The sequence below is a fragment of the Zootoca vivipara genome, chromosome 2 (assembly GCF_963506605.1).
Source record: "Zootoca vivipara chromosome 2, rZooViv1.1, whole genome shotgun sequence".
NCBI classification, from domain to species: Eukaryota; Metazoa; Chordata; class Lepidosauria; order Squamata; family Lacertidae; genus Zootoca; species Zootoca vivipara.
Window position 1 is genome coordinate 85,424,622 of NC_083277.1, and position 139,873 is coordinate 85,564,494.

Here is a 139,873-nt window from a genome sequence, read left to right on the forward strand (position 1 = left end):
TTCCCCCCTGCCTGCCCTGTTAAAGGGCAGCAGGCTGAAATCTTTGCCTGTGGTTTGGCCCTCCCATTTGGCAACACGCATGCTGGCTCTCTGCTTGTGATGCCCACCCTGATTGCGTGGGTTGGTTTTGGTTGGCAGGTGGGTGGGTGGATGCCAGCTCTGCCTTTCGGCCCCCAGCAGTTTCCACGTGTGCTTTCAACGTCCATGTCATCTGCAAACGAATCCCTTGTCCCTGCTCCTCAAGCTTGTGACTCTGCTATGAGTTGAATGGATCCAGTTGACCGGGGTATGGGCGGGCAGGGTTTGCCCATGAATGTATTTTGCATTTCGGGGTGGGTGGGGTGGGCAATATGGACAATAGCCCCCAGCCTACATGACCGAGCAGGTGAAGCCACAGCATTCCTTCAGGAGGGTGAGGCCTGTCTTTGTTACATATGGTGTAGAGGTTTGCTGTCCTCTTGAGGTCATCTTCTTTTCTTTTGCTGGAGCTGTGAAGGACAAACAGTTACTGCTATGGGAACAGTGGCTCATGCTCAGGCCCTATGATAGCCACCAATCTGCCTGAGGTAAGCAGGTGTCTGCATGTGGGATCCACACAACTCATATGGAGGGTGTGAGCTTTAAAGCTGGCCCGTAACCAACCAGTGGAGGACTGTTCATATGGGCAAATGGGGCACTGCCCCACCAACCTCTGTCTGCCCTCAACCAGACCTCCACCTGTCTGCTTCCTTACAGCCAGTCCAGGGCGTGACACTGGCTGTAAGCTTTATCTTCCTTAGTCTCAGTGTTGCCCTTCTAGAACTTGGCAGGGAGGAGAGAGGAGACCAAACTAGAATTTGTTGACTCTAGTTGCCATTAGCTCTGGCTCCACCTACTGTTGACCTCCCTGCCTTCTGCCTTGCTAGTTCCAATGAGTGCCAGCCACCATTGTAAGCAAGTAATGTGTATATTGGGTGGCAGCAGCAAATCACATATGACACCAACCCTCCACTCCAAACTACACTCAGTGGGAACAGCTGCCAGCACTAATAAGTATCTGTGTGTGCATATTTGCATTTGCAAACATAAACTTGTCACATTTACACTGGACTTTTATAATATATACTAGTAAAAATATTGGGTCACTCATTAAAAAAAAGTAGATAATTCAGGATCTTTTTGATTAAGAAGCAAGAAATAAAAAAATATACACAGATCATATAAGCAGCTGTTTCCCACACAGGCTAGCTATTTTCCAGTTGCAAACAACTTCTCCTCCTCTTGGGCAAGGTGTGTGAGTGTCCTGGCTGATGGACATTATCCAGACTGCACGGGAACCTCTTCACACAAATGGCTTCCCTTCTGGAGCAGCATCTATGCACAATGGATTCAGCCATGCAAGATAGCAAAACCCAGATCTATGAATGCAAAAGAGCAAACAGTGCAGAATCTTAACACCTAATCTAAATTATGCAAATTTGCATCATTTATACAAGTTACGGACTTCAACTTTTCTTGGTGCAATAGAGATAGAGATAAAGATGGCAGAGATAGAGATATAGCATGGAGGAAGCACAACCCTGTTCCTACATACACACAGCAGTGGAAAGGGATGCTGCTCACTCCCAAGTACCTACTTGTTTTCGGAAGGCAGGTTTTGGAAATCCTGGTCTTCAAAAACTCTGCCATTTCTTTGTCTTCTTCTCGTTCTCTGTGGAAGGAGGAAATTGGTTACTACTCTGTGGATGAGCACTTTATTAAAAAAACATTTTAAAATCTGCCTACACTCCAGTATTGCAATGGTATAAATCTACAGATCAAAAAGGTTGATCATCCCTGGAGACAATGATTTGAGTTTTTGCTGAGTGATGTAGAGTGAGCCCTGCTTCCACCTCCTCACCTTACCTTTGGAAAAGTCCCTTAAAAAACAAACACAATATGTGATGATGAATTTAACAGCACACACATTTACAATTGCTCTGTGTGGAACTGAGGAAGCAACAGAAGCAAAGTCTGCCTGCGTACCCCAACCAAACAGTCTAGTGGATAAAACTGGCTTCAAATACTCGAGGTGACTCCCGGACAGCTACCTTCACTCAGTCTCACCTACTTCACAGTGTTGTTGTGGGGATAAAATGGGATAACCACTGAGTATGCTGACCTGGGCTCCTTGGAGGGAGGCTGGCAAACATATGTGAACAACACTGAGTACATGCCAACACTGAGCTGGAGCCAGGAAATTGGCACATGTACCTGAGCCTTTCAAACTCCACATCATCCACCAGGAAATCTCGAGTCTCCACAAGTTTGTGAATCTGCTGCACTAGCTCCTCCTCCTGCTGCTTGTCTTCTTTAGATTTTTTATTTTCTGCAAGAGAGGGGAAAACCCACAAAGCAATAGGTTAATGACAGAGGAATAACAACAAATGGATTGCATGAGAGATACAGTCTGGGGGTGTCCCCTGCCAGAGACAGGGAGGGCCCTCTCGGTAGTGGCACCCTAGTGATGGGACACTTTCCCCAGAAAGGTTTGCCTGGCACTTACCTCCAGTCCTTTCAATGCCAGGCAAATACCCTTTTGTTTTCCTAAGCATCTTATATACAGTGTTAATGTGTTTCTCATGTTGCTGAATCAAAAGCTCAATCGAGCTACATCAACCTGTAGCTGACCTAGCAAAAAGGAAAGACACATTCTGAAGCTTGTAGAGGTCGAAATGTGACAGTGGATCGGCCTCTCTACTCTTCCTTGACTTTAGACTGCACTGTAATTAACTGATTCATAGAATCATAGAGTAGGAGCTCGTTTCTCCCTATCTTCCCGAGTCCATGCTTCTTCAAAGTCCATGATGCCTTTGGTAGAGGCTATTCTCCAATTGGAGCACTCGCAAGCCAGATCTCACTCACAGGATCATCACCTTGTTGTGGTGAATGGGCTTGCACATTCCTATGTTTCTTGTGAGCGAAGCCGTCAGGAGTCTCATACTCCCAGTAGGGTCACTCAAGGCGATAAGGTCAAAGGGGAGAAGCTAGACAAAGAATGATCCAAGAAGTCCTCAAGGGCAGAAGAGGTGGAAGACAACAATGTTGTTATGTTACAATGGCTGTGAAGGAGGACGAGGGCTACGGCAGATAAGAAACTACTGATCGCCTCGGAATAGACCCTGACTGCGAAGACCGTGCATTGATCAGCATGCACTGATCTCCACACATAGAACAAATTCATGTGCAGGTGTCTTCCAAAAACCCACCCACCCACTTTTCATAGCTGCCAAGTTTTCCCTTTTCTCGTGAGGAAGCCTATTCAGCATAAGGGAAAATCCCTTAAAAAAAGGGATAACTTGGCAGCTATGCACACTTTTAAACAGATAATAGATAAATATAAAGTATGCACCCAACTGTTATCCAGCAACGGATAAGCAGCATTTAAGTAGCCCCTCCAAAAGGACAACTTGGCTTCCTGGTGGAGGTGGAAGTGGTTGAGGGGCGGGAGAAGCAGAGTGGCAGGGCTGAAAGTCTCAGTTCCATGCAGTGGACAAGACCTGGAGGATACAGACCCATGTTGTAGGGCACTGTCGTGCAAACAGAGAGTGAGTTGGTACTGATCAAGTGGCACCATGAAGAAAAGGAGGATGCACCTTGGACTTGAGAAACTTTATTTAAACATTTGGGCTGTGGTTCAGGATACAAGGATTCCAGACGACGACTTTCAGGACCAACTTGCAGCCCTCTGTCTATACATCTCCAACCAAACATAGTGGTGGTTTCCACTATGACCACCTATGGATGGTTGTAAATCTTTGTTCCTCCCCACAGGCTCCTTCATCCTCCCAACTTTGTCTTGAAAGTTCCTCTCAATTTTTTTTTCTAATCTTTATTCCCTTCTTAATGATGGTGCCCCTTAACTGGGACTGGGTGTGGCAGACAATGCTATGGGCAGTACATATTTATAAAACTATTATTATTTGCCCTCTTGATAGTTGTGGCAGAATGGGTTTTATACAGCTTTAGTATGTTTCACCTGTTTTGAGATGCCTGGGTTCTACTCCTGCCTTGCTTGGCATTTAAAAATGCAGATTCCAAAGCTAGCCAAACATCTGTGAGACAAGAAGAATCTTAGGATAACTTTGCATTTACATTCCTTTGCAACATCCTCTCCCAGCTTAGTGGCACTGGAGGCCATAGCTGCCAAGTTCTCCCTTTTTTTAAGGGAAATTCCCTTATGCTGAATAGGCTTCCTCGCAAGAAAAGGGAAAACTTGGCAGCTAAGCTGGAGGCCAAGTGATCCTGTAAATGGCAAACCCCACTGGTGAATAGGGGAATCCAAAACCCTCCAGATGTTATTGGACTCCAGGTCCCATCGGCCCCATCCAACATGGCCAATGGACAGGGGTGATGGGAGTTGTATTTGAGCAATATCTGGAGGTCACAAGCTCCTCATACCCCAATATATGGAGATGGCACCAAGAGAGCTCTATGGAAAAACAAGGTGCTAAGAAAACTCACTCCCTGGGAGAGTTGCCATGGGTTTGGGCCTTACCTGGCACTGCAATCAGCTTCTTCAACTCCTTTTTCAATCTGGTGATTTCCTTACAAAGCTGGATGTCATCCATCCTGAAAATACAAGGGAAGGAGCCTCAATCCTTTGTCCACAAGAGACCACAGAGACAAGTCACTTGAGCATCCCTTGTTGCAAATCCTAATCATTTACCTTTCAACATGCTGCTGGGAAGAACTCCAAGCTGGTTGGACACTTCAGGCTGAAACCAGTCGCTTGGGGCCTTTGATACCACCTTGCAACAGATTATATGTGGGATATTTCTTGTTTATCGTTTCCCACTTTCTAGCACAGGCATCCCCAAACTTCGGCCCTCCAGATGTTTTGGACTACAATTCCAATCTTCCCCGCCCAGTGGTCCTGTTAGCTAGGGATCATGGGAGTTATAGGCCAAAACATCTGGAGGGCCGGAGTTTGGGGGTGCCTGTTCTAGTACATCACCTGCATTTTACACTTTAAAACTCTCTAGCCGCTCCACAACCTTTCTTCCAAATTAATAAATTACTACATGAGGCAGGTAAGTGAAGCAGCATGTGCTTCTACATGTAGAATGCAACAAGGGATCATTTAAGGAGCTGTAGAAAACAATCCATCTCGGAAGGAGCGTTTACACTAGGGGTGTGCACATTTGCTTCAGACAAACATTGAATCCCGAGCCAAATCAGAAAGATTTGAAGAAAACTGGCGCTCTTCTAAAGTGGGTGTCCCAAGTCCGCAATGCAATGTCACAGACTGAATCAGGCTCCTTCCAAAACCTCTGAAATTGCCTTGGATATTTGGACATCCCACGACACCCCTGGACACCTCCAGATTTGTCAGTATCATTACATCGCATACCTGAACTTGTGTTCACACATTTAAAGCAGATTAAAGCACTTCTTCACCCTCATGACAATGAAGCATGACCAGAAAATTGCACTAGAATGTGTGGAATAATGACCAAATATTGTGCAGATGAACAGCTTGTATGGGTTTCCCCTTTCTTCTGAATAGGCATTTGTAGTGATTGGGCTTATAGTAGACTACAGTAATGAGATCAAGCTCCAACATTGTAGCAAGGTATCATGAACCAATGGCAGGGACCAAGTGGTGGCACTAGAGGGAGAGATATTCCCAGGTACACAGAACCTATTGCAAAAAAATCAAGGGCCGCCTGCTATGAGAGCTTTGAACAAAGGTGATCCAGTCTACAATCTTCTCTCAGCCATGAAACTGCCTTAGATGCCCTTCAGGCAAGTCACTGCCTTTCATCCTAATCTATCTTCATGAATAAGAGGAGAAATCTGTACACTGAGGAGTGCAACAGAAATGATAAACTATAGATCTGCATCCCAGCAAATGGATTTGAATCAATGTTGCTCGTCTAATGACTCAGTCACAAACTGAATAATTCCAGAGGATACTGTTCTCTAAATAGGCAACCCTATAATTTATCTTGGTCACAGGAGAAACCCTATGAGAATACAGCTAAATGTGTTGATGCCCATTCAAATCCAAGAAATAATTTTATACAGAAGACATTATTCAGGTTTCCTCCCCACATGGGAGCTGTTTCTTCTCTCCATTCTCCTTCAAACACACACATACAGGAATCATGACTTGGAGAGGACTGAGACGGAGGAGGGAAATCAAAGATCAAGAATTAGGTGGCAGTGAGATACGAATTCATCTTTCTGCGGACAACTTGGTGATAGTCAGAAAAAACTGCACCTGTGGTTGGCAAATTATCTGTAGCCTTGGGTGCCAAAGCATTCTTAGAATCATTAAGGGTTAGAAATCGAATTCCTAGCTAGATTTGACTTGGGGCTGCTGGGAGCAAAAGTTATCTATGCTTGCTAGCTTGCAGTGATGCTCAATACTATCTATGGCTAGCAAACCTTGGGAAATGGAGAAGATTCAATGGCTGTGTATTGGAGCGCATGGTGCTGACCTTTAAAGCCCTAAATGGTCTCAGCCCTGGAGGAGTATTTCCACCTCCATGCTCAGCTTGGACACTGAGGTCCTCCTCCAAGGGCCTTCTGGTGGTTTCCTCACTGTGAGAAGTGAAGTTACAGGGAACCAGGCAGAAGGCCTTCTCGGTAGTGGCACCCACCCTGTGGTATACCCTCCTGTCAGATGTCAAAGAAATAAACAATTATCTGACTTTTAGAAGACATCTGAAGGCAGCCCTGTATAGGGAAGTTTTTAATGTTTAGTGTTTTATTATGCTTTTATATTTTTTGAAAGCCACCTAGAGTAGCTGGGGCAACTCAGTCAGATGGGCGAAATATAACAATAACAACAACAACAACAACAACACAAGGGAAAGTCCCAGAAACAGTATAGCAGCAACTCCTATAGGTAGTCCTAGTATGTCATGTCAGCTATGTCTCATTGATCTAGTTCCCCTTAGTCCAGGGCATGGTCTGGGGGCACATGATGCAGCCATCATGCTGCTGCTAAGCAGGTCTGGGTCTGATCATTTTCTGGATGGGAGATCTTCTGGGGACCACTTTGAGTGTGTCATCTTGAGATGCTTGAAAGAAGAAAGGTGGGATATGATTGTACTGAAATAAACAAATGTATAATAAACTTTGCTCTGCAGTATGTCGTATTGTGGGTGCTCCAATATGAGCAGATAGAATTATATTATGTCTGCAGTGACTCAAAGAGCCATGCACAGTAAAGCAGAAATTAGGAGCTATTCAACTGCATTGCAAGCAGATAGATACAATTTAAGAACTGGGATTCATAATATATATATATATATATATATATATATATATATATATATATATATATAATTAATAAGTATATATATAAATATATATATAGTATTTTACTCCCATTTGATGCCTTATTTTTAAATTGAATGTGAATTATTAAGTAATTCTGTAATGATTTATTGAGACCCCTTGGCTAAAACAAATACATTTTATCTGACAACAAAAGAAAGCTGGCTAAAATTAATGAAATTTTATTATCTAATTGTCTTTACAGTGCCACAATAGAAATTGTTATATTATCCATCAACGAATTTGGGTTGGCTACCTTTTGTGTATGTCTGTGTAATTTTACTTCCTATACTCTGCTATAGCACATCCCTGCAGCAAAAGAATTATGTGCATAATATACATGGGTTACATTCATCAGAACAGTGCATCTAATTGCATTACATTATGTAACCATCCTGGCAATCTCTTTTTTCTTGAGTTTTCCATTTTTCACAGAGGTCTTTTGATGTGCTAATTAACCCACACAGCCTTGCTTAGCCTGTCTTTAATAAGTGAAAAGAAAAATGGTCCTAAATGATGAGTGAAGGCCCCACCTAGGTACAATTTAATTCTTAAACCCTTTGTAGCAGCTACTCTCATTATAACAGTTCCCCCTTCCCTACAGACATGAGGGCTAGGGGCATACTTCTGTATAGCAGGAATTCTCCAGGAGCACCAGATTCCACATTATGATCCATATTCTTTTAAGAATGACAGAATGCAGGTATGGCCAACTGACAACCTGTGGTCTAGGTCCAACCTCCAATACAATTTCCCCTAACCCCGGAAGCACCGACCAATTTGAAACCTACAATTTCACATGTAAAGAAATCGGGGTGGGGTAGGGGGTGGGATTAGGGAGAGTTGATAAGGTCACAATTCTATGCATGCTTTCTGGGAAGTAAGCCCCACTGAATGTAGTGGGGCTTGCTTCTGAGTAAACATGCATCAGAATGCACAGTAGATTTTAAGCAACACACATTTCCACATTTTGTTATATCTCTCTTTTAGACCTGAGAATACAGGATAGTCCTCCTTGGCTTAATGCATCCATCTAGAGTTCCTGCTCCCTTGCAGTTGACATCATCACTGCCATGGATGGCTCAGAGTTTAACTAAAAGGCTGGCTATTCTGAAAGTATTGAGAAGTCAGTGAAGAGTGCCTTCAACCTGCTGTACGAATTTCTGGGAATACGCTTGCAAAGCAAACTTATGTTAAGCTAACAAATGTCTATCATCCTATATCGTGGATCTTTCCCTGCTGCAAATTCCATGGTGATTGCATTCAGGTTTTAAAATCTGCTCCAGAAAACCAATTCCACAGTTGTTACTTCCTAAAAGCTGAGCTTTTATCATAGACTAGAAGGCCCTTGGAGTCCCTTCTAACTCTACAATTCGAAGATTCTAATGAGCGAGAAAATGGAAAGTTAAAAAGCAAACAGACATGAAAGGCCAGAAATGAACAGGCCATTCCTCCACCTTTTACTTAAAGAGCCCCACTAAAGCAGGCCAGTGTCCCATCTAGTCCAGTAGCCTGTTCTCATAGGCCAGATCCCTGTGAGAGGCCTGCAAGCAGGATCTTGGCGCAACAGTACTCTTCCCCTTGTGTAGTTTCCAGCACCTGGTATTCAAAAGTATACTACCTCTGCCTGTGGAGGCAGAGCATAGCCATTTTGGCTAGAGCTAGAGATAGCCTTATCCTCAGTGAATTTGGTGGATCATCTCTTAACACTGTCCCAGAGTTGGTAGTCATCCCTACATCCTATGGGAGTGAATTTCATAGTTTAATAATACACTGTGAGAAGAAGTGCTGTCTTTTGTCTATTATGACTCTTCCAATGTTTAGCTTTATCAGATGCACCTGTGTTCTAGTATAATGAGAGAGGGAGTAGAGCTTTTCCACTTTCTTCATGCCAAGCTGCCTGCAGAACTCAGCAGGGCATTGGATAACCACCGACACAACCCAAAGAATTGCTCTTTCAAAGCACAGCAACTGCTACTCCTCTTCTACCACATGAGGAAAATATATTTTGCTGCTGTCAGAACTTTTGTTTTTGCATACGTAATAAACTAATAGAGGCATATGGTTTATTATTTTAGGGGGGGCTGGGGTTTCTTACACTAAGCAGACAGAGGGAGCTATCCATGGTTCTGTCTTCTGACAGCCCTTAGAACAGGCATATCCAAAGTCTGTTTTGGGGGCCTAATCCAGCCTCTGTGGCAGTTTATTTATTGGGGCCAAATCCTTAAAAAGGCTCAAGTTGAATTGTAAAAAAGAAAAAGAAAAGAAAAGCTCAACAACTCTGGGGTAAAATCTTGACAACTTCAATCCTAAAAAACTCCTGACAACTTTGGTTGGCCCCCACGCATGTTCATTTCATAAAATCTGGCCCTCTTTGAAAAAAAATTGGGCACCCCTGCCTTTGAAGAACTGGGCATGGAATCTGATTATAGCTCTTTCAGGCACTGCAGCTCACCATTGAAAAACTATAAGGCCCTGTTCACACTTAAATTAGGTTTTGTATTACCTACCATCTGTAGTTTGAAAGTAAAACCTAAATTGGCAAGATTGGGCACCATTTAAAAATACACTCTGCTGCATAAACTGCTCTCAAAAGCAATGCTTTCTGGGGGGGGGAGGCCTTTTTAGCAGCACTTGAAGAAATATTCTTAACTTAAACCAATTTCCTTGCTAACTAAAAGACTATTTCACATATTGCCTAATCAGTCAGCTAGCTACCTCTTAAGCTGCTGTAGTGGAAGCAGCAAGTCTAATTAGCTTCTGTACCCCCAGCCAGCAATCTGGCAGCCGCATTCTGGGTTAGTTGTAGTTTCCAAGTCACCTTCACAGGCTTATGATGTCCTTTTTGCTATTCACTTGTTTCTGCCTTTTGCCAGTCATATCAAACTAAAGTGTCAGAAACATTTGTGCTTCTGTTTCACAGAAAACAGATCTGGCAGGATGAGAAGGCACCCTAGCTCAGTGGTAGAACATCTGCTTTGCGTGCAGAAGGTTTGCAGGTGTAGCCACTGGAATTTCCAAGTAAGGTTGAGAATATCCCCTGTCTAAAATTCAAGAGAGCCACTGTTAGACAGTGCAGACAATATGGGTGTCACTCAGTATAGGGCATGGCTGTTACCTCTGCAAGATATGCTACCTCTTGAGCAACTAGCCAGGGGACATAGCCACCTGAGAAAGGAGAGTTTAGTCCCACAACACTGCCGCTCAGTTATACTGTTCCAAGAGTCCTGCTTCTTGCAGATGAATATGAATAAAAAGAGCTTTTGGCCTTGGGCAAAGCTCACACTGAAGGAGACAAGGATCTATTGATGTATTGTATGTTCCCCCCCCCCCTTAAGTAGGAGGACAAGGCTAGATCACTTTGAAGGGGATGCTTGGGCTAGAAGAGAGAATTGCATGGAGGTCATATCAAGAGTCATCACTGTGGGTGGCTGCGTGGGAGAATTCATTAGATAATCAGCAGTACTTGGGAGAAAAAGGCAATTAGCAGCTAGCAAGTCTGCATCACAGCAGCAGCAGCAGCAGCAACAACATTTGGTGAAGACTTTGGGCTAAGTCTATAACAACTCCGAAGTGGGCAGAGAGAAGCCCTTATATTTGTTTGGAAGGGAGTACCAAAACTGTCATTGATGGGTTTTCTACCACCTTCTCTGTTCAGGTTAAGCCTTTCCCAACCCTAATGGCCTTCCAGATGTCTTGGACTACAACTCTCATCATCCCATGCTGCTGCACTTCTCTCCCCCCCCCCCCCCCCGCTTTCAGCTAATGGGGAGAACTTTCCTTTTTCTACGTTAATTCACAGTTTAACTACCATGCTTGATTATGGCAATGCACACTAAATAGAGCTGCCCTTGAAGATGCTGCAGAAGTTTCAGCCTAAGTGCAGTCCTTCTGACAGGTGTTGGAAGGCGCAATCATTTCCAACCTGCTCTTTGTCAGGCCAGTTGCAAGGATTATCAAATCACTTCTTGGTCCTGTTCAAGCTACACTTTAAAGGTTAAAGCCATTGACTTCGTGTAAGAACATCATGCTCCAAAGACCATCTCTGGAGCCCACTTGCCTGTTGTGGTCCTGCCAGACAGCTGCACTGTGTGCTGTTTTTACAGTAAGCTAGTACAGTAAGCCACCTTTTTGCTCTCTTTTCATAGTGACTGCAAGACCGGCTTCTTTTGGTTCACTTCTGGTTGGTGTTCTTCTATGCCTGGCTAGCTGAGATAGTTGTATTTTATTGTTGTTGCTGCTGTTGCTGTTTTCATCTACATTATATACTTTTCATCTCTATGGAAGACTGGTGTATATATATAAATAGGACTTCTAGGGCAACCTGGTGCCCTGCAGATGATTCTGGACTACAGCACCACCATCCCTGACCATTGGCCATGCCAGCTGGGGCTGATGGAAGCTGTCGTCCAGGCATCCCCAAACTTCGGCCCTCCAGATGTTTTGGACTACAATTCCCATCTTCCCCGACCACTGGTCCTGTTAGCCAGGGATCATGGGACTTGTAGGCCAAAACATCTGGAGGGCCACAGTTTGGGGATGCCTGCTGTAGTCCAACAATGTATAGAAGGTCACAGGGCCCTATGACTGGTTTAAGGGGTAAGCCAATATAGGTGTGGACAGCTGAAAATAAATCTGGATCTAGGGAAAGGCTTCTGTCTGAACCTTGCAAATTCCTGTCCCTGTTGATATCTTTCAGGGGCAAAAATTAGCCCTGCTCTGTGGAACCCACAGTCTATGCAGAGCATGTCCTTGGCAAACCTGCCTCGTGGATATTGACACCTGCAGCTTGGCTGCTTCTTCCACCGAGTGATTCAGAGATTGGAGAAAACAAACAAAGGCTGCTCTGGCATGGAAATCAGAGCTACAGAAATTTCTCCCTCTTTCCGCTGCCTTGAAAAAGTCAGCTTGCACTGCTGACTCAAGAAGGGAAAGGCCATACTGTAACACGGCAAATGGGAGGGCTTTCCACCCCTAGGAGAGAGGCACAGCGTTGACATCACAGTCAGGATTAGGCTAATGTTGATGAATGATGACTCACCTCTGACTTCGGTTTTAGATCTCTCTCTATGTTTATATAGGCCACAGAAGCCTGGCAGTGCTATTCCTTGAAAGCCCAGGGCTGCCAAACCTGCAATGCAGACATATTTGGGGGTGCTTCTTCTCTAACAGCCCCTGTTTGGGGTTCATTGCTGCACCAAGAATATGTTTTCTATTGGACAGGAACCAGAAGAAGTGGTAGAGTATCTGCTTTGCATACAGGAGGTCCTCAGTTCAATCCCCAGCATCTCCAAGTCAAACCAGAAAAGACCTTTGCCTGAAACTCTGGATAGCCACTGCCAGTCGCTGAGCAAAAGGGACCAATGATCTGGCTCAGGCAGTTTCCTGTGATCCAGAATAATGCTGCATAAAGGACAATGGATGCATCCCTGGGGTCCTTATGGCACTTCCCTTTGGCTGAGTCTGAAATATATGCCAGGGTGCATCATGTAAAAATGTGATGCATTTTGTCAAGGGGGTTTCTTAGGAGGATGCACAGTTCCATTAAAGCAGACATGTCCTCCAGGCATTGCCAGACCACACCTCCCACCCTTTCCTGACAATTGAGCATGCTGGGTGGGGCTGATGGGAACTGGAGTCCCACAACATCTGGAGGGCCACAAGTTAGCCAACCCTGCGTTCAAGGTACATCCAAAGATGTACCGAGGGATGCATAGGTTCCTAACAGCAGCCCAGCCTTTGATGAGGACCAGTCCCTATGGCATTGGGATGAGTACAGCTGGATTGCAGAAGCTTTGCTTAGCTGAGTCATTCTTAGCTGCAGAAGGGCTGGCACAGATTAGACTAGCTATAGTCAGTCTCTGCAGTACCAGATGCTGGAAGTCATCAAAGGGAAGAGGAGTTTCTTTTTGCATTTTCTAAATAGTGTGATGCCACATCTCATTCTCATTGACATGGCAGGGGCAGGGGCTGTGGTAGGCTCAGGACTGAGAAGAAAAATTGTACCATAAGATGTGTCACCGGTTGCTAGCTTGGATGGCTTTTCAAAGGATTAGGCACTTATTGTTTATTTTCCTTACAACAGCATCCTGCCTTTCTTCCACAATGGAACCCAAGGCAGCGGACATGAGGTTCCCAGGCTCCCTCCTGTCCAGGCACTTATCAGACCTTCAAGGTGGTGGCCCCTTGAGCCTTTGGACCATATACAGTGTTAATGACTATTGGCTGTGACAGTAAAACCAAACTTCTATGTTCAGGAACAGTGTGCTACACCCTTTACCTCCCAACCCAATTCAGCAGAGAGAGAGAGATATATGGGGGGGGGGAGAGATGACTATACTGTGCTGGCTGGAGCTGATGAAAGTTGCAGTCCAACGATGTCTGAATAAACACAATTAAAAAATTCCTTCCAATAGCACCTTAGAGACCAACTAAGTTTGTCATTGGTATGAGCTTTCGTGTGCAAGCACACTTCTTCAGATACCAAGTTCCCCAATCTTGATGCATCTATGAATGGTCAGGAGGAGCTCCTGAATTTTTAACCCAGAGCTCTCTCCTGACCTGGTTTTGCCTCAGTGAGATAACAGTGTCCTGTGATACCAGAATGATTAGTCCAGGAAATGTTCTCACGGTCAGGCAGTAGTCCCTTTCCATTGATTCAAAGGTGGAGAAATTGGGAGGCGGTTGCTGTACAGATTCTGTGTACAGCATGTGCAAGTGTCCAACTTCTGCACATGTAGGCTTGGTGAAGAGGTTTAGGTGAAGAGGCTGGAGGCAGCCCACCTCATATTTTCACTATCCACCGAACTTAGTTGGCAGCATTGGGCTAATAACACATCCTCTACAGCAGCTCTTTTCAAAACACCCACACTCCTAAGAGCCGCTTCCCAATCAGCTGTCTGCTGAGAAACCCTTGAACGCTTCAAGGGTTCATGTTCCATGATCCATGATCAAGAGGGCCAGCCTGGCTATTTGACCTTTCCTGAAGTTGGCATATGCAGCCTTGGAAAACATGGGATCCCGCCCACCCAGGCAGGTTGAAAGAGAGGCCTGATGCTCTTGCGGACTCTTCTCACTGAGTTAAGTCTACATCCTTTCAAAGAGAGCATCATCAGACTCCAGGGCCATTAGAAAACGAGAGAGACTGAATTGAGAGAGCTCAAAGCAGGGAGAGGGAAACTGAGCAGATCTAGACAGAGAGAGATGAAGAGGAGCACCCAGGAACAGCTGCCTCTTGCCTCCTTATAGGTAGTAGAAAGGATCCTGCCTATGGAGACTTTGCACCTTGCTGAGCGCCCTCCCATGGGCATCCTGCTCTCCTGGTTTCCCCAACTCACATGTATCTGAGCTCCGACTCCCTCCGCACCAGAACTTCCCGGATCCTCTCAATTTTGAAGAGCTCCCCTTCGATGTCATCAATGGTCGTTGTGGAGTCGGCCATGGACACTATCTCATCCTCTGAGGGTAAAAGGGAAAAGGAACTCAGTTAGCCAATGGGATGGGGATGGACAGGAAAGCAAGCAATGCCATCAGTGATTGGACTGGAATCGCTTCCAATTTATGACCACATGGCTGAGAGGTTCTGATTTCTGCCAGGCTGCCGTATATGGCCTATGTGGGACCTGTGCCCCTCCCCAACACTGTTGGACTCCAACTCCCATCAGCCTCAGCCAGTATAGCCTAGGATGGGAGTTGTGGTCCAACAACCTCTGGAGAGCCACAGTTCAGTCTCATATAATTGCCTTCAATAGGATCTAAGAGCAGCTGATAAAATGGCATGGAAAATATCACTGAGGAAATGGAGGGGGGACTGCAGAGAATTAGTTCCATAGATGGCAGCTGCTCCTCAGCTCCTTCTTCCAAACTCCCCTGAGGCAGACATATTCCTTTCACAGCAGTGCCTGGAGGGCTCATTTCTCTCTTTAAACCTCTAGAGAAGCACATTTCCCCTCCTATCTTCTTGACATAGTTGTCAAGAGTCTGGCAGCAATTTCAGAGCCTGCACTCTTACACTAAGATTACAGGGAATGTGCTCATCTTAGCTTTTTTTTATAATCCCTTGTGGAATCTCTGAAACAAAACCAGCATTGCTGGAGACTGAAATATCTGTGCATGCCTTTTCCTTTCAGCGTAGGGGGAATGGCACTGTGCTATTATTATTATTGTGTCAAAGGACCAAAGAACAAAAGCTTCTGCTCTAGAGAAGACCCACCAGCAAGTAGCAGTTAGGACTGGCCTGCCATTTTGACTATGGAAGGAGAGACGTTCTCTTGGTGGAAAAGTTGCTACATCAAGCAAAGAACTCAAGCAAAGACTTTGGGGGGGGCACATGTCCTTCAATAGGCACAAGTGGGCAGGATGAACAACAGTTAAGTGGCTCCTGTTATCCTGCATGTCACAGGCACCGTCCAGTAGGTGCTCATGACATTCAAACAACTGCTCCCCAAATAAGAACCGACTCAGCAGTTGTGATACTGGGAATGAGGGATGAAAAATAGTTATGCACTACAGCAGCAAACTGTGGCTCTCCAGATATTTTGGCCTACAACTCCCATGATCCCTAGCTAACAGGACCAGTGGTCGGGGAAGATGGGAATTGTAGTCCAAAACATCTGGAGCACCAAAGTTTGGGGATGCCTGCACTACAGTAACAAAATATTGCTGTGTACAGTTTTGGGTAAAATAATACATTGCTGCAGCAAACATGCAACTCCTGCGTACATTTCTTGCAGACACAGAAATGGTCTGCAAAAGTCCTAGGAACCTTCATTGTTTCAAAGTTGTGAGTTTTTTCTTGATTTTCTTGTTTTACCTTCTTTGAGCTTTTTTTTTTTTTTACAATCAACCATAAGAGGAGTTGTTAACCATCATAAAGCCCAGCTCTTTGCATAATGTCAGGCTCGGAATTCATCCTGATTGGATTAGGGCACTTCCTGCATTTGAAGTGCATTTGATCTCAAATACATAATGAATCTTTACCACCCCTACTGAGCCAAGGGCAGCCTTGAAGCACATTCTCTTCCCACCCTCATAGATGTTAGGAAGTAGCCTCATTTCAAAGTTGAATAGTTGTTCTCGTTGTTGTTAAATTTCTTTACCATCCTTCACCCGAGGATCACAGGGCAGTTTACAATATGAAAAAAGTTTCTAATGCTGAGTCTTGTACCCTCTGCTCTGAGGAAGGACTGTGGACCTGATTTGCATGTGGAAGGTCCAGGTTGCATCTCGGTCATCTCCAAGCAGGTCTGGGAAAGGCCCCTATCAGAAAACCTGGAAAACCACTGCCAGTCAGTGTTGGCAATACTGTACTGAGCTAAAGATGGACCAATGGTCTGATGTGGTTTAAGGCAGCTTCCTGTACTTCTGTCCTTTCCCCCCACCATGTGCCAGTAGTGCTATGGATATTCTTACAAACCACCCTGGAATGGGTTTGGATGAAGGGAGATAAACGTTTAAAATAAAATGGGGGGGGGAACGCATCTACCTCAATGAATGGAGCATCTACCTGCAGCGAAAGTCTCCTGCAAAATTGCTCCTCCCTCACACACACAAATAGGCACAATTAGTTGGCATGCGATCAAGTCTGAACCCCAACATCATCTCTCATGCTCTGTATTTTGCACTAACTGGACCAGTCAGTCCTGAAGAACAGGATTCCTTTGGGTGGAGGGGACAGACACAGCTACATTATCTTTATACAAAGTGTATAAAGGCCATTGGTGCATCTCACCCCGTCTCCAGCTTCCTTGGCACACACTAGCAAAGCCAAGGGATGAGATCAATACTTCATTACTGGAGCCAAATGACCTCCCAAGACTGGCCTGTGCCAGTGAGTCAAGTCAGAGGAAAGAGCCAGCCTCTGGCCTCTGCCCCTCTTTCCTTGCCTCCCCTAATGCCCTCTTGCGTGTCTGCCTCCCAAAGGCTTGCACAGCTGTTTGTTGCAGCAGCCTAGGCTACAAGCTCCCCAGGCAAATGGTGTCTCTGGGGCTGGCCAGGGGGTGTTTCCAAGCCACCTGTGAGGCAGTGGGAGGAGGCACCTCTCTTCAGGGTGGGGGGGCAGCTCAGAGACCGGGGTGGCAGCTGTGGTTGCCCAGAGCACTCCCAAGGAGGGGGGAGAGGAGAGGAGGCTGAGGGAACACTCCACAAGGGAGGGTGTGAAAAAAAAGGGTGAGGGGCTGCCAGCTCTGCAGGCAAGGGGTGACATAACTGGGCTTCTGAGCCCCACAGGGGTGCCACAGAAAGAATGTAGTTGGGTCAAGGCAGCCGTGGAATCAAAAAGGTTGAAAACCTATGAGCTAAAAAATGCTGTGATCATTACCTGGGAAGAGAGAATGAATGAAGAAGATGGAAGTTTAAAACATCTGCCTCCCGTAACTTTGGAGGAAGCAGATGCTGGCTAGGAGCCATCTCCAGAAAATCTGTTGATGGTGGCCCCTAAACCGACTGACCAATTACAGTCCAAGCATTTTAGGCTGAGTCCCACAAGATGCTAAGAACTACATCAGGTCCTACGGAAACTTAACACAGATGAAAGACCCCTCACTTGTGTATGAGACACACATACACACACAAAATGCACCCCCTCTCCCATTGCACTACTAGTCCATCCTAAAAGCTATAGCAGAAAATCTCATAGTTTATGCTAAGAGAACTCACAAACAAAATGCTATATTCTCGTCCAGAACTGAGCTATTAACTTCACCTGCTGTGGTGGGAGTGATTAAACCACTGGCTGCCAACCCCATGCTGTCTCTAGCCTCCAGTGGGAGTAGCTCTTGGTTGAAGCCAGCTGAAGGCTTTGGGGATTGAGAGAAGGCACAGCCTCCACACGATGTATGTACTCTCAGCTTGTGTGGGAAGTACCATAGGAGCCCAAGCTGGCATGCTGCTTCCAGACCTTGGGGCACAACATGAGCCGAGCCACCTTGCGTAATTTGCCTCATCTGCCTGGGGAATTGAATTGGTTTTCCACTTGGTGACCCACCTAACTCAGCCAAGTGCCCAGACCCACTGTTTCAAGCAACAGGGTCTTCTTTGCCATGCAACCCAGCTGAAACAGGCAGACTTGGTTTGGGCAGCAGGTCAAAGGTGCTATTCTCTTGACGCCAATATGTTTCTGTGTATCTCATATACACACATAGTAAACACCCACCCACCAACAGCGGATGAAGGGGAAGGAACTGTAACATCCTTGTCCTGCATGCTGCTTTAGCCACTAGTCTACACTGTACCGAGGATCAGATAGAGGCATTTGAACTTGTAAGGTGTGGCTGCTTCTCTAAGCAACAGAAGGAGATAGCTGAATTCTTGAATGGGAAGTTTTGGCATTAACTCCTTCCTGCCTGTCGCTTGCCCGGTTATGCCCATTCACAAAAATAGGGAGCTGACATAGATAGTATATAGCTGAGTAGAGGAGGAGTAAATCCTTACCTGGTGCCTTCACGGGGTATTGCTAAAAGCCATCAATTAGCATCAATGCCCCTCAGCTTCACCCATGGGGAAGTGGCCTTTCCTGGAAACCCCAAATCATGTGCATTTCTTGTTTTGGCCAGTTCTGTAATGCCCACACATGCACTGAACCATCCCCCAAGCTACTAGAGTGCGGCCAGCAGTCAAACTCCATCCACGCCAGAGGCTCTTTTTGTGAATGAACAGAGACTAGAGTGTCTGGTCCTCAGCCAGGTTTCCCTACTCATGTTTTCCCCGCTGCCTGCCACTACTCAATGCAAGCTTGATGCATTTCCACTGCCAGTCAGACAGACAGGTGGGGTCTCATATATATATAAATAACAAGAATAACATCACCAGGAGTGGGTTTTTTGGGGGGGGATTTGAATGAGACGCCCATCTCCATCTCCACTGCTGCAAAACTTTCAAGGAAGACAGAAAATAGCAGACACCCATCAGGCACCCAATGTTATACTCGCACATGCACACACACATCATGCAGATCTGCAAGGATTTAAGCCCCACTTCAGGAGGTGCAGTGAGTAACAGGGAGGGAGTTGGTACTTCGCTGCTGTGCCCCAGGTGTGCAAACTAATCTCACCTTTGCCTGCATCTGCTGCTCTCCACTTGGTTGACTCCAGGGATCCGTACTGGGTGGATGCCTTGGTTTCTTTCTCCATCCTTGCCTCTCGCTTGTGGGATGTTTCCCCCCTCTAATCTTTTTTTTCTTTGTTTGTTTAAATGAGCATAATTCCTTAGGGAGAAGGACTTCTAAAGATCACAGGTTGCAGGGAAGTCAGAGCCCATCCTCTGGAAAAGGAATGATTAAATAGAGAGAGAAACGAAATCAAAGCACGGAATGCAAGCCAAGCCTGGTACCTGCCCAGCAGCTGCCTCCTGCTAGTTCCACACCGAGATGCTTTAGCACAGCTGCCGAAAGATAAAATAGAATCAGAGGCTGCAGGAGACTAGATGTGGCTGTTATGACACCAAGAGCTGCCCTCTGGTGGAAATAAGTGCAAACTACTCAATTTTTAAAATCCGTTCAAGACTTTTATCTTTTCTTTCTGGATCCCACTGACATCCTCGGAGCACTGGTTACTCTTGCCATTCATTTGGAATTTTGCCTCTCTCTGTGCAAAATTTTACTGGATATCCTGAAACTAAATTAAGCAGTTCTTTCTTGTATTTTTTTTAATGGGACTTGCAGAACTGGAAAAATATTCAGAAAACAGCAGCCAATATAATCAAGGGGATGAAGCGACTCTCCTTTGTGGAAAAGTTGCACCATTCCTAGTTTTTTGGTTTAGAAGTGGGGAAGGAAGCACGGTTAGGGTGGGGTAGATACCTGATAGATGATGCATATGTATAAGATAAGAGGACAGTGTGGGGAATGTGGATTGGGAGAAGTCCCCCCCCCCTCTCTTGTAAGGCTAGAATTCAGGGCCACCCAATGGAGCTGAATGTTAGAAGACTTAGGATGGACAAAAGGTAGTGTTTCTTCACATACAGCAAAACACAATATAATGTGATAGGCACCAACTCAGATGGCTTTAAAAGGGGTGAGGTGAATGTTGTGTCAGTGGGAAAACGCATATTGGGCAGCACTGAGGACTTTTTTTTCAGAGGAGGAGAGATGGGGGTACTACTTTTAAAAGCAAATGAATGAAATTAAGCCCACTGTTATGAGGACATTAATAAGCAAACCATTCAACAGGCACTTTGAATACAGGGCTTTAGAAGCGGTTCCTTAAAATCAAGGCAGCTAAGACGCAAATGTTTCATTTAGCTATGGAGCTTCTAAACTGACCTTCTTGTAAATAGATTCCAGAGTAGTTTACAAACATTAAATAATCAACCAATAAAACACACAATTAAAATTATAAATCCTACACCCACATTTCTAAAAACCCTCACAGATGAAGCAATAAAACAACCCAAATTTGCGGAGGAAAAGGCTATATATGCCCATGTCTGGGAATCTTGAGAGTGAAAGTGACATTGCCTCTTGCGGGCTTCTCATAGGCATCTGGCCAGTGTGAGAATAAGATACTGGACTAGTCAGGTCTTTGGTCTGATCCTGCAGGCGTCTTCTTATGCTTCTGAGTAAACTCAGCTGATTGGCACTTTTCAAATGGACCCCTGATCTAAGTTGCAATTTGGCTATGTTCGAAATTGGAGCAAAATAGCAGATAAGTTACAGACTCATTTGTGTTTTTTATACCCTCTATTCATCTCTTCCGCATCTCACCAAGGAAGAAGGTAGCAAGAATTCTCTCTTCCTCTGACAACTCTTCTATAAGCTCAGTCTCCAAAATGAATGCAGCTTTGCCTTTGGGTTGCTTTCTTCAGACCAGGTTCCTCCTGCAGCTTTATTAGCTGCATAATAAGTAGGAATTCAACAGGTGAGGCTTTTGTCATCACCACACCTGGCCTCCTACCCCAAACCATCAGCCTTCTTGTGTCTGTTGCCCTACTTCCAGCTACCACAGCAACTGGCTTAAATCTCTCTTCCTTTTGGCTTTCTTCTAATGCAACATTGGTGGAAACAACGAATAGTCAAGTTTCATCTTCCTCTTTTATTTGTACAGTACTTCCTTTGCTTGTGACTTGTAATGACTCACCTGCCATAAAATATGCAAGCGAAGAGCTATTTACATTGATGGAGAGGTATTACGGATTTCTGCTTTTCACCAAAGCCCTGCAAGTTCCTTTATTTAATGCCTCAAAAGTATTTAGTCATTAGAATGTAAGAGCCTCACTAAATCAGATCAAATATCTATTTTGTCCAGCTTCCTGTATCCCACAGTGGCACAACAGAAGCCTCCGGGAAGCCCAGCATTTCCACTACCTGAAATGTCTTGGTTACTCAGTCATGTGGATTTCTGAAGTTGCTTTGCAGACAGATTGGAGTAGGAGAGGGGTGTCCATTGTCTTTCTTGTTGATAGTAGGCTGTCTAGACTACATGTTCCAGCCTGCTGCCTACATAGACTTGAACATACAGCATCCTGAATTAAAGATAAAGCATGGTATGTCAACTATTAGCGTACACACTGTGCTTTCTTTCTTGATGATGATGTGGTTCAAACATATGGATAGAGGTGTAGACATTTTCAACCTCAAAATGCTTGTCCCAAATCAAAGGCGCCTGAGTAAAGTTAGAAGTCATGGGATAAGAAGGCTCAGAGATTACTGAGACAACAAGCTTCTGAGTGACTCTCAGAGCTAAGAACAGAGTTCAAATGCAGCACAGCAACTTTAAATCTTTCAAGAGGGCTTGGTGCCATTCTGGTGACAAAGCACACCAATGCACATTAACTAAGGCCCCTCAAGTAAACAGAAATGCTGACATGCATTTGGATTCCTACGCAAAAGGTGGTGTAGGCCAGGATAGGCCTGGGCGCTCTAGTTGCAGAGGCAGCAAATTGTAAAGAGGCATTAAATCAGTCTGTTTCTAAATAAATGTTGAAACAATATCCTCCCTATAAATCCAGGTATTTAGTCGTAAACACCAAACACAGCTGACCATACTGGGGAGAAATGCCACTTTCTGGCCTATGGGTAGTGAATTTTAAAATATTTGACTTTGTGTTTTCATGAACATCTTCCTCCTGATAACAGTGTCCTCATTTTTTTGGTGCGAATGCAGACTACTTCCCAAATAGTAGGAAGATATGCCAAACCTCCTTAGAGAAACATATTGGCTGTTTCCTGTTAAAGTAGAAACACCTGCAAGCTTATTATTGCATCTTAATTACATACATAAAAGCTAGGAGGCTCAGCCAATGAAAATGACTCATCTCACTAAATGAAACATGGAGCTCTCAATTTGTGTCATCTCAGATTTGTTTGGACTGCTCTACTTTGCATGGAAAGAGCACAGAGCAACGTATAAATGAAGGAGATATTTGAAGGCTAAAGAGGCAGTCCCCTTTCCTGGAATGAATATAACCAAGAGCAAAAATGAAGGTATGTATAGCAACTTTTAGAGATTTATTCCAGGCAATTTACAAGTATGGGAATTTAAACTCATAATACTTGTGAGAGCTAGGCCTGAGTTTATGAGGCAACCAGAGTCTGTAGATCACCTTGCCTGACTGAGTATGCTGTCAGTATCAAACAAAAGGTGCTGGGCGGAACTGGTAGAAGCAAATAAGAAAGTTCAGTTCACAAGTATGCAGTTCTCTTATGACTGGACACCATATTTCTCATACCAACCAGGTAAATATTTGCTTTTGACTTCTGTATCAATCAATATTTATTCATATCTCATATTAGCAGCAAAAAATATATCAATGCCTTCAGTTTATCAGGAAACATATAAGGAACCCCACCAAATTGCTAATAGTTGCATTATCAAGTAGTAGTATTTCCTCAGGAATAAAGGTAAAGGGACCCCTGACCATTAGGTCCAGTCGTGACCGACTCTGGGGTTGCGCGCTCATCTCGCATTATTGGCCGAGGGAGCAGGCGTACAGCTTCCAGGTCATGTGGCCAGCATGACAAAGCCGCTTCTGGCGAACCAGAGCAGTGCACGGAAACGCCGTCTACCTCTCCGCTTGGAGCGGTACCTATTTATCTACTTGCACTTTGACGTGCTTTCGAACTGCTAGGTGGGCAGGAACTGGGACCTCATGAATAGCCAAGACAAAATTCAGTTCCAGTGGTTCTCATTACATCAGGTACTTTACACACTGGAAAAATGAAGAGCAGTATTATAATATAGTATCAAAATAAATGGAGTTTATTACAGATGAAGATGAAGAATTAACACAGATGATGAAGAAATTACACAGCTGCTTTTAGCTATCTGACAGAAAAGGGCAGAATGAGACCAATTTGCTAAAAGCAGAGCTAAGTAAATGCTATTTATAAAACATGAATTTTCATGCCTTGAACATATCATATCTCAAGCTTGACTGTAAATTCCTCACTGAATGTCTTTTGTGAGAATGTTTGCCGATTATGCTGAATCTTTTGAAGAACCTGGAATGAGTTGTACATAACAAATACACAGAAATCGAAAATTTCTCTCAGTCTACACTCTTTGGAGACATGGCACTGAGGCAATCTGTGAGACTCTATGCAAGTCACAGAAAATTTGAATTCCTGCAAGAAATCACATCCAGTGGAAATAATTGCAAGTCTTCTAAACAACACATTCAGCCTTATCAAGTTACTACCACCACCTAGTGCTTGGAAAAAGGTTTCAGGAGAAGGCAAACACTGAGAGGTGTTACAGAAGGCAATATCTATGGTTACAAGGATAAAAGCATGTCTTGGTAGAAGGTGATGCAATCAGCACACCATATTATATGTTATTTGACCTGAACTCTAAGAACATTCAAGAAGAGGTTGCAGTTTTGCAATTTGAAATGAAAACCAGAAATGCACAGCTTAGTTTCCAGATACCAAGCAGTTTGAAGAGATGGCAATTAAAAATGTTTCTTTACCTGCAAACCTAACTAAAATAATTATGGGATTCCGAGATAAAAACAAAACTGAACTAGACTCCAGTGATCAATGCACAAGAGCAGCATAAATTCACAAGATCAGGTTGCACATTGATACTATAACATATTAGAAGATGAAGAAATCTCCATGTGGAAGAAAAAAAAATGGGTGGGTTTACAGTAAAGACAGCCTTAACATTTTACATAGGAAGGCATTGCTTTGAAAGCATCTTTGCTGCCCTGAAAACATATTCTGGAACAAGCTCTAGAAGAGATGGTTCTACATATTTCGAAGGCACTGAGGAAAAGCCAGAGACTTATGGTTTGACTGCTGACTGGCTAATGCCTGTGCTATATCAACAACAAGATGGAAAAGTAAAGCACCCCACAAACTTTATGGCTGGGTTAGGTCAGAATGTTTGTTGCCCTTATCATGTGGTAAAATTCTGCTTTCCCTCAAACCTACGGTAGCAGCACAATCCAACCAAACTTTAGCTTTTTATGTCCTGCTGGCTTCACAGAAGAGTTAAACATGTGCTCTGCAGTGCATTTCTTCTATCTATGCATGTGTGCTCAAGACATCCCACTGAGTTCGGTGAGGCTTACTTGGCAGGAAAATGTGCATATGATTACATTATCTTTAAAAAGTAATTTAATAGGTCTTAAAATGCTCTGTTGCGACTGGATCAATCTCTTGGATTTTTGTTACTTAAGTGCATTAATGCACTGAGATGCTTAAAAGTTAGTCTTTAATGCCACTCATTACTAAAGCTATGTAATTAACATTAATACTGCCAGTCATCACTTGCTAACGTAACACTGACATTTAAAAATGCATTTTGAAATTATTTCTACAGCTGCATTTAACAATTCAGGATCAAACTCATGTACATTAAAGAACACTGTGTGCAGATGTCATAATCCTATAAAATATCCTCACACAGAGTTTATGTGGGGAAACTGACAGATATAATCAGTGGGAAGCAAAGCAGACAACATGATTACATGTTTATTGAAAAATTGTGTCAGTCTGTCCTTTACTGGAATAACGAAGAATGAGATGAAATCAATCAAAGCTTTTTATTTGGGAAAATACAGAAAACATGGCTTTTTATAATATAAGAAGACCCAGTCAGATTTGCATTTATAGGATCTTTTTGTAATCCTTTAGTAGCTGCAGTATTAATATAGCAATATTTTCTTATGGAATATATTTATGAATTTGAATAATTATAGCATTTTATGAGAACATCTATTTGATACTTTTATCAAAAAACATTCAGCTCATTAGATATAGGTATGGTTATTTTTTGCTTAGCTCATTCATTAACTTCTTGAATATTAATCAATTTGTAAAATTTGTACAATATATATACATAAATATCCTCATATATATTACCCCCCCCCTCCCAAAGTAATGCCAAATGTCATCATATACTTACAACCAAGCTATTGGGTTCTATTTTTTGTCAACCCGAGAAAGAGAACCTGGGCTAGAGTTATGCCAATGAAGGATGGCTCTATGTGGACAGAGACAGATTTTGTTTTCAATGGCTTCCACTGAGTTATATGGACAAAGCAAACCAGCAGCATTCTGGGACACAGCTGAGAATGGCAAAACTTTTCCCAAACAGAGAGCAATCAGGGCTTCCACCTCAAACCATGTCCTTGTTTGGACTGGCTTGTGAATGTGGCACTAGGACAAATCATTCCACCAAGCAATTTTACCAGAAGACTGTGAGTCACAAAAACAGATTTGCACCAGAGCGAGCTGTTAAATGTGCAATCTAGAATGAGTAACAAATCTTACTGATGAATGGTAAAACTTGCTTCTCAAAGCACCATATTTTCGTAATACTGTTCTGCCTATCAACCTCTGCTGAAGTGAAAACTTGCTAGGGAAAATTACTACTACATCAAATACTTATTAAAGTTCTCTGTAAGGACAGTTTATATTGTTAATTCTTGATACAAGTTGGTGTTTACTTACAACACCACACACTTTTCCATACCCATAACTACCAATATGTAAACATAGGGTGTGGTCAATACTATTTTCTTAGCCAAAGGGCAACAACATTCAGAGCAACATGCCTAGCATTCATGCAAAACACATGAAAAGCAACTTGATAAATTCAGACAATTTAGACAGGATATGGGAGTTTCATGACTTGAACTCCCAACATCTTTTTTCTTTTCAAAAAGCAGCTGGGCCAAGGGACACCCTTTGCTCATGTGGTGATTCACCAGTTTAATGTTCCTGCTTCATGAAGTTGCTATTAGCTGTGGAAGGGGAACATTTGGGCATAAAACCTTTGCCTGTAGATTGCCCTCTCCATGGCTATTACCACCTATAGAAAGATGATTTGGATCAAGGCTGTGGCATGGGGACAAGCTACTGCAGAACAGTAAAACATCATATCCAAGCTTCCTCCCATCAAAAGGCAACCTGTTAGCAGCAGTTTGCACTGGAGAAATGAGAGGGAATTTTCTAATAGCTTGAAATGTGTGACAATTTAAATTAAAAGGTGGATTTCTCTGTAGTGTGCATTTGAAAGGCCACCTTCCAACTTCCCATGATGCTTCTAACATCCTTCTGAATCATGATTCCGCTATGAAATAAAGATATAGCTCTTCTCCAACACACACATATAAAGCTGAAAGTGTATATTCTCTCAGCCAAACATGTGGGTTTTATAGCCCTCTACTTTGGTTAACTTGTTCCCTTGCCTGAGTAAAGTGAATCAGTCAAACTAGATGGCTGAGGGCTGGATTCAACTAAACTGTTGCGCTAGAAAGAGCCAATGCAATGAGTCCTGCTAGCACAATGGGGATTTCCCTCCCTCTTCTCCCTCTGTGCCTGCCCCTCATTGACTCTGGGGAGGACTTAGGAGAGGGACGATTGTTCCATCTGGCAAGCAGAAATTATAATAGCTTGACACTGAATTCCTCTCACAGTGTTTAAGCAAAGCCCTATGAGTACTAAAAAATTATTATTAATATCCATCACCTAAAAGAGGCAAAGCCTTACATCCTAGAAACTTTGCTTCCTCATCCATTGGGTCTAATGTTTCCACATATGTTATTAATGCAGGATAGAAAGTAGATGAGAGATTTGTGAACTGCGTGTGCATTCTAACCAATGTAGATTTTATATTCACATTACAGATGTAAGATGTTTAAAAAGAAATGTTTATATTGTATGGAAGTTCCCACTCAGGAGCTGAGAGATATTCTGAAAGAATATTTTCTTTCAGTATAATACCGACCAAAGGAAGCCGCAAACTTTGCCAGCAATAAAATCTACATAGCCACTAGACAATTTTATTCCAGAATCAAGGCCCACTTATTTAAAGTGCTAGTTTCCATAAAGATGTTGGATCCATAAAAATAAAGAATCAGCATATTTGTTTCTACAGCAGTTTGTGCCCAATTGAGGACAAAATTGAAAGAAGAGACAGCATGTTATCTACTAGGAATTAACTAGTAGTGAAACAAAATATTAAATTGCTATGAATTACAACCTCCTATATGGCCAGCTGGGTCTCTAAAGATAACCAATTTTTGTCACTATTGAAGCTGAAAAACTATTAATTTCAGCAGAAACTAGTCAAAGTCCCATTTCCTTGGATCATGAAAACTTAAATCTTAGAAAAGCAAATAAAATGCTACAAGTTTTTTGCAATAAATTAATCTTAAGAAAATAAAATCTTTATAAAATCTTTATAATTGCTTTCTTTATAAATATGTACATCATAAAATCCCACTGCTAGTAGAATGGCTCCTTACAGATTCCATGTGCATCATTTCTAATAGCATCACCCTATTCCTCTGAAGTCTGTTCTTTGCCCGACAGACCGATGAAATGCAAGACTTTTTACCAATTCCTAGTGAAGTTCTCATCTTTCATAGCTTTCACCAACCAGTCCCTTTCCTTATCATCATCATCAGAGTCACTCATATCACTAGAATCTGCAGCTAGGAGTCGGGAGTAATTAATTCTTTTTTGACGTGGCAACTTGGATTGGACAATCAAGAACAAGATTAACCAGAGTATTAAAGTAATGGAACATGCCCGATAGAGCACTGCTAGGCCAAAGCTGTTCACAACAAACCCTCCTGCGAAACTTCCCAGACTGGCTCCACAGCCACAAGAGAGGCCCTGTAGGACAAGGTGGAGAGACCTCTCTGTGCCAGGAGTGGCAATGTCATCTGCCAGCATGTTCACAGCCCACCACAAGGCACCATTGCTGAAGGCACAGAAGATCTGGATTGGCAGCACAGACCAGGTGTTCCATAGGAAGGAATAGTAGAGCAGCTGTGCTGCAAGGCAGCTTAAACTCAAGGCAACTGTGCCACCAGCTGAGAGAGCCCTTAGCAACTTGCTTTTGAAGATGGAGAGCAGGATTTCGGCAATCAGTCCAATGGCCACTGAGAGACCCATGAATAATTCACTGCTGCCTTGGTCTTGCATTTGCCAGAAAAGAAAATTCTGCACAGTTGACCCAATGGCACCCGTGAGGAAGACGGTTACTGCAGACAGGATGGTTCTGCCGTCGCTCCCAATCAGGTTTAAAGCTTTGACTGTTTTGTTTACATGTTCACTTTTTTTGGACACATGAATGGGAAAGAAGAAACTGACAGCCAACGTTAAAGTTAGCAACATGGCATAGCCATAAAAATGCACTGCAAAACGTGGGATATTCGTGCTCAAGAAGCAACTCAGCTGATCCACAATTATTGCTATACCACAGACACCCATTGATGCTCCTAAGTAACTCCAAATCCAAAGATTTCCATATTTGTCTGCTGCATCAACAAAATCAAGGTACTCATAGAGGCTGTCCTCAACCATCCATCCAAGAGGTGCAGCCAGGAGCTCCCAAAGAACAATAGCACCTAGCACCATAAGAAAGGCCTGGTGCTCACTGTCCAAGAAGTCAGTACCTTGTAGTAACCAAGAGCTCATATCCTCTGCTCTTTCCCAGCGACCTGACAAGTTTTTGAGTATATATTGTGTCTTTTTAAGAGGTACAGGGGCTGTGTAAAATGAGAAGTTAGCATTTGTTTCTGAAGAGTCATTTCCCACAAATTTTTCTTCAATATTCATATCAGCAGGTGGGCTACTAGTTGCCTTCACAGGCCTGTTTACAGTCAGTGTCTCAAAAGTTTGTTCTCCTGCGGAAACTTCTTTCCCAGAAGTACCAGATAGCACACCATACGGAACATCTGTGAATTGCTGGGTACTTGTATCACCATCGTTGACACCACTGTTGATCACAGAAGGGATATTAATAGTGGAATAAATTTTGAAGGGTGCATTTGTTACTATTGGCTTTCCAGTAGTAATCAAGTCCTTAGAAATTATTCCAAATGATTCAGTAGATTGTGTTTTGTCATCAGAGGCAAGGTTAACATTCATCGTACTTGGACTGTTCACATTTACATCAGGCACCTGGTTTGCTGTCAGTAATTTATGTGGATGCTGGCTCACATTACAATACCTATAGACAATGTCCTTGCTCGGTGGTGGGACAAGAGTGAGAAGCAAGCTTGCTCCAACTGAGCACAGTAGTGATCCACTGATGAGAACTTTTCTCTTATTGTGAGTTTTTGCTAAATAGGAGCACAGTGGGGCCCAAAGAGAAGTGACTAAGTGCTTTAATCCTATTATAATCCCTACTAATGGTGCAGTCAGTCCAAGCTGCCGAAAGTACAGAGTTAAAAATGGAATTGCACAGGCATTTCCTGCACCATAAAGAAAATGGAAGAGGCTAGCAAGAGTTAGTGCTTTGTTCACATCCCACTGGTTGTTTGTATTCATGGCTTCAGGTGCAGGCTTGGCTCCCAATTTTGTCCTGCAAATTAATGAAAGAAAAAGAAAGATTTGTCAGTATCGAATAACAAATTAGAAATGCCAACAAGCAACATTTTCACTTATTGTCAGCCACCTTGAAGTCTTGTTGTCAGCATGAGAACATTGTAAGAAAATGAAAACAAAAAGTTATTTTTCTAGCACTGCAAAAAGTTTTATTCGTAATCAAATTAGAAGTACAGTTACAAATTTTCAAACAAACCCTACAACAATAGTTACTGTGCTTGGTTTCAGCCATAGAAACATTCCATATCAGATGCAGCTTTCAGGAGTTCATGAAAAAAGCAAAATCAACCTAACTTGTACAAATCCTTCTTTACTTGCCAGAATCTTATGCATGTTTACCCACTTAACTCAATGGGATTCATTTTTGAGTAAAGTTTTTCCCCCTTATTTTTGAATAATTTCTTACACTGATGTTCCACTTTTCTTCTTTCATGGCAATCAAGGCATGTGGTTCCCAGGCAATCAAGTCCTTAGAAATGATTCCAAATGATTCAGTAGATAGTGTTTTGTCATCAGAGGCAGGGTTAACATTAATTGTACTCTGACTGTTCACATTTACATCAGACACCTGGTTACTGGCCAGACCAAGACCTGCTTAGCTTCAGCAAACTGGTAGCCTCATGTATTCAGATCAAACCTTGGGATGTTTGTGTGTGTGCCATTAGAGCCTTTACAGATTACTATGAAAAGCATTTTTTAAAGCTCTACCCTCATACCAAGCCCTATCCAGTGCCAGTTGCATGACACCCTTTTCCTACATAATGAAAGGACTTTTAAAAGGGTCTTGTAATTTATTAACTTTTTTAAAAAGAAAAATCCAATGGGATTCAAACAACTCACATGCCAAATTGCAGCTCAAACCTTTAGAAAATTCACAAAAGGTCTAGCAAGCCTACCATAAAGCAGATTTTAAATCAAACATAATGGAGAGAAAGTGATGTCTTTGGTACTATGACTTGTGCAACAAACTTCCTGTTCTATCCCATAAAAATGAATATGCAAATCAGGGATGAATCATACTTTTTCTAGAGACAAAATGTTGCAGGTCAAGTGCTGGGAAAATGCTATATCATTACAATAGCTGTTTTCTTGAATAAAGTTCAACAAGTGAGAAAATGTGTGCATTTACTTTGCATCATGAAATAAAACAACCAGAAAGACTCTTATAAGTGTTCTCAAAGTATATAGCAGGGCATTGCTGAAGCTCATCTTCATAAAATCACTGACAGTCTACTACAGTGAATTTTGTGAGGATTCCCAGGTTCACTGGGCAGTGAACAGCACCAAGTTATTATAGTTAGTGATATAAGCAAAAATCTGCTCTTATTCCCTTATTGATTAGCAAAAGGAACTGACTGAATGCCAGATACATAAAATAGGTCTCTATGTAAGGGTATGTGTGGTGTAGTATTTCAAGGAACAGGAAACATTTGCTTTGGAATGCTACCAGATTGCTACCAGTCACTGTGTTATTTCAGAATGAGTCCAGGTGGGGTGGCATCATTTTCGCTTTATACTTCAGGTATATGGGAAAAAGTCTAAGACCAGCAGCACTGCTGTGCAACAGAGCAGAATGAAATCCAGGACTTTTAACTAGCCTTTAAAGAGAAAAGCGAAGGTGTTTTGTAGAAGCACGATGCACTGTGTATCATTTTCCTTGGCAGGACCACTCTGGGAACTGAAGCAGCTGCGTAAAATAAACAGGCAAAAACATGCTCTGCTGCCGACCATTAGTTTTCAGCGACCTGTTGTTGTTACTCGACTGTCTATTAAAAGCGATGGAAGCGGTACGTTTGCCCCCCAAAGCATGGCTGCCTGCCATCAAGGCCCTGGATCCCTCCGTCGCTTTTCCACACCGAGAACGTTGGAACAGTTCCTGAGGTGGCGGCCCTCCATCCCCTCACCTGCCACCCACACGGGCGACTACTTAAAAACAAGTCCCTGTGGGTAACTCTCCTCTTGCCCCCCCCCCGTAGCGACTCATCCCCCGCCCCGTTTTAGTGGGGCGCAAGCTGCCCCGTGCCAACCCAGACCGACACCCCTCCCACTCCTCCCCATGGCAAGTGGGGTCTGGGAACTTCCCGAGCCTCCCACCCCTCTCCCCCGCACCTCGCGCGGGTTGCCATGGCAACCGCCGCCAGCGCCCGCCCCTCTCGCGCCAAACTCCCTCTCTCACAATGCGCGCGCGGAGCCTCCCATACCTGAGAGGGGGGCGCGGGGGCGGGGGAAGGCGAGACGCCGCTTCTTCCGTTGTTCCACGAGGACAGCGGCCTCGGCCTGCTGTCAGCGGGAAAGCGCTCTCGAGGCGCATGCGCCGCGGCGCACCTGTCCGCCGCGAGAGAGAGCGCGAGAGAGAGAGGTTGCTGAAGCCCCGCCCCTCTCTTCACCTGCTGGCCTTGGCCCTTCGGAGAACTCCCGAGGGGCCCCTCCCGGCTTCGCGCGCTCGCTGCTCTCGATCTCCTCCTCCTCGAGGTCGAATGTGGGCTCGGCGGGGGCGCCTCAGGGGGCGGGGCAAGCGGTTGCTAGGACACGACGGGTGGCCTTGGAGATGATGATGATGAGGGTGAATTCTTATCCACATTGACATTTCCAAGCTGTTCTGGCGTTGTGGTCTGCTTAGAAGTGAGCCCCATTCACTTCAGTGGGACTTACTCCCAAGTAATTGGATATATAATAGGACTTCACCCTTGGAGCCCTCCCTCTTCCACTCCTCGGTTTCTACTTCTAGCCATACCTGTTAGAATAGGTTTTTCTTCTCAGGTTTTGTCCCTTATTCCGATATTCTGTTTCATGTTATTTATATACCCCACACCATGTTCCCCGAGGAGCTAAAATTAAAAAGCTAAAAAACAACCCCACACTAGAGTCAATCAAATAATTAACCCAATTAAAATGAACAGTACCTAAAACGACGGAGGCAGAGAAAATAACAGTGGGGAAGGTCACAGGGGTTTTAAAATATTGAGAAAAATAAAAGGTCTTCTCACAGAAAAGACAGTCTCTTCACCCTCTTTCAAAATATGAGGGACACCCAATTGTTGTAGGATCTGCATCACTGGAACCCATATCCTATGGGCCAGAGAATTGTGGGTGAAACAGCATTTCAGATAGTTTGGCTGGGATGCAAAAAGGAGCTGTGTTTAATCCTGATTGTTTCCCTTCTCTTCAGCTCAGCATAAATTCAAGGGACTTACCAGTAAGTCTTTTTGTGGTTTTGCCTCTTGCTTCATTGAGATAACTGCAGCAAATGTTGGTGCTTGGGACAAATCTTTTAAAAGCCAGATTTAGGATCAGCTACTAAGGGAACATAGGCCTTTCTATCAAAATGGTTCTTTTAATCCCAGGATAAAAGTTCCTAAAACCCAGATAACTTGGGGATTTATACACAAACGAAAGACAAGTAGCATTTGTTTTTAGTACCTGTTACTGCAACTGGCCAAAAAATAAAAAATAAAAATCCTATAAATACCGTGTGGCTGTATTACTTACACTGCATAATAGCTTTGCTAAAGAAATCTATGCCATCTCCTTTGCAATGGAAGACTTTTCCAGGAAAGATCCATGCTGGATCCCCAAGTCGAGGTCCATTGACACTGATACTTACTGCCATGTTATTTGCTGTCATTATGCTGAGTTTTCTCTCATATATGAGACATTTAAAATGTATTTTCAGAGTCTCTGGTTCTGCTGTCTACAAGTTGGCTTCCCTATAATGAGAGGTATTCTTTTTCAGAGACGAATGAATTATTTACTGGTAAAGAATTGTACAGGTGGTTTGTCTTTGACTAGGTTTTATTTAGTTTCCAGTTCAATCTACCGGTACTTGGTATTTAAGTAGTCCTTGGTGAAACACACGAAAGTAAAGTGATACACAAATGGACTTCTCTGGAATAGTAGGTAAAAGTAAAGGAATAGTATAAAGTTTCAATGTACCCTAGCTTATTTTAATATCTCACTTATGTGGAATTACGCTACAGTCGGGTTCCGGTTTCCGCCTGCAGGAATGGCGGACCTGTTTTCCATCCCTCTGACCTTCGTAAGGAATTTGGCGGTTGCTAGGGGAGTAAATGGCAATCCCCCTGCCCTCTCCGGGGGTTACGGAGAGGGGCCGCTGGCCCGCGATGCCCCCAGACCCACTCCGACTGTTTATGGAGTGGGGGGAGCTTGGGCTCAAGCCCTTACGACGGCCAGGACTCCCGGACGCTAATCTGCATGGCGGGGATTTCCATGATTAAAGAAGATAATTAGGCTTAAATCTATGGACATACTTCAGAAGGAGGGGCAGAAGCGCTGTTTACTGCCGAGAAATCTATGCTGCTGAAGGTGAGGAGTTAAAGGCTGTATTTCATCTGGAAGAAGGATTGATGGGGACAGAGCGATAAGGGAAGCGAGTCTTTTGTTTATTTTATTTTTCATATGAGTTACTTCGTACCTTCCCAGACGCGATGTCCTGGCTTGTTTGGAGTGAAAGAGAAGCAAAAGACTGTGTGAGTTGAACTTTATAAACGTTGTTATTGAGCATATTCTTTGAAGATGAGGAGTTGCTGATGAGAAAAGCCCCCCTCTAGTTGGACGGAAGGAGTGCCTGGACGCGTTCGGAGGATTTATGAGTTGTGACGCACTTTGAATTGGAGCAGCGACCTGAAGCTAAGTTCAGCTATAGGGCAAGGAGAACCATTAATTTACCAAGAGTCAATGCATGGTGTGAGATCTGGTTCTTCGGCCTGGAAAAGCTGTAAATTTTATAATGATCGTTTAATCTACATGGTTATGAGAGAAAACGAAAGTGATTTGAGTTTTTTTAAGATGGCGCTGCTTCGTGTTGAGAGCCGACGCAATAGGGACGCTCCGGACCAAGAAGATTTATGGGGGGGCTGGACTGATTAACTCACACAGGAGAAAGAACATTTGTGAAACTTTGTTTGACATTTATCTCAGCAGCTGGGAAATAATCGGTTGAAAGAGGAAAACATCTATGTGACTGTAAAGGGAAAGATCTGGATTATTATGGATTTGGAGAGACGATTTGAACTTTAGAAAAAAGACGACAGTGGACGGTTGCGAGGAATCCCCAATTTCTTGAAGCATGGGAACCCTAAAAAATTTTTTTAGATGATTTGGCATAACATTCGGTTTGATTGATATATATGTGTATAATTTGAAATAATGAATGTGATATAATTGGTTTTAATTGGAAAAATTAATAAAATATATTTTTTTAAAAAAAAAAGAATTACGCTACAGTCACAAGCATATTTACTTGGAGGCAATAACGCCAGCCATTAAAACTAATGCTGACTTTTGAATAACTATTGTTAGGACTGGGGTGTAAAGCTACAAGGAATACAATTGGATAATCTTAAAAGATAAAACTTCTATTCAGTTTTGATGCTCTTTGACTAAATATATATATTTGCCCTGCTTCATCAGTGTGGCATCAGATGCTCTCAGATGTATTTCAAATTTAATTGATTTGGGAGCTGAAAGCAATTCAGATCCAACCAGACACGGAACTATTTAGCTCTTCAGGTGTTACTGTTTGCAAAGCCATATTGTTGTAGCCTGCCAATAGGTAAGAAGGAAAGCAGAACCCTGTATCAGGATTACAAGAGACTTTGTAAAATAGAAAAATTCCTTCAGTAGCACCTTAAAGACCAACTAAGTTTTTATTTTGGTATGAGCTTTCGTGTGCATGCACACTTTGTGTTGAGCATAAAACATCATTAAATGATATAAAGAAACCACCCAACCCCTTTGTACCTTTGCAGTGTTGCTATGACTGAATGCTTAAAAGCTTTCAATTGAAATCATTCTTCTGTACTCTGGAAGCAATCATATATAATGTCCCACTTGGGTTGGGGTGTTGTTATTGTTGTTTTTTGAATTATCTCCAGAACCACCACAACATCCCTGTCCAACTCTCTACTGGAAATGATGGGTTTTCCAAACATTAGATGATTTATTGGAACTGAGGCTGCAATACCTGTTAAAACTGTGCAATTACAAATACACACATATCCACTGTGTTGCACTTACAATACAGAGGTGCATATTGTATAGCTTATCACATAAATGAAGTGCCACTGTAGAATACAGCATCTGTGGGAACCTTGGGGCGTCCAGATGTTGTTAGACTAAAACTCCCATCATCCCTGGCCACTGACCAAAGGTTCTCCATGCCATACAGTCTTGCAATGGAATCAGAATGTGCAATTGAACAGGGGACACAAAAATCATGTTGATATAACTATCCTCCGCAGGATAATCTTACCTCTGCTGCCAACTGTCAAATGAATACATGGCATCAAACATCATTGGACGTTATTTAATGAAATTAAAGGATTCCACTTTTGAATATACAACATGTATTACATCTGTACAAATAATTTATAATTAATTTATATAATATACATTCTTAGTTACTATAGATACCTCCATTACAAAATTCAAAGCAATCCATCATATAACCTTTTGGTTTGTAAACATGTAGCCACAGCACCATACTTAAGAGAACCAATTTAAAAAAATGCTTAAGACTGCAAACATTTTGAAATCTTTTGCTTTTTTAAAGTCACTGTCCTTAACAACTCACGGGAGTATCATTGCTACATGTGGTTCCATCAGCTGCTATTGGACCTAAATTTTTATTATTTTTCCCTCTAGGAAATTTATCCTTCTTTCCAGATTCTAGCATGTGTCTACTCTTAGTGCCTCCTCCCCTTGCAATAAACCTTATGGCATTGCTTATCAATTACTTTAAAAGTCTTACATTCAGACATGAAGCAACTGAAGTAGAAACACACTGATGTTTGGGCCAAGAATCAAGGGCGCTGCTAGAGGTGAACTCACAGAGCACAGACCCCAAATCCTGTCCTATGTGCTCTGAGTTTCTGGGTGGGTTATGAATTCAAGCAAAATTACACTGTGTGTGATGTGGCTACCTGGGTAGGTTATTAATTTGGGGAAACTGAATATGACTCTGTCCAGAGATGATTTTGGGGGGTGGGGTTGGTGCTGGATTACCCTCTAAGCAAACGAAGCATGTGTTAGGGGACCATCAAAGCAGGGACACTTCATTACACTACACAACACATATCCCTCCATTTTCCTGTTCTTTTTATTACTTATCCACACCTACACCAGGGGGCGTCCTAATAATGTAAATCAAAACAATGCAAGGGTCCTGTCTTGTGCTGCACATGACATGCTTCAGGGCCTCCCAGGGCATGGGATGGGAGTAATAAATGAGGATAAGTGAAGGGGATTTGACATGATTTCTACAAGATCTGTTGAGAGATTAATGGGGGGGGGGTAAATGAATGGAAGAGCAGCTAATTTTGGGTGATCTGGGGAGGGGTGCAAATTAACTGAAGAATTTATCTGGATGATTTGGAAGGGAAATGAATTGGCTTGCCTTCTGTGATATTTATATCATAAATCTGTGCTTATACATATAAATCAACTATGCAAATTTGTTTCTATGGACCTCTGCCCCACACTTTTAAAGAACCTAGCAACACCCCTGCTGAAAAGTCCAAATGCCTTGCTGTGTAAGATCTAGAAGAGCATGATGTAAAAGAGTAAACTGTAGCAGCAAGCCAAGTTTCATGGAGTACCTTGGAGTACAGCAAGTTTATCAGTTTTTATCCCCTCCTTTTGCATGTTTTGACACCTGGTTTTTAGGTCTCCATTTCCATTTTACTATTTATATTGTATTTAGCTGCAATTTTATTGTGAACTGGGGAGGGACCAAATATAAATATTTTAATTAGTAAATAAATAAAAACACTGAAGGCAGGAAGTAGTGTTGACCTGACTCTACCACAGCAAGGCCCACTAACCTTCTTGCGCACCTATACAGCAGCACCACAAAGTCCTTCCTCCATCCCACCAGTGCTGGAGGTTTATTACCCATGCTTCACTTTATGGCTAAAGCACTCTGCAAGATAGCAGGAGCCCAGTTCTCATGGGAAAATGCTTGACCTTTGGCGGCATAACATTTTGCCCTGCCTATGGTACATATTTTGTGCTATTCCACACAGTCACCGTCACATTTGTGCCTGTTCAAACGTCTCTAAAGCCATTAATATCCCCTCCCCACCCCACCCCGCAATTCCTTTGGTGGGTAGCATGTACACCATTTATCCCAAGATTCTGCTAACAACAGCAACGAAAATTGCATACTGTTTCATTAAATCCAAATCCCTAAATTCAGGTGGTTCTACAGAATAACCATATCTATACCACAGACCAGCAACACCTGACTAAACAGAGCTGTGATCACAACTAGGGTTCAAAGGAAAGTATATTTAGCATTAATTACCACCATTTCATTTGTTGTGTGCTGGTGAAACAAAACTATTCTCTCCTCGCCCAATGGAAGATGAATATAAGGAAAGCGTGGCACTGAAGTCTAAAACTCTCACACTCCATTTTGTTTTGTACATGCCCTCTGCCACAGTTTTATCTGCTACTATTATAGAAGGACACAGCTTCCCTGTATTGGGCTGGGGTTCATCTCCTGCTGCAGACCTGAGCTGTTGTTCTGGTGATGATCCCTTGCTTTTTCCTTTCTTCTGCGGACTCCTTCACCGTGGGAACACAACCACTGGATATTCCCTAATCAGACGCAGTAAAAGATGAAATAGCTGTGGCTATCAGCTTTTTCACTGAACAATGCCTGCAAAAGTGTTGATGGGTAGCAATAAAGATTTAGGTAAGTATTTAGCCAGTCCCACATCTTCCTCTTCCTCAAAGCTAGACCGTCTGGTTCTTGTCTTTTGTAAGCAGTAGCTGGGTTCTAGGCATGGGAAAACTTCAATACTGCAAGAAAACAAACGATGTTGTTCCATTAGCTAAATACACAAGCTATTGGTAGGAATCTGATCTGGTGTTTACCCAATTCTGATACGAAGGTCTTTTATCTGGAAAACCCCGTTTGTGGGTGTTTGAACCTCAGGCAATGTGGGGCATGTAATTTGCAAACCCTTTGCATATATTTTGAACACACACCAATAATTGATATTAAGGTAAAGGGTAAAGGGGCCCCTGACCATCAGGTCCAGTCGTGTCCGACTCTGGGGTTGCGGCGCTCATCTCACTCTATAGGCCGAGGGAGCCAGCGTTTGTCCACAGACAGCTTCTGGGTCATGTGGCCAGCATGACAAAGCCGCTTCTGGTGAACCAGAGCAGCGCACAGAAACGCCGTTTACCTTCCCGCTGGAGCGGTCCCTATTTATCTACTTGCACTTTGACGTGCTTTCGAACTGCTAGGTGGGCAGGAGCTGGGACAGAACAACGGGAGCTCACCCCATTGCAAGGATTCAAACCGCCGACCTTCTGATCAGCAAGCTCTAGAGTCTGTGGTTTAACCCACAGCGCCACCTCGGTCCCCCTATAATTGATATTATCAGTTGACAATCACTGAGTCTGAGAAGAATAACATGGGTGGTATGCAGCTAACACACCCCATCAGCGTAATGATTTCTGCTTGCACAATGGAACTCCCACCCTCCTGCACATCCCCTAAATCTATTCTAGGGGTGCCCCCAACCTGCAGGGGGACACACAGGAGGTGGTGGTGGGGTCATTCAATTGTGTAAATCCTTTTTCTAATGGAATATGTTAGTTGAATATCATCCAGTACCTTTAAGGTGGCTAAAAATGCTATAATAGATTTGTATGGCAAATTTAGGATGTGACAAGGAGTGTGGTGTTATGTTAAAATGAGAAAGTAGCACCCAGCAGGACTGAACTTCCCACTCACTAGGTGATGTCAGCTGATGGGTGAGCGGTGGGGTTCAATCCTGCTGACTGCTGCTTCACCAGTGCTTTCCCTGCACTCATCAGCTGGTGAGTGGGAAGTTAAGTTCAGTCCTGCTGGGTGCTACCTTCCCTCTAGGGAACATGGTGAGGAAGGAGACCACCACCCTCCAGACAACTTTGACAGTTAGCAAGGATATCACCATGCCCCTCTATCAGGCACCTAATGGCATCATGGCATCAGACCATTGGCAGGTGGGTGACCCTGTTCACCTGTCAAAGTTGATGCATGGTGTGCAGGGAAACAAAGCTCTGGTCCTCAGGCCCAAAAGTTTCCACACTACTGAGATAAAATATCTGCCCAATACATCTACATTTTACAGTGATGTATGCACAAAAACCAACAGTTTTAAAATACTGTAAAGGACTAAAGCCTTGATTTGTCACCCAGTAGGTTACATCTAGGCACCATGAGTTATTAACAAGTTACATGTGGCCCTCAGAGTGATTTAAGTTGTGTATCCCAATGTCAGACCATGACAAATAAAGCAGCATAAAACTGCTGAAATCTGAAAGACCAAAGTCCTACACTGCTTCTGACCCATTTCAGTTTCCCTGGAGGCAGTTCTTGGGTTGACAGCGTTTATTAGTAGCACCCACACCATGCTCAAGAACAGACTTTGAGGAATGGGGAAGGGACACTTGGGTGAAAAGTTAAGAATATACAGCTTATTGGAGAGCCCTACCTGGTCACATTCTTGTAGAGCCTCCTAGAGTCCTTGTCTAGGCACACAGTGAAGGTCCTTTGTTCTGTGCTTCTGATTTTGATGTTGCGTGTTCGAATAGTGTTTGTCACTAACTGGAATAAAAATGCAACAAAATGCTCTGCTTAGCGGGGTGTGTGTGTGTGTGTGCTTTTCTTAGTCAAGGCCGAAGGCAAACAAGTTATGTAATACATTGGAGTTACTGGATTAGCAAGTTTTTTTTGTTTTCTGTGGCATGAATCTCAAGTTTCTACCTTAGCAACAGAAAACAAAAACCGGCAACAGAGTTGTACAAAGGGTTGGTAAGCACAGAACAAATCCTGCTCTAGAGAAAGCTGTCTCTCAGGGCACATCTAGACATGATTCAGAAGATCTGTGAATAGGATTTCTTGCCTTTAATAGCAATGTCAGCCTCAAGGGGAACAGACTGGACTGGGGCCGTGGCACATGGGAAGGATGGGTTAACCCTTATCCCTGTGCTCTTTTCCACCACTCTCTCAAAGCTCCTATTTGCTATTTGGTGGGGAAAACATGCAGTTGTAGCCAATGAAGTCATCCCATTAGCACAAGGACCTCTGGCTGCACAGTGGGTCTTATTTTCCCTTATCTCTCCTGGAGCCCCCTGCACCCCACCCAGATCTGTTCTGGAGGTTACCCCAACATTCCAGAGCAGATTTTTGGGCAGGGGGCACAGGAAGAGGAAGTTCTATTGCACAAGGACAACTTTGTTAGATACAACCCATAAGTCTTCTGAAGTCCTCAGGTTGCATTACTGATATCAGTTCTTCTACAAGTTTAGCGAAGCATTTTTTTTACAATACATTAATTACCACGTTCAACAAACCAAAATGCAATGCCATTTATTTTCCATGTCAGCTTCCACAAAGCAATTCACTACCGTGACAGGCTCTTTTGGTAAAATCTGTTTATAATCATGACTGTTGGGCATTTTACCGTTGCTCTTAGGTTCACCAAAGAAAAAGATAATTATGTATGTATTGCCAATAAACATTTAGAAACCTGCAAAGTGAGTGGTTACAAGATAGTGGCTTAGTTCTGACATTGACAAGAGTGGAAACTTAAATATTCGCTGCTGGTGTAATTAGCCTATTTGATAAATTATGCAATGGAGAAATCATTGATAATTCATTTCTCACTTCAGATACTGATACTAATTGCAATGGAAATGCTGTTCCAACTGTGCATATAAGTTTGCTTTATTCAAAAATCGGTAGGAATTATTGATGGTGAAATGGGGGGGGGGGAATCTGAAGCGAAAAGCAAGTGTATATGATGTATAAGCCTGAAATGGAACCCATTTTTCCTTTCTTTCACAGGTGCAGGAGAATACTTCTTCCAGCATAAAATTAATCTTTGAGGAATAAATGTAATTTAGAATCTAACATTTTGGATTATAAACCTAGTGACTTATACATCCTTCTGGAAAGGAAATGGATATTTCTTTGTCATTTCAATTTTAGCCATGTGAAATTTTAAATAGCTACATATTGGAAGAATAGTGCCATTGGCACAGTGATTTTGTAGCAGCTAATGACTAATGATGAAAAGAGGAAGAAAATATCTGTGCAACAGCATCACACCAAGGCTAACTATGCAATTGAAATTATGAAATGCTTGTCGGGCTGTATGTCCTGTGGCAAAGCCACTTTGCGTTGCACATATCCTGTGATCTGAGATGTAGGTCAGCATCAAGCAGTCAATTTACTAAAGGGCTCGTCAAAGAAGCTTAACAGTTTCCATTCCAAATGCACACATAGCCTTGCAAACCTGGTTGCTTTCTAACCCAAAGGACTCATGTAACATTCTTTTCTGGGTAAGCAGGGTTTGCATTCCTCATTGGGAAAGCACAAGGTTCAATAACCTAAGTAAACATTTTGAACGGATCCTGATTCAAGTGTCAGAGCAGCTTCCGCACCTGACCTAGTGACATACGGTAGAACTGCTATGTGTGAAAGTTTCCTTCTCCCCCAAAAAATGCACACCATCTTTTTTGTTGGAATTTGAGATTTTAGCAATATGTAGTTAATAAAGAAGCCCATGGAGACTCAGCAGACATGGTCAAGAGAAGAATGAGGAAAGGAGGTTGTAATTTTTATGTTCAGCTACGATGATTATTCATTAATGGGTCTAGGGCTGCTGATTTTTGCTTCAGAAAACATTTGGAGCAAACTTAACTTATACACCAGGTGGATTCATAAAGTTCCATTGAGGGTAACATTTTTTTTATGATTCTCTCCTACTTTCTATTGTAGAATAGGTGGGAAATCCTACATTTCCCTCCCTGTAGATACTAAGCAGCATCACTAGGTTCTTAATTCTGAGGAAGCAGAGTGTCACTTACAGAAAATGATCGTCCTGAGAGGTTGGATATTTTTACGACCTCAGTAGTATTCACATTCAAGCACACCAGATCTGCAGAGTTCAATGAAGAAAGATGGATGAATCAGTCATGACTTCCCCCCTTCTTTTTGCCTTGACTGAAGCATTTGCATGATCCTCTGCCATGTTTAGCACTGCCCCAAATTTCCTCCATGACTAACATAGTTCTATGCAGCAGTAGAAGAGAGCTCTAGAACACAGTCAGAACATTGTTTCTCCTACCCTGAGAAACAGCATGGAGAAGTTCACTCAGACTTTACAGCTCCTCCTCATCTTCCCTTCCAAGGACCTTTTAAGGCAGGCATCCCCAGACTTCGGTCCTCCAGATGTTTTGGACTACAATTCCCTGACCACTGGTCCTATTAGCTAGGGATCATGGGAGTTGTAGGCTAAAACATCTGGAGGGCCGCAGTTTGGGGATGCCTGTTTTAAGGTATACGGGAGGCTGTGGGAGGGGTGGGGCTACACAATGAACATGCAGCTACAACGAACATACCCTGTTGTTGTGGAAGATCCAAGTGTTCCTTAAAGGAGGACTTTGAAGGATATATTGAAGGGATACAAACATTTCCCCAAGGTTCAAAATTGCTGGGGGGAATGTGTGTTTTTGTTCCCTAGCTTAGCTCCTCCATTTGCTGCATGGAAGGTGGTTGTATGAGTTTCATTAGAACCTATTGGGTGGTGCATGTAACATCACAGATGACAACCAACACAAGTCCCACCATTCATTTATCATTGCTTTTTAAAAAACTGTAATTTAGCAGCTGATGGCTCCCTCACAGGAACAGGGTGTCTACAAAACAGACATGCATAAAAGCAGGTGCCACACCATTCTGGAAACCTCACTAATTGTTTGTCCTACATAACATTTTGAGGACTGAGCCTGGGGTGGGGGAAAAAAAGTTTCATCAATTTGAAGCAGGAGGAGTTGTGCAGAGCACTGACTGATAGGGTATCTGCGACATCTTAGGCACTCATTTCACAGAACATTTTTTAGCATAAGAAAACAACTGTTGGGTTCTTTGGGAGGAAAACAGGCACCATGTGATTGCTTAGAATCATAGAATCATAGAATCATAGAGTTGGAAGAGACCACAAGGGCCATCCAGTCCAACCCCCTGCCAAGCAGGAAACACCATCAAAGCATTCCTGACAGATGGCTGTCAAGCCTCTGCTTAAAGACCTCCAAAGAAGGAGACTCCACCACACTCCTTGGCAGCAAATTCCACTGACGAACAGCTCTTACTGTCAGGAAGTTCTTCCTAATGTTTAGGTGGAATTTTCTTTCTTGTAGTTTGAATCCGTTGCTCCGTGTCCGCTTCTCTGGAGCAGCAGAAAACAACCTTTCTCCCTCCTTTATATGACATCCTTTTATATATTTGAACATGGTTATCATATCACCCCTTAACCTTCTCTTCTCCAGGCTAAACATACCCAGCTCCCTAAGCTGTTCCTCATAAGGCATCGTTTCCAGGCCTTTGACCATTTTGGTTGCCCTCTTCTGGAGGGCATCCCCAAACTTCGGCCCTCCAGATGTTTTGGACTACAATTCCCATCTTCCCCGACCACTGGTCCTGTTAGCTAGGGATCATGGGAGTTGTAGGCCAAAACATCTGGAGGGCCGCAGTTTGGGGATGCCTGGCTTAAATGTATCTCTCCCAAACCAATTTGCTGGCATTCTGTGGGTCCTGTTTGTTTCTCTTATTTGATTACTAGCAGTCTCATACCTAGTGTTGCTAAGGAATTCTAAGAAACCAAAATATCAGTAGAGTTTGAAAGTTTCAGTCCACCATCTTGGTGCAAAATGGTATCCAATTGTATCAAAACAGACAAAAACCTGCTGTTTGATCTCAGGGTCTATCATGCATACTTTGGTTACAATATTGTGAGAAGAGTCCAAATGCATAGTGAACAAACAGCTTTCTAAAATATACATTAGATTAACTCTGAGCTGTTCCTCTTCAGAAATGAAGTGGACATCTTAACCCCTCCCTTTATTTTTTGGGTGACAGCAGCAAGTTGGTAAAAAGAATGTATACCTACCATGAAGCAAGTTTAGACTGCTCCTTCACTTTGGAACAAGAGTGCATGTCATCTGCAGAAGTCCAGCTCTCACTCAGGAATCCAGCTAGGAATCCAGAAAAGTGGAAGCCCAGAAAACCAGTGTCTGCTGTCCCCACCTGTACATTGCCTTTACCTTCAGTCTCATTTGAGGGAATGGCTTTAATAACTAGGCCTGTGGATCGCAATGAAAGTGTCTCCTCCTTCTCACGGTTACTCAGCAAAACCTAGACAGAAATCACAATTGTTTCCCAGTGGGGGAAAAATGCATTAATCCTTATTGGAAACAATGGGTTATTATTTCAACCATACAGTATAACCATTGTTGTTTCTATATTTTGCAACAGTGCTCTTTTTCTTTCTTTCTTTTACTGTAGACCATTGTTTTGTGCCTCCCAGTACGTTTCCGAGCACAATTCAAAGTGTTGGTGCTGACCTTTAAAGCCCTAAATGGCCTCGGTCCAGTAGGAGCGTCTCCACCCCCATCGTTCTGCCCGGACACTGAGTTCCAGTACCGAGGGCCTTTTAGTGGTTCCCTCGTTGCAAGAAGCCAAGTTGCAGGGAACCAGGCAGAGGGCCTTCTCGGTGGTGGCGCCCGCCCTGTGGAATGCCCTCCCATCAGATGTCAAAGAGAAAAACAGCTACCAGATTTTTAGAAGACATCTGAAGGCAGCCCTGTTTAGGGAGGCTTTTAATGTTTAATCGATTATTTTATTTTTCTGTTGGAAGCCACCCAAAGTGGCTGGGAAAACCCAGCCAGATGGGCGGGGTATTATTTATTTATTTATTTATTTATTTATTTATTTATTTATTTATTTATTTATTTATTTCATGTGTTAGGCAATCAGCACAGAGAACAGTGGGGAAACTAATCAGCCCACTCCCCCCCCCCATCCATCCAGCAACTAAGAAGCCTATCATTCTGGGTATGCATGAAATATGCAGGAAGAAAAGCCAGGGCAGGTTAATTGTCTCTCTAGAAGTCTAGCCATATTTTCTGGACCATCAATGAAAACAAATTACAGGTTCTGCCAGCATTCATAGCCTCAGTTATTATTAATGTGGGTGAAATATTTTTCCTAAGATGCCATGATGATTGCCAGGACTCTGTACCTGTCCATTCTTGCCCACTATTTATAAATGTTCTCACCTTCTTATACATGAGTGTAAGATCTGCACCAGGAATGTCTACTGCTGGCTTCTTTTTCGTTGGTAGACTGTCTGCAAAAGAAACAACCACAGATTTCAATTAGTTGGGATACTGACACAGCTATCCTCCAATTTAAGTTTACAGGGGGAGGGGAGGGGATGAAGAATATTGGGGCATACTTTCCCTTATAAGGACCTATAAGTACAGCTGGAGTGGGAATAGTATGTGAATAAAAGTGACAGGAAAAATAAGAGCCAATGAGTTCTGCAACTCATGGCATCACAGAAGAACACACAACTTGGTGTTATTCCCCAATGACCAGTTACCCTTTTGCCTCCTTTCTTAACTTTTTATTTTCTTGAGACACAGCCTGGCTGAAGACCAGCGAACGCTTCCCCAGCTGGAGAGATCAGGGAGCTCTGAAAGGAGCTCTGCAATATCTAGGGAGCCCTGAAATGAGATACAGACCTCTGGAAGGGTTGAATTCTTCAAGCATTAGACTCAGTTCAATCAAGAAAATGTCCTCAACAGGCTCCAAATCTGTGTTACTGAAGAAAAGCTGAAAGGCAGAAAGAGGCTCTCAAAGCATGGTTCCTTCCAAGTGGGTGAACTGTTACAAGTGTCATGAATATAATTTTTGTGCAGTCTAGTGGTAAACTTCATTATGCTCAAAGAAGGGCACTGACCTTCACTGCGTACACCTGGAAGAAGACTGGCTGCAAGCCCAGACGCACATAGTACGCAATCACGTCAAGGATGAACAGCTCAGAGACTGTAGATTTGCTTGGAGAAGAGGGCTGTGGGGGATCAAAGACGACTGGCATCAGTCCAAACCAACTCCCAAGTTACCTGCTATTTCTATTAGCTTCCTGATAATTCCTGATATTTCACCTGCTTGGTGAATTAGGCAGCCAAGGGGTGATACACATAACTCACATTGTATCTACAACACTAGAGCCAAGAAAGTGAAATACTAAAAAAAAAAAAATTAAAAAAATTGGCCATTCTATTCTATACCTCTATTATGAGTTGGAGAGAAAGAACTAGCCTTTCACCGACAAGCATGCTAATGAATGTAAGTCGAGATCAGGGGTTGCCCACATGGTGTTCTCCAACTGTTGTTGGACTACAATGCATATATTTCCTGATGATTCACCATGCTGGCTGATGGGAGCCTCAGGGTTACCCTTGGTCCAGGTATACGTAAGATCTGGAAGTACTTGGCCCTTGCTTCTGACTGAGATCCAGGGACTGAGATCCAGCCTCAGTGACAGCTCCTTCTGCCATCTGAAGAACATTCCAAAAATTCCCATTGCTGTTTCTAAGGCAGAGGTGGGGAACCTGTGGGCCTGCAAATGTCGCTGGAATACAACTCCCACAGTCCCTGACCATTTGCTCCTGCTGGCTGGGGCTGATGGGAGTTGGAGTCCTTGGGTTCCTATCCCTGTTCTAAGGAATACAAGCAGAAGGAAGGGCTCCTCTCCTACCATGGTGGCCAGCTTCGGGATCATGTGACAGAGGGTGTTAATGTTGCTCTCGTACCATGGATCAGCTCTTCCAAGGTAAGCAGCCAACTCACAAGGCTCTGTCTGGTCAGGCAGAGCACCTTCCTGGAAGAGAAGAAGTAGAGTACGCTCACCAGCACAAAGAGCATAGGACCGTGGTAGGAAGAGGATGACCACAATCTAGCTCTCCCATCCTCTGCATGGCCTTCAGCTACTCACCTCGGTGGGGGAAGATGTGGGTTGTTCCTCCACAACAGGCACATAGTAAAATTGCACTTTTAGCCTTGGTGTAAGAAAGACGCGTCTGCTCTCCCGCTTCCTGGAAATGAGGAGTTGAACATTGTTCTTAGGTCATACTAGTATCTCATCTCTTCTGGTGGAGAGGATACAGGTGGACCTGTGCACATAGTATTCTGATAGCCACAAATAATGGTATGTAGTAGGAGGAATCCATGCCATTCTCTAGCCAGGAAGAATATGGTCGCCACTATTTCCCATGGAACTCCTTGGTATGTTCCTCCCCCTCCCCCTGCTGTCCCTAGCCTAGCATAAAACTTCCCATTAAGTCATGTTGAGCACCCTAAAGAGACCTACATGTGCCCTTGCCATTTCTGTACTAACCCCTTGTTCTAATCATGACCATGCTTTCACATCAGCAGTGCCTAGAACAGAGTGGTCCAACACATGGCTTCAGGGCATAATGCGGCCCTCAATACCTTTCTGGAAGCCCTTGGTAATATTTGACACCCCCACAGGCCCAGCCCTTGTGCCACCCTTCCTCCAGCCTCCTCCCCAAAGCCTAGTTAATGCTTGGGAAGGGGGTGGGAGCACTCTAGGACCCTGCCAGAACCTCATGCCTCCTTCCCAAAGCCTGGGGCCTCACTTTGGGAAGGCAGTGAGAGGGCTGGGGGGAGGGCAGCATAAAAATTTGGACTTGCTTCCTACACACAACAACAACAAGGCAGTGTCAGACCCTCCAAGTGCCCCTATTTTCCAGGGACAGTCCTGGTTTTACAGAAGCCGCCCCGGTTTTACAGAAGCTGCCCTGGTTTCTGGTTTGATCTTCGGATGTCCAGTGTTTCCTTAGGATGTCCCTATTTTAATCAGAAAAATATTGGAGGGCATGGATTTATCCAACCCCTGAGCCTTGTATAGGGAAGTTTTGTATAGGCAGCCTTGTATAGGGAAGTTTTCTTAATATTTAATGTTTTGTTGTGTGTGTGTGTGTGTGTGTGTGTGTGTGTCTGTCTGTCTGTCTGTCTGTCTGTCTGTCTCTCTCTCTCTCTCTCTCTCTCTCTCTCTCTGTGTGTGTGTGTGTGTGTATTGGAAGCCACCCAGAGTGGCTGGGGAAACCCAGTCAGAAGTCAGGTGGCTGGGGTATAAATTATTATTATGGAATAGGATGTCCCTATTTTCATTGGAGAAATGTTGGAGGGTATGGGCAGTGTGTGGCCCACGGGTTCCATGTCAAAGTATTCTTGCGGCCCACTTGGTATGAGAAGGAGATACTGCAACTCCACCACACAGAAACAGGAACTCTGTCCCAAACACAGCAAAACTCTCCCCAGCTCACCGCCAATGAAAGGTCTCTTCTCAAAGCCATCATGACGATAACTTACCTCAGGGAGTAATAGGCCTGGGCTAGGCGCCCCAGAATTCTGTCGTCACCCAGTACCAAGACACGAGCTGTGTGCAGGCGTTTCAGCTGAGCCACCGGTTCCATGACGCTGCCCCCAGATTTCCGATGCAGTTTCCCAGTAGGTTTTGCCCCTTGCCCATTAGAGCCGCTCTGTAGGAAAGCGAGGCTGTCCAGAGGAGACCCCTTCTTCTTCATGCAACCTTTCCTCTGGAGCCGGGAGTGCTCAGCCTCAGCAGTGCAAGATGACTGATTTTCATCGCCCGGGTTGGGCAGGTCTCGCTCAATCCCACTGTCGTTGGAGAGCACAGACAAACGTGTCTGCTCACAGCAGTCAAAGTCTGGCCCCATATCCTGAAACTCAAAGATATCCAGTTCTGGACTCAGGGAATCCTGTTCACACGATTGACTTGGCGAACGGAGGAATAGCACCAACTCCTTCCCTAAAATGAAGAGATGGTTTGTGAAATACCTAGAAGGCCATAATCATTCTTGAATCTTCACATGACACAGTGTGGCATTGTCTCAACACTACAAAAGTAAAGTTTCTTGTCCACATTCATAGGCCAGACAACTTCAGTCTATGTGCACATACACAACGTATTTTAATAAAATGTAGGCTGCCTCCTGACACTAAAACACTACCTTATATGGTTCCCATCCTTTCCCCTGAGATGGTTAGAGCCAATCAAAATGTTCAGGAGGAAAAACATGTTACCTACTTCCTGGGATTCTACAACTTCAGAACACAAGTGAGTAGTTCCCCCATATTTATCTTATCTTTCGGGACCACATAACACCGGTCCTGAGAGACATTGGCTCCCAGTACGTTTCTGAGCACAATTCAAAGTGTTGATGCTGACCTTTAAAGCCCTAAACGGCCTCGGTCCTGTATACCTGAAGGAGCGTCTCCACCCCCATCGTTCTGCCCGGACACTGAGGTCCAGTGCTGAGGGCCTTCTGGCGGTTCCCTCACTGCGAGAAGCAAAGCTACAGGGAACCAGGCAGAGGGCCTTCTCGGTAGTGGCACCCGCCCTGTGGAACGCCCTCCCATCAGAGGTCAGAGAGGTAAACAATTACCTGACATTTAGAAAATACCTAAAGGCAGCCCTGTTTAGGGAAGTTTAGGGAAGTTTTTAGTCTGTGATATCTTAATGTATTTTGATGTGTGTTGGAAGCCGCACAGGGTGGCGGGGGAGACCTGGTCAGATGGGTGGGGCATAAATATATTATTATTATTATTATTATTATTATTATTATTTATTATTATTCATTTTAAAGAAAGCAGGCATGGCAAGGATAAGCACATGTTATGATCAGTACATTTGTTAAGAGGCAGGCTTAAACTGGTCAATTTTATTTTGAAAGAAAGGGGGGAATCACAGGGGGCCCCAATGCAGAATATGCTTCTATTCTGGATCAGGGCCTCATGCAGGTTTTCTTCTGAGAAACAGCCCCTCCTCACTGCCATTCCCCCCCCCTCCAAAAAAAAGCACTGTCTGCAGTAAACTGCACCTCAAAGGATAAATGGTAGCCAAAAGGAAACCAGAAGGGGCCAAAAATACGTTGCTTGCACTGGCCACAGGGACACTGCATCTCTGAAGTGACTCCACACAGAGCGAAAAAGGATAACAACAGCTACTTCTAAGTGAGGTACAGGCCATGAGAACAGATACTCACAAAGCTGGTCTTCATCTCTCCACAAGTGGAAGCTGATATTAGGGTTGGGTAAAGGGATGCCTAAACTTTTTTCTACTGCTGTCTTCTCCACATCTGTAGGACACAGAGAACTTTTTGTTAACCTTTCAATTTCAAGGAGTACAGTGAAAGCCAGACAAGTAAAAGCAGAGACTAGGAACTACATTAGAAGTCGAGGGAAACATATGGTAAAGGGAAAGTGGAAGTCCATGGGCTTTTTTTGAAAAACAAAACGAAACTGTGGCTCATTTGCTCTGCATTAGCTGATGAAGAGCCTTCTTATAATTAAGCTAATGTAGAAAATTGTGAAGCAGCCAGCCAGAGGCTGATACATGGCAAAATAGCAGTTTCTTCAGGGCAATGAACAACACCAATTCCAGATAGTTAGAAAAAGCCTTGTGGTTGCCAGAAATACACATTTATCCATTATATTTCACGTTGTGGGGAAATTTTTAAGTTTTATTTAGTGTAGTTGCCTGCTGGGTGATAACTAACATTTAAAAGTGTCAAATGACATCAATGTAGGCAAACAATGATGTTTCACATGCAATGTGTAATGGTTAGTGTCGGACTAGGAGTTGAGAGACCAGGGTTCAAACCCCTCTTCAGCCATGAAGCTCACTGGGCGACCTTGGGCCAGTCACTCTCTCTTACCTTAACCTACCTCACGGGGTTGTTGTGAGGGAAAATGGGGAAGGGAGAACAATGGGGAGGGGAGAACTAAACGGCCTCGATCCTGTATACCTGAAGGAGCGTCTCCACCCCCACCATTCAGCCCAGACACTGAGATCCAGCACCGAGGGCCTTCTGGTGCTTCCCTCATTGCAAGAAGTGAGGTTACAGGGAACCAGACAGAGGGCCTTCTCGGTAGTGGCACCCGCCCTGTGGAACGCCCTCCCAGCATATGTCAAGGCAATAAACAACTATTTTACATTTAGAAGACAACTGAAGGCGGCCCTGTTTAGGGAAGTTTTTAATGTTTGATGCTGTACTGTTTTTAATATGCGGTTGGAAGCCACCCAGAGTGGCTGGGGAAACCCAGCCAGATAGGCGGGGTATAAATAATAAATTATTATTATTATTATTATTATTATTATTATTATTATTACTACTACTACTACCTTGAGCTCTTTGGAGGAAAGGTGGCATAGAAATGCAATAATGAATAAATAAAGCATTGTGTAGGAAGCTTATGATATCCCTCTTCGTTGATTTGGGTTGACCAGTAATATCACCTCTTACTATTGAGCAGACCCCCAAATTATACTTGGCACTTTTGCCCATTTAGGTTTCTTGTCTCTGACCAGTACAGGGAGGGTCACACTTACTGAACAGACACACAAATTTCCTTCTCCTCAGAAATCACTTTTAAGTTTGTCTTTTTTAGTACCGAGGACTGCAAGCAAATATCTATACAAGGGGGTGATCCTGAACAAAGCACAGAGCTATAAGGCACAATCCCCTTTGGGTGCATAAATCAGTTTCCATCCTTTCAGCATCCATATCAATGTTTTTGCCTATCACACTGTTGCAGGTGCTGTGAGAAGCTAAGCCCACAAATGCAACTACAGTAAGGGCTCAGGGCTCAGTCCCAGATGAAGCGCAGGGACCGGGGTCCTTTTTTACATCCCAGCCTCGTAGGGCCACACTTACCTTTCTCTGAAGTGCTCAGCAACGTACTGTAGATTTTCCCCAATTCTTCAACATACTGACTATATTCTGCACTCATATCTCTTCCTGCATGTTCAATGGCTGCCATCACTTGCTGAAAATAGTGCTCAGTCACATCTAAGGGCTTTCCCTGTCACAGGGGGAAGCAGTAATGAATCATTGCTGGAATCAGTGCCCTTTTTTCAGGGGGTACTCAAGGGTATGCAGTACCAGCAACACTTTTTGTTGTTGTTAAAAAGTGGGGCACTTAATTTCACAACTTCATGGTGAGTACTGGCACCTATTTTTCTAGACAGAAAAAAAGCCCCGGCTGGAATGAAGCTCAGAGACTGCAAACACCTATTCAAGCTTTCTTTCTTTATAGCAAATTATGCTATGCATGTATAGTACTCACAATACTCAGCTTTCCCTAACTCAAAAACAATTTTGTCACTGACATGTATGAACACATGGGGAAACGGGTAGACATGCAACACCTGACAGCACAGCTAGCAGGTTTCTTAAAAGTATTCGTAAAGCTTTGTTTGCTTCTAAAATTTCTTATTAAAACTTGACCTTTTAAGACTTTGGGAGTAATTTCCTTCCTTCTGTTTCCTAAGCTTCCCTTCTCCCCCATCTGTACTCTTGTTAAAATGCCAACAGACAATTCAACTTGGGATAAGTGTTTTATTTCTGGCTCAAGGAAGGCAATAAACGCCAAAGGCAAGAGAACTGACTTTCACAGAACAATCCCTCTATGTGTCTACTTAGACATGAGTCCCAATGAGTTCAATGGGGCTTTCTCCAACGTCAATGGATGGACTGCAGCCTCTAAGTGCTTTCTCATTGGCACAAAGTCCTACAGTAGCCAAGGAGCAAAAGATAGTCAAACAGCTTCAAATAAATGTTGGAGAGGATGTCAAGGAACTGGTACATCTGCCTGCATGTGGTGGTCATATCCTCTAGTGGAGGAAAATTTGGGGAAAGATCTTAAACAAAATTAATAACATAACTAAAACAAAATACCCTTAAGTCTCCAAATACTTGAATTACTGTTTTCCAAAGGACTGATAGTCTACAACACATAAGAAAATGTTTTTACAGTCCTCAGCAGCAGCAAGAGCAATAATTTCAATCAGTGAAAATGTTTGGTGTATCTGTCAAGTTTGGTGTATTTGTCAAGGCTGGGTTCAGATTCAGGGGCTTTGGGAACACTTCTGAATGGTCAAAGTCACCAAGAACATGGCAGTTGCTAGAGGGGATGTAGAGTAGGGTTCCCAAACTAAGGTTCATGGGCCGGATGCGGCCCAATCGCCTTCTACATCTGGCCCGCGGATGGTCTGGGAATCGGCATGTTTTTACATGAGTAGAATGTGTCCTTTTATTTAAAAGGCATCTCTGGGTTATTTGTGGGGCATAGGAATTTGTTCATCCCCCCCCCAAATATAGTCCGGCCCCCCACAAGGTCTGACGGACAGTGGACCGGCCCTCTGCTGAAAAAGTTTGCTGACCCCTGAATTGTAGAGCCTTAAACATTCATTAAAAACTTGCAACATTCTATGCAATTTGGAGCCTATTTTTAAGATATGTTTCCATGAGTTCAATTGGCCATACTCCCAGGTAACTTTAGAAAATCTAGAGATGGCTGTCTTGGTGGTGGTGGAACTAATCAGGTCTGTGGCTCAGCATTAACAAAGTCTCTGTCTGGGCATATAACTTTGCAAGAAGACTAACAAAACCCCAAGAATCAGCCACTTGCCATAAGATTCATTTGCTTTCTTTCCACCAGTTAATGTAACCTTTTGCACAGTGGGGAAAAGGTGATCTGATTGATTGTTGTCTATATATGTCTGAGTGTACTGGATGGGGTGGTGTTCTTAAGCCCACAAGTGGTTTTGCTTAAATCTCTACCTTCTACAGTTTTCATGTGAAGCAACAATGAATAGCTTTTGCTCACATATCCACCCCCAGTATGAGAATCATAGTCTATGAAGTAACTGTATAATGGCAGCCCTCCAGCTAGGAGGCAAGTGACTGGGAATGTCTGGTATTTCTGCTTAGGGTTGCCAGACTCAATAGAGGACAGGACCTCTGTGCCTTTAATTGCCCTGCTCTCTTTTGAGTCTGGAAACCTTAAAGAGAAACCAGCAGACCCTTTGCTTGGAAATTAAACAAAGGGTCTGCTTGTGTCTCTTTAAGGTTTCCAGTCTCAAAAGAGAGCAGGGCAATTAAAGGCACAGAAGTCCTGTCCTCTATTGAGTCTGGCAACCCTATTTCTGCTTATGGAATTTCATTTATTTCAATGAAATCTTTACAGTACCTGAAGAATGCTGTGCACATTCCTAACATGACTGTGTTCCTTCAGCACTGTTTGGAAGGCACGTTCTATCACACAGAGCATGCAAGACTTCATACACTGGGACATCTGAGCAGCCTTGATTTCATCAATGAGTGCCCGGCATACAGCTTCGGAAAGCAAATCTGGATCTACAAACATGAAAACCCTGGGGAATGAAGAGTTAACATATATAGAGACAGCCACACGTTAGTGCAGTTTTTAAAATATATAAATATGTCACTTTAAGAAAGGTGAGAGGCCCTATACTTACTTTTCCTGATAGGGGAACGAGTCGTTCTTGAGACTTTGCTCTGCAGAAACCATTCTTTGGTACAATGCTCCTAATGAATAAAATAAGCATCTAAATAGCAGTCAAAGTGTAAAGGTCGATGGTTTGGTTCTGGTATAACTAACCACACCATTGATACTGCTGTCATAACATTGGTTTAAAATGGAATCAAGTCCAAAAGTGAGACTACAAACTGCATGAATGGGGGGGGGGGAGAGAGAAATCTTCAAGGAAGTCCCAACAGAAAGGTGAAAAGGCAAATGCTTCTTTTTCCTCTGTCTGCAGTTTCCAGAGTTTTTACATGCAATGAATAGATCACTTACAATAGTCCACATATACTGTCATATAATTTCCTACATGGAAGTGTTACAAAAGTAACTGGAAATTCGGAACAATTGAAGTGGCTTTTTGCTATAGGCTCCTGGGCTATGAAAAAGCATTGGAGCACTCTACTCCGTTAAGCTTATTTGGTGCAATAGCCTGAAAAAATCAGGTAAATCAAATACATGAGATGCTACATCTCATAACTTGATCTTGGTACCTGATAAGTGAACTGTAGTCATCTATTATTGAGCTATTAAAGTTGTTCATTAATAAGTTGGTTGCAGTATCTGAACGTAAGGCTTTGTGCAAAGAACCATGCAAGGGCCTTTTCACACATCCTTCAAACAATGTGTGTTAAAAGAAATGCAGGTTACCTTTCAGCAAGAACAGCTGTTTTGGTAGCACACTAACAGGGGAATCTAAGCAATGTTTCTGGCCCAGTGTTGGCTTATCAGTGTCAAGGAAAGTGCATCCCACTTTGATTGGTTTCCTGCTGAAATCAACCAGCAGCAGGTCCCAACTGACAGACGGATGAACACATCCTGCACCCCAATTATGAGTGCTTTTCTTCTGCTTGACCAATTCCCTCCCCACCTCCCCAATGGTCCTCGGGTCCAAGAAACAAACCAAAAGAAAGCAAAAAGGGTGTGGAATATTGCACACCTGGTATTGTCCGTTCCAGCTTTAGCTGCCGAGCATAATCCAGGCCAATGGTGCAGTACGGTTTGGGCAGAGTGAGTAACTTCTTGCAGAAATCGTACACTCTCTCATACAAATCATCAGGGATGCAAGGTGCCTGGAGCAGCAACAGGAGAACAAGCTTCGGTGTAGAAATTATTTAAATATGAGAAGTACCCTGTAGAATTGGCTGACAATCACCAGCTGGTATCAGTGGAGTAATTCCCCTTGAAATCAGGCCTATTCGCATCTGCTGTTTGGTGCAATCTGGATTGAGCACTCCAACTATACTGAGAAGATGGTTCATCAAGATCCATATGTTTCCTTTTGCAGAGTAGCTGTACAAGGATAAATGCTTCTCTTACTTTATTTACTTTATTTGGTGACCTCAGGGAATCTTGAATGATTACAAGGAGGCCGGGGGGGGGGGGGGGTAGAGAAAGCAGTATCTAAGATAATCATATGCTTCCCTGTCGTTTTCCTCTCCAGGGTGTGAAAAATGCAGCTACCCTGAGATGCCCACAGCTACTAAACATTTCTTCAAATAAAAATGTATTTCACTGTTGCTACTTCCTTATTACAGACCTCAGACTTCCATTTTCAATAAAATTGTGGGTGTTTTCTGCTCCAGAATTTTCGCTACACTGTACTTTATGCTGGTATTTCACCATCTTTCCACAGGGAGCAAATGTAATTCTCCCAAGGTGTCTGCAAGCAAGGACAGCATCACTGCTACTGTATGTGCTTCATGAGAGATTAATACAGGAATTATGCATCTTTTATGCATGCAGACAGCATATGGTAAAGTTGGAGAACCTCTGGTTATAAACAAACCATTAATCACCTGCATTCCACCACAGGGATGTTGTTGAGTCGTGTTTTTCCCCTCTTACCGTTGATTTTAATGAGTCCGTTCTTTTTAAACTATGAATGGAGCAGCACAAGAAAACGTGGCCACCCATAAATGGATTTCACACTGTTGTCTGACAATAGCCAGTGCTTACCCATTCCTACAGGGGAGAGGTGCTAGGGCTCAAATCTAACTAGAAGTCAGACCATTTTAGCTTAAACACTCTGCTCCTAAGCCCCATAAGTATCAAAGTGGCTGTGTCTTCCCAGCAGGGAGGGAAATACATGCTGCACATGCTTAGAGGCACCCTCTCTTGCACATTTCACACATTCCTAGACTTCAAAATAGAATCTCGAATGGTATCCATGGAAACCTAAGAGCCGTTGGCTATAGTGCAAGCTGACACCTCACATCAACTCCCAGCACGGAATTCCTGCGCTATCACAACCTCATGAATTTATAGTTCTCACCTTTATCAGTGTGTACATCAGCGTGTGAAGCAAAGGGATGATGTACTGCCGATAGTTGCATCTTTCTGCCTAGAGAAAGCAAACGGTGACGGTGAAGATTTTCCAACAATGTGCAGCTGATTTTGGATCCTCTGCTGTCACAAAACCACATGAGGGAGGAGGGCTGGCAGCTAGAACAACAGAGCTCTTGATAGCAGAGACAACTCTAGGTGGAACATTGCCATGGCATCAGCCAGACCTCAGCTGGACTGTGCTTTCAGTGAAAGACTCACCCTTGACATGCTCGGGAGAGATCTGAGGGGGGCTCAACGCATATAAAGCTCTATGAATATAAAGCCTAGGAGGAAAGCTTGAAGCAGCTGTGACATCTTTGGTCACATGCATTTTGCAGGGTTTTTGGAACACAACAAAATCCTGCAACATCTGCTTAGGGGGAAAATAGTGGAATGAGCATACACATCATGGACCTCCCAATGCTCTGTTAAGTATACTATCTCCAGCCAGCCTAAAGATCAGTTTTTCTGCAGGAAGAATGACCTCTGATGAGAGAATCAGAAGGACCAGAAGTGGCAGGAAGGTGCAGGGTAAACAATAAGGAACACTGAGGCAGCTGGTTCTCTACAAACACTACAGAGATTGTGAGTGATGTCAGAAACAGGCTGCATTGGCTACCCTGAATTTATTACTGAGCCAATGAGCCTTGATAGAGCATCTAATGTTTGGAAGTGTCTGAAACCCTTCTGTTTGAAGAGCAGTATATTAATTTAATCACATTTTTCCACAGCAATAAACCATAGATTCGTGATCATGAGAATGGCTACATGTGGACTGTGAAGACAACTCCCAGCCCTTTGTTTCCTTATGTGGACATCCTTACCCTTTCCAGTTCTTTCACCAGAATTTTGATCAAGAGGGCTCCATTGCTGGGATTCCTGTCAATCTTTTTGTGCAAAGTCCATCTCAGCATCCCTGGAAGAAGGTTGGAAGAGAACCAAAGCTAAAACAGCTGACAATGTTTCACTGGGTCAGGGATCAGCAAGAGACGCGAGCAGAATATTGCAAAGAAGGAAAGTGAGTTGCACTTATGGAAGAAGAGCAGCGGACAGGACTGAACCATAAACAAAAGCAGCTCTTCCCTCAAGGTTTCCGCATATTATTTTATTTAATTATTTATTAGGTCATTCATTCATTTGATTTCTTACTTGCCCTAAGGTCCCAGGACAGGTTACAGCAGTTTAAAAACACATTAAAATCAATTTAAAGCAAATTACAGTCACAATAACAGGGTGAGTCTCTATCTCTGTGTGTATTGTTATTATTATTATTATTATTATTATTAATTATTATCATTGTCATACCCTGCCTATTTGACTGGGTTGCCCCAGCCATTCTGGACAGCTTCCACAAGCTATCCCTGATAGATCACCTGTGCAAAATCATTCAATGTGATCAAGCACAATTATCAGGGCAAGTGTACATTTTGCTACTTGAGACAAATGACAAGATGCTCCCCTGCTCATTCCATGTACAGAAGCCAACTAGACTGGCAGATGAATCTTCCTTCAGCACTGTCAGAGGATTAGTGTCCTTCCCTAGACTGCAGAAGCACGTTAGTTTAGAGCCCCAGGTACCCACACCCAGTCATATGCATCCATGTGGGTGGGTATCTCAACAAGACCAGAAAACCCAGGAAATGCCAACACAGCTGGCCAAACATAAAAAGTCATTTTCTTTTGCTCTAGCTAGCTGTGGGAGATGCGTTCTCAGACACACACTGCAAAACTCTTCAGGGCTCAGTGATGAGCTGGGACACACGGGTCACTGGCTCTTACCTCTCTCGCTCTGGAAGGCTGGGTGGTGGCCATCAAGTTCACGAAGGAGGGCATGTACACTTCGGAGGAAGTCGGACTCAACCTCTTGACAAAGGAGAGAAACAGGGTGTGAGGAACAAGGCAACTCAGTGTCTTCTTGTTATTTGTACTTAACAAACCAAATCCTGCCAACAAAAGGGTAGTGCTAGTGGTTTGCCATCAATGCTGCAAGCTCCTTTTTGAGCAAATACATGATAAAATAGCACAGGAACAATGGCCAGCAGATAATGGGTGAGCTTTTCATGGATCAAACGGGCATGCACCCCTGCCTCCTTGTATACAACCAGTTATCACTGATGTTAGAACAGCTTTGATGTTAACTCTCCCAAACAAGAGAGTGTAGATAGGCATTGCCTTTGGTTATTACCTGTGAAAAACTTGCTTCCATCTATAATCTATATACTGTATATATAAATGTAAACTGGCCATGTCCGTTAGTATCCACGTTTCACCAAAACGGCTTAACCGATTGTGTTCAAATTTTGACACAATGTTGCATGCAAATATGAGACCAACCCCGTACCGCTTTCAAAGACAGATGTCACACCTGTGCCAGGTAAAACCCCGTGATTCAAAACACACCACTCAGACGAAAATGCATTCTGCAAACCAGCGCCCTCTAGCAGTGGCTACACTGGTACTACACCTATAAAACCTTCCCTCTCAACAGCACCCCGGCTCCCATTTACATACTAGGCCGAAGCATTTACCATAGCTGCCAAGTTCTCCCTTTTTTAAAGGGAAATTCCCTTATGCTGAATAGGCTTCCTCACGAGAAAAGGGAAAACTTGGCAGCTATGGCATTTACAGACTAGGCCAAATGGAGGTACTGACTTGCCTGGGTGGGGGTTGGGGATAGGGGGGACGGGATAGGTCAGGACACGGTGGGACCAGTCACAGGGATTAGCCGGGGGTGGGGAGGAATCACAGGGATGCGCCTGCATAAACAGAACACACGTAAAACAGGGGGACTCTGAAGGTGAGGGGAGTCTGAAGGGGGACTCTGAGTCTCCTTTTAACAGATTGAGCCACAGCAATGCGTGGCAGGGCCAGCTAGTAATATATAATTCCCATCCGTTACCTCTCAGGAGATGCTCACACAACTGATGAAGGGGGTGGGATGTAATTGCTGTTATACACCTACTGAAGATGGGATCCTGGCAATAGTAGGGTAGCACAAGCTAATCAGGTCTATGTCCGCCTGTTGGAACAATACAGCTTGCCTTGCCCATGAGCTGCTGAAGTTCCCACTAGGTCTAACATGAAGAGCTTCCATCTGATGAAATGGGCTTATGCTACAATAAATATGTTCAACTTGAAGCTTCTTCTTCTTTGAGAGCCTCTTTTTATGTGTTTGCTGCATCAGACTAACACAGCTGCCCCTCTGAATTTTATTTATCTCTTTCTCTCAACTGTGCAGTGGGGGAACTGGAGTCACTTCACTCCTCTCACCTAAACACCTCATGCTTGGAGAGCAAGCAGAAGCCGGTATGGCACTTTCAGGCGCTTCTGTGAAGACGAGACTAATGATCATAACAATAACAACAATAACCTGGGTTATCCATGGTTGGGCGGAAGTCGCAGCAGGTGGTCGTGAGGTTATCTTTTCCAGCACTTCTGGGAGAACTGGGTGGCCAGAGGGTCCAGTTTCACTGAGCATGACCTAGTATCCTCTAGCGCTTCTGCAAAACAACAAACAAACAAACAAAAACAAGATGGCAGTTGAGTGTGCTTGAAATCCCTGTTTAATACCAGGGACCTGACACTGAAATGATAAGTAGCCATGTTTGTTGTGGCCGGGGGGGGGGGGGGGGGAGAGAGACTTGCGGCACCTTAATGTGTTTTGCTATTGTATCTACTTTTGTAGATTACGGCCCACTTATTTCACACTAAGCTTATTTTACTCTAAAATTTGTTTGTGTAAGGTTCACAAGGCTCCATGAAAACAGAGGGATGGAGACAGTGTGGTTTTCACACTGTAGTTCCAACATTCAGTGTGCACCTCTTGTTCAAGAAGCAACAAGCTACATTATAGCATGCCCCACTGGATGGTGTTCTCAGGAGAAGGGATCTAGAACATGAGTGTTGTAATTCACAATGGCACAGAGTATGGGTGGGGAAGCTGTGGCCCTCAAGATTTTTGTTTGACTACAACTCCCATAAGCCCTGGCCATTACCCATCCTAGCTGGGGCTGGTGGCAGTTGTAGTCAACAACATCTGGCATGTCACAGGTTCCCCAGTACTGGCATAGAACTTGGAGAACTTTGAAATTGCTGCCATAAATGACTGGTATTGTGCACGCTGGATGAAGGGTGTGTGTGATCAGGGGCGTAGCAAGGGAAGTGCGATAGGGGCGGGGCGCCCCGGGCTCCACTTTGGGGGGCAGCACCCCCTCCCCACCTCCACCAATGGCGCGGTGCAACCGCCATTGTGGAGAGGCCCCGCTACGCAGCGGAGCCAGCAGCGAACATCCCCAGCACCGCACAGGGACTCAGCCGCTGTGGGGGCGGCAGCATCCCCGCATGGCGCCAAGGCCCGCCGCCGTCTCCTCTGTGCAGTACACATGTGTGGCGCCACCGCACATGGCGCACGTGCTGCACGCTTCCTGCACATGCGTCGTGCGCATATGATGCATGCACGCTGCGTGGGGCGATTGCACGCCCATGGTGCCGCCCTGGGCTCCGAAAAGTCTTCGTCCGCCAGTGTGTGTGATTGTTAAGGAAGTTGGCCAGACTCTTTCCATAAGGAGATATATCCTCAGATCAACATATTTGTAACATTAAATCTCTATGTGGGACAAGAAGCTACAGTTAGAACTGGATATGGAACAACTGATTGGTTCAAAATTGGGAAAGGAGTACGACAAGGTTGTATATTGTCTCCCTGCTTATTTAACTTATATGCAGAATTCATCATGCGAAAGGCTGGACTAGATGAATCCCAAGCAGGAATTAAGATTGCCGGAAGAAATATCAACAACCTCAGATATGCAGATGACACAACCTTGATGGCAGAAAGTGAGGAGCAATTAAAGAACCTTTTAATGAGGGTGAAAGAGGAGAGCGCAAAATATGGTCTGAAGCTCAACATCAAAAAAACCAAGATCATGGCCACTGGTCCCATCACCTCCTGGCAAATAGAAGGGGAAGAAATGGAGGCAGTGAGAGATTTTACTTTCTTGGGCTCCTTGATCACTGCAGATGGTGACAGCAGTCACGAAATTAAAAGACTCCTGCTTCTTGGGAGAAAAGCAATGACAAACCTAGACAGCATCTTAAAAAGCAGAGACATCACCTTGCCTACAAAGGTCCGTATAGTTAAAGCTATGGTTTTCCCAGTAGTGATGTATGGAAGTGAGAGCTGGACCATAAAGAAGGCTGATCGCCGAAGAATTGATGCTTTTGAATTATGGTGCTGGAGGAGACTCTTGAGAGTCCCATGGACTGCAAGAAGATCAAACCTATCCATTCTTAAGGAAATCAGCCCTGAGTGCTCACTGGAAGGACAGATCGTGAAGCTGAGGCTCCAATACTTTGGCCACCTCATGAGAAGAGAAGAATCCTTGGAAAAGACCTTGATGTTGGGAAAGATGGAGGGCACTAGGAGAAGGGGACAACAGAGGACGAGATGGTTGGACAGTGTTCTCGAAGCTACGAACATGAGTTTGACCAAACTGTGGGAGGCAGTGGAAGACAGGAGTGCCTGGCGTGCCATGGTCCATGGGGTCACGAAGAGTCGGACACGACTAAACGACTAAACAACAACATATCTCATCTTCACCCCCCACCCCGCAAAGCAACAAAGGAAATCAATTTCTAGATGAATAGCATCAGGAAACATGCCCAGGACAAGGGCTTGGTCAGAATGCCAATGACTCTGCTAGAAATGGAAAAGGTCCACTTACCCAGAATACTACAACGTCCTTGGCATCAGGCAGCGACAAGACAGCAATCTCTACAACCACACCTAGGCTCTCCTGCTGGGATGCTGTCGGATTTCTTTGAAAGCTGCCAATCTCTGTCATGTGGGAACACACCCAAGACAAACTTGCTTTACCTGCCTCACCAGTACCAGCAGCCAATTCCTGCAAATATGAGAGAGAGAGAGAGAGAGAGAGAGAGAGAGAGAGAGAGAGAGAGAGAGAGAGAGAGAGAGAATCAGAAAAAGGAATGTGTGGGCTCCTCTTTGTCCCCAGTTCCCCGTTGCCTACAACCCAGTTTGTATCACTTGCTGCAGATAAAGCCAGGGAAACAAGGACGGTTCTGTTAGTATTTACAATTGCCCTGATAACATTATTCTCTTCAAAGTGATTTCCTACAGCTTGAAAGGAAATTTTTCTCTGATTGTACTCTCTGTTGATTATAACACATTCTTCAGCAGCAGCCACAGGCATCCTGCTCAGGTGGGCTGGCCCCAGTGTTATTTGGTTCACCTGCCTTCCATTTCCTCTGTGTTCCAGCTCCCCTGTATATTCTGCCAAGATTCTGGCCCATGCTGTTTAGTGCAAAGCCGAGATAGTAAAATGCCTTTATTGCTTAGTCATTGCATAGCACTATATTGGGGTGGGCAGACAATTGACTGGGGTGTCTGGGTCATTTGCAGTAGATTGGCAAAGATTTCTGACTCCCAATTATTTAACAATGGCAGCAGCAAAAAGGTGCCTTCTTTCCCCTCTTAAATTAAGACTGCTGAAATGATGAAAGGTTGAGTAAACCAGGAGTGGGCTCCCCCCCCCCCGCAAAAGAATTGTGAGCTCATTTTGGTCCTGGCACTAGCTAACTAACTAGAATGTGCTCAGAGGCACCCTGCTTTTTGAAATTCTAATTTTTTTTGTCCTTTCTTCCTGGCGCAAGTTAGTATGTTGTGGAATTCTAGTAAAGACAACAACAGACTAACTCCAACAAGCCTGAAGTTTGTCTATCCCTGCAGTAAATGATGCTCCCCTTCTCTGAGCACATGGGCTAGGCTGCACTGCAGAGATTGCAGCAGTTGTGCTCCAGGACTCACTTCAAAGGGAACCTGAGGAGCAAAACCAGAGGCACGACATTACGGTAGTTTCTCCTCCTCAGTAGCAGAACCAGAAGTGTAATCTTTGCAGCCTTTGAAACACGAGTAGTGTCACACCAGTAGTTGTTATGCTAGCCCCTGCCCCCTCTTGCATCCAAGTACACATAGGAATGACTCACTTCAGGAACAGGCATAGGAGGAACAACTTATAGAGCATGGGGATAGTCAGTGTGATGTTCTCCAGATGATGATAGGTGACAGCCCACATCCATCATGCCTGACTATTGGCCACTCTGTCTGGAGCTGATGGGAATTGGACTCCAATAACATCTGGAGTTCTTACCACTTTGACTACTCTTGTTCTAGAGGGGTTGCTCATGTTACCGGTAATCTGTTGCAGCAAAAACAACAGAGTGTCGTCACCTTAAAGACTAACAGATTTATTGTGACATTTGATGACATTATATGGATCTTCATCAGATGGATGAAGACATAGATAGGCTGTTGGGGTAACACGCCACCCAAAAGCTGCCCACCAGGAGATAAAAGTTGCATCACAACACACAACTCACTCACAAACCCAAACTTTTCTTATCCAGATTTAGAAAAAACAGCTCTTTGAAGTGCTTCACCAGATAATCAAACCCTTAAACCCCACCTGCAATTATACAAGCAAGTGCAAGTTGTTGTTAAATTGGAATTTCTGAACCAAAAGAAAATAGTATTCTTTTGGAATTATACCAGACAGACCATTGACCCATCAAGCCCAATGCGGCCAACACTGACTGGAAGTGGCCCTCCAGGGTTTCAGACAGGAGTATTTCCACACAAGGGATTGAACCTGGGACTTTTTCCATGTTAATCATTTCATGTCCCACTAAGCTACAGCCTGCCCACCCCCATTTTCCATTCAATTATCCAATTCTGTTCAAGAATTCAGTTCATCAGAATTAATACTGGACTACTTGTGCATGATACTGAATAGGTTTGAAAAATAAAACCTGTTTGCAGAATTAGCTGATCACTTTTGACCATTGATGTATGTTCAAAGCAGTTCTCCCCTATTTGTACCAACAACACCTACTAGCCTGAAGCTCTCTCCCATCAGAGATGGTCAGCATCAGTCATTACTGTAGAGTGACACAGTCATTCATAGAAGCAGCCCCAAGGGGCCTTTGCCACTTTACCATTTCCGCCGTTCTATTTTTAAGACCCCGTTCAGGCAGAAGTGATTACAGACAGCCTAGCTTCCTCTTCATACCTTCCCTACAGTGACGGCTGAGCTTACAAAGAACCCCAACCCACAAGGCTCTCATGCTGTTCAGCTCTGTCACAACAACAAAGTGTCACGCTAACCTGCCTCTGATTTTTCATATTCTCCATCAGGCCTGAATAGTGCTGTCAAAGAGCAAGCAGCGAGGAGAGCATTTCCCAGCATTTACTGGGAACTATGTGTGTTGTGAGGGAAGCCATATTGGACCCTATTCTTAGCTAAGCCATTCAGTTCATAGAAAATACTACATTTTGGAGTGTGTGTGTGTATACACACACACACACACACACACACCTATGACAATGAAGGATGTTATAGAAGTCCCTGTGGGCCTCTATTTTTTTCAAATAAATTTTATTCAATTTTCCAATTTACCAAATTAAAATAAAAAAACAATCTTTTATACAAAATATCTTACATATTCCTCTTACATCTTGCTCTGCCGAGCTATGACTTCCCCCCCTCCCTTCATGCAGGTTTCTTGTTAACTCCATTTTTTGCAGTTCCTTTTTAACTTTTTAGTCAATTCGTAGGATTTATTTCAATCCTGCAAGTGTTTTTAAAGATCTACAGTTTTTCTCCATATAGTCCACATATTTACTCCAGTCCTTTTGAAACCTCGTCTCTCCCTGGTCTCGGATCTTGCAAGTCAGTCTAGCAAATTCAGCATAGTCCATCATTTTCATCTGCCACTCTTCGATTGTTGGTAATTCCTGTAATTTCCATTTTTGGGCTAACAAAGTCCTAGCCGCGGTTGTTGCATACATAAACAGTACTTGATCTTCTTTTCTAATCTCTCCTCCTATTATTCCTAACAAAAATGCTTCCGGTTTTTTTGGAAAGGTGTATTTAAACATCTTTTTCAATTCATTATATAACATCTCCCAAAAACTTTTTACCTTGTCGCATGTCCACCACATATGATAAAACTCACCATCTCTCTCTTTACATTTCCAGCATGCTTTATCACTCATTCTATACATTTTAGCTAATTTAACTGGTGTTAAATACCATCTATACATCATCTTATATATATTTTCTTTCAAGGCAGTACATGCTGTAAATCTTAAAGTTTGATTCCATAATTTCAACCACACGTCATATTCAATATTATGCCCAAAATCCTTTGCCCATTTAATCATCACCTCTTTTGTCAACTCATCTTTTGTATACCATTCTGACAACAGATCATACATTTTTGACAGAAGCTTTGTTTTGCCTTCTAGCACTTCTATTTGGAATTTGGACCTTTTGTCCATGGGCCTCTAGATGTTGGACTGCAACACCCAGCTTCCCCAACCATTTGGTTGGCTAGAGCTGATGGGAACAGCAGGTTCTTCGTCCCCAGTGCCAGATTTATACACAAGTTAAGTAAACTACAGTGTAGGGCCTCAAATCTTGGGGCGGGGGGGGGGGCTCTAAATACAAAACTCACACCAGTTTAAAGTTTTACATAACTGATCAAAAATAAATGAAATGGGATGTAGACTCTAAAGCAGATTTTATCATTCCAGTAAGACAAAAATATACTTAATGGCCACACAATTATCTGTTGCCTTTTGTTTATAAATCTGTGCAGCATGAACTACAATATAGTTTTTATATACTCTAAGTAAGAAATCACAATATATTTTAATGTAAAAGTATTTAATATACCTGTACAAATTGTCTTATTGCAAGATATATATGTTTCTATTAGATTGTCAGTTGTATGCCTGCCTACGTATGGGAATATATGTAAATATAAAAGCTTCTTATTTATGTTTTCATTGTTCTTTCGCTTAGAATAATACACATTTTGGGGTAATGCTGTGGGGTTTCTTATGGCCTTAGTGTGTCTCTTAATCCAGCCCTGCCCATTACACCACTTACTGCAATTGACCTGCTTTTTCGAGACAAACATCTGTGATGCACCACTATCAGAGTAAGAAGAAAAGGGTTCAGGTCATTCTTTTCAGGAGGCACAGAGAAGCCATTTTACTGGCATGAACACATCAGCATAGCACACAGCTAGCTGACAATTCCAGCCACAGTTAGCTCTCGCACAATTCTTTTAAAGAAAGAACAGCCCACTGAAAAGCAGACATTTCTACCTGCCACGGTCTGCACCTGAACGTTGCCACCTGAAGAGTTCAAAGATAAGGAACGCATTGTGAGACCATAGGAAAGTGATCCATTGTGTGGGTCAGAACAGAACTTCATTGGAATATACTGTCTTTGTAACATGAAACGGAAGTTGCTTTTTGCAGTTAAGGTGCATCTCACAAACAGACAAGGCTCATAAGTAAGGGACCATTGCTTGAAATAAGTATCGGGTGACAAGCCTATCTACTACGTACAGTACACATTCATTACAAAACAAAGGGGTGGAATATGTAGAGCTTCGCTACGGTTACACAAACCCCCAAGTTAGGTTTATTTATTCCTAATAATAATAATAAAAATAAAGAACTTCAACAAAACAAAAATAGGATGTGTGCTCATGAAAGCATAAGGCAACAGGAACTGATTCCCAGCTCTTTCCCTAATGCTCAGCATATTTCACAGAAATAGATTATGGCAGGGCAAAAAGAAATGAGAGATACCTAAGTTCAAACTATCTTCCAAACTTTCCGAGAAAAAGAAACTAGGTCCTGTGAGGTTTGTCGTTTAAAAATGAATAGGAGGGATTGAGAAATCAGAAATCTCTGGATTGTGTTTTAATTTGGAATGAGGGGAGACAGCTCTGGGGGCCAGTAGTTCCGTAATCAACGTATGAATGGAGTGGGAGTGTTAATAAATAAGCAAACTTAACCATTCCTCTATTTCCTTCTACCCATGACCATATTTATAGCTGATTGGCTCTAATAAGGAATATCATTTAGACAGATACCGTACATCACTTAATTCACTTAATTCACTTTCCATTACTTTCAATGGGAAAGTTCGCTTCAGTTTATGAACGCTTCAGTTTATGAACAGACTTCCGGAACCAATTGTGTTCATAAACTGAGGTACCACTGTTCTGTACTAACTACACTAGTGGAATGGTTTGCGCAAGAAAAGGCGCAGGAAATCAGCCTGGTTCTCATGGCTGGTTGCTCAACAGATCGCTGTAACCCTGATACTTTCTGTTGTACAACCAGCTTCTGCTAGCACAACTTTTGCTCTGGATTTCATGCTTGTAGTTTGGGCTGCAACCCTCATAATAAAGCCCACTGCCATTCCAAATGACAGAAAGTTACTGTTGTGTCTTTGTATACTGAGATACCTTTGTCCCTGCTGAATTGTCTGAAGGCTTTGCTGTCTTGCTGTGCTAATCAACTGATTTTCTTAAAAGACCATAGAGATGCTTTTGTCGAAAGATTGGATCCTGCTACATCGCTAGCAAGTTTTACTGTCGATGAACTAGATCGGGGGCTGATTGTAGGAATGCACTGAGGTGGCTATGGGAGGCTGGCCAGCGAATGATATGAAATGTCAGGAACATCGCCGCGCACACAAAAGACATTTCCAACCCAAAGGTGCTTACAACCCCACTCCACTCCCCACACCGCCATTTTGATGCTGCTTAGCACACGTTGTTTGAATAGGCTTCACTACAATCCAGTGAGGAAGGCCGGAATTTCAACTTCAGAATAAACCCAGGCAAATACATGTCCTTCCAAGTGCAATATGATATGAAGGCATGAAGACAGCTTAGGGGACTCTGTGACAGTTGGCCCCAAATAAAGTGATAATTGTTTTGACAGGTAATTGTGGGAGCTTAGCCTTTGTCAGCTAACCTGTCATGTCATATATCCCAGTGTGGAAGAGGATGTGGTCTCTATCATCCATGACACCAAGACAGGCTGGCCACAGAATGGCTTGCTATAACTATATTGCCAGCACCATATAGGCCTTCACTATGCAGCCAGGAACTGCATTAGCAATCTTTGCTGGGCTGATGTATACTAGCAAATTTTCCTTTGCCCTGAGTGAGTGGCTCATGATTTGTTCGAATATTCAGTGCAGAAATGTGCATTTTCAGTTACACTGTGTATGTTAACGTAATGTGCGTTAGAAAGATGAGGTTCTAGGAAAGTGCAAATGTGTGGCTTCAATTATGTTATCCTGCCTCCAGAAACAGAAGTAGAAAATACATGGGGGGTGGCATTCTCATGTTTCTTATGTTCACTCATTATTATTGCAGTTCGCACATGTTAAAGATGAGTAGATGCGGCATCGCACTCCATGGTGAAGCATTTTTATCTATGCCTTGACCAAAATAGCACAAAATTCTGGAGGTTCAAAGTAATTCTTAAAGATTGGCTGAGAGAGAGAAATGAAAGTAGGCATCCCTTTAGCAGGGGCCAGCAAACTTGTTCAGCAGGGGGCCGGTCCACCGTGCTCCTACAACATCTGGAGAGCCATCTCTGAACTAAGGAGGGGACCGGCTCTTTTCTCACCATCTTAGAACAGCTCTGCCCATTGCAGTTGCTGAAAGAAACATACAGTGAGCACTGAGTTTCCAGCAGCACTCTTGCAATGTGTGAACATCGTAAGCAACTGACAAACAGTAATATTTAAAAAACCGGCGGGGGGGGGCACCTCAGACTCTCAGGACAGCCTGTAAGTGGCTATACTTGAACAAAGGAACTTTAAAGAAAGACCGCAATGTGAAATCATCTAGAGCAGGCATGTCAAACCTGCGGCCCTCCAGATGTTTTGGACTACAATTCCCATCTTCCCCAACCACTGGTCCTGCTAGCTAGGGATCATGGGAGTTGTAGGCCAAAACATCTGGAGGGCCGCAGGTTTGACATGCCTGATCTAGAGGGTCAGTGCCATCACTTGTGGATTCAGTTGTATTTTTATTATACTACATATATTAATTGGCTTACCAATGGCCTAATGTCTGTGTTATCAACATGTGTTTTGTGAATTACTGCTGTTAATTATGTAATTATTGCTGTCTCTGTAATTTCTGCAGTTCATTTCTCTCTGACCTCACTGTTTACAACCCCAAATCATAGCTGCCAAGTTTTCCCTTTTCTCGCAAGGAAGCCTATTCAGCATAAGGGAATTTCCCTTAAAGAAAGGGAGAACTTGGCAGCTATGCCCCAAATCTCTCTCTCTCTCTCTCTCTCTCTCTCTCTCTCTCTCTCTCTCTCTCTCTCTCTCTCTCTCACACACACACACACACACACACACACACACAGCAGTAACCTAGGACATTTCATCTGATTAAATGGATCACACTATGTGAATGCTCGTGTCATAATGAATTTGTTAATGTGCCACAAGTGTTACTGTGTTTTTTGTGTATCTTTAGACATTAATATGTCTGGGAAACCTAACTTACCCAGTGCACATACGCTAGATCTGCGCATATTTATGTGCACAGGAGACGTTTAATGTCAGAAATAGTGCTCCCCACATCCGTTGCAATGTATTGATTTGTTTTTATTTCATTTTTGAAGACTGCATTTCTAAAAAGAAATTTGGGTTAAACTTAACTGATTTTACAATGCTCAGCTAAGGGACTCTGCAATTGGGTGATCTCTTCCAGGTGGCCTGTGCTAAATGCATCAGGAGACAAGTGTCGCCAGTCCCTGCTTCATTGTTGCTCGTACACATATTTCATAATATCAAAGTATATCCAACACAACAACTCTTACAAACAAGTGGCAAAAGGAGAGTTGTTGTTCTGTAACCAACCTTTTAAAAAGGTACACTCTGGCTGTACAAGTTCAAAAGTTCCAAAGTACATCTGTAACTAGATACAAAAAAAACCCACTTTTATCTAAAAGTTCACTCTAATCACGATGAAAGCCACCCAACTAGCAACAATAAAACCCTCCAGGCTGTAAGGGAGTTTGTTTCTCAGGTAACTTTCCCTTGTTCCTAGGACTCAGTTCCCTGCAACAATAGTACATGTAACAGTAATCTAAAATACCAGAGCAGGTGAACCTTAAATGGTTCAAAATCCAGTGGCAGAACAGGTCACAACGTCTGACATAAGATTTATTGGGAAATCAGAACAAAGCATAATTCCTGGCTGTAGGAAAAGAAGGAAAATCAGTACACTACTAATTCTGCCTTGTGCTTTCTCTTTCCTGTGATGACATTAATAAGGACAAGGCAGAAATACGTGCTTATGCTATCTGTTTCTTGTAGGCCAAAGCCAATGTCCATGCCAGGAGCCAGCGAAAGGAGACTAGACTACTTTGCTGGCATTATTGTTAAAGACTATTCAAGTAACGTACGAAAGGCTCCAAAGGCACCATTTAAATTCTTCATATCCTTTTTAAATACACTTTTTTCATTAAGACAGGAACTATTTAGGAACACAGAATCAAATCAGACCATTGCTCCATCTAGTGTCATATTGCCTGGCTAAATTTCTCTCCAGTGTGCCAAACAAGAGTCTTTTCCTTTACAGCTGCCAAGAACTGAACCTGGGACATATATTCTCCGCCTAAGCTAGGGCCCTTCCCCATGGCAGGGTTTCCCAAACTTGGGTCGCCAGCTGTTGTCGGACTACAACTCCCATCATCCCTAGCTAGCAGGACCCATGGCCAGGGATGATGGGACTTGTAGTCCAAAACAGCTGGAGAGTATAGACCCAAGCAGGGCCGTCTTTACGTGAGGTGCAAGGGGTACAGGGCACCTGGGCGCCGAATTCTGGGGGGCGCTAGGTGCCCGCCACTGAAGCCACCTAAGCTCTTAACTATCTACCTGTTACGAAATAATAAATAATTTTGATCAAGCTAGAAAAACAAAATACATACTGTGTATACCTAGGTATTACCAAAATGTATACCTACTGTTTTACTAAAGGACTTTTGACTTTGTGAGCTCATTTACCAAAGATGAGCTGCACCAGCGGTGGCGCTTGTCATTCACAATGGCAGTGCTTGTCAGACTCAACAATGGCGCTTGTCATTCACAACAGCGCCGTGCACTCGAAATTAACTCTTACATCAAAATATTATGTTACATGTGGCGGTGTTGTATACTTAAGTATTAGTATATTGTAAATAAGTGAGCAAATAAAAAAGTTTGTTTCTTTTTCCTCCCTTCTTTCGTAAACAAGAGATAAGGTGTAAGCGTGGTGGCTGACATAATCATAATAAAAGTTAATTTTGGAGGCTAAACTAAATTTAGGGGCGCTGGGCAGATCTTTGCACCCCTGCGGCACATATGCTAAAGACAGCGCTGGATCCAAATCTGGGAAACCCTGCCCTAGGTCTCTTCCTCCAGGGGTTGTGGACTACAACTCCCATCAGCCAGTGTGGCCAGGGATGGCAAGACAGCTGCAGTCCAAAGCATTTGGAGGACACCATAATAGATAACAGAATCATATAGTTGGAAGGGACCACGAAGGTAATTTAGTCCAACCCCCTGCAATGCAGGAATCTTTCCCCTAATGCAGGGCCCTGCCTTAGGAGCTGTGTCCTTCCCCACATGCTACATTTGAAGCACAATGGTTCATTGTAAGGACTGCCAAAAGCTAGTGTCAGCCTGCTGCCAGTTCCTCCCTCGCTCTCTCGAGCTTAGCAGGCAAACTAGAGTGACATAAGACATGCTGTGAAGCTGGGGTGGGGTGCGAGGGTGGCAGGGAGTGAGGCAGTATCTGAACAGAACCAGTAAACAGCCTATTGGGCCCTGAAGCTGCCCAATCTGCAGCTGACTGGCAGCCAGAACCTATGAACCTTTAAATAAGAGATGAAAGAGGTCCCACTGGGAGTTGGGAGGAAGCACCAGATCTATTGCCAGGTGGGTGAGGAGGCATCAAGGGAGCAGCAAGTTCTAATACTAGGAGCACTGGCATTTTAAGAAATTTCCTTCTTCGTGGAACGTTCAAAGAGATGTAAGGCCAGCTCTCTGTCTGCAAAACAGGCTTTTCAAGGACTCTTTCTTATAGCCGAAGGAGGATGTGCAGACCAGTTCCTGGATCTTAATGATTCTTTGCAGAGTTCAGCACGTCATATTTAATTACTTTTTGGAAAAAGAAAACGGCCCTCAGGAAGCAACAGCCTGTTAAACTTTAGCATCTCCCCTCCCATTTCCACCGATGGCTTCAGAAAAACAACCTGGGGGTGAGGTGGGGTGGGGGTGGGAAATTCCTACACTTGTTGCCAAGTTTGTTCATCGAAAAAGCAGCCACTAAGTGAGAAAGCACATGAAAAAAATATGGTAAAGCAGCCAAACCGCCAACCCCCATCTCTCACTACATGCCTATAGACAGCTCTCGCTCAGTACTGTTGTCCTATGTAAGGAACCTGCAGTTGCTACCATGTTTTCCCGAAAATAAGACACTGTCTTATATTCATTTTTCTTCAAGAAGACACACTATGGCTTATTTTCAGGGGTTGTCTTATTTTTTTATTATGTGTCCAGCCTCGCCTCTTCCTTGGCGCCCTCCAGAACTGCGCCTATCACTATGTCTTATTTTCGGGATATGGCTTATATTGCGCAAATGCTTAGAAATCCTGCTACGTCTTATTTTATGGGTATGTCTTATTTTCGGGGAAACAGGGTAGATATAATTTCTGCACTGAAATTATCCATGTGGAAAGCATGCCTTGTACATCAGTACATCTTGGAGACTGGCTGCTCTCATGCGCTGAATCGGATCCTATTCCTATTTATCTTGCACTCCTGCCCTTCATCATGTGGAAGGCTGTGGAGCCAACCATAATCACAAGCACATCAAGCGCATTTAATGTACATGGTTTCCTACCACAAAATCCTGGGAACTGTAGTTTACCCCGCACAGAGCTACAATTGCTAGCACCTGTAACAAACTACAGTTTCCAGGATTGTGTGGGTGCGCCTCAAATATGCACATGTGAATCAGCCGTCACAGATCAAGTACCAGAGACAGGTTTTGTTTTTTTATACCGCTTCCAACACCAGGCTGTTGGAAGGACTCCATTCACACATTCACCTGCAAAGAAAGAATAAAGGGCTGCCCAATCAAGTGATGGATGTGCATTTGCAAACAGGCCCATAATATCTTATAAATAGCACTGAGCCAGGAGGACAAGCAGCTGCCAATCTGGGCATGCCTGCCAAGAGGGCAACATTCCAACAAAATGTGCTGGGGGGGTGGGGGGGTAACTCCCTGTAACACAAGACAGGGTTTGCGCAAGTATCCGAGGAGTGCTTGTTCCCAAAAGGCATCTGCGAGCTTCCCCACGCCTCTCTTCCAGATTGTGCCTCTCCCACAACGAAGCCTGTAAAGTCTTTACCAGCAATATAAGAGGGCAGATCAAGCGAATAAACAGCTCTTCCTTGCCCTTGGGAGCCAGAAGGGGGGCAGACTGCTCTTTCACACTGAAACTTTTTGGGAACACCTGTTGAATCTGGGCATAAACGCTTCCTCTGCAGTTGTTTTGATGGGATCCACTCCGCACGGATGCACTTCTCCGGCCCACCCTTCCCAGAATAATCACCATCTCCCTTGCACATGAAATTGACTTAGGAAAAGGAAGCATCGATATCCTGCTGGAGTAGCTTCCTTCCTAAGTTGTTTCTTGGCAGAAATAGAACTCACTCTCTGTCTCTCTCTGTGTGTCTCTCTCTCTCACCCCTCCTTGCTCATCATAATACCTGGACAGTATGTATAGTTACCGTAGCCCCATATACCACTAGGGTCTTTTCCTGCAATTTCAGAAGGGCCCTCTCCGGAAAGATTTTGGAAAGGGCTGCCCAGATTCCTTCAAAGCCCTCCCGGACTATAGAGCAGGGCTCCTTGGAGGGCGAGTTTTGAAAGCCACGTTTCCTAAAAACGTTCGGCCAACATCTCCTCGCAAACCTCCAAAGAACGCTGTTTAACTCCCGGGACCTCTTTCCTTTTCGGCTCGTATTGCTCAAAGATCTCCTTAAGGCACATCAAAAGAAAACAAACCCGAAAAAGAGACAGGAATCGAAAGCCGAAGCGCCGTCTCAGTACAAGCTCAGCTTACCTCCGGGAGCTCGTGCGCGCCTTTCCGGGGGTCTAGCGCCGTCTGGTTCCTCGCCGCTCGCCGCCTTGGCTCGGGCTGCTCAGGAAGTCGCCGGGCGCTTGCTCGCTCGCTCGCTCAGCAGAGCGCGCAGCAAAACTCGACGGCGCGTCCTACTATAGGACGAAAAAGAAGCTTCCTTTTCTCGCCCAACCGCAAGGCGACCGCGCCGATCGCCTCCGCGGCGTCTGCTGCTTGGTTTTTTCCTCGGCGCCGAGGAATCGCAGAGCTGCAACCTTTCGCTGGCCTTCGCCGCCACCTTTCCAGCTCCAGAAGTCAAGTGGGGACGGCGGCGGCGGATGCAGCCGCTGCCAACAGCTACACTAAGGATCGCCTGACTCACTCGCCCGGCGCGCTGCGCCCTGCCCAGTCCGGGAGATGTGCGCGTGGGTGCCTCTGTCCGAGGAGAGAGGTGGCGGCTGCGCTGGGCACCTTTGCCCTGGCACCTCCAACAGGAAGAGGCCTCGGCTAAATAAAGAGACGGACACAAACAATGCTATGAGGAAAGCGGGCAGGTGCTGCCCCGCTCCGAGGGCTTCCCGGCAGCGGGAGCAGCTGAGCCGGCCTCCCAAGATCTCTTGGCAGCAGAAAAAGATCTCGATCTCGTGGGCACAGCGCATGGCGGCCCCACTCAATCACTCATTCCCAGGCCCCCTTTCAGCATTTCTGCGTGTTTCCTGTTCATCGGTTTCCTCCTTCTGAAATGGTAAACTAAAAAAAAAACTTTTTAAAAAAGAAAGTAGTAGTTGTTGTATTTATGGAACTAACCAACAACCACAGACGCACATCCTTGTTTTGTGGGGCGCACAACTGAACCCCAAAGTTCTGTTTTGACTCCACTTCCCAGCAACTCCTTAGGCTAGAAACCAAAGATGGGCATTGTGCTAACAAATCTTCATTCCAAAAGCCCATCACTCAATGGACTCTTCATACAATAAACGTGGGCAGGCAAGTTGCAGTGTTCTTTCAACTAAGGTTCCCAGAGCATAGGAGACAACCCCTAGGGACCTAGGTCCCTTCGGTCTCCAATAAAATATTTGTGGGGGCTGCCCCACAAGTTAATTGGCCTTGTTATTCAAATGGTGTGTGTGCGTGCCACGTCTTGTGATTGATTATGTGAGGCAGGGCTTACCTGCCCCCCCCCATATTTTATTCTAGTTGGCACCCTACCAGATAGTGTTGGACTACAATTGCCATTGGCTAAGCTGGCTGGGCACGATGGGAGTTGTAGTCCAACAACACTTGGTGACTCAAGGTTAAAGAACGCAAGTGTAGTAGGTGTTGGGTGTAGTAGGGACGTATCCTGGAGAGATCTGGTTTCAAATTTCCACTCAGCCATGAAGTTTATTGGGGGACCCTGTGCCAGTGGGCACCTCTCAGTCTCACCTACCTCACAAGGTTGTTGTGAATCTAAAAAGGGAACAGAGTACTCTATTCTGAAGAGGGGCATCTGAGCTGTTTGAAGAGGAGTGGGTTTTTTTTTAAAATGTAATAACATTCAATAAAAAAGACTGGTCATGATCATGGAGTAGAGAATGAATCTCCAACCTCTGAAGCTGCTCCAGTTTCCAAATTCCACCATCTTTAAGGCTGCGAACACACAATACCTTTAAATCACATTAGAAAACACCCCTCTTCCCAATAATTGCTGTGTTAAAGGTTCTTGGGAACTGAGGTGCCCACAACTCTTTGAGAAAGAATGTCCTTCGAATAGGCTTTGAAAGTATAGTGTGTATGAAGCCTGGGTTTAGTGATCCAATTTCCCTCTCAAGGACCTTTGTGCACAGCTGCTACTGAGCTCCTCAGAGGCTCAGCTCACTCCAGGCTCAAGTCCAAGTGAGGCTTCAGGGTCATCATCTCTTCTTAGATGTGCAGCCTTATTCCAGATCATATGTTCAGGAGTCTGTTACAGAATCATCCTGATTTAATAGAATATGTTGCAACCACATAGCAAAAGTGCAGGGACAACAGGATCCTTATATGGGAAGATCTGAACCCCCATGGGTTTAAATGTTTACCGGAGGCACTTTCCTGCAGATGCAAAGCAGGAAGCCTTTCAAGAGAGTGCTTGCAGTATCTGATTTCTAAAAGTTAAACTCTGTAACTAAGAACTCATGCCTGGAGCTTGCTTTATTCCCCCTCCTCCTTCCCAATCCCTTTTCCTTTCGTGCTGTGCCTTTTGAGTTGTATACCTCAGGGCATATCACCTGACATTTCTAAGCTTCTCTGGGAGAGGGCTTTTTGTTTCTGCTTTGGCTGAAGGGTATGGTAAAAAATGCTTTGAATAAAGAAATATCCAGCAGATCATTGGAAACTGGTTTAAAAGGCAATACATAATTCATACAGCTGAGGGCAATGAATTTCACCACATGGGTGGGCACATCCACTACACAATCTCACTCCCATTTCTGCAGGAAATTATCACCCAGTGGTGGCTGATGTCCATGGAGCTGGTAGGGCAGAAGGCAGGGAGACCAACTGCTTGCTGGCAGTCTCCCATCCGTTGCCTCCACACAGCACCCAACCCACCCTTAAACATGAAACTAGATGAAATGTTGACTATATTCGTTGATTAAATTTTGGGGAGCAGGGTGAGGAGAGAATTGGATTAGGTTAATAATAGTGGAGGAGACTCTTGCGAGTCCCATGGACTGCAAGAAGATCAAACCTATCCATTCTGAAGGAAATCAGCCCTGTGTGCTCACTGGAAGGACAGATCGTGAAACTGAGGCTCCAATACTTTGGCCACCTCATGAGAAGAGAAGACTCCCTGGAAAAGACCCTGATGTTGGGAAAGATTGAGGGCACTAGGAGAAGGGGACGACAGAGGACGAGATGGTTGGACACTTGTTCTCGAAGCTACGAACATGAGTTTGACCAAAGTGCGGGAGGCAGTGCAAGACAGGAGTGCCTGGCGTGCTACGGTCCATGGGGTCACGAAGAGTCGGACATGACTAAACGACTAAACAACAACAATAATAGTGGGGAAACATGTGTCTTAACCACTCCCCTTGCCATTTTGCTGATCCAAATCATTGACTTCATTTCTCTTAAAGTAGATCTCATGAGAAACTTTATTTTTAAACTCATGTGAGTTTAAAAGGCAGCAGGGGCAGCAAAAAGATGCTGTATGCTCCGGAGGAGTATAGCCTTTTACTTTAACCACCATCCTAAGGTTTAAACAGTGATGAAAAGGCTGAAACACTTAAGTGTTACAGTTAAAAGAGTGCAATAAGGCACCCAGTGATGCAAATCACAAAAGCAAGTACAAAATCAGCACAATCTATACAACATACCAGTGGTCAGATGAGGTTACAATCAGATTGAAACAAGCTAATTTTCCTCGCCAGCTGGACAGGGATGTGATAAATGTGACAAACACAGAGACATTATCGCTTCCCTTAATGTAAGAAAATGAAAATCCTAAATTGTCAACAACCATCTCAGAAGTTTCTCATCTGAATTCCTGTTGACAGCCAACAGTTCACAACCGAAACTTTCAACACCACATATCAGGCCAAAGCTTCCCCCAAAAATCAAACAATAGTTGAACATTCCTTCTCAATAGCTGCAAAGTTCCTCTGAAGGCAACAGCTTCCTACTTAAATAGTCAGTAGGATGTACCACTCCCAGCCCTGCTTTTGAGGCTTCTATCTACAAATTAGAATTTCCTGGGTAAAAGGTGTAGTCGTTCAAAAGGAATTCACTATGTGCCCAATGGGGGATAGTTTGGATGATGTTTGAACACCCACAAACACACAAAAGGACTTTGGATTTTCACTCTTCATTTGAGAATGCTAAGAGCAGGGAGGATGTTTTAACCATTAAACAAGCAACTTTTTTTGCATGGTGGGGAGAAAAGAGGGACATATAATGATACCTCGGGCACAGGAAAACATGAGTGCCAGAAGCAATTTAGATTACTACAGATTGCTTTTTTCACCTGTTTTGGGGGGGAAACCTTAAACACATAAAGCGAAGCTATTGGAAATAAGTGCAGCTGGTTACTGTAGGTGCCTGCAAGGCTGGGCTCTAAGGCAATTTGGTGCCCAAGTCTGCAAATCTGTGGTTTTGTATTATATTATATTTTAGTTTTAGTTTACTGTACACTGACTAGACTCAAGAGATACAAACGAGTTCTTTTAACATCAGGTTTTATTGAACAGTCTACTTCATTGCTTTCAGAAATTGCATGTTAGCCATCTAGAGTTGTCAAATAAGGTAGGATATAACTTTGCAACTGGTGTAAGATAATGCTACTCACCCTGAACTTTTGAGCAATCTCCTTTCTGCACAATTTATTATTATTATTATTATTATTATTATTATTATTATTATTATTATTATTTGCAGGTTGGAAATGAACTCACATGACAAAGTCAAATAGCACTGTCCAATTATTGGAGACTCTGTGGCATTATGGGATGGGTGATATTCAATGAGGTTTTGCTCAGAATAGATTCACTAAAAAGAATGAACATGGCTAAATTCAGTCCATTAGTTTCATTAAGTCTTAAAACTTACCTGACGAAAGCACTTTAATTCATGAGTTCTCTCTTATAAGTACTGAATGAAGCAAATATACATAGTACAATTTTGCAGTTGTGATCAAAATTCATAGTTTTGTACAAAGAAACACGGTCTGTTCTTTGCGGGTAATATGTTATCAATCATACATCCTTTTCTGCTTTGAAATGTGCATTGTACTGTTCTGATAAATATTTATTTATTTATTGCATCTATTCCCCCAGCTTTCTTTCAGGGAGATCAAGGCAGTTTGTATAGCAGGAATGTTGTTTGACTCTGCCTCTCTTCAGCCCCAGCCACTGTGGCCAATGTCAGAAATAACAGAAGCTGGAGTCATTAAACAATTAGCGGCAGACCTGACATACCCCATCCCTCCTGCTATATGATGTCCCCCTTCTATTTCATTCACACAACAACCCTGTGAGGTAGGTTAGCCGGTGAAATTCATGTCTGAGTGGGAATTTGAACCTGCGTCACCCATCTAGTCTGCCTCCTTGGTTTTGTATTGAACTTCGTAGAGGACACATAGAGTAGGTGCAGGAGGATCAAATAATCACTTTTTTGCTTATGGGCAAGGCTTTATTGATGCTAATTGTGTAGGATTCTTTGGTGCCATCCAGCGGTTCAACTATGCAACAGCTTTCCCTTGGCTAAAAAGCAGCCTGAATATTAGAATGAAGCAAATGAGAAAACATATTTAAAACAACCCAGCTGTTTTTAAAACACGTAGAGTCTTGATTTATGAAAATGTGGCTTTATTTCAAATAAGTTTACAATAAAATATCTCTTGACAATATTTTATAAAATTAGGTCACAATATAAAATTTACACAGTGGGTTTATGTACAAAAGGAAGCAACTATTAAGGAAATGCTCCAACAGACAAAAGGTACTCAATTTCAGTAGAAAAGTTTGCATTTATAATGCACTTCCTTCCTTCCTTCCTTCCTTCCTTCCTTCCTTCCTTCCTTCCTTCCTTCCTTCCTTCCTTCCTTCCTTCCTTCCTTCCGCTTCTTACAAACAGCTACTGTACTGAAAACCACAGTGCATCACCCTGCCTTTATTGCCACAAATTGCTTTTACAGGCAGGTATGTGGCAGTGGTCTTGAGAGGGTAAGGTGTTAAGATTGCAACTTGAAACCAAGGGAAACAGCATATTTTAAGGAACAAAATCAGTGCTTAAAAACAAACAAACAGGACATACAAAAGCTGTTAAAAGTACCACTTTGTGGCACCCCATGGCTACTGTGTGTGCACCTTCCTGGAAACTTTCTAGGGAAGAATTTGAGACTTGACATCCTTGTCCTCAATTCTTTAGCCAGCAATTTCTTGATAATTTAACTGATACTTAGAGAAATCTGCATTGCACCTAACCCCAGGTTTTCCTTCTCCCTGAGAAAAGATTATGCAACTATTACCCATGCAAAATGTGTACTGTGTATGTGTGTGTTCAATAAGAATAAGAAGTGGAATGAGAAAGTAGGAGGACCCTGTTCACCTGGATTTTTCCTTTCCACTTTCCGCTGACACTATCACACACACTGACACTCCCTGCAACTGGGAGTTCAAAATGCCCCTTTAGTCACCACCTCCCACTATCAACAACTAGTTTCACCCATTTGCACTCTTCTCTCAAAAGCAAGCAAGTAAACAGCATGTATTATTATTATTATAACTTCCATGTAAAAATAGCTTAATTCAAGTAAGAAGGTGATTAAAATGGACCTCAGTGCTACCTACATTTCTCAGGTTAACATTTTGTTTCCAACTTCAGGGGGGAAAGGAGTCCCGCTCTATACCAAGGATGGAGAGCTTGAGGTCCTCCATATATAGTTGGACTCCAGCACCCATCAAGCCCCAGCCAACATGGCCAATGACGAGGGATGGTGGGAGCTCATCATCATAATCATCTAGAAAACCATGCCTGCTACAGAACAAGAGAAACCATGATAGTTCTCTTCCAGTTCTGTTATGAGGCTTCTTTGCCTCTTTGCTACAGCAACTACCCATTCACAAATTCAGCAATAGTGCCTCCTGAAACGATTCCACCTCGGGTGTCTCAAATCTGGAGCAACACAAAAGCATGTAACGCCCTGCATTCCTCCATACCAGGAATGGGGAAACAGTACCCATCTGCAAGTTGTTGTACTCCCAACTCCCATCATCCATGACTATTGGCCATACCCAGCTGAAGATGGTGGCAGGTAGAGTCCAGCACCACCTGGAGGAACGTAGACTTCCTGTGCCTGGAATAAAAGCATTGGTGGCCAAGAACACCTCAGAGCCATCCAATTCTGTTGGAGGTTAGGCAAACAGAACAGGTTTGCTTCAAAGGCTCTCCTGCAGAGAAGCAGGGCATCTACTGACAACCATAGATGGCTATTAGTGTTCTCTTCTCTGGTCTTATTTTTACAGAGAATCACTCTGGTTCATCTAACGTTTGTCATCAAACTGTTCTGTCCCATTTGAGAGCACACCCTGCTCCAATCTGCCCTTCAGTTCCATTCAGTGCATGTTCATTCATTTTGCTCGCTTCCTGCCACTGCCCACCCCCTGCTGGCCATCAAATTCCAGTTCCTGGTGACTCTTAACAGACTGAGCATCAGGCAATTTTATCAAAGAAAAACCCAAGGTGCAACATACTGCGATCCCTGCAATTTGTGAATGGCAGCAAAGCATAAGCACAAAAGCTGCATTCAGCTCCAGCTGAAAAAAAATACCCCACCTCTGTTGTTATGGACTCGTTTGTAGGGCAGTAAGTACCAGTCACATCCACAATGCCCTGTTAAAAAGGGGGAGCAGACAGCTGCAATTCTCTCACTCACAATGAAGTTTTTCAGTGGTTTAGCAGAAACTGGCCAGTCAAACTCTCCCACTTCTCTGCATTTCAGATGTACCCCCATCACATTCATGTCATCCGCAATCTCTCTCTCTCTCTTCAGCACTCTTGGGGAAACTACAGATGGTAGATATTCTTTCCCCTAAAAAACACCAAACCCTTTCATATCCCAGGGGTGTCAAGTGCTTGTTCTGGGAGGGCTACCATGCCCTGCTTCTGCTGAAGCCAAGCTATCCAGCATGGGCAGAAAAACACATGCCATGGGTTTTCCTCTTTCAGTGGAGGTCCATCTCCATTGGATGCCTGGTAGCACCTTTGATCAGCACTGGGAGTTGGAAGCAGTTCACTCACTCCATCCTTTCCGACTCCTTAGGGCAGTGCCCCACTGAAGGTGGCAATGGGTAAGCAGAGAAGAGAGCAGAAGTCAGAGGAATTCTGGGTAGGGAGAAGTGAACAGGGGTTCTCCTCAATGCAGGGCTCACTGATCTTGGGCTTGTAGCATGCAGAGACTTCACACCTGTGATTACAGCAGGACATTGAGATTGAAGCAGAAGTTGATTTATTGAGGAGACACAGACACATTTAAGTGCATTATTAACTCTGAGCAAAGTTGCAGCACATTGTTCAGTCAATAGGTGGGCGTACTGGTGCAGCTGCCTAGCAGAAATACATAGGGCAGGTTTTCCTTGGCCCCTGTACCTGTAGATTGACTATGCAGTGAGGAGGACTCTGCTTGGAAAACTTAGACTCAGAAGCCACAGCTTCACCATACACAAGGAGTATATCTGGATGGATTTTATCCTAGATCAGAGGTCCTGATCCCCATTGCAACCCAGATGTTTGGCCTGCTGAGTACACAAAGTGAATGGCACCCAGCTTGGATCCTGAAGATCACTGCAGAGGTCTCCTGTGAGAAAGTTTTCAACTGTGGACTACGCTGCAAAATCAGGAGTGAAGGGTCACTGTTGGATAAAGTAGACCAAGCTTGAGGCTATCCACACTACATACTTTTTAATGGACTTAATCTAGAGAGAGACGACTGACAGGCTGCCCCCAAACCAAATGACCATAAAGGGCTACTTGGGTCACCCTGAGCAATTTAAGCAACTGAGGATTAGAGAATATTTCCCCAAAACTAACTAAACCTTCTTACAAGATCTTCTGGAACTTGGTGGGAATGAAGAATTTGCTCCAACCCCCTTTTCACCAGACCTAGCCAAAGGTAGAGCCAGCATGACATGTGGGTAGGAGCTGGTGGAGGCAACACCAGTAACTTCAGAACACCAGGCTGCTGCCAGACCTAGAGCCCCAAGTATCTTTAGGTTTACTTCTTAAATTAGATATACCCTAATGTGAAGGTCCAGCATCCATCTTTGGTCCTGAGGCTTTGGAACTAGAGTGGCTTATCTTTTAATCAGGATGGACCAAGGGGGGCAATGCAGTTTCCACTATCCACCCACCCCCATCGCAGAGCCCAATTACAGCTATGGGGAAATCCCCCCCCCTGTTTTCCCTACCTGGTGACACTCTGCAGAATCTTCTTCTCATCCTGGTCCAGGCACACAGCAAAGGAACAGTTCACCCCAATAATCTGGACCTTGTCCACTTTCATCTGAGACACACTGATTTGCTGCAGAAGAAAAATCAGTCAACAGTTGCATGCAGCAGGGAAATTCACCAAGGCTAAAAGCATTCTTGCCCGCCCAACAACACCATGAGATGAAGAAAAACCCACAAAGGGTCAAAACCCACAGGTCAGGCTACCTGATTGAAACTCTTCTTGGACTTGGAACTCTGCCTCTTGATTACCTCTGTTGCAGTGAGAGTTAAGCATTCGGTTTTTGAATCTGGAAGAAACAGGAAAGGAGCTATACAGTACCAGTATATGGAACTCTGAGAACAACACCCTCCTCATGGTAAAGTCAATTATGGTCCCTCCAGACATCCTTTTTATTGCTGCATTCATAATTATTTGTGCTCTGATTGTAGCAGGGTTGTTATACACGATCCCGCTTTCAATACTCTCTGTGCCGGCAAAGGTTTCAGGGCAGACATGCTTCCAACCTGTGCATGTCCCATAGCTACCTACTGAAATCCTGTCACTTTTCATACCACGCATGTCCTGGAGGTGGGTGATGTCTCACTTTTGTTGCACTTTGTGCAAGAGTGCCCCTCCAGACGTCAATAATGCAGCAGTGTTAGAAACTGAGATATGAAAGTTAAGAGCTAAATGGCACCCTAAACCTAGGTTATGGGCACAACAATGGAATGTCTAGGTGTGCTTTTTTATAACAAGAATACAAAGCTGGAAATGAATGAACTGCAGCTAAAATATTATGTTCATTTTTCACATGGTCTAGTCCTTCCCCTGCCTGCCGGCCCCCAATATTCTTAAGAGGGTCTCTTCTCCAGTCTTCAGAGAGTAGCTGGAAAAGGTGAGGCAGAAAAAGGTCCTCCTTTCCTTCCACTCTGCAGTTTTAATCTGAAATCTCAGGTGCGGTACTGCGCCCAGAGCTCAGAAACAGTTTGCGCTAATGAAATTTCTTGTCACAAAATGTGCCTAGAACAATGGGAGTTTTGAACATTGTGATGCAGTAACACTGGGAAATAACAACTAGTCGAGTTGAATGATGTGTGGATGGTCCAGCATCAACCTGCCACTAATGCACTATTACTGCACTAGTGACTCATTGCAGAATGCACCCTCAAAAAAGCACCAGTCTGGAGGGACCCTTAAGAGCCCATTATAAAATAAGCCACACACAGTTACATTTTATGGACAGCAGGGCTGCTCTGCAAAAGTTCTGAAGCTTCAGGAAGAAGTCTATGAAAGGTGCAGGCCAGCGGCTACAGTTTCTGCAGCACCTTGATACACCCCTCTCCTCACTCCCTTGACTCCAAAACTCATCACACTTTCATCTCCCATACCTCCTCCTTCACCACCATAGTATCAAATACCAATGTGTTAGTTATCTTAACCTCAATCCCTTTCCCTGGCACATAATTTGGGGGCAAGGCTGCACGCAGCAGACACTTGCTCACATTTTCCTGCTCATTTCACACCTTACAAAATCCAAGAACCAATCTGTGATGTTGTGCTAGATGGTTCCTAAAAATGAATTTCAGTGAGAAAACCCCACTCAGTCTATGCAAGCAATTAAAAGTATTTCAAATCAAAAGCTAGTTGCTTTAGTGGGCTAAAAATAGAATTTATTTAAAAGAGCTGGACCAGAGTCAACCCTAAGTTCCGTGCAGAAGGTGAGCCAGAGTCCTTGCAGCATTGGCCAGAAAGTTTGTGACACCTTGTGGTCAAGTGCATTAATGCATGACTGGCAGATTAGTTCTGAAGCTCAAGCAGTTTTTAAAAAGCAAAAGGGGAGAGAGGGAAAGGGAAGTTGCAGCATTTGGTCAACAGAAATGCAACATGCAGAAGTAGTAATCCAAGTGGGTGGTGGTTCGGGGTCTGGCATACATTCCTATGCCAACTGTCCCACCCATAGGTGCCAAGTTCCGGATTGAAAAATCCGGGATTAGCAGCGCTGCGGCACCGGAAGTCGCTTCTATGCACTTCCAGACATGCATAGAAGCAACTTCTGGCGCTACAGACATTTTGGAAATGGGCACAGCGGCATCGGAAGTCGCTTCTACGCATGTCCGGAAGGGCGTAGAAGCGACTTCCGGTGCCGGCGTGACACCAGAAGAACATGGCAGGAGCTCCGTAATCCAGGGGGAATTTTTGCCATTCAGGACACCTGCGGGAAATGGTAAGAAGATACGGGGGTTTCCTGGGGAAAACGGAGTACTTGGCAGCTATGGTCTCACTATCTGTAAGAGGTTTTGAAATCCCCAAGGGGCTAACTAACTACACATGGAACAGAGCCAGATTGTGGGGATTTTGTGTGCAGTAGCCTTTTCCTTGCCTGGCAGAACTGGCATAACTCCATTCCAAATGTGCATGTCTGCAGCTTCAATATGCTTCAGCAAAACAAGGAACCATCAGAACAAGATGACAGCGTATATATATTTATATATAAATACACACACATGACAAAACAGCTTGCACACAACTTACACACACACACACACACACACACACACACACACACACACACACACACTGAGAAGAGCATGTTCTGTTGCACAGGGCCTCTCCAAATCATCTGGCCCATTCTCCACCTAAGTGCTGGGAGGTGGTGGCAAAAAGTCATGTTCACCCTCGCATAAACACTCACCAAGCTCTTCTTGTTTCTTACAGGTCTTGCTGAGATTGATGGTCGTGCAGACTTTCTCAATGTCATTCCAGCGGCTCCGTCCACTGATTGCTCTCTGGAGAGATCACACAGCACCCCAGTTATTCTCTAGTCTGCGGAAGCATGCAAGAAAGGGGGGGGGCGGACTGCTGCTTCCATCCCCATCCCCATCTAATTAAAACATTCTCCAAAAGTGCTTCCAGAGTGCAAATGTTTCACTCTTCATTCCCTGTATTTTGCCTCTCTGAAGCTGGTTCGCTCCTTTCCAGCCCAGCGAAAGGACTAGGCTTGAATATTAGAGGCAAACATCAGCAATAGTAGCAAGCAGCAGCCGCTACCTCTGAATTACCTTGCTGTAGGCGATCTGTAGTGTTAGTGGGATTGCTTCTCTGTCTCCATCTATGCCCAGTCGCTTGCAACCTGGACCTGCACCAAAAAAAGGGGGGGGAGAAAGAGGAGGTAGTGCCTTGTTACAGACAAGGGCTATGTAGTGCAGAGTCTCATGTAATATATCCCAGGACATTATACTCAAGAGCAAAGGGGAAGACAGTTGCAACGTAAGAGCAAGTTCTTCAGCAGCAGAACATGGAAGGCTTTGCAACAGAACCAACAGATGCACAAATAAAAAAACTGAAAAGCTGCCTCAGTTATCAGCATTGCCTCCATCAATACTTGAGGCAGGCTGCATGTCCCAGGCTCGCCACCCCATACTCTGCTGCCACATTCCCCAGTTCAGCTGGAAGTAACTTCACATGACTGATCAATCTACTCTACATAGGTGTCTGAGAAAGGTAAAGAACACACCCCATCCTTTCAAGGTAGAAAGAAAACCAGGCTCTCCACACCCATCTCTATTCTGTTGCATGTTGCAGAGGGGGAGAAGAAGGAGCAGGTGCTCTTCTCATTTCTGCTGCTGTCCACAGCTTTGTTAACTTTCCCCAGCAGGAGGAGATGGCAGCAGAGGCTACCAGATAGACAGATGAGTCCAGTACAGGCAGAGGAGGAGAGGCAAGTCTAGCATTGGAGTTTCCAGTAGCATGCATGTCTGTCAGTACAACTGCAAAAGGTCCTCTTCTTATACAGTATTATGTCTGTATTCACCAAGAGTTTCAAAGGTGCCTAATCCTAGCAGGAGAATACCACCCCCCCAGCAGATCATCACACTGTCCAAATTCTCAATTTGCTGCTTTTCTATGGGTTAGGAATTTGGTTTCCTCCTGCCCACCTCTGTTTTCCCCTTCACTTTCCAGGGGAATAGCTATGTTAGTTTGTTGCAGACTAAACAACACAAAATGATATCACAGAGAACCTCCTTTCAACATCGATCAGATGTCTACCTGAGGCTTTAATGGCCCGTGTGGCTGCTGAGTGGCCCAGCTCTAGGGAGTGGATGAAGATCTCTGTCCTCGTCTGTCCTCCAATGAAGGTGAGCTGTGGAAATGAGGAAGGAAGAGGTCAATCCATCATTTCTGAGACACCCTATTCAGCTCGGCCCTTCTTTAGGTCAAATATTTTCTAAAAACAACCCAGTAGCTTAGGAGGAAAAACGGGATTCTAATTAACAGAGTACCAACACGCAACTTTTTAAACACAGACCAAGTCCTTTCAAAGGCATCACTGAAAAGAAGAACACAAGGACCCAGAGTTATATGCTGCTGAGGAAGTCACTCTATGCAGTATAACAAATAGGCCTGGAGGGAGGAACTCAGTATTAATGTGTGTGGAGGCCACACAGAGTTGGCTTCAAGAGGAGCCACAAGCAGAAGATTGTGTCAGGCAGTTGGATTGCATTTACATAGTGACTTCATTCAGATTGTGGTTCAGTCATCAGACATTTACAAAGAGTATCAGACACTTATGTTCACACACTTTTTCATTTCTCATTTCACAGTAAACCAGCGTTTGTTATCTTGTCTGAACTGGGTAAAATAAGATTATGGCAAACCATTGCTTGCCTTAAACTAGAACTGGAAGCCTCAGTTTGAACTAGGTTTCCAGTCCTGGATTGGAGATGAGCTGTGATTTGCCTAAAGATCACATTAGCCTGACAACCATACATCTCAACTGGGTCCTCTCCAAGAGCAGGCAATTGTTCTCTGATAGGACCCATATCAATTTTCTATGGAGGGGCTTCCCAATTTTTGTGTCATTAAGGCACAGGCAACATTTTTAGTAGACAGGAATGTGTGTGTGTGTGTGTGTGTGTGTGTGTGTGTGAGAGAGAGAGAGAGAGAGAGAGAGAGAGAGAGAGAGAGAGAGAGAGAGAGAGAGAGAGAGAGAGAGAGAGAGAGAGAGAACTGATAGTGGCCACCACGTTGCAAATTATCTATTCCTCTCCAAGAGCACACAATTATTCTCTGATAGGACCCATATCAATTTTCTATGGAGGGGCTTCCAATTTTTGTGTCATTAAGGCACAGGCAACAATTTTAGTAGACAGGAATGTGTGTGTGAACTGATAGTGGCCACCACGTTGCAAGTTATCTATATTTGACAAATGTGACTGTTACAGAGTGAAAGTAGTGGCTCAGCTCATGGAGGCCCAGCCTGGCCAAGCACAAGGCAGGGGACACACAGTTGCTTCTCATCTCTCCGGCAAATATGAAGCAAGTCTTCAGCTGCTTAGCCAATCCCATGGGGCTTTAGGAGCAAACTCACCTCTACCTGATAGACCTGCAGCAACACTGGGCGGGTAGCAAAACGACAGTAATAAAGGATCATGTCAGCAAGGATGGGGAGCTGCTCTGCTGTATCTTCTAGGGGCTCACCCTCAGGTTTGGCAGATTGCTATGGAAAGAGCAAAAAGTGAACAAACCCCTCATTCACACACACAGTCAGGTCTAGGCCAAGGATGCCCTGGTGGATGCCCTGGTGATTCAACTGCAGCACCTACTCTAGTAACTCTTTCTTCAGCAACCTAGGCAGCTTCCTTATCCCAAGTCAGACCATTGGTCTCACTAGCTCAGCAGTGTCTAAACTCCAGGGTTTCAGACAGGCATCTCTCCCTGGGACTTGCTGAGGACTGAACCCATGACTTTCTGCATCCAAAGCAGGTGTTCTACCACTGAGCTCTGGCATCCTCCAAGAGCAAGAGAGGAGTCAACATTTGAGCACCCTGTGGCTATTTGCCTGAAAATGTGCACCGCTCGGTCACAACAATTTTGTTTAAAAACAGAATTGCCAACCACTGCAGAAAAAATGAGAATAGCATAAGCATTCTTTGCAGCTGCCTTATCTTCAGTGCTTTGCTTCAGGCAGATACATGGAGATGGGGAGAGTGCTCCATACAGCTCCATAGGAACCCAGCACCAACAGCAATAGCTGGTGAGTTGGTGGGTGATGATGGCAACATCAGTGAGTGGGCAGCTAGTTAGGCTAGCTGAGGAGATGGCAGTGGTGATGGCAATCTGTAGCCTTGAGCATGGCCCTAGACCCACACTGACCCAGCACCTAAGCTCAAAGGATGGGGGAGATGACTGAGTGTAAGCTCACAGGACAGCTACACCATGAGGCCTGAATCTTACAAAAAGAGAGAGCACTGCTGTTTTAGAGTACAGTATAAGCAGTATAGAGTTTAGGACATACCTGGCATAGAACATTTGTGGGAAGGTTCATTAGCCCAAGAACATTGCGCTCGTACCATGGATCCAGCATACCAATGTAGACTGAGATATCGTTTGTGCTGCTCTCCACCCCTGCCAAACTAGGATCCTGAAAATCAAAGAAAGAAGCATAGCCCATTAGCCAGTTTGCTGCTATCGATGGCCAGGTCTTACCAGAATCATAGCAAGAGGATGCCCAAATTGCTCCCGACATCCAAAGAGATCAAGATTGAAATTCCTGTTGTGAAAAGTTATTGATTCTTAGGGTGGAGGCACACAAGCCAGGCTATCCCACCTATCTCAGATAATGCAACAAGCACCAGTAATAGCTAAAAGTGCAGATATTGTGCCTCCTGGCATGGGCGTAGGCAGGGGGGGCAATTGCCCCCCCTAGAAGCAGGGCCACTGGCCAGCCTGCCCCACTGCCCGCCCGGTGCCGTCTCCCTTCTCCCTGGCTGGCTGTGGGGCGGGCGGCGGGAAAGCACCAGAGCCGCGCAAAGCGTTTGGCTGGCTTTCCCTCCCTCCGCCCCACAGCCAGCAAGGGAGAAGGGAGACGTCCCTTCTAGCCGGCTGGCTGTGGGGCGGGCGGAGGGAAAGCCAGGCAACCGCTTTGCGCGGCTCTGGGGCTTTCCCTCCACCTGCCCCAGCGATTGCAGAGGGGGAGGAGGGGATCGGAGCAGCCCGATTTCGGGCTGATCCTGGCTCCCCTTCGTCCCTTCCAATCGTGGAGGGGGAGGAGGGAGTCGGAGCAGCCCGATTTCGGGCTGATCCTGGCTCCCCCTCGTCCCTTCCTATCGCGGAGGGGGAGGAGGGAGTCGGAGCAGCCCGATTTCAGGCTGATCCTGGCTCCCCCTCGTCCCTTCCTATCGCGGAGGGGGAGGAGGGAGTCGGAGCAGCCCGATTTCGGGCTGATCCTGGCTCCCCCTCGTCCCTTCCGATCGCGGAGGGGGAGGAGGGAGTTGGAGCAGCCCAATTTCGGGCTGATCCTGGCTCCCCCTCGTCCCTTCCTATCGCGGAGGGGGAGGAGGGAGTCGGAGCAGCCCGATTTCAGGCTGCTCCGATGTGGCCTCGCCCCCACCCCTTGGCCCCGCCCCTTGCTCCCCGCCCCTTGCCCCCCTGATTTTCATCCTGGCTACGCCCCTGCCTCCTGGCACAATGGAACATGCCCCTTGGAAGCTTGCCATTCCCCAAATGCATACCATTGATCCACAGGCACGGGAATGTGGATCTCCTGGAGGAGGAGGAGGGTAGGTCAGTGCAGATGAGGTAGGGCCACTCCTCTTCACAGGGACATAGTAAAACTGCAGTCTGAAGTACCGAGTTAGCCAGGGGCAGCTGCTTTCCTGAGATCTGCAGCGAATGAATAGGAATGGACACATGGAAAACAGTCAGATGGAGACCACCCTGCTACAGCCTTCAGTCCACAGGCCTAACTAAGCCCAACAAGCCTCCTTATTTGTCCAAGTCACGCCCACCTGCCCTGCACCTGGTCACCAGGGCCTACAGAACACTGTGCCTTTGATTGCATGGTTTGATTTGAAACCCAGCGGGCAAAATTGGTTTACCTGACATCATTGCAATTTCAGCTGATTGACACACGGGTGGCCATGACTACCTATCAAACTCAGCCCGTGGGAAGGGCATATGGATCCAGACTCACCCAGCCCCAGCCCCCCCCCCGCTGTGCTACAGCCTGCTAGCATTCATCAAGAGGTATAAAAAAGGGTACAGTATTGTAGTAGTTAGGCATACAGAACCCATTTCGGAGACCATTTTCATGACATATTGGTGACATGAAAGGGTAAGATAGGATATGAATTGATGGTGTGATGTGAAACTCCAGAGGGGACCTTATCACCCACCCCCTTGTGCCAAATGTAGGTAAGCGGGATGTTAAGAGGAAATCCCTCCCGTGTCTGCCAGCTGATCCCTTAACAGGGACTCAGAAAGTAGAGGAGATCACCAGCAGCCAGAAGGCTGCTCTGCCACTCACTTAAGATTGCTGTAAGCCCGGGCCACTTTCCCAGAGATGCGGTCGGAGCCAAACACGACCACCCGCAGCGTCGAGACCTTGGTGTCCTCATCACAGCTCAGGAAGGGCCTGCGCTGGACACAGGCATTCTGCGGCACACGGGTCTGGAAAAGCGTGGCGCTCAGTGCATGCTGCGGCAGAGAGAGTGCACGCCGTGAGCGTGTGGGGATGCGCTCTTTGACCACGGGGTTGTAGAGGCTCTCGGCTCTGCGCAGCGGCAGTGAGAGCGACGCCACCTCAGAAACGTCCCGCAATTCCCTGCCCAGGATGAGCTGGCTCTTGCTCTTGAACAGCTTGATTATCTTGTTGCTCAGGCGATACCGGTGCCTGGGAGATGCCTTCTCCTCCTTTGGATCCAGGCGGCCCATTGGCTCAAGGGAGCTCTCGTCACTGTCCTCCACATAACCGCTGTCCGTGCAGTCCTTCAGGCTGGAGACAAAAGTCTTCAAGGACTTTTTAGAGGCCAACGAGAGCTCAGAGTCTTTGGAAAGGGTGGAGAGGACCGGTGCCTGCGAGTCATGAGGATTGCCCTCCGACAATACGGAATACACAGATTCCTTGGAGACAGCAGCCAGGGAAGTCAACAGAGAAGTTCTTTCTGGACAGTAGCCGTCAGCTTCCTCCTCCTCCTCCTCCTCCTCCTCATCTTCCAAAACCACAGGCTTTGGGAAGTGCCCCTCTTTGTCCAGTACCTCATTCAAGATGTCTACAAAAGGTACAGAAGTGCAAAATTAGGAATAGAAAAGGAGAAAATGTATACAGTTTTAAAGGCACCACCGTACAGTATTTGAGATTGCTTTTACACTTCTCAGGATAGTATTTGAGATTGCTTTTTATAATTCTCAGGATAGAGCAGGGTTGTGCAGAATTATTAAAACAGCAGAGAGCATTATTGGCTGCTCACTCTCCACCTTAGAACAAATCCATACCACCAGGTTCCATAGAAAAGCACTAGACATATCAAGAGATCCAACGGACCCTGGTCACCGTTTCTTCAAGCTCCTGCCATCAGGAATGAGACATAGAACAATGCAGGCAAAAACGAGCCGTCTCAAGAACAGTTTCTTCTCTAGAGTGATTTTGGCCTTAAATAGAAAGTCTGGACTTTGAAGTAATCTTATTTTACTTGTTATATTGTAACGTATTGCATTGTTTTAATTAGTGTTTTGTAGTAATTTTGGATTATGTGGAATATCTGAGCTTTATCTAAGTGGATGTGGTAACCTAGTAATTCCGTTGTTCCCGCAAGGGGACAATGACAATAAATATTATCTACCTAATAGCACCCACTGAAAGAGCAGCCTTTAGATTTGGAGATGTAGCGGGACACAAGGGTCCCACTAGATTATAGCTGATGTTGCCAGGATTATCACCCCTTGGGGAAAAGAAACATACACAGCTGTGCATGTAGGAAGCCATGATGCGGCCAAGGAGCATCTCCTGGAATCAAGCCAAACTTGCTTACATGTTTCCAAGCTTACCAAAGTTATCCTTATCCCATCTGTAGGTGTAACACCGGGCAACAGGGATGGGGATCAGGTGGAGCTTACAAGGCTGGACTTCCCCTAAAGAGACAAGCAACCAGAGGTTAGGAGTGCAACATGCTCCTTCAGGGTGGTATGGAACTGACCACATCCAAACATGCCCACCCACACCCCAAGGAAGAACCTGCCCTAATAATTTCCCACCTGTAATTTCAGGCAGCCCAGCTGCCTTTGCAATCTCCAGCAAAGCAGATTCTAGCTGCTCCTTAGCCATGGAAAGGTCATTGCTGGTGGCAGCTGCCAGCTCCTGAGCTTCTGTGGTGCTGGCAAATATCTCCATGAGCTCTTCTAAAGGTTTTAGCTGAAGAGAAAGAGAGAGAACGGTCAGCAGAAGATCTATCTGGTATCTTAGCATCCATTTCACGCACTACACAATATACAACAGGTGGAAGGACGGGAGGACAGGGTTTAACCATGCATGGGCTGTGCTGCCCTGTTCTGAGCAAGGAACAGGATCACACAGTGACCACACAGGCAGGAGGATTTAAGTTTAAGTAAATATCCTGCAGTGCTGCAAGCACATACACACATAGAAAAAAATTGCTGTGTTTTTTTTTTTTTTTGTAAAACCAATCTACTTCCTGAACTAAATAGTCAAGCTGCAAACAATACGAGGCAAGTTATTCTGTATCCTTCCTTCTCTCACCCTTTGACCCAAGCCACTTTCTTAGCTATGTCAGTTTTGATTCATTTGCCATCAAAACGGTTGCATCTTTGAGACGGAAAACTTAAGGATTGCTCAGTAATCATTCCACAGAGCTATGCATCTTAAGACTGACACCCCTTGCCTGCCTGGCACATCCAAGGCCCCAGGCCACACAGATTTCTCTACCTTGAGAATTTGACGTAGTCTTGTCATGTCACATTTGGTCCCAAAGTTAGCTTGGTAGATGTGCTCCAGGAGTGTCACCAGTACCGTGTGTTGGGAGTGCTCTGCCGTGCTCAACTTTTCAGCGACTGAGAGAAATTCCCCATCAACTTCTGAAGGGTTCAGCAACAGGACTGTTCTGTGGGGGTGGGGAGGGTGGGGAATAGGTAAGAGAGAAGAGGCAGTAGGGCGGCAAGCTGTTAACAGCTCAACTCAGAAATGGAGAGACTCAACTTTTATCTGTGCCTGAGGCCACAGATCGCTTTCATAGTCTATGAGCTATTGGAGGGCAGGAGGAAAAAATGCAGTGGCTCCATACTTCAATTAATTCACATCAAAGCACCAGCAGATGGCACAGTTTTTCTGTTTTTCTACACCCACTTCCCTTTCATGTGGAACTGCTTCTATGAACCAGCACGCTTAGAAAACATAGCCTGGCATTGTTAAGATATCTAGCAGTTATAAGACTGCAGTGAAATAATCATGATCTATAACTAGCCCTCCCTATCCATGAACAACTGATAACTGATAACCATAACTATATCATCTCTGATGGGAGGGTAGTTATAGACTTGTTTGCACCTCAGCAGACACACACTTCAGAGTCTGGGCTGATCCTCTAGGTATCCATTATGATCTCACCATCCACATTCCTTTCCCAAACTGTCCCTATTTGAGGGGAACAGAGACAAACAAACCAAAATTCCCATGATTCTTTAGGGCAGGCATCCCCAAACTTTGGCCCTCCAGATGTTTTGGACTACAATTTCCATTTCCCCCAACCACTGGTCCTGTTAGCGAGGGATCATGGGAGTTTGGGGAGTGCCGCAGTTTGGGGATGCCTGCTTTAGGCAAAGCCATGGCTGTTTAAGTGGCAGGATTCTGCTAGTGCAGTTGGGACCTACGAGCTGCCAGGTCTCAAGTCTGCCTACAGTCACCCCACCACCACTGGTCTGGGAGCCATATCTTTTGTCGGGGGGGGGGGGGGTTTCACTGCTATTCAGTGGTGATGGAAAGTTGCTCTGCATACTCAGGGGACTGTTTCATTTATCCTTCCTTCATATAGTCCAGGGATTTCCTCTGTTACATAAAATAAATGCTGGGGCTGAGCCCTGGTACAAGCCAAGTCCTGAGCGATAGGAGGCCCTGGGAAATTTAAAGGAGGACAATATCCCACAAAGCTCCTTCCCTTTCCTAACCCACAGAAAGCAGTCATGATTCCTGCATGATACTTACACAATGGAACTCTCCCAGCTCTTTGCAGACAGACCCTGCTCTGCCCTAACCAGCCTTTGAAATGAAATCCCTGTTAAAAGAAAGAGAAGGTTGTTAAAACACAGCGGTGACATCCACTTCACACTGAGACCTCACAGAACTGGTGGGCTCTGGTGGAAGAGACAGGTGAACCCCATGGGGGCAGGGGGTGAATGAAAGAAGGAATTCAGCTTGAATACCACTCTTAACCATTTTCTTCTTGGATAGGGTCTAACTTCCAAACAGTTTGACACACAGTGTTTTTTTAACCAACATTGATTTCCCCAAATGTGTAGAGCTATGCAGAAAAAGAAAGAAAGAAAGCATACACAATTTGCTTGCAGCAGTGAAACAACCCATCAGGCCAATTGCCCCTCAGCAAATCTGTTGGACTGAAGGATCCACCATGCAAGGTAAGCAAAAAGCATAGAGCAGCTTTCCAAATCTCTCAGCCTTGGAGAAAGATAGCTTCAAGTCAATCCACCAATGGAATTGGAAAGTTCTGCATTCCCCTGTTTAGGAGTGCTCAGCCACTGCTTGCTTTCAATAATTCACCACTGCGCAATTCTATCTCTAGCCATTGCACATTGAGAAAGTGCTACCTACGCGACGGCTGCTACTCCAACAGTTTTTCCATGTTCCACAAATATTCTACCCATTTCCAGTGCAACTTCTCCACCCTTGAAACAGTCCAGCTGAAGGACATGCACCCCACAGAGCAATTCTTATTTACCCACTCAAGAACTCTCTATTGCGTGTGGTCACATGGTTTGCAAGGAAGCAATAAGGTAGTAACTAGGCCCATTTGAAGTGCATGGTGTCTCCAAGGGTTTACACCTCACAGAGCTACAATTCCCAGCACCCTTAACAAAGTACAGTTCCCAGGGTTTCTTTGGAAGGAAACCATGTGCTGTAAATGCATGATGTGGATGAGACACATGTTTTTTTAAGGCAGCAGTAGCTACTGGGCCCCTGGATGTTTGCACCCTGGGCATTTGACAGATAATACAGATTAACGATTGCAGGCACTGCATAATGAAAAAGCAGACTGAACTCTCTCAAACTTCAGCTTTCCTAAGAACTCCAATAGTTCAATTTAAACTGTGATGATTTACTGAAAGTCTTATAGCAGAAGCAAGGAATCGGCAGCCTTAATGAGGAAATGAAAAAGAGATGCCTTGTGTTTCATCTCCAATGGCATTAGTAGGCTCTTCCAAGGTAGATCTGACACTGAATCTGTTACAGGTTGAAACACAATGCTGGGCACCCTTTCTAAGAAAGCCTCTCCATTTAATTGGGAAAACTGCTTAATGAGGAGTAACAGAAGGCTGGCTGCCAGCATGGCCTAATTAAGAAGCTTCCACTGCATAAACTTTAAGAACCCTTATGAGTGCTGATAATCAACAGGAGCAGAGTCTAAGCTCATTAAGCAGAGGCTGCACCATAGTTCACAAGTGAGACCAGAAGTCCCAGTGTATCATATGGAAATTATATGACACAGTTACCCATTCAAAGTCCAAGTCTACCTGAATGGATTCTCTGTTGTTACTGGAGCATTTCGAAGAGCCATTCATCCCCTTTCAAGTGAAGCTTGAGGGTAGGAGAGCAATGGAGTGCAACCACATCCATTGTGCCAGGCAAATGACTTAGCACAAGAAACGTTCTATCCTTGGGTGGAAGCCATGGACCTATAAAAGGTCAGAGTACTGAAAGGAGCTCTCCAGCCTCTGGTTCAAATCCTTAGGCAAGCCACTGTACTCCCATTCTTAATCCCTACAGGAAGATACTATCCTCGCTGGAATGTGTCCTTGAACTGAGATACTGCATGGCTGAAATGTAACCTACTGTCCAAAGGCTGACACTGCATCCCTTGTTCCACACTTCGTTTCTTCTTTCTTTTCGCCTTTGGCCCTGCCTACTTCTACCAGCACTGGTATGTGGCCCTTGAAAGGCTGCCATTTAGGGAATTTTGCCCTTGGGCAGGAAAACGTTCCCCATCCCTGATATAAAATGCTAAAACAAGAGTGGCACCTTCCAGATTAATATATTTATAGTAGCATACACTTTTGTGTGCTGGGGCTTTATTTCAGATGTGGACAGTCCATCAACCCACCTGGATTTCCCTTGGTGGGTTAAAGTGCTTTCTTCTCTGAAAGTAATATAAATGACTAAACAAATCTGCCTTGAACTAGATGACCCTTGGGGTCCCTTCTAGCTCTACAATTCTATGATTCTATTAATCTTTATTTAATGGGCCTTCTGTATATAATCCATCCAATATGGTCTGTAATGCATCTTGTTCAAAACCAATACTGTTGATATGCAAGCACTGAGTAAGCGTCTTTCATCAGGATACAGCCTTAATGCTTTTAGCCTATGTGCTGGCACCATTAGCACACCATGCAGCATGCCAGCAGGGTTATGGTGTGGGGTGTACCGTGGGATGAAGTCACCACACTCATATAGGCATGTGCATGAAACACCCTCAAAAAATGTTGTGCTTGCATTGTGCTTGCAATGTTGTGCTCTACATGAACAAATATAGCTAGGAGTGTTTTAAAATTCAAATTTAAGGATCACTGCCTTGACTATAATTGCATTGTTGGCAATAACCCTTGCCATGATGTATGCAGCCCGCTCCAGTTCATAGCAGAGTGTTAGCTTCAATGCCTATATGGCCCATAAATGTACTGGCACAACTTTAGGTTTCTCAGTCATTCATCAACACCAAGCATCACACACACACACACCCCAAGAAGGAAGAGTCAGCACCACAGAGGGCTGAAGGAACCCTGCTGGGAGCAGACAATCTGGATCCCTACCTGGGGCTTTGAGTTCATTGCTGATGAAGGTCAGGAGCTCCTGGCAGATATTGCAGTATGGCACAGGCCAGGTGAGGAAGTCACGGTACGTCCTCATGGCTCTCAGAAGGAAATCTGACTCTGAAGGAAAGTGTGGTGTCTATAAAGATAATAGCAGTGGCATAAATTGACCGAGAAGTGGAGGCCAGCATCTCCTTATCTTCTTCCAGATTTAGGAATTCAGCAACTTTAACCATCCACATTTCCCACCCCCGGTTTCAGCTGCCAGCGCTGTGATCAGGTTCCTTCAGCAATACCCTCCCTCCCGCCAAGGAAGCCATTGGAGAAAAAGAAGACAGGCCGATGCTACATGGGCTCAAGTTCAAGTTTCCCCTGCTGAGCAACAGTGCTGAATGCTTTGAGTGATAGCCCCAAAAGATGTGCACACAAGGAAAGGAAAGCATCAAGGTGAAATCCAAAGTGCATTTTAACTTTGCTGTCAGTCATATAATGAAACGGAACAAATAAATGGTTTTCGGGAGTGGGGTTCTCACACATACAGAATTCATCAATGGATCCTTAATTTGCAGTCAACAGTTAGAACATCCTCTGTTGAAGAGTACCAATAATTGACATCAGGTGAGACAGAAGCTCTTTGGTGGTGATGAAACCGATGACTCCATCAGGCAGTGTTACAAGTCGGCACACAATGAGCATGCATGTGTAAGCAAGCACTCAGAATCTAGCTAGATAAAAATATCCCAACTACCAATGGTTCTCCTAAAAAATCAGGAATACAGAGGTTGACCTGAGTCAGTAGGGAAACTCAAAGTTTAATCTATGTTTTAATTTTGCATGTATGAATTGCTTTGAGCTCTTTTGAGTCCTACATGGTGAAAAGCTGGATATAAATTTTAACAAAATCAAAAGGTTTTCTCGTCAACTTTAACAGCCACAGACCCAGTGCCTTCAGCTATTCGTTCCAGCAATGCTGGGACAACAAAACTTACACACATGACAGCTGAGCTGAAGAGCAGAGCCAGCGGAGCAAAGAGATCATAGTTGCATTTCTCTTGGACCTGCAGAGGAAGAAAAGAAAGCAGAAGAGGGAAGTGAGATTCTGGTAAAACTACTCAAACCGATCACCTGGAAGCTTTGGAGGAGAATTGATGTGTGACTTGACAATATTGCTATTTGCTTCTCTCTAGGTAAAGTCTACTCTCCAGGTGTTACTTGTTGCAGTGGCAAGTCACTCCTCCATGGTGACTTTGAGCCCAGCCACATCATTCTTGGATTCTTCAATCACCTTCTTCAAATGACCCTCACATTTCAGAAGAGTTACAGGTAGGTAGCCATGTTGGTCTGAGTCGAAACAAAATAAAAAAAATTCCTTCAGTAGCACCTTAAAGACCAACTAAGTTTTTATTTTGGTATGAGCTTTCGTGTGCATGCACACGAAAGCTCATACCAAAATAAAAACTTAGTTGGTCTTTAAGGTACTACTGAAGGATTTTTTAAATTTTATTTCAGAAGAGTGTCACTATTTCCTAGCCATTCTAAACAATTTTTTCTGTATTTCCCTTTTTGTATATAGAATATGTGCCTGGCACACCTTAGTAAACATTCCTAACAATATGTTGTTTTTTGATCCAGTGGTAGAATATCATTGGGTAAGCTGAGAGAGAGAGAGAGAGAGAGAGAGAGAGAGAGAGAGAGAGAGAGAGAGAGAGAGAGAGAGAGAGAGAGAGAGAGAAGAGGGGGAAGTTCTCACACAGTTCCTCTTTGTCAAGAAGAGAAACCAAGCAGCATTTCAGCAACCAAACATGGTATATTTGCATCTTTAGTCAGAACAGCTGCAAAGGCTGCAAGTTGCACAAAAGAATACAACAGAAGCTGTGTGAGTAGTAAGCTGTCTTACTATCACCCTAGCACAGGTAAATTGATATCAAGAACTCCGGGTCAAATTTCTTACGCTGTGGTTTTCTTACATAAGCCACTGTGGAAAGTAATCGTCAGACTGCTCAGCCAGTAGAGAGAATCGTCCACTTTAAAATGTAGGACTCTAAATACTACTAATCATACTAATTTGTTTTTTTAATTACGTGGAAATCAGCGTAGGGCTAAGCAGGGCATTGCATGAGTAGAATAAGGTCCACTTGCTCAAGAAGGCTTCCCCCGCACTCCTCCTCGCATGTGCCTCCTAAATTTGTTCTGGGGTTCCCACAACCCTCCAGAGCAGATTTAGTGAGTGCAGAGGGGCCGGGGGGGGGGGGCAGAGAGGGAAAGTCCGATTCCACAAGGGGACCTTGGTCTGTGAACAAAACTTAGGTGCATCCTGCTCATTGCTATTATTTCTATCAATCATTTTATTTATTATTACTATTCTATTTTTAGGGTGATTTTTTATTACTGAAGTATCTCCTAGAGAAGGAAGAGAGGTGGTTAGCTCTCTGAAGAGGGGAACAACCCCTCTACGGCACTTTCTGCTCTTGCAAGGCCCCATAATGATGCTGTAGCACATAGTAGCCCCCAAGTGCAGTACATTTTCTTCTTGCAGGCTCTCACCTTCTGCAGATTTGTGCATGTTGAGCCACCAGACTATTTTTAGGCCAAAAATTCCTCAGAAAAGCCAGGGCAGGGCCTCCATTAAACCAGCCAGGAAGTTATACTGTCTGACAGCAATTTAAAAGGGGGGGGGCACATGGGCGTACCCAGGATCAAAACTAGGGGGGGCAAGGGGAGGGGCCAAGGCACGGAAGGGGAGGGGCCACAAAGTGGGCGGGAACAGCGAACTCGCGCTCCGCCGGGCTGTGCCCCTCCCTAGCAGCAGGGCTGGTGGGCGGAGGCGGAGCCCAGCCCAGCGGAGCGCGAGTTCAGCGTTCCTGCCCGCCGCGCCGCGCTCTCTGGTTCCCCGCCGCGCTTGGCCTTGCCAGAGGGCGCGACGGGGAGCTGGAGGGAGGGCGCAGCGCGGCGGGCGGGAACGGCGAACTCGCGCTCCGCCGGGCTGTGCCCCTCCCTAGCAGCAGGGCTGGTGGGCGGAGGCGGAGCCCAGCCCAGCGGAGCGCGAGTTCGGCATTCCCGCCCACCGCGCCGCGCTCCCTGGTTCCCCGCCGCGCTTGGCCTTGCCTGAGGGCGCGCCGGGGAGCTGGAGGGAGGGTGCGGCGCGGTGCGGTGGGAATGGCGAACTCGCGCTCCGCCGGGCTGTGCTCCGCCTCTGCCCACCAGCCCTGCTTCTAGAGTAGGGCAGCTGCCCTAACTTGCCGCATGGTGGGTACGCCCTTGGGGGGGCAGCTTCTAACTAACAGGTTCACAGGAAAACCTGCTACATTCATTCCCTGGGCAGCAACCTTGCTGTGACCCTGTTGCAAACAAGAGTCCTGGAAAGCCTTTTGCATGCCACAAGCTGGTGTCTCCCTTCCCTGCTTCCCCACTGGCTTGCCATCACAATAGATGGGAAACAATGGAGGCAGGGAGCTCAGCCTGCCAAGCAGCTCCCAACATTCTGCTATGTGAGAGACAATTGCTCCTTAATGGGGAGGTGTTGCACAAAGCAGGAAGTAGGAAATCTCCACTTGACTCTGACAGTTGCTGACCCAGGTGTTCTAATTCACTCATTGTCCTCTTTTTCCCAGCAGTGAAATTCAAACCTCCAGATCCAGCATAACAGAGAGCAGAGCTGGGCTCAAGTCAACCCATGATGCTCAACGACTCTGAATCCCATAGGATCCCATGCACAGTATCTGCATTGCCACATAAACAGCAAGATCGACAACACCGGCTCAAGACATTCGGCTGCAGGGTGGGGAGGCAGCGGGGAGAAGTAATACAAATGGTGCCTTGTGCCCACTCCTTGTTGCAATGTGCAAAACAGTGGTACCTCGGTTTACAAACACAATTGGTTCCAGAAGTCTGTACTTAACCCGAAGCGTACTTAACCTGAAGCGAACTTTCCCATTGAAAGTAATGGAAAGTGGATTAATCCGTTCCAGACAGGTCCATGGAATACTTAAACTGAAAATACTCAAACCGAGGCGAACTTAAACTGAGGTATGACTGTAACTGGCAAACTGCTGTCCTTTAAAAGTTCCCAGAGACTGCTGCTGAGGCCAGATACCTCTAAAAAAGTGGGGTGATGAACCTGAAGCCCTCCAAGGACTCCAACTTCCATCAGCCTCACCCAACATGACCAATGGTCAGGGATGGTGGGATATCTGCTCCAGCAACATCTAGAGGGCCACAGGTTCCTTGTTGCTACCCTAAAGACATGGCTGACTCCAAGCAGGATTCAACCAACATCAAGTACAGGGGCAGATTGGTTGGATGGGGGTGGGATTCTTGCTTGGTTTATTATTACCTGTAAAATAATAAACATTTAAAAAGTGGGACATATCCTCTTATGTGTGGGTTCCCAGGGTGCAAAAGAGGGTGGGGAGCAATTCTGTGATTGACAAACTGACCTAAACACCAGATTCTGTTTCCAACAAACAGAGGAATGAGTCACAAATGGCCTCAAAAACTAGCAACTTCCTCCAGGACATGTTGATGCCATTTTGGAAAGTAGTACTCCCGTTGCAAGGTATTGTGTGCATCTACTCTCTTGCCTTAAATTGTTTTAACATGTTGAAACACCATGCAGAGCACAGAACTTGGTCAAAGGCAAACTGAAATCAGCAGCAAGCTGGGCTGATGCACAAAGCAACCAGCCACTTTTCATTCTTATTTGTACTAGAGGTATTCCAGATTCTGAGAGGAGAGAGAGAGAGAGAGAGAGAGAGAGCGAGAGAGCGCTATTGCATCAGACTGAACAAGAACACCTTTTGTACAAATATTCTTTCCTATTTCCCTCTTTGATTTACCTCTTGGGTCTTCTGCAAGATTTTCTCCAGAAGGATGAGGTAGTTCCCTGCATCACGGCTGACCAACTCCTGGAGACTCCAACAATTCAGACAAAGCCCAGCTGCCAAAAAATGAGGAAACAGGTCACGTTCTGAGCATGGCACGAATTCTAGAGCACTCAGTGTCCTAATTGCAGAAGACAGGTGTTCATTGCATAGATGGGATATAGGAAAAATGAAAGTGATTCATGGACCATAATGAAAGCTACAAGAAGAGATGTGTGTGGAGTCATTAAAAAAAATACAGTGCATGTGTTTTCTTTCTCAGTAGTCACCTACTATGTGGATCCAATTCTTCAAGAGAGAAAATGCATTTACTGTACCACCCTATTAGGGATAAGAACAACCTGGAATACAGCATTAGGGAAACAATGTATTTTTGACCTACACCAATTATTCCCAGTTGGAGTTAATTCATTTCCAACAAATCATGAGCACTAACTGTTAGTTTCCTATGGCAACATGTCCAAATAATATAAGTGATCCATAATATACATAATTCATTGAGTCCACCACTGTGGCATACTGGTTAATGTAGATAGGACTGGGGAAACCCAGGTTCAAATCCCCACCCAAACATGAAGCTAGCAGGGTAGCCTTGGGCCAGTCACTGTCTCTCAGTTTAAATCAACCTCACAGGGTTGTTGTAGGGATAAAAAGGAGGAGGAGAGAAGCATGTGTCCCACCTTGAGCTATTGGGGGGGGGATTTAAGTATTAAAGAATAAGAATCTAAATGGTAGATAAGGGCCTAGCAACTTGGCAACCTCAAGATAATTGGAAGGAAGCAGGTTTTACTTGTAATTGCTTTTAGAATGTTGTAAATTGTACTTGTGTTTAGCTGTTTTAAATTATAATTGTTTTTAGAATGTTTCAATCTGTTTTTGCTTTGTTTGTAAATTGTTTATCTGTTTGCTGCTCTGTTTGCTCCTTAGTGGGGAAGGGGAGGGTAGTAATTCAATTATTATTGTAATTCATAATAATAATAATAATAATAATAATAATAATAATAATAATAATAGCAGGGTCAGCATGGAAGGCACATTCCAGAGCAGCTGGCTACGCTCCTTGCTGTCTCTTCCTTAACTGCCGGTACCTTTGTCCTCCCCTCTGGTTTAGCAAAATAGTGCTAGATCAGCAACAGAGGAAACTTGACACTGCAAGGCTGTATCCAGGTGGCAACACACTGCAGCAGCACAGCTAAAAAAAGGCTGGGTGGCAGCAGCACCCACATTTGCAGCAGGCAGCTTAAGATGAGCTTCAAGAGATGCTTTTCTTGGAACAGAAACAGTGAGTTCTCATCTGAGGACTGCTTGCCTTCTCCAGCAAGTGCTGCCTATGTAGGGTGGCACTGATGGTTAGCATTTCCTCTCTCGGTTCTCTGAAAGGCAAGGGCAGCTCGTGGCTTGCAACTAGCAATTGCTGTGAAACGTTACTGAGATGCTGTAAAAAACAGCATGGCTCCACGTATGAACTGCACATACCCCCCCCCCCATGCCCACCAAACCCTGGAGCAGGCCAATATAAAAATGTGAACCTATAAAGCTGCCTTCCACTGCATCAAGTGGTATCACAGCACTTTAAGTGCATGGTGTAAATGTCGCCAAATATCTTCCTGCCCTCCACTCTGTTGTACGAAAGTGGCCAGAGGAAAAATCAAGAATATTGAGGTTCCAAAAAACCACAATCCATAAAAGCCTTGTTGAAAACTAAAAATTGAGGCTGTAGGATGAGGATTTCAAATCAGTAAACTGGCAACATGGCTGCATAGCTTCAGACTTCTTTTGAAGCAACTTCGCAAGCTTCCACTCCGAAGCAGCATCTTCCTCTGCTGCCCTCTTGTGATAGCCCTGGTGCTTCTGGAAACACGTCCCATCATGTTGGGCGAGAGCTCAGCGCAATGGCCTGGTTTCCACATCACAGTAAATCAGAGCATAGCTTAGCAAGACCACATGAGAATACTGGCTTCCGGAGATCAAAATGCGCTCATTTTGCTCCTCTTCCCAGGCTTTTTAGGTCAGTGCAAGAAAGCAGCAAAAACAAGGTTAGGCTTATCACAGGGGTGTCAAACTCAAATTCATCGGGGGCCGCATCAGCAGTTTGGTCACCCTCAAAGGGCCGGTTGTGTCTGTAGGACTATGTGTCCACTCTTTATTATCATAAATTACTGTCACTGCATTCAATTATAACTGTTTTTTGTAATAATGTAAGCTCATTCCCGCCCCCACGTGGATCACATTCCTGCGTCGTGGCGCGTGTGTGGGAGGGGATGTAAACGAGGGAAATTTGAACAAAAGGTGGGGATTGACGGCTTCCGGGGGGGGCTCAACTAAACCTTCGGCAGGAAGGAGAAAGCCAATGCTGGGATTAAAAACCTGCAGATGGAAAGAGGGCTTCCCTCTCCCGCCCTGCGCACACCCAAACCCCGCTAGGCAGGATGCCACACGCTGCAACCCACCCCATGCTTTGGAGAGGGGCAGGAACATGCGGTGCAGCGCCAACTCCCTGCTTTGCTTTTGCATCCTCCCTCCTCAGCGCCAGAGTCCCTTCCCCTCGCACTGAGGGAGGGCAGCGGATTTCCCGAGGAGGAAGGCGGCGTCAGCCCCAGCGGATGTGCATCTTCGCCACAGAGCTGCTCTTCCCCCCACCCGCGCTGTTGTCGTCTTCGCCGCAGCCTCTCCCTACCGGGACTGCAGGCAGAGGAGGCTTGAAAACCTCCCCCCCCCAAAAAAATTTCCCCTCCCACCTCAAACCACGAGGCGACTCCATCTGGAGCCCTACATCATGAGGGGCTGAGAGGAGGCGGCGGCAGAGCGGGAAGAGCAGGAACCCGTGCCGTCGTCGCCGCCTCCCTCCCGGAACTGAGAAGCCAAAGGGCGGCTCGGGGTGGGGGGCAGAGCAAAAGCCAGGCACCCTCCCGAGTGTCTATGAGGAGAAAACGGGGGAAGAGGGAAGAGAAACTCGGCTCCATCAAGAGAGCGGCTGTTGCGCTTCGCCTACTTCCCCCTCAGGCTCACTCCGCGTCCCTTTCGCCCGCTCGCTCGCCCACCTCCCGGATGCAGCCGAGGAGAGGAAGGGAAGCGGCGGGCGGCGGCTCCCCAGTGCCGCCTCACTCGCTCTCAGAGACAACAGCAAAGCCCGCCAAAAAAAAAATCCAGCGCTGCTCCGTCCCAGCACCAACTTTGCCGGCGGCGCTTGTACGGCTTTCCTACCTCCTCGGCGGGCTTCCTCCTCCTCCTCCTGCATCTCACTTCCCCGTCTGGCCGCTGTGCCACCGCCTCCCTCAGCCTCATTCAAAATTGAAATTCCCTGGCCAAGGCCGTCAGCGCGGCTCCAGCGCCCCGGCCTCCGCCTGCAGCCCCGCCCCCGGTTTTGACCCTCGGCCAATCGCAGGCTCCAGAACTACTGTCAGCGGCTAATGTCGGCGGCGGCTACGCGGGCCACATGACGAGGTCTGGCGGGCCGGATTAGGCCCCCGGGCCTTGTGTTTGACACCCGTGGCTTATCATGTCTTCCAAACCCAGCTCTCAACCACAACCTCCTATAGTTTAAGGCCATGGTTAAGGAGGAGACACGCAGCATTCGAAATCAAACCTCGACTTAGCTGTTGCACTGCGCTGACCTAAACAGCCCAGGGAGGAGCAAAGCAGCTGCAAATTCTTCCTTGGGAGCTAGTGCATTTGCACTAAACCGTGGTTTGCCTTAGTGTAGTGTGCTAATGTGGCCAATGTTCTACTGATACTAGAATATTTGGGAACATCTGTGATGTTCAACTTATTCCCCAAATTCTCAATGAGACATTTTTTACTAGCAGGTGGTTGGTTAGGCTTTCAAGCACTTTCACTAGAAGGAGGAAAAATCAAGGGAGTTTGGGTAAGGAGGAGGATTACCATCAGTTCATTGTTTAAATGCTGAATTGCTTCCCTTTTCATTGGTTGATAGTTTGACTACACATGAACAAACATTGCTATTGCAATAAGAATCACCAAAGAAAAAGCATCCAAATATATTTCAATAACAAACTGAAGAGGAAAGAAAAAATCATCCTGGTATGGTGATGCGGGTTAGTCACTTACCAGTCCAAGTGCTAGCAGAGAAAGTGCTTCTGCTGAGGCCATGAAGGCACCTCTCCAGTGCATGGTGGATCCTGTCCTCTGTGCACGTCGTGTGCTGCATTTTAATTCATCTCCTGTAGATATAAAAAGAAGTAAGCCAGAGTTAGCCACACATAGGGCTAAACATAAATCAAACACAGTTTTTAGTTTACTCCAATTTTTCCAGTTGGTGTCTAGTCTGCTTCCCAATACTCCTCTGCTCGTGATCATGTAGCATTTAGAGATGCCAGAAAAAGGGAAACAGTTGCCTTCGTTTTGACTCCTCACATAACCCAACAGAAAAGCTTTGCAACAACAAGAGGGTAAATGAAAATCCACAACTCTGCACTTCCTATACGTTCAAAAGGCATCAAGATAAAAGAGAGGCAAGGATCCACAGCTGAGCTGCATTCTACCATGTCTTGTCGCTGCTCCTGTTCATACACATCCATTTTTTTATACCAGGATTGGGGAACCTGTGTTCCTCCAGATGTTGTTGGACTACAACTCCCATCAACACCAAACAGGATGGCCAATTGACCAGCTAGAACTCATGCAATCAGAGTGAGGGCTACAAGAATCTTTGAAGAGTCCATTTCCTTGCATTTTGAGTGTTACCAATAACTCGTGCAAGTTAGGCAAAGAGTACTTCCACAGGAAAGGTGTGTCTAGGACAAGCAGCCAACATGCCCAGGTGGCTTAAAGGTCTCCATACGCACTCACCACAAGACCATCCTTCTATAGGCAAGTTTACCACTCTAAGATAGCAACAGTACAGAAGAGATTATGTGTACCCAAAAGAGCTCAGGATAGAATAAATAGAAAAGGATAAATGCATCCCCACATTCTCTCAACATCTTAATCACATTTTCATGCAAATGTCAAGGAAAGTGGTGATTGAACAAGGGGCATGATTCATACCCTGAAAGTGGCCTGGAAATAGTCTTTTCTTATGTCAGTTCCTTATGGGACACCACAAAGTGTGATCAGCAGAAGGCTTTCCTTCCCCAATTGGTCACGCACTGGCAGGAAGTCTGACCAGTCCTCATAGCAAATTTGGTCTCTCTCAAAACCCTGGGTTGTGCAATTGAGAACTGACAGCAGAGTTCGGATAGGACATTCCCGTAATGTACAAAAACCACAGAATGCAGATTCCGTTCCTGTCATCGTTTCCTAACACGATGCCACCAGAGACTCCTGCCTTTACACATCAGGAAACGGCTTAGATTTCAGAGGAAAACCTTTAAAATATAAAACTATGTAATTATATTAAAGTCATGTCCATGCTCAGAAGGCCATGGCTTACTTATAATTAGTCTGCATGTAGCTTTTTTTGCTGCCAATTCCCCCCCCCAATCCCACTTCTGCTATTTTACTGCTCTGTTCTACAGATTTTTGAAAAAAAAGAAAAGAAAAGGGGGGGGCAAGGTCCTGCATTGTTCTTTCCCCTTCAGATCTTATGTTACTCTTTGCTTTTAATTGAATAAATAATATACACACTACACAGAGATTGCCAACGGCTGTTAACGCCATATCTGCAGGTTTGGTGCACAATGAACCTGCAAGGTCTGGACTGAACCTCTGTGTCATCTTCCACTGCAAATAGAATCACGCCTGGCTCAGGTATCATGTTCGGCAAGTATAGAAGCACTCGGCACGTGGCTTCCGGGGGGGGGGCATTTTGCACTACACCAGCTAGCATTAGTCATACTTGTCATCGCCATCATTTCAGGCCAAAAAATAGGAATGTGACGAATTATCAGTGGATGTCTAAGTATAGTCACTGGTGGAGGAAGGGGGTGTGGTGGATGTGGTCCACCCCAGGTGTCAGAGAGGGGGGTGACATTGCTGCCCCGCCCCCTAGGACACTAGCCCCACCCCCGGGTGCACAGTCTGTGTGTCACTCCTGGTGCCGGAGCAGCTAGCTCCGCCTCTGAGTATAGTTCATACACTTCCACCTGCCCACCTCTCATATATTTCCAGAGAAGACGCAGAAAGGCCTTATTTATACCTGAAGTGGATAGCTGTGGCTTGAGAAATTACCACTCTGTAGTCTCCTCATTTCCAAAGAGTACTGGAGCAGCATGGGACGCTGTCAAAATCTACAAACACCCTACTTCAGTAATGTGATCCATACTACATAGCACTGAAACCTACTCAGCCAAAGTGTCATCACACCTCCAGGTAAAACCTGCAACATCAAAGAAGCCATTTAGAGCTGGGGTATGAAGTGCTATAGACTCCAGGAAGTCCCTGGTTCATTTTAGGACTCAAAATTGGCAGGAACTCAATTCTGCTGCCAAACTCCAGCCAATGCAGAATCTGGCAGCATATACATTCCCAGCTAGTTACTCCCAGCACCATTCAGGGGCTACTAATTATTCATCAAGGGCAATTGGCCAGAGTTCATGTTGTTGCTAAGTTGAAAGCAACTGTCACCACTCAGTCCCTTTCTTTATAGCCCTATCGAGATAGGAAGAGTCACAAGCAAAACCAAGACAAGCTTACGTATCCCTTGGTTAAATAGATCCAGCGATGGAACCCCTTAGATATTTCTCACCTCTGTATTATATCAAGAAAACATTTTTAAAGCTTTTGGAAAAGCTGCTGGAATACAAAGAACTATGGTAACTAGGGTTGTTGTTTTTTACTGCAGGTTGTTCAAACCGAAGTGAGATTTATGTAGAGGGGAAAGGCATAAATTGGTAGTAGAGAGGTACAGAAGGTGGCAACATGGAGAATGGGCCTTTTTGGCAGCGACTCCCTGTTTGTGGAATGCTCTCCCCAGGGAGGTTTGTCTGGCATGTTCACTATACATCTTTAGCTGCCAGGCGAAAATGTTCCTCTTCAACCAGGCCTTTGGCTAATTAATATTCTACAGCCTTTTAAGTGTGTGTGTTGGGAGGGGGGTTGCTTTTGTTTAAATTATTTTGTGCTTACAACTATGCAATCAATACATCACTAAAACACATAACAATTCTATTGGGGCAAAAACCAGTTACAACAATAAAATAAGAAGTTCAGCTCAGGGGAATGTTTGCCTAAACAGGTGGTGCCTTCAGGAGCCAGTGGGATGCCAATACTGATAGGGCCCCTCTTATTTCAGCAGGGAGAGCATTCCACAACACCGGTGCCACCAGTGAATATAAGTTCAGGAATATAAAAGGAGGGAGAAGCCACTGAAGTGTCTTCTGTATAGGAAGTAGCCTCAAGGGTAGGTTCACACATATGCTTTCATTATTCCATGATTGCCTCATCAAGTAAATATTTCCATGTATGAAACAGTCAGCCAGCTAGTTTACACTGAGTACCACTTCAAACAGAATACCCTGCTGGGCAGTGAAATGTCAAGACATGTATACACATGTGCAAAAAATCATTAAGCGGGAGGAGGAATAAGATTGATTTTTATCTGTCTTACCCACCCACTTCCTGGAGATGCCAAGGGTAAAAAAAAAGGGGGGAGAGTTGTGTCATATATGGTGTGAATGTCAGTTAGCAAAAGCAGGTGGGGGAATTATCCTATAATAGTTGTTGTAAGTCCAACACCAATAGTTGTTATAAGACAAGATCTATCCTGGCCCATATGTCTGCCTGGATTAAACTACACGGGTAGCTTAATTCATCAGGAACATAGCCTTGTACATAGTTAAAACAACAAGAACCTTATATGTCGAAATATGGTGATTACAAGTTATGCCTCCAAAAAGTGACACAAAAGACATGGGAATTTGTGCTTACAATGGAATTAATGCATTATATCAGAAAGAAAAAAAAAATGTCAGTGATAAGATTCATAACAAAGGGTTCTTGTTTCCTGAATATGGAAGGATTTGCTGCTTTCAACCACTCAACTGAGTTAATATTTGATTTTCTTTATTTCTTTCTTTTGGTGTGTTTTTTAAAGAAAAAAAACCACATGTGTGAGGAATATTATCTATCACCTTATTATAATAGAAATGAGTTATATTTTATGTTAGAAATTACTTATATTTAGAAAAGATTGTGTTTTGTTGGTTTTCAGTTTCAATTTAATTTTTTTGCATTTACATTTGCGAGTAGTTCTTATACTGAACGTCTAATGGATGGTGAGAAGAAGGAACATTGACAGCAGGACAAGTGAAAAACGGGCACTCCTGCAGAACTGTTGCAGAGCAGAATCTTGCCGATAAAGGCCCTATCTACAATTCACTTATACACGCTGATGATAAAAAAAAACAAACAAACAAGGAAACCAAAATGGTACAACATAGGGCGGGTTACAACTTTCTGAAATCAGCTAAATCAAAAGGGTTCCAAAGTCACCCAAAGGCTGGTAGAGAACAGAATGAAGCCTTATATTACAGTGGTACCGGTATCTGCTATCATACAAGTGTCCCTAAAAACCCAAGGGAATGTTATGCCTGATTCAAGTTTTTAAACAGTTGCTTGGTTCTGGCAAGGAAGAACAATGTCCAGATAAGTAAACTTTCCTGAACCAAAAGATAAGCAAGGGTTCCTCCAGATGATCTTTACAGCTTTCCCAGCTATATGAAAATGTTTCTGCTACAGGTGTCTACTCTGCATTGTTTTTAAAACACATTTGGTTTATTTTTGTGCTGCTTTTAAAAGCTGTTTTTATTGTATCCTGTGCACTGCTCTAAGATGCATGTGTGGAAGGCGATTAATAATAATAGTAAAGTCATCCTGATCTGCTTGCACAGATGTTAGATTGTATCCAGTCTTTTTAAACATTCTTTCTCATTAGTTTGTAGGGATATTATACAACAATGAGCATTCAAGCTGCATTCATCCTTATTTGCTTGTGTCTTCATGTTAACCATTTGTTCATTCCATACTTTCCAACGCATAATTGGAAAGTAGAGGTTCTACTGTAGTTGGATGCCAGCGACAATTTTAATTTTCTTTCACATTGGAATCACTTCTACCTGTTCTAAAAAACAAACAAACCTTTTCCTTGCTACTATTTACTTTTTATTATTGAACTGGTGTTTTTTTTAATGCATAAACTCTAATTTCTTGATATGTGCTTGAATTGCTATCACAATTCAATAATGACATTCTAGAGCACGGGTGTCAAACACAAGGCCCGGGGGCCAAATCCGGCCCGCCAGACCTCGTCATGTGGCCCGCCGAGCCCCCCAGCCAGCGGGACCCAGCAGTGGGACCTTGCTGCTGAAGCGCCGCGCCGACAAAGCGCCGACAAACAGCTGGGGCCGGGGGGGGGGGGGTAGAAAGGCGGCCGGAGAGTCCCGAGCCTCTGCGACGCAGCAGTGCTCTGTAGCACTTTGAATCCTCCTCCTCCTGCCACGGCTCGGTGCCTGGAAACGGCTGCTGCTGCTGCTGCTGCTGCTGAAGCACAGACAAAGCACCCAGCAGCGCCGCGTGGAGGAGGAGGAGGATTCAAAGTGCTACAGAGCACTGCTGCGTCCCAGAGGCTCGGGACTCTCCACACGGTGCTGCTGGGCACCGACCTGGCAAGCCGCCTCCTCCTCCTCCTGCCTCACCTCCTCCTCCTCCTGCTGCGGCTCAGCCTCATGAGCGTGCAACTCTGAGGCTTTACGCACTTCTCCTAAAACGGACACCCGCTGCCTCACGCTGCACGGGAAATGCTTTTTGCCCCTGGGTCCCTTTGCGCTCTTTCCTGGCGCTGAATCAAGGCAGAGACCCCCCCTTCCCTTTCTTTCTTCCTCTCTCTCGTTCTTATTCTTTTTTTCCCTCTCCTTCCTTCCTTCTTTATCTCTGTCTTCTCTCCCTCTTTCTTTTTCTTTCCTTCTTAATCCCTTCCTTATTTCCTACTCTTCTTTCGCTCCCCTCTTTCCTTCCTTCCTCTCTCCCTCCTGCTCCCTCTTTTCTTCCTTTCTTCCTCCCTCCCTCCCCTCCCCTCCCCTGCCTCTCCCTCTCCTCAGAAACATAGGATGCTGCTTTATACTTCTGGCCCTTAAACCCTGGAACCAGGAGAGTCAACCTCAGCCAGTCCCTTTGGTGAAGGGTGGTGGCTCACTGGCAGAACATCTGTCCTGCATGCAGAAGGACCCCAGCATCTCCAGGTACTAGTAGCTCTGCAAAGGCCCTGCATGAAACCCTAGCGAGCCTCCACCACCCAGTGCAGTTACCAAAAATCATTTTTCAATAAATTGTACAATAATTGTACATTTGAATATCTACTTGCCATTATTCTGACTATGTTTCTGCTTTCAGAGCTAGTTATTACTTACATTATTACAAAAAAAGTAATAATTGAATGCAGTGACAATAATTTATGATAATAAAGAGTGGACACATAGTCCTACATATACTCCGGCCCTTTGAGGGTGACCAAACTGCTGATGCGGCCCCCCGATGAATTTGAGTTTGACACCCCTGTTCTAGAGGCATCCAGGTTCCCTCTCTACTCAAACCCACCTCTTTTTCTGCCACTGATGCGCAATAAGCTAGGTGTGGGTAGGTTGTCAAGTGACTGCAGTGGACTCATTCCCACAGTTGTTCAGTAGGTGGGAGATTATGCTCAATCCCAAAAATGTAAGACGCTAAACATGACTAGCCTGAAGAGCTAAAGAAAGAGATTACCCAAGGTTTAGCTCTTTGTGATCCCACTCATGCAGAAACTCCTGAATAATGAGGGCCAGCAAGTATACTTGGCTACTGTTCAACAATTGATGTTTTTCTTTTCCCTGGGAGATTTGGCCCCCAAAAATTCTAAGCCTTTTCCAGGGGCAACAAAAACACACCTTTGTATGTGGATTGACATTTGCTTACCACAGTCACATGCATACAGAACTCCCCTAGACTAGCTGATCTTTTAATATTTCCATTTTTTGCAGTGTGCGCACACTCAAGAGGTTTTTGATAAAGTAAGTTCACAAGTCTAAAGTCACATCAATCGCTAGTAAATGCGTCAACCGATTAACATTCTTCCCCAAAGCAGGACTGGCTCACGAACAACCATGTTTTATGAACTGCGCTCAAAGTACAGGCAAAGCATGCATTGGAGGATGCGGGGCAGAAATGAGCAGCTTTGGGATTCAACCCAAGAAAGCAACACCATTACTATGGTGAAGAATCCTGGGGGCCACTGTATTGATGCTGATTATTCATTAAGTTGCATTATTATGACATGATAGGCCCGCCATTCTGAAATGGAATAGTTAGTCTGTTGGACAACACAGGGATTCTTAAAGGGATAGGCCCCCTAGAACTAAACTGACAACAAAAGTATTATTTCTCCTCTCATCTTTGAACTAGGCACTCCATATAAACTAGCTGTGACTAACCTGTGGCCCTTCAAAAGTTGTTGGACTCCAGCTTCCATCAATCCTAGACACAGCATGGTCAATAATCAGGGATGACAGGCATTGTAGTGCAACAATATCTGGTGGGCCAAAGGTCAGTTGTCCCAATATAAACCGTGATGATTAAATAAATATACTTCACTCACAAAATATAATTTTTAAGTAAAGAAAGAAAGAAAAGAAAGTAGAGGAACCGAGCTTATTTCTAAATTGCAGCACTGGATACCCATCTTCTGGTCAGAGATTTACTTGGAAGAACCACTTTGACAACCACAGTCAAAGCCTTGCCACTTATCCCTGCTCTTGGAAATTTAGCAATCGGGAAGCAGTATTTTCCAAGTCTAGACTCCACAGCATCAGACTTGCACATGATGAATGCAATCTATTTCCTAATTACCTAGAATATGTTTTTGTGCGCGTATAAAGTTCACTGTCATTAAGTGAATTGAAAGAGGAAACACAACAGGAAGCAGAACATGGCTAAGGAAAATTCCTCCTGCTGAAGGTAAAGCAGAACAGAACAGCAAGGCTTCAAAACTCCATACTGGCAATTAACAGTATTAGTTCAACGTTCAGAACCAAGTACAGTGGTACCTCAGGTTACAAATTCTTCAGGTTACAAACGCTTCAGGTTACAAACTCCGCTTACTGAGAAATAGTACCTCAGGTTAAGAACGTTGCTTCAGGATGAGAACAGAAATCATGCTCCAGCGGCACGGCGGCAGCAGAGGCCCCATTAGCTAAAGTGGTGCTTCAGGTTAAGAACAGTTTCAGGTTAAGAATGGACCTCCAGAACGAATTAAGTTCTTAATCAGAGGTACCGCTGTATTTGGAAACTGCAATCTTAACAAACCAGGTAAATAGTGCACATGTGTGAAGAGTGTATGCTACCTTCTTACAATTAGCAAATGCCAAATCCACTAAGTAAGAGATACTGTTGATCCTTCTCTATGAGGGCAAGCTGTATGGTCTCTAATGCCAGGGTGAGGAACTTTTTTCAGACCACACATTCCCTTCCAGGGGCCACCTGCCAGTGGTAGTTCAGGCCAGAGGCAGAAGTGGGCAGAAAAACACAGCCACTCTTACATTTGTACAGTAGGCTACATTCCAGCTACACAACACTTGATGGCTTCTATATAGCAGGGATAGTCAATGTGGTGCTTTCCAGATGTTGCTAGACTACAACTCCTAGCCTGCACGTTTTGGGGGCAGACATACTACAGTACTTTGTTTCCAGTTGATGCATGTCCTGCAGCTTCCTGCTGAAATCTTGAAACTTGTCGTACCACGAATGTTTTAGGTGTGTGTTGATTTGAATGCACTACAGTGCAAGAATGCCCCTCCCAATGGCAATAATGCAGTAACATTGGGCAACCATCACAGACCAACTAATAAAGTGGACTGATAGGTGGATGGTTCACTATAAATACTTCACTAATGCAGTATTATTGTATCAATGACATGTTGAAAGAACAAAATGAACAGCAATTCAGAGGGGCCCTAACACTGAATGGGACACTGTGGGTTAAACCACTTGCTGATCAGAAGGTTGGTGGTTCAAATGCCTGCGACGGGGTGAGATCCCATTGCTGGTCCCTGCTCCTGCCAACCTAGCAGTTCGAAAGCACATCAAAGTGCAAGTAGATAAACAGGTACCGCTCTGGCGGGAAGGTAAACGGTGTTTCTGTGTGCTGCTCTGGTTTGCCAGAAGCGGCTTAGTCATGCTGGCCACATGACCTGGAAGCTGTACGCTGGCTCCCTCGGCCAATAAAGCTAGATGAGCGCAGCAACTCCAGAGTCGGTCACGACTGGGCCTAATGGTCAGGGGTCCCTTTACCTTTACCTTTAACACTGAATTGTGCCTAGAGAAAACGCAACAAAAGTCACCATTGTTGACAAGGATTAGAATAGCACCTACTTAGGAAACTATATTAATATAACACTATATTGGGGGGGATGCTGAGAAGCTATTTTAAATTATAACCCAAATGCATGAGACTACATGAACAACCTTTGCACATGCATGTGTTAATCAGAGAGTTCAACGCACAACTTTTAAAGAAGCACCCAGAACACAAATCTTTTGGTTCATAATTTTGAGCTCTTTTGCTTTAAAAGTGAAGTGAGGGAAATGCACAGAAAGCTGTTTTGCCCCCTTTCCCTAGCCCAGAACAAAAGCAAGGCACTGGGCAACCGAGAAAGACTACCGTAGTCAAGGTGCAAATAAGAGTCTGTTCATCACTAATCCACAGCATGGTCCATGGGGGTGGAGGGAATGGATAGGCCCCATCCTGCAAGCAGGAGACTTTAAATTAAAAAGGGACAGGGTCCTTGAAACATCTCAATATGCTTTTGCCTGCTCAAACTAGACACAGCAGTGCTACAATTGCCTTTTATTCCCACCCGCTACCAAATGGCCATCAGTCAAGATTGAAAAACGATAGGAGGCCAAAAGAGGAACCCTGCCTTTTGAGAAAAACATTCTCTCTAGATTCTCTGTAACAAGCTACTGAACTGAAGGTGGTAGTTCCAAAGAAACTGACAAATGTGGAACTAAGATGTTAGGCTTTTGACTACAATACACACACACACACACACACACACATACCTTCTTCCCCTTACCTGCTGGCAATGCGTCTTCAGTCTCTCCTAGGTTATTGCTACTGCAGACACATTAAGGAGAGCCTGGATTTTGCTTTGTTTTTTTTGCCTCAAAGCAAACCAATTAAACCGAATATCTCGCTACAAACAAGGCTTTGTTTATTGACCCAAGAGGCAGGCTTTCAGTGCAATCACTCTTCTGTTCTTGAATACAAAGAAACGCGTTCATCTCTGGCATAGACTCCATTCACATCAGTGGTTTATTACTAGGATTTAATGTGGCTCTAAAGACACACGGTAATGAGAATATAAGCACGCTGGTGAGATCCCTTCACCTCTCACTGGCCTGCATTTATTAGGAACAAGGATACAACATACAAAATGCATATTGTTTGGCTTCAGGGACTGCTGAGAGGTTTTCATAATTAAGCAGCATGCAAATAGTGTTAAATAAAATCAGGAAAGAACTGGCAACAGTGGAACCACCACCTTCTCAACGCTGTTGCACAAATTCATTGATCTGAACAGAGCATACATATATTGCAAATACCACATGCAAATCTGTCCCAGAATCCAACCTGAAAGGAGTCTTTTTGAAAGCTAGAATGAACATTAGTGGACACTGTAGCAGCAGCTTTGACAAAGAAGAGCAGCTACGAGATATATTTCCAGTGACACAATTTGTTTCATTCATGTGCCTGAACCTGCGATGCCACCTTCCAACTAGCACAATAACAAGTATGTTCGGTGGGACAAGGCCCCACTTTTCCTTCTCCCTTCCAATGGTATTTCCTTTTGTGCTTCACCTTTTAGATTGTAAGTCTGAGAGAGTAAGGATCGTGATGCTACTGATATACAGTGGTACCTCTGTTTAAGTACACAATTGGTTCCGGAAGTCTGTACTTAACCTGAAGCTTACTTAACCTGAAGTGAACTTTCCCATTGAAAGTAATGGAAAGTGGATCAATCCGTTCCAGACGGGTCCGCGGAGTACTCAACCTGAAATGTACTTAACCCGAAGTATGAGTGTAATTGGTTCTGGAAGTCCGTACTTAACCTGAAGCGTACTTAACCTGAAGCAAACTTTCCCATTGAAAGTAATGGAAAGTGGATTAATCCATTCCAGATGGGTGCGCGGAGTACTTAAACTGAAAGTACTCAAACCGAAGCGTACTTAAACCGAGGTATGACTGTATGTTAAGCTGCTCTGGGAGCTTTTTTTCTGAATCATGAAGTATTTTAGCTTTGATTCCTGCATTGCAGGGGGTCAGACTAGATGGCCCTTATATGATTCAAACAAACAAATAAGTGAAGAGTGAGGATGGGTCCCAGACCTCACCATTCAGACTCTGCAGCATATGCACAATGTTGAGCAAATACAGCTGTGCCTCTTGGATCATCCTCTGTTGGCTTTGGCAGAATAGGAAATGTCCATAGTGTGCAAGGAAGACACTTCCAAGTTCAGGTTGCATTCTTCTCTTCACGGAAAGAACCTACTTCTTGCTTTCCCATGCAGGCATTCAACCCTTGCCTTCCAACTCTCCATGGATCAGGATGCTTGACCAAGCCAATTTAATTGACTGGATCAGGATGCTTGACCAAGGCAATTTAATTGGCTTGAAGGCCACTAGAAGGAATTAACAGGGAGGGAATATCTAAAGCAGCCTTCTCCAGGCTGGTGCCCTCCACATGGTCTGGACTACAACTCCCATTAGCCATGGCCAGCTTGACTGGGCTGGCTGGGGCTGATGGAAGCTCAGGTCCAAGCCATCCAGAGGCCACCAGGCGGCTGATCTAAGAGATTTCCAGCAAGACTATTCAAAACCTTAATCTAAAGACCTACCCTACAAGGTTGCTGTCTCTCCCCAAATCTGTACTGAAAATTCCTCATACAGCAACATTCTTTCTGTATGGCCTCATTCACATTTGCTACAATATATAATAATAATAATGCTCATTCACATTTGTCACAATATAATAATAATGCTCATTCACATTTGTCACAATATAAAGGTAAAGGTACCCTGACCATTAGGTCCAGTCGTGACCGACTCTGGGGTTGCGCGCTCATCTCGCATTATTGGTCGAGGGAGCCGGCGTATAGCTTCCAGGTCATGTGGCCAGCATGACAAAGCCGCTTCTGGCAAACCAGAGCAGCACATGGAAACGCCGTTTACCTTCCCGCTGTAGCAGTTCCTATTTATCTACTTGCATTTTGATGTGCTTTCGAACTGCTAGGTTGGCAGGAGCTGGGACCAAGCAACGGGAGCTCACCCCGTCACAGGGATTCGAACCGCCGACCTTCTGATCAGCAAGCCCTAGGCTCAGTGGTTTAGCCCACAGCGCCACCTGGGTCCCTATATATCCTATGTCCCTATATGTCACAAAATAAAATAAAATAATAATAATAATAATAATAATAATAATAATAATTTATATCCCACCCATCTGGCTGGCGGCTTAAAACATATAAAACACAACAAAATATTCAATAGTAAAAAAAAACAGTATCCTATACAAGCAACAAACAAACCAATAAAACAAACAATAACAACAGTTTACAGTTTTATACCCAAATTAAAGTAACCAGCAACCCCAACTAAACATTTAACCAACACCAACCCAAGAAAAATGAAACACAGGAACCAAAATTAGAACCATTTTAAACATTTTAAATTTTAGCCAATTGCCCGAACCCAAGAGTTGCTCCAACAATGTCCCAGTGGCCTCTTTTAGTTGCTCAGGGTGAGTCTGGCCCCCGCCCCCTAGGCCAGGTGGAAATGGGCCTTGCAGCAGGGAGCAGGTCTTTCTTCCAGCACTCAGGCACCATGCTATCAAGATTTTGAAAAACATAAAACCTTTGAACAGTATTTACTTCACCAGCACATGCCATGAGCACATCTGAAACCACCCGGGGTGGTGCAAACATAGTTGTGGCCAATATAGGAAGGATGAGGCTTACAAGAATTTCTTAGAAATGCAGCGCACTGTGAGCCACATACTTCTGCACTCACGATCAGTTTTATCCGCATGTTTCCCTTTCTCTCACTTGAAGAAGAAAGAGGAAATGGTTGAAAACTAAAGAAATCTTATACAAGGCAGAAACAACTATAGCTCGCTCCATTTGCAGTAACAATAATGACCTACTTATCAGTGTGGGCATAAAAGACAGGAAAGGATTATAGAAAGTGAATTATGAAGTAGATCACTGCAGTCTTATTTGGTGCTGGGAGTTGAATTGCAAGGCTCAGAGACATTCGGGGAAAATATAGCCTGCAGGCAGCTGCAGCCTCCGTCACCAGATCCAGGTTGAGCACGGCTGGTTCACCACCCCAATGGAAGGGTGAAAGGCCACCATCATCTGGTAAAGTTACCATGTGTGCGCACACCCCCCTGCACAAATGCATGCACACATATGCAGGCAGGCAGGCACCTTGCCAAGGATCCCCACAGAAAATCCAGTCCACATCCAGTACATTATTTGCAGTGCAAGCACCAGCAATTATCTTTGCTCAAGCTTTGAGAAAGTCTAACGTATGGATGAATTCCAGCTTTGCAACCTTTTGCATTATTCCACATCTTAAGATCAGAGACAGAGTATCCACAGAGCTCCAAATGCTCTGCGGTTGTTCCTGCACTCAGATTCTTAAATATGCTCGTTTAAACACACAGGGACAAAAACAAAGCAATCAAAAGGGTCTGCTGGAAGTTTGTTTCCTAACATGCAAGTGGATTTACTCTTTCACAGATGGACCGATAACCACTATCCTGGCAATATCATTGCAAATGCCAAGTCAAATCAGATGACACATCTCCCCTGGTCCAGCCCAGAGCATGGAAGGGAGAAATCATGCGCAGCTGCCCTGCCTCCTCCATATGGATTGTGTGAATGCCACCTAACCATCTTTCAGCCGACAAACTTGGGTGAAAAGTCATATGGACCATTTGCTACATGAAAGGAGGAACTCAACCACATGATTTGCAGCTGTGTTTTGAATTGTATGCAGAGATGTCAGCATTTGTATGCTCTGTTCCCATGTGATAGCTCAGTGTTACGAGCATCTGCTTTGCATGCCCTGGCATCTTCAGGTAGGTGGCGAATGTCTCCCATCTGAAGTCCTGGAGAGCTGCTACCTGTCAGTGTACAAGACAATAATGAGCAAGGTGGACCAGTGCTCTGACTCAAGGCAGATTCGTTTGTGCGTATGAGGATGTAAAAGGAAGGGCTGGCAAACTGGGAGGAGCTGTGTGCACTTTCTCCCCCATCCTCCTTGAGCTGGATCGGGGAAGATATATCCAATGCATTGCACATATTGCCACAAAGCAAAAACAGAGCAGTCCTTATGCAAGAGAAAAAATGAGTGCAACTTATCCCAAGGAAAGAATTGCAAGAATTAAGGACTGGACACTGCTAGTCAACGGGGAGTCTCATTCTTAGATGTAACACCTTGGCTACAAAGGAAAGTTTGCCTCCTATATCCATGTGCTCCTTCAAAAACAGAGTTCTAACATGGAAAGTTAACTCTTTGATTTGGTGGCACCAGCGCCAGATATATGCATTGGTTATGTATGCATTGACAAAAAAGGTGAAAAAGACAAAATACATCACCAAAAAATGTGTTGAATTATGTCTGGGCATAAATCTAACTTAGCCACACACCCTCTATTTATCATTCTGTGTGTCATGCCTGAAACCAACAGGTAACAGTATTGACCTCTTTCACAGAATTGAAGGAATTAATGTTTGCCAATGTACTATTAAAACACCAGTTTAAACTGATCCCTAACAAACGCAGGTTTAAAGGGAAAGAAAAGATTATGGAATCCAGAATTCAAGTTTGTTAGGGGGATCATTTCATTTCGTGTTGTGTTTTTTTTTTAAAAAAAAACGTGATTAAAATGTTATGGGTCATTTGAATAAGGGTGTCTTGCAATAGCTTACTTTGTCTGTGAAACACCAGGATGGGAGATGGTCTTACTGCTGGGGTCTGGGTCTGGAAATGTGTTTTGAAACTGTGTGGCCATGAACGTTTTCAAAAGGAACTAGAAGCTGACCTCATTACTGTACCGTGAAAAAGAAATTCTTCATGAAATTGTTTGTGAAGCTGACAAATGTAGATCAAACTTTTTTTCAAAAGAAAACAAGCACAAACAAACAATTTTAAAGAGATTGCATTTAACCCACAAGAACCACTTGCTGTAACCAGAGCATCCTGCCATGGGTACCTCAGAAGCAAAATATGGCCAAATCATCAACCTATGAAGTTACTGAAGAGCTACTGTAATTGGGTTAAACAAACAATGTAAGTTCAGGGGTGGATACCTGGAAGTGGGAAGAGGTATCTCAGAAACATCTATGCAAATAGGTTGCTAGAGCTTCCATGTGAAGAGAAAATTGACTTATATACCTATAAGAAGGGGGCGAAAACCTACTTTGTCAGATTTGAAGCTTTTCTGCCTAATGCTTCATTTAAAGGGTTCTTCTGGCAACTGTCCCTCCATGTCACACAGAAGTCTGCTTCAATTTCTGACAGAAATGCAACATAAAGAACAGAACAGGGTTGCTGTGGCTTAGTGGTTTTATCTGCTTATTTCTTATATAAAGGTTGACTGGAAAGTGGGTTAAAATTGTATCAATGGAATAATGCCATAACCACCGCCTAGGTGACATTTGGTTGTGGACAAAGAATTGACGACGGTACCAAAAATGACAGCAATCTATAGCAGCAATAGAAGATTATCACACAAGATTATTTGGAGAACTATGGAATAAACCCTGTAGTTTGGAGAAAGTCCAGAACATTTTGAAGATATGTGGAATTGCCTGAGTCAGACCATTGACCCGTTCAACTCAGTGCTGTCTGCATTGACTGGAATAACCTTTCACATGGGAAGTAAATAATTCCTCTCTCACACAAAACACAGACCTGAGAAGCTATAGACAGAAGGTTTTAAAAGGTTATCTGTTCACTTACAGATGAGCAAAAGCATCTCTAGTTAATCACAGAAGGCTCTGAAATGTCACAAAGGAGGTCCACCTCAAGGCAACATCAGATGCCATTAAGCAATTAACTCAAGACTAGATCATCTGGGCACATGCCATTGGCAGAAAACAAGAGATGGTAGCTCAACAGGGCCCACCCTATAATTTGGCATAGTAAGATGGCACCTGTTGTGAAAGATGTCATGAAAGAGAAGCAGATTGTTGGGTTATTCATTATTGTTGTATTTTTACTGCTAGAATAGGGGAGAAGCACTTGTAGGTTTTCCATCCAAATAACTTGAGTGGCATTGGGTACTAGAATGAATTTGTATGAACTAACATTTATTGCAGCATTGGGTATTATGCACCTTGACTTGTGTGTTGGTGGTGGGAGACTACGTTTACTGCTCTGACTCACCAGCCCTGTCACGCATCAGCTGTATATTTTTGTGACTCACTTTCCTATGATGTGACTATAGTGTTCATGGGGGGGGGGCAGAGAGAAAGAGAGAGAGAGAGAGAACTCAACAATCAGAGAAAACCCCAGGAGGAAATACTGCCATACAACAGTCAGGTTTCCTTGGTGACAGCAATGGTGAAGAAATCTTTGACTCTCTTAGTTCTGTGGATTTGACTAACTCTTCCACAAGATGCAAGGTTATGGGACATTAGTTCTCTCATGCTCATAAACTGTTTATTGTGCTTCCATGGAGGCCCATCAAATGGTTGCTTCATCAAAAGTGATCCTACCAGCTTTCCATACTTCTGTATTTTTAACATACAGCAATTGCTCCCACATAAACCACCTTCAAGGGGAAGCACCAAATTCTGTGCTGGTAAGTGTCTGTTGCAGTTTCCCGATCTGGACTATGACTTCACATCCCCCTTTGGCTATAGCCTCTTCCAATAACAAACTCCACGGCACCAAGCAGGTGAGGACCCACATATTTATTAAGAAGCCAAGACTGTAAGCCTAGTCTAATGTCAAAATGGCCAGTTTGGGATTAATGCATCAAAGTGCATACTGTACTTATTAGGGCAATCTTACCCACCAGAGCAGCCAACCTCTGCAGAAAGCAGTGCTTGCAGTCAGTGGCAATCCATGGTTTGTTGAACCTGATTAGAAAAGGTTCCTTCTGGAAGACAGAGACCTGGACATTGGCATCCATGCCTTAGTGATTTCCCATGTAGATTACTGCAATGTGCTGTACATGGGAATGCCTTTTATGATGGTTCAGAAATTCCATCTAGTACTGAACACCATTACCTAACCACTGTTGGATGCTTGTTGTGTGATCACATAACTCTTATTTGAAGACATATGCAAGTATTAAAAGGTTTCTTTCCCCATGTCCAATGCAAGGTACTTGGTTTTAACATTACAATGCCTTAAATGGTCTAGGTTCACATTATCTAAGCATCTTCTCCTATAATACTACCCATTAAGCATGTGTATCTACAGATTCAGCTCTGATCCAGGTTCTATCTATTCTGGATGCTATCTTCTGCTAGACTCAGGCATCTCCTAGAGCAGTCAGCATTATTCTCTGTACAAATAGACAGGAGGGAAGTGTCTATTTGTGTGTGTTTGTGTATGGAATGGAAGCAGGGTGGGCTGGGGGAATCCAACAGCATCAACCAAATGATAATTTAACATTTTGCCCATTCAGTTCCTCTTTTTCTCCCCACTTCTGCTTTTCATTTCCAGTGCACCAACTCTGCTGACAGCAAAGTTCACTTTCTCAATTGGTTTCCAATAAACATTCTCCATTCATAACTATGTGCAGCCCAAGTCCCAAATTAAGTTCTACCCTACAAGCATAATGTGTTCCGTGGCAGATTTGACTTCCTGTCATTCTACAGCACTTCAAGGGAAGGGAACCTAAGAAGAAACTGTGAATTATGAGTGCCCAGTCTCAATATATGGAAAAGAGGCTGGTTGATTAAGCACCAATACAAGTTCCAAAACCTATAGCTGGATTTGGGGGAACAGGAAACCATGAAGAAATGTGTTTAATAATTTACTGTCATAATCTGAAAGTTGTTGGGTGGAATGGCAGCACACCAGCAATCACAAGATCACCATTACCCATTAACTCAACACAGAAGACTCAAAGAGAGTGATCTTAGACAGTCCCATCTCATAGCATCTGGAGGGGATCCTGGGTTGTATTCAATCAATTAATTTCAATGGGTCTACTCTGAGTAAAGGTTAGATACCTACATCCCCATGTTGGCTATTCCTGAAACAAAATCTTCTGAGGCATTGCCTTATTCATGCTTTTATTCCCAATTACAATATGTTTCATTTATGTTTATATCTGTTCTTAGCACACTTGCTAAGAGCTTGCATGAAAGTAATGCAGATGTCTTTCAGTAAAATTATGGTACTTCACCACCATTTGACCAACATGTCACCAGTCAGTTGACATTTCTCACCTTGTCAAGTGTTTGACTCTACTGCACAGATTATTGCAGAATAAATTAATACAACCTATAGGTGGAAGTAGGGTAAGTGCTATAAGAGTTCCCCATTCTAGACCCATGAAGTGTTGGAAGGTATGACATCTCAGAAATCCACAATTGCACAAGGCATGCAAAACTGACACATACATGAACTATGTGGAAATGACTCTTTCTTGTGTAGTACATGTTCATCTTCAGTCAGATAGAGGAAAACACAGATGTAAAGAAGCAGCTCCCAAAATGTGAGAGATTCCGTAGACAGTGCTTTTAATCATTTTTGCACCTGGAAAGCCCAGATTTTGTACCAAATTCAGCTAGATTCTACAACTTGTTTCAAGAATGCAATACTTTACTGAAGGGTGGTATATAAATAAATATGTCATTTTGTTTCTGTTAATGTTCTGCTGAACTCTTGGCTCAAAACTTTGAAGAACAACTGAGTGTATGTAAAATACACACACATACACAAACACACACCACACACACACCAGACATTACCAGTCTCACTCCTTATGAACCAGCTAAGACTGGATGCACCAAATTCTACATGCTGCACTTCAGCATCATGGTGATGAAGTGCAAAGATTTTGCTGACTTCAATATCATAGTGTAAAGAAGCAGAGCTTAGCAATGAATCTGTTACTGGAGATGATCCAGACATTCTCCCTCGAAAACACACACCTGTCATTCTATTGTTGTGGGAGATCAGGGGGGAAAACCCTCAGTGCTTTGTTACAGGAAAACACAATTTCCCTTCCTTTTTGATATCACTATTGCCAAATGTTGCAGTTGTGCATAAACACATACTGTCAATAAGGAAAATGCGGACCCAACTCTTGTGCTCCCCCCCACCTCCACATCGCAGTGGTGATAAGACGCCATGAACACCCTCCAGCTTCAGCAGCCTTGGAAATGTTTCTAGGGGGGCACAAGCTCCCATCCTAGGTGCTCCAAAGCTACAACCACCTACCTTTGAGGATTATCTGGCACTATTCTAGGATACAGGAGATGTGTGTGGCTACATCCTTAACAGCAGCCACTAGAGAGACTTCGGAGGCCTGCATCCCAAGGCAAAAGTGGAAACTGGTTTGCAGAAAGAGTAAAAGCAGAAGTAGTCAAAGGGAGGGGACCAGAAAGAGTGAGGATATTACACAGATTGAGCTTTTAGATATATTCATCTCCAACATGGAATTTCCAGGTTGCTTCTTATTTTTCAATATTGCTAAAATGCTTTTCAGCTGTAAAGGCTGCAAAGCTAATACACATACAGGCACACACATGACCCTGCAGGGAGCATGACAAATATGCTGGAGGCTTAAGTGCAGCTAATCCATAGAACCTATGAAGCACAGTCATTGTTATGCCAGAGCCCCAATCCCTGCACCTGCCTGTGGAGACATTTAGTCATCATCACAAAGGCCTGTTCATAACTCCAGGAGCAACCACGCTACCATTGGTTCCAAGATCGGATACACTGGTGCCTTTATTGCCAATAGAAGCATCTGGACACCCAACATTTGGGACCGTGTGTGGCAGGTAGGAGAAAGGAAGTGAGTCTGTTGTCATAAACGAAAGGAGTCTCTCGCTTCTCCAACATTCTTTAAAGCAACCATAACAGAGAATACCACGAGGGTTACCATGAAGAAGGCAGTTCCCCATAATGTAGGGTGACTCAAGGATAAGGGTTTGATGTCATGTGAATAGTTTCTTATGTCTTGCTTTAACAAACTAAGCCTGCTTCCAGACAGGGGACTCCTAATGTTACCCAGACACCTGCCCCTCTGCTGTAATCTGCAAGTGGAATTGCAGTTGACTCTCCATGCTTCTCAGGAGTGTTGAACTTTTTCTGTGTATACTTCCCATACCAGTGACCATGCCCTGGCTGCTTTGGAAAAGGCCATTTGCAGTTTATAACTCTGGTGGTGGCTGTCATTTTATGAGCTTGTTTTTCCTGTAAATAAATCTCTTAATAATGATCACTAACACACTTTTCTGGATTTTTTTAAATGAAAGAGGTTTAGGGTTGCTATAACCATACTGCTCTGATACTATAGTCTAATGACACATACTATAATAATGCTGTAGCAGGGCTGGCTTGGGATGTTTTGTCCCACCGTGCAAACCAGAAAAAATGCCACCTCTTCTTCCATAGCTCCCCGCTGCCACCGCCTTCTCTGCACCCACCTGGCAGAGGGCATGGACAGCTGTAGAGGAGGTGGGCTGAGGCGAAGGAAATGGGTGGGAGAGGACGAGGAGGACAGATCAACTGCCTCACCTCGTTTTATGGGCTGCCTGGCCCTGTGCTATATATAGCATGATGGTGTTATAGTGATATGCCAACAACAATAACAACAACAACCAACAACAACAACAAAAGTTATAGCCAGAAAAGCATTTTAGCAATCACTTGGGAGAACAAACATGAGGTCACAAAATGGCACCCATCAGAAGTATTATAACAAATGTGTGCTGAGCAGTGATGGGTTCAGTTTTCCCCAAAAATGTCATTGCCCTTGCCATCCACCCCTTGCCCTTTTAAAAAAGACGGAAGGCACCTACACCATCAGAGATCGTACTTCTCTTCCATTTTTCTGGGTGGGGAAAGTCAGACTTTTTGTGGTTTGACAAAACGGGGAGGAGCCACAGAGAAAATGTAGGATGGCATCATAGGAGAACGGCATTGTGTGGATGTAAGTGAATGAAGCAAAACTATTCCGCCCTGGAGTAGAAGCAACCTACATTGAATGGCAAGGGTTCACATCTCTCCCCAAGTATAGATCAAGACCTTCCCAGGAGAACTGAAAGGAGGAAGTAGAATTTTAATTGTTCTTGCTGTTGGGTTATTTTGCTTTAAGGTTTGCACTTTTTTATTATGCTGGGAGACTACTTTGGGACCTTTTGGCGAAAAGCAGTCAATAAGCTCTATTAAATCATTGATGGACTTAAAACCCTTTCATCCCAGGCAGGTTAGGGTGGTGGGGATGGAAAGATGTATCTTAATGGAAGAAGCAGCATAAAGCAAGAAATTAAGCATGTGTGCATAGATAAGAAGGGCGGAAGCAGATGTGCGGGTATCAGTAGGCGAAACCTTAATTTCTGCACGTAGAAATATGTACTATCACCATGAGCAGTTATAAGCCAGCAAAGTGTGTATTTTTGTTTGTGGTGGGTTGCTATGTCTTTGTGGTTAGATTAAGATCTTGTGTTTATAAGCAGATAGCATGATTTTCTTTGTCTTGCTGGGGCCCACTAGCACCCACACAATTGCTAAAAGCTAAAAACTCCCAGGACAGTTTTCTTGCATTTGTGTTACCAGCAAAACAAATTGGGCAGTACTCATTCTATAAAGCAGCATCAGCTATCCACAGGTGAGTTTTGAAAATCTGAGATATCATTCCCAAGATCAGGGGTCCTGTGGCCTGCCAGATGTTGTTGGACTATAACTCCCATCACCCCTGACAATGGGTCATGCTGGTTGGGCTGATGGAACTTGGAGTGCAACAGCATCTGGGAGGCGGGGCACAAGTTTCACATCTCTGGCCTAAATGAACTTTTAGAGAGGACTTTAGCAAACATCCCTATATTTTATTTTGCAAACCCATGCTTCCTCCAGACTTTCTTCATGACCATAATGTCACACAATTTCATGTTTTGATGTAGGAAAAAAAATAGGGAACTTCCCCACCCCCAGACCACTGGCAGAATGAAGTAATTTCTTAGTTTGCTGAAAATGTTTCTCAAATCTTTCCCCAAACTGCATGATATATGCAAAAATCCCCTTCACCTCCTGCCTCACATAAAACACCCAGCTTACATAGCCATTGATGCCCGCCCTAAAAAAAAAAGGACATCCCAATGCACAAACACCAGTGATCATAACTTAAGACAGCATTCCAAGTGTACCATATATTTGTACTGTACTAAGTCTTTAAGATATTAGAAAAAAAATATTTTAAAAAATCATTTTCCTAATGGTCCCTAATGTGGAATTCGTTCATTAACCATACTGGCATTCTCTCAGTCCTAGGGCTACCTTGCCTGAATTGCAGTCTGTATTCTAGTAGCAGAACTAGTAGCAGACAGTGGACCGGCCCACGACTGAAAAAGGTTGCTGACCCCTCATTTACAACAACTTCCCCCAGCTTTATAGAGTGAGTTGGCCCTCTTCATTTTCCCTTTCAATTTTCTTTTTATCAATCCCCTCATTTGGGGGAAGTTTCCTCTTTAGAAGTCAAATGTTGGACTTTCTTGGCAATTGTTCACCTGCATATAGTGTGATGAATTTGATAGCACTGTGATCACTGTTCCCAATCAGCCAAAGAACACTTGCACATTACTTAAGTCCTGAGCACCACTTAGGATTAAGTTCAGGGTTGCCTCCCCTCCTGTTCTCTTCCATTGCATTTCATCACCTCCATTATTCTATGTTGGGTATAGTAGCAACTCTACCATTGTACACCTTAGGTCAAGGGCTTGGGCCTTTTAAACATGCATGCTTCACCTCCCATTATTTACTGGCTTTACAGCTGTTGTCTTGCCTCTTCTAATCAGCATCCACTCCTCTTGGTTCTTGAACTTTGCATGAACCTCTAGGTAGAAAGCCTAAAGTTTGACCTATAGCTCAACTATTAACTACTATTCTGCCTCAAACCTATTGGCTGGCAGGTCATTTCCACAGTTCTGCAAAATAAGATGAAAGTCCAGCTACTTAAAGATATAAACAATTCTACCAATGCACAGGAATGAGTCTGGTCCAGTTCACCATTCTCAGCCCTGTGTGAGCAACCCAATTATCAAGCATGATGGGCAAAAACATCGCAGTGTTTTACTACACAGCCTGCATCTCAGGCGCCCATGTATTAGCAGATACTGTGAGAGGAGAAGTATGGCAATGGGGATTTGCTAAAGAACAAGATGGGGCTGGCTAACCACCAGCTCTCCGTGTGCTATTGGACTCAGATCATGAAGAGTTATAGTCCAACAACATCTGAAGGGCCACAGCTATTCCTGTTCATAGGGAGCCGTATTATACCTAGCCAGATCACTGGTCTGTCTAGCTCAGTGCTGGTTTGCAGAAGCTCTTTTGGGTTTCGGGCAAAGTTTTTTCGCCCAGCTGTAGCTGAACCGTCCAACATTGGATGGACCTGAGTTCAGAGGCAGATTTAGGGAAGCGCAACCAGTTCGGCCACACTGGTGGTCACCGAGCTGAGAGGGCACCGTAGGGGGCACTGCAACAATGACTAACAATTGAAGGCAAAAGGAAGAGGAGCACCAAAATCTGGCACCATTGCACAGGACAACACTGAATTTTTTAAGTCCGAAGTCTGCCACTGCCAAGTTCTAGCCTCATCAGAGGTGTGTGTGGGGGGGAACCTTTTCCTATCCACTTTCTCTACACCTCTACACCCTTTTCAGTGATGAAAAGCAATGAGGCCCCAATTTAGTAGCCCCACAAGATTGCTTTTCATTACTGACTGGGGAAAAAATAGGGGATGCTGTTCAACAGCATCAGGCAGCAGATGTCTTGCAAATAATTTTCTTCTACAGGATGTTGTTCACTGTTGGCTCTTTTGAAGATGGCAGGACACAAGCATGTGCCCTTGTTTAGTGGCACAAAAATAGACAAAAAATGTTTCTTGCCTCAAGATGTGATTTATATAGTGCACTACTACTGCATTAAATCATATTGTAGACCCTGGCGGGGCAACTCTACCATTAGACAGAGCAAGACAATTGATTTCAAGTAAATAATAATAATAAACCCAGTGAATTGTGATTTGTTATTGGCCCTGCCTGCACTATATATTTAAAGCAGTATCATACCACTTTAATCAGTCAAGGTTTCCCTGCAAATTCCTGGGAACTGTGGTTTATTAGGGGGTTTCCTAAGAACTTTCAGCACCTTTAATGTTTTTATATATGCTGTAAACTGCCTAGAGTGGCTGGGGAAACCCAGCCATATAGGTGGGGTATATAGAATGTTGTTGTTGTTGTTGTTGTTGTTAACCAACTGCACTTCCCAGGATTATTTGATGAAAGCCATGACTATTTAAAATGGTATGCTTCTGCTTTAAATCTATAGTACATATGAGGTGATTTTTTTTTCATTTCTGCTCTCAGGGAAAGAGGGAGCCAATTGTGAGATATTCTGTCTCAGGTGCCAAAATACCTTGAACAGTTTTGGAGACTCTGCACCTTGATTTTAGGATGTGAAAGAACGTTGTTGCTTCACCTCAGATAGGAAAATGTATTGGGCCAGGGTCTGTAGCCTGGCCTGTGTAAGTCCCAGATCTGCTCTCCTATGAATCAACAAACACCAAGAGGACAAGGTAAACTATTGCATCAATACATGTGAACCATTTTGTTTAAAAAAACAGCCAACATGTTTCATGAATGCAGATGGCTAAAAACAATGGAGGAAACTGAAGGAAGTGGCACCTGGAAGGATGCTTGTTTTGTTTACACAAAATTCCAGATCCAGGATACAATTTAAATAGATATACTATGCTGGTGACTTGGAATAACTCCTCAAGGGAACAGTCAACATCAAGCAAAAACAATGGGAGGCATTTTGAAAGATTTATAACACAGTAACTTGAAAGTCATACGGTAATTGATGAAGCCATAATTGATGAAGGTGTGATATAGCAGAAGAGGCAATGTACACAATCATCTGCAGCAGTGCTCTGGAATTTTTACTCCATTGGTTTTTGTTCTTAAATATATAGGACAAGCAGGTGAATAGAGGACATTCCCGATGTCCATTGAGTTTCACAGCTGCTTCCCACGAGGTTTCCCCACAGTTAAGTCCCATAGTGATGGACCTGCTCCCAAGTTGCATGCATAAGATGCCTGCTGTATTCAGGCAGCCAGATTCAATTCAAGGGCAGAGACTAGATCAGGGGTCAGCAACCTTTTTCAGCCGTGGGCCAGTCCACTGTCCCTCAGACCATGTGGTGGGCCGGACTATATTTTGCAAGGGGGGGGGATGGATGAACGAATTCCTATGCCCCACAAATAACCCGGAGGTGCATTTTAAATAAAAGCACACATTCTACTCATGTAAAAACACCAGGCAGGCCCCACAAATAATCTAGAGATGCATTTTAAATAAAAGCACACATTCTACTCATGTAAAAACACGCTGATTCCCGGACCGCCCATGGACCAGACTGAGAAGGCGATTGGGCCGCATCTAGCCCACGGGCCTCAGGTTGCCTACCGTAGCATAGGCGTCAACTCCCAGTAAGAAAAATACAGGATCAGCAGCAGCGCGGCACTGGAAGTCGTTTCTACGCATGTCCAGACATGCGCTGAAGCAACTTCTGGTGCCAGCGCTGCCTGATTTCTGGTGCCCAAACATGGGCAGAGCGGCACCCAGACATGCGCAGAAGGAGCCTCCCTGGCCGGTAGGAAATCCGGGGGATTTACAGGATTTTTTTCAATTCAGGGTAACAGCGGGAAACGGGTTTAAATACGGGGGTTTCCCGCAAAAAAACAGGAGACTTGACAGCTATGTGCCTACCCCTGGACTAGATGGTTCAGGAGTGATGGGAGATAGCTCAGCTGGCAGAGCATGAAACTTTTAATCTCAGGATTGTGAGTTCAAGCCCCACCTTGGACAAAAGATTCCTGCATTGCAGGGGGTTGGACTAGATTATCCTCGTGGTCCCTTCCAACTCTATGATTCTGTGATAAAGAGGTAAGGAAGGAGAAACATCCAAAGAGAAAACCATGCTGTGAGTGAGCAGCCAATTAGATCAATTCCCCCTGCAACACAAAGTCTGCAGACTTTTGACACACAAAGTGACTGCATGCATGGCTGGGGTGGGAGAGAGAAAGATAAATGGGAGAAGAGGCACTGAGAACCAGGAGGAGGCAATTTTGTGTAGAGTGTCAGCATCATGTTAGGATTATCTTGCTTTAAGACCGCTTTTTCTGCTTCATATGGGCAATCGTTTAGGCTGTGCACTCATTTAGGTAAAAATTGTAAGAGGTTTTCCAACACACACTAGAGCTCAAGGTAGTCAAGAGTAGGACATAAATCAACACACCTCGTATGTTCATCCAGCTCAACTCTAAAATGAATGAAGCTTTTGTTCCCATGACTGTTCTCAGAAGGTATGTACGGCTTTGACTCCCTTGAGACTTAAGCCTTTCTTTCTTTGGACTTCAAAACTATTTTCATTTAGAGATAGTGGATGGTCCCTGCCCCCCCCCCACATCCACATTCTTCTTTACTTACAGGGGAAACAAATGTATTGCAAAAAGCAAACAAAATTAAAGATCTAAAAAGCATTTAGAAAAATGATTCCATTCATTCACTTCCAAGGGTATTCTGTACATTTTCTATTTGCTAAACAGGGGGAAAAACAGGGGATGGGAGCAGAACATGTGTTTTACCAACAAGGCTTCATAGAGGACACTAGAACTAGGAAGGGGTGAAGTGGGGGGGGGGGAGAGAATTGTCCTACCAAAGTAGCAATTGGCAGCTGGGTTCTTCAGTACCATAATGGCAGTGTAGAAAACTGTCTCATTATGAAAGCAGCGTACCCTCCCGAGTTCTCATTTCTTAATGAAAGCTCCACTTTTAGCTACTACAGAAACTCACAGCCTCTTCTGTGATACCAAAGCTTCATATAAAGCCACACTGTAATTGAAACTAGTACTCTATTGAATTTTTTTTTAAAAAAGGATAGTAGCATCAGTCCATAGGCGTTTGAAATGGCAAACGCCTTAAAGAAGGAAGTCCAAATTCAAAGCTTGACTGTATCATTTATTTAACATGATTTTGATTATGAAGGCCCCTTACACAAAATTAGTACTAGGTCAACTCAGAAAAAGAAATTGACAACCATAACAATAAAATAAGCAACACAAAAAAAAATAAAAAGATACCTGCAAGACATCACCAGCATTGAACCAATTCACACTAAATGTAGCCAGTGATATACCACCAAATGCCTAGGAGTAGGGAAAGGTCTCAGCCTTCCACTAGAAAGTAGTAATGCTTGTCCCAAGCAAGCCTCAGTGGGGAAGAACCTTCAAACTGTAGCATCTAAAACTGCTGTTAGAGTTTGTTTCTTAAATGCATTTCACTTCTAGTTAATACATATGCAGCACAAGCCTGTCCATGTTAACTTGGAAGTAAGTCCTACTGTGTTCAGTGGGACTTAACATCCACAGAAAGAATGCATAGCTTTGTAGCCTTAATGTTGCAAACAGATCCTTCGTTGGTGTCACATTCCAAAACTGGACAGATTAGTGGATACAAAATGATCTAGACTAGAATAACAGTAATAATACTAAAGTATCCTTGCCATGGCTACATGAAAAGAAGTTTGAAGACATGACCCTGGCCGATATTTCAAATGCACAATAAAAGACAGTATTGAAACGAGCAAAGCATCTCAGGATGTATCTCAGGATGAGAATGTGAACTCCTCAAGAGTTAGGCAGTAAAAACTAGAAGCAAAGTCTTGGGGGGGGGGGAAGGAAACGGCACCCCTCCTGGAATTTAAGGTCAGGTATCCATGTGGTTTACAACCCACCAATGATCATTTGATTATATTTCAAATTAGTCAAACAAATGAGCTGTGGAGGAGGATTGATAAAACAAGATAAGGAGCTGAGGGGAATAGGCAGGCTAACAGTGGAAGACAATGAATGTGGAATTTAGACAAAGCACTTGTGACCAGAAAACAACACTGCATTTCACAACCTCTTAAGCAAGCTGCAAGAGCAAACCAAGCTCTGGGCACCCAGGAACAGACTGGCTAATGCAATCCACATTCAAGAGTGCTTCTGTATTTTTTCACCAACCAACTGACTATTGGCAAGGCCAATTCCCATATTAATAATTATTATCACACTGCAAAAACAGCAGCAGCAGCAGCAGCAGCAGCAGCAACAACAACAACAACAACACCCAGCACCATATGGCAAAGTGGGGGCAGGGGGGTACAAATATAAGAAACATAATCAACATCTCTACAAAGTAAGGAACTCATTATCTTTTTACCATGCAGATACATTAACAGGTATGTGTTAATATTGAATACCACCAGATTCTTCAAAGGCCACAGTCATGTTATTTTTTTCAGACATGTCCATCAGTCTGGGGATAAGCAATGTGATCATATACTCCCCCAATAATAAATAATTGCCAGAGTGAAGTTAGGGGACTTAAGAGTGGAATACTTAACCCACTTATCTGGAAGTAAACCCAACTACACTGTTAGGAACCAATAGATACACACACCTGGAGCAAGCCCAACGGACAAACAATGAGTCTCACACCTGAGTAGACATGCATAGGATTGCACTGTTAGTGTCCACACTGGAAGTCACCACCTGCACCAACTTCCTGAGGCATATAATGCAGGTGTGTGGGGAACCTGTGCAGCCATTCAGATACTGTTGGACTCCAATTCCAATCTGCCCCAGCCAGCACAGCCAATGGTCAGGGATCCCCTGAGTTGTAGCCCAGTGGCATTTGGTGGGACATCAGTTCCTGGTATAATGGAAAGGGGAAATAACAAGGTGGTCCTTCACCCCAGATGAGAAAGTACACATCCGCACCAATCACAGTTCTAGAAGCTGTGTATACATACTATACCTTTAAAGCACAAAGTACTTCCCTTCCCAGCAGAAAATAATCTTGGCAACTGTAGTTTTCCACTCATAGAGCTATAATTCCCAACACCCTTAAACTACAGTTCCCAGGATTCTTCAGGGGTGGGTGTGCTTTAAAGGTCTAGTGTGTACAAAATGCAGCGTATGAAGTAGCATGAACCTTCCATATTTTTCATTGCACCTCTACTGACAAATAAATACACATTTGGTTACATTTTAGCGGAAGCAATGTATTTAGGATTTTGCAACACATGAGGCGAGGGGAGGCTGAGAGCTGGAAGAGGAAATTGAAGGAAGTGCTGAATATAGTTTGCTGGACTCTCATCAGGGCTGTAATTATGCAGAGTGCAGGAGGGGAAAACTTGGATTCTGGCACATATTGGGAACAAGATTCAGTTTCTCTAGGGTCTTTCTATTAAAAAGAGAGCGTGCTTACAAGTTTCTAGTCCTTACAGACGTAAGGTACGGTAAGCTCACAAAGTTTGCAGCAAACTACCTAAAGAAATCTCAGAAAGGGACATTTCAGCTAGAGGGGAGGGGAGGGGCTGAAAAAGAGTTCCGGTAGTTGTGGGGAGGACGCCCTCTGTGCCTTGAATAGCTCCTTCCTCCCTAACCGGAATAAAACGATGCAAAGCAGTAAACACAGCAAAATGGTGCGAAATGTATATTAAAAAAATTAAAAAGTTTTTCCCGTGGGCTCAATGTGCAAGATTTATCCGTGCCCGCGTTCCTTGACCCAGAAACTAGATTGAACTGGTGCAGGATTCACACCCTGACCCTGACCCGTTCCCCTCCCCAACTCCTTAGGTGCACACTTCTAGCTTTGTCATGCTGCTAGAACACACGCGTCAAGGCAGCTAAAGTTGCCGAACGTTCTTGAAGGGCTCCGGGAAACCCGTGAGAAGCAAGTCCTCTCTTGGGTTCGCGGGGAAGCACGACGAAGCGGGCAAGCAGGTCGCCCCCCAGTCCATTCCCCGTTATTCATTTCCAAGAAATGGCACTGGTGAAATTATTCATTTTATATTCTCACCCACCCTCAAAAAAATCTCTCTCTCTCTCTCTCACACACACACACAAAGTGGGGCTTCATCAGAATTCTGGAGGAGGACCAGGGATGTTGCAAAATTTCCTCACCGAACCGGGGCTCGACTCGATGGCCTCTGCGCTCCCTTCCCAAGGCAGAGTCGGCATCCGTGTGGCCCCGAACCAACAGGACGCGTTTCTGAAACTGAGACGCCTTTCCCAGGCGACCTCAATCAGGATGAAACTCTACTGACATCCGCCGGGCTTCTCAGTCCGCCTCGGAGCCAGCCAAACGCGCCCTCCCCCCGGGCCCCCTCCCAACGAAGCCTGGTCACGAAGCCGAGAGACCCCGGGGCGCGCCCTCCCGCCACTTTGGAGCAGCCGCGAGCTCTCCAAGCCCCAGCTCAGTGCTGCGACGCCGCCCCGCGACGACAGACCTGCTCTGGACGCCTCTGCGTCTCGCCCATCCTCGGCGGCAGCCTAGCAGCGGCGGCGCTTCACGTCCTCTGCGCCGCGGCGCCCGGGGCAGCCCTTGCCATCGCCGTCCCGCCGCGAGCAACACTGCAGGCGTCGAGCTGCTGCTCAGCTGAGGGAAGAGGCGCGAAGCGGCCGCCCCAGGCTGGCCCCGCCCCTTCCCCGGACCAGGTGGCGGGCGGAGGAAGCCAGCTCGGCTCCCTCAGAGCGGCCGGTGGGCAGGAGCGGGGCTGAGGCGCGAGGCGTTGTTTCCTGACCGACTCCGTTGCTGTCTCCGCCGCCTTCCAAGTAAAGCCGCCCTTTACTTCCTCCTTTCCCGCCGCTGATTTCAAAATGTCAGAGGGTGAAGCGTTGTAGCGCCCGCCCGGCCTTCTGAAGAAGGCTGCTAGTCGCCACAGTCTGAGGCTCGCGCTTGATTCGGAAGTCAGCCCCACTGAGTGTCCGCTGGGGTCGACCTCTCTCCTTGGTCGGTAGCGCTGCAGCCCAGGGCCGGATTTAGGTTTGATGAGGCCCTAAGCTACTGAAGGCAATGGCGCCCTTTATAGGTCCAGCTGTCCTTCCTTTGTCAACAACAAATTGTAGGTGTTTTTTGTGTTGAATATATGCTATATGGTAATTTATGGACCTAATAGGTATCTAAGGCCATTTGCACATGTTGCCATGCAACCAGTCCATGCAGAATGTGGGCACTCTATATATAGAAATGAGCAAACCAGTGATATTTTAGGGAGCAGGCTAGCAGGCAGGGCCCATTACTTACATCATAGGAGCCTACGCAACACAAAACACTGTTGCTGTATGTAGGTTTTATTCTATTTGTTTTTTATCTTATATTTTGGAAATGTGCATCCCCCTTAATTTTTTTTTGGGGGGGGCCAAGAGAGTGGGGCCCTAAGCTATAGCTTGT

General features: G+C 44.4%; 4 protein-coding genes across 5 annotated transcripts; all 4 read right to left on the reverse strand.

Annotated features, from left to right (window-relative positions):
- Window positions 1-369: 369 nt before the first annotated feature.
- LOC118079931 (bMERB domain-containing protein 1-like) lies at window positions 370-19,436 on the reverse strand. The gene is made up of 6 exons (XM_035104701.2): window positions 19,358-19,436; window positions 14,646-14,766; window positions 4,517-4,590; window positions 2,233-2,347; window positions 1,617-1,690; window positions 370-488 (listed from the first exon to the last, which is right to left on the reverse strand). Exons 1-6 carry the CDS (start codon window positions 19,434-19,436, stop codon window positions 370-372), a joined length of 582 nt encoding a protein of 193 aa, XP_034960592.2.
- Window positions 19,437-23,382: 3,946 nt separating this feature from the next.
- Window positions 23,383-32,378, reverse strand: MFSD6L (major facilitator superfamily domain containing 6 like). Its single transcript, XM_035104700.2, has 2 exons — window positions 32,293-32,378; window positions 23,383-30,068 (listed from the first exon to the last, which is right to left on the reverse strand). The coding sequence occupies exon 2, from the start codon at window positions 30,032-30,034 to the stop codon at window positions 28,088-28,090; it is 1,947 nt and encodes a 648-aa protein (XP_034960591.2). The 5' UTR covers window positions 30,035-30,068; window positions 32,293-32,378; the 3' UTR covers window positions 23,383-28,087.
- A 5,812-nt stretch (window positions 32,379-38,190) lies between these two features.
- PIK3R6 (phosphoinositide-3-kinase regulatory subunit 6) lies at window positions 38,191-76,381 on the reverse strand. The gene is made up of 21 exons (XM_035104698.2): window positions 75,754-76,381; window positions 63,443-63,622; window positions 61,090-61,219; window positions 59,499-59,582; window positions 58,544-58,635; window positions 57,667-57,735; window positions 56,332-56,464; window positions 55,327-55,396; window positions 55,038-55,221; window positions 52,721-52,868; window positions 51,050-51,142; window positions 49,353-49,812; window positions 47,953-48,052; window positions 47,716-47,838; window positions 46,915-47,025; window positions 46,697-46,787; window positions 46,229-46,299; window positions 45,215-45,305; window positions 42,980-43,050; window positions 40,600-40,712; window positions 38,191-38,914 (listed from the first exon to the last, which is right to left on the reverse strand). The coding sequence occupies exons 3-21, from the start codon at window positions 61,100-61,102 to the stop codon at window positions 38,758-38,760; spliced, it is 2,274 nt and encodes a 757-aa protein (XP_034960589.2). The 5' UTR covers window positions 61,103-61,219; window positions 63,443-63,622; window positions 75,754-76,381; the 3' UTR covers window positions 38,191-38,757.
- A 3,799-nt stretch (window positions 76,382-80,180) lies between these two features.
- On the reverse strand, window positions 80,181-139,028 carry PIK3R5 (phosphoinositide-3-kinase regulatory subunit 5). Of its 2 annotated transcripts, XM_035104694.2 has the most exons (19): window positions 138,930-139,028; window positions 108,475-108,587; window positions 104,362-104,462; window positions 100,516-100,584; window positions 99,527-99,665; window positions 96,687-96,756; window positions 95,415-95,589; window positions 94,727-94,883; window positions 94,520-94,603; window positions 93,000-93,744; window positions 92,206-92,356; window positions 90,990-91,115; window positions 90,063-90,191; window positions 88,742-88,835; window positions 87,754-87,830; window positions 87,387-87,480; window positions 84,919-85,001; window positions 84,672-84,784; window positions 80,181-83,671 (listed from the first exon to the last, which is right to left on the reverse strand). In XM_035104694.2, the coding sequence occupies exons 2-19, from the start codon at window positions 108,572-108,574 to the stop codon at window positions 83,524-83,526; spliced, it is 2,655 nt and encodes an 884-aa protein (XP_034960585.2). In that variant the 5' UTR covers window positions 108,575-108,587; window positions 138,930-139,028; the 3' UTR covers window positions 80,181-83,523. The 2 variants fall into 2 exon arrangements, with proteins under 2 accessions (XP_034960585.2, XP_060127771.1); XM_060271788.1 differs by lacking the exon at window positions 138,930-139,028 and having other exon boundaries at window positions 108,475-109,820.
- Window positions 139,029-139,873: the final 845 nt, after the last annotated feature.

Excerpts from the sequence above, each read along its gene's own strand:
- PIK3R6 (XM_035104698.2), bottom strand. Across the intron at positions 52,869-55,037 it reads ATGTGCACAGCATTCTTCAG|GGAAAGCCCTTAGATGTGAC; the intron begins GTACTGTAAAGA and ends CCCCTGTGACAG. Across the intron at positions 49,813-51,049 it reads GAGAGATGAAGACCAGCTTT|GGAAGGAGTTGGTGCTATTC; the intron begins GTGAGTATCTGT and ends TCTTCATTTTAG.
- LOC118079931 (XM_035104701.2), bottom strand. The coding sequence starts at position 19,436 with ATGGAGAAAGAAACCAAGGCATCCACCCAGTACGGATCCCTGGAGTCA. Across the intron at positions 2,348-4,516 it reads GAAGCTGATTGCAGTGCCAG|AAAATAAAAAATCTAAAGAA; the intron begins GTAAGGCCCAAA and ends CCTCTCTTGCAG. Across the intron at positions 489-1,616 it reads AACCTGCCTTCCGAAAACAA|CTCCAGCAAAAGAAAAGAAG; the intron begins GTAGGTACTTGG and ends TGTCCTTCACAG.
- MFSD6L (XM_035104700.2), bottom strand. The coding sequence starts at position 30,034 with ATGAATACAAACAACCAGTGGGATGTGAACAAAGCACTAACTCTTGCT.
- PIK3R5 (XM_035104694.2), bottom strand. The coding sequence starts at position 108,574 with ATGCAGCACACGACGTGCACAGAGGACAGGATCCACCATGCACTGGAG. Across the intron at positions 87,831-88,741 it reads ACGGGCCATTAAAGCCTCAG|GTCCAGGTTGCAAGCGACTG; the intron begins GTAGACATCTGA and ends TTTTTGGTGCAG. Across the intron at positions 84,785-84,918 it reads CCAAGAAGAGTTTCAATCAG|CAAATCAGTGTGTCTCAGAT; the intron begins GTAGCCTGACCT and ends TTTCTTCTGCAG.